The sequence below is a fragment of the Oenanthe melanoleuca genome, chromosome 1, assembly GCF_029582105.1.
Source record: "Oenanthe melanoleuca isolate GR-GAL-2019-014 chromosome 1, OMel1.0, whole genome shotgun sequence".
NCBI classification, from domain to species: Eukaryota; Metazoa; Chordata; class Aves; order Passeriformes; family Muscicapidae; genus Oenanthe; species Oenanthe melanoleuca.
The window spans coordinates 512,488-655,230 of NC_079333.1; the positions used below are offsets into that span (position 1 = coordinate 512,488).

At 43.3% G+C, this 142,743-nt stretch overlaps 4 protein-coding genes and 1 long non-coding RNA gene across 12 annotated transcripts in view; 2 read left to right on the forward strand and 3 right to left on the reverse strand.

Moving 5' to 3' along the window:
• Window positions 1–2,332: 2,332 nt before the first annotated feature.
• On the reverse strand, window positions 2,333–44,597 carry URB1 (URB1 ribosome biogenesis homolog). Of its 2 annotated transcripts, none has more exons than XM_056490480.1 (39): window positions 44,415–44,597; window positions 43,276–43,415; window positions 41,915–42,066; window positions 40,561–40,693; window positions 38,600–38,696; window positions 37,422–37,507; window positions 36,171–36,296; window positions 35,358–35,488; window positions 34,873–35,068; window positions 34,290–34,427; window positions 33,738–33,911; window positions 32,993–33,140; window positions 30,626–30,748; window positions 27,751–27,863; window positions 26,795–26,914; window positions 24,439–24,555; window positions 23,664–23,802; window positions 22,780–22,950; window positions 21,654–21,850; window positions 20,883–21,107; window positions 20,170–20,349; window positions 18,685–19,546; window positions 17,598–17,799; window positions 17,231–17,408; window positions 16,097–16,155; window positions 15,758–15,951; window positions 14,013–14,123; window positions 13,860–13,923; window positions 12,915–13,086; window positions 12,292–12,394; window positions 9,321–9,481; window positions 8,834–8,945; window positions 8,433–8,539; window positions 7,770–7,913; window positions 7,038–7,147; window positions 6,266–6,442; window positions 5,691–5,932; window positions 4,086–4,685; window positions 2,333–3,501 (listed from the first exon to the last, which is right to left on the reverse strand). In XM_056490480.1, the coding sequence occupies exons 1-39, from the start codon at window positions 44,551–44,553 to the stop codon at window positions 3,290–3,292; spliced, it is 6,855 nt and encodes a 2,284-aa protein (XP_056346455.1). In that variant the 5' UTR covers window positions 44,554–44,597; the 3' UTR covers window positions 2,333–3,289. The 2 variants fall into 2 exon arrangements, with proteins under 2 accessions (XP_056346455.1, XP_056346462.1); XM_056490487.1 differs by having other exon boundaries at window positions 30,626–30,742; window positions 44,415–44,585.
• A 9,455-nt stretch (window positions 44,598–54,052) lies between these two features.
• On the forward strand, window positions 54,053–84,189 carry EVA1C (eva-1 homolog C). Of its 4 annotated transcripts, none has more exons than XM_056494827.1 (8): window positions 54,054–54,481; window positions 67,041–67,264; window positions 70,581–70,704; window positions 73,557–73,709; window positions 80,953–81,096; window positions 81,562–81,633; window positions 82,250–82,342; window positions 83,185–84,189. In XM_056494827.1, exons 1-8 carry the CDS (start codon window positions 54,355–54,357, stop codon window positions 83,577–83,579), a joined length of 1,332 nt encoding a protein of 443 aa, XP_056350802.1. In that variant the 5' UTR covers window positions 54,054–54,354; the 3' UTR covers window positions 83,580–84,189. The 4 variants fall into 4 exon arrangements, with proteins under 4 accessions (XP_056350828.1, XP_056350802.1, XP_056350811.1 ...); XM_056494836.1 differs by having other exon boundaries at window positions 67,041–67,246; XM_056494845.1 differs by having other exon boundaries at window positions 54,055–54,481; window positions 67,041–67,237.
• Window positions 54,492–55,647, forward strand: LOC130254840 (uncharacterized). The gene is made up of 2 exons (XR_008840823.1): window positions 54,492–54,861; window positions 54,957–55,647. It is a non-coding gene; the product is annotated as an uncharacterized LOC130254840 (long non-coding RNA).
• Window positions 84,190–88,156: 3,967 nt separating the features above from the next.
• CFAP298 (cilia and flagella associated protein 298) lies at window positions 88,157–94,647 on the reverse strand. Its single transcript, XM_056494911.1, has 7 exons — window positions 94,273–94,647; window positions 93,148–93,315; window positions 91,988–92,055; window positions 90,356–90,514; window positions 89,904–90,035; window positions 88,505–88,600; window positions 88,157–88,416 (listed from the first exon to the last, which is right to left on the reverse strand). The coding sequence occupies exons 1-7, from the start codon at window positions 94,409–94,411 to the stop codon at window positions 88,306–88,308; spliced, it is 873 nt and encodes a 290-aa protein (XP_056350886.1). The 5' UTR covers window positions 94,412–94,647; the 3' UTR covers window positions 88,157–88,305.
• Window positions 94,648–95,281: 634 nt separating this feature from the next.
• The window catches only part of SYNJ1 (synaptojanin 1), a 50,789-nt gene continuing 3,327 nt past the window's right edge, over window positions 95,282–142,743 (reverse strand). The window contains exons 3-32 of one of the 4 annotated variants that reach the window (XM_056494874.1): window positions 136,855–136,941; window positions 136,198–136,465; window positions 133,734–133,959; window positions 132,423–132,506; window positions 131,835–131,896; window positions 131,453–131,549; window positions 130,069–130,238; window positions 128,300–128,381; window positions 126,934–127,086; window positions 123,760–123,925; window positions 122,516–122,539; window positions 119,334–119,525; window positions 118,863–118,947; window positions 117,765–117,905; window positions 117,249–117,441; window positions 115,854–116,012; window positions 114,305–114,461; window positions 113,867–113,984; window positions 113,544–113,759; window positions 112,838–112,916; window positions 111,656–111,818; window positions 110,840–111,046; window positions 110,083–110,211; window positions 109,462–109,500; window positions 106,415–106,462; window positions 104,851–104,889; window positions 104,718–104,758; window positions 101,976–102,084; window positions 100,829–101,040; window positions 95,282–97,775 (exon numbers count right to left, since the gene is read on the reverse strand). In XM_056494874.1, the coding sequence (XP_056350849.1) occupies window positions 96,924–97,775; window positions 100,829–101,040; window positions 101,976–102,084; window positions 104,718–104,758; window positions 104,851–104,889; window positions 106,415–106,462; window positions 109,462–109,500; window positions 110,083–110,211; window positions 110,840–111,046; window positions 111,656–111,818; window positions 112,838–112,916; window positions 113,544–113,759; window positions 113,867–113,984; window positions 114,305–114,461; window positions 115,854–116,012; window positions 117,249–117,441; window positions 117,765–117,905; window positions 118,863–118,947; window positions 119,334–119,525; window positions 122,516–122,539; window positions 123,760–123,925; window positions 126,934–127,086; window positions 128,300–128,381; window positions 130,069–130,238; window positions 131,453–131,549; window positions 131,835–131,896; window positions 132,423–132,506; window positions 133,734–133,959; window positions 136,198–136,465; window positions 136,855–136,941 (4,598 nt within the window). In that variant the 3' untranslated portion in view covers window positions 95,282–96,923. The remainder of the gene's footprint in view (window positions 97,776–100,828; window positions 101,041–101,975; window positions 102,085–104,717; window positions 104,759–104,850; window positions 104,890–106,414; window positions 106,463–109,461; window positions 109,501–110,082; window positions 110,212–110,839; window positions 111,047–111,655; window positions 111,819–112,837; window positions 112,917–113,543; window positions 113,760–113,866; window positions 113,985–114,304; window positions 114,462–115,853; window positions 116,013–117,248; window positions 117,442–117,764; window positions 117,906–118,862; window positions 118,948–119,333; window positions 119,526–122,515; window positions 122,540–123,759; window positions 123,926–126,933; window positions 127,087–128,299; window positions 128,382–130,068; window positions 130,239–131,452; window positions 131,550–131,834; window positions 131,897–132,422; window positions 132,507–133,733; window positions 133,960–136,197; window positions 136,466–136,854; window positions 136,942–142,743) is intronic. The other 3 variants (XM_056494884.1, XM_056494892.1, XM_056494901.1) reach the window with 3 other exon arrangements.

The window sequence follows — 142,743 nt, forward strand, 5'->3', positions numbered from 1 at the left end:
AAATATTCACCCCTTGCCCCACAGGTGAGGCCAGGGTATCCAGCAATCCTCCCTCATCACGTTCTTAGTGTCCCGTCTAACATACCTCATCTTTTCTCTTCACGAACTAAGCAATCCACTGACGGCCGGCATGTCTCATCCCAGAGGCTGCCTCCCTGACGGCATGTGGTACTCCGCAAGGTGCCTCGCCGCTTTGTGAGGGGAGCGAGGCCAACCTGCAGTCTGAACCCGGCCCCTCTTTGTGAGGGGAGCGAGGCCCGCCTGCCGCCTTAACCCCGCCCCTCTTTGTGAGGGGAGCGAGGCCCACCTGCCGCCTTAACCCCCCTCACTTTGTGAGGGGAGCGAGGCCCGCCTGCCGCCTTAACCCCCCTCACTTTGTGAGGGGAGCGAGGACAATCTGCCGCCTTAACCCCCCCACTTTGTGAGGGGAGCGGGCCGAGTTGCCCACATGGCGGACACCTCGCGGCTGAGGTCCCGCCCCCGCGCCTGAGATGAGCGGGGTGCGAAGCCGCCGCGGAGGGCCCGAGATAAGCCCGAGTCCCCCCTCAGCAAGCCGGAAAACAATACAGTGTATCACCACTCCTGACACAGCGGGGGCTCCGTCCGAAACGCGCTCCGCGGGACAACCCCGAGCAGCGGCCGGACACTCCCTCTTTTAACCTCCCCTCGGCCCAGAATTGGTGGGATTTGGATCCTCGCGGTGATTGGTCCGTTTCCGGAGCTTCCATTGGTCATCAGTGACGTTCATTATCGCAGGGCGTCGAGTGATTGGGCAGTTCCCTCCACCTGTCGCAGCCCGTGGCGCCGCTGTCACTGCGCTGACTCATCCCAAGGAGCCACCACGCCCCTCTGGAACAGCCCGCGCCACATCCGGGACCCCTTTAAACCGTTAACTACCATTAATTAACTCATGGCAACACTTCAACCAACCCCCAAAAACAACGAGCTCCACCCCTGGAGCTAAAACATTAACATTGACTTAGAAAACTAACAAACCCCAACCCACAACAAACATCAACCAAATTTTACTTACAACACTTCAGTGACTTGTTACTCCCTCAGCGACACTAGGGGCACCTGCCCTCCCCTCAGTGAGGCTCATATTCCTTCAGTGACCCTCACACCCCCTCAGCACACTAGGGGCACCCACCTCTCCCTCAGCGTTCATTCTGGTCCTTAGAGATTACCATTTCCTTTCAGATCTTTCTGATAATTCTGTTCTTTCATTAATTCCTTTTAACTGAGATAATAGGGAATCACTTTGTTCAATGATTCTCTAAAGATCCAAGATGGTTAAATATCCTAATAAGGCGGTTTTATTTCACAAATAGTATTGCATACACAAATAAAGTATCAGTCAGTGGAAAATCATCAGACAGATAGTTTACTCTGAGATAATATTTAATAACCCTAGAAAAAGAGAGAAAAGCCCTGATCACTGACTTCCTCTGGAGTAAAATTCCCCATGCTTGGGGTTTTGCAATAGTTGATATTCTCCTTTGATTGTAGGTGCAGCCTCAGGAAAGGAAATTATTCTCTAATTTTCCTCCCCTTTATCAAAAGCTTCCCCTCTTCATGACAAAAGTATAATAGATGCAGACTCAGGTTTAGAAATTGGTATGTACCTTCCCCACAGTGTTAGGACCCTCTATTCATCTGCAGAATGAAGAGTTCTCTAAGCTTATCTATTAAAAAACCCTTCTCTAACCAAATAAAACATTTATTTAAGCTGTAGTTAGGTAGTTACTCTGCTCACGCAAGGAAGTGGGGGACAGCCCCCAGAAGGGCTGAAGTTCCTTCTCAGCCCCGCAGACACAGGCAACAAGGGGCAGAAGAGGGAGCGCCAGCAGAGAGGACAGAGCAAGAAAATTAAGATCAAGGCGCAGGATGAAATGGAAAAAAACAAAAAATCCAAAAACACCTGGGATGGTGAATGGGCCGCACACAGAGAGGGATTAAAAAAGAACAGGGACAGCAAATGGGACACACCCATGGGAACCACCGGCACGGGGAGCTCCACAGAGCCACACAGAATAAAACAGGAACACGAGCGAGGCACGCAGAAGGACGCAGAACGAAACACGGTGCCAAACACGCAGCAAGGACTGAGGGATACAAAGAGGGAAACAAGAACCCGCAGAGGAATCGACCGCGGCACGTGCCGGGGCGGGCAAACGCGGCCAAGGAGCAGCACAGGGACGGAGACAGAGAGGCACGGCCAGCAGGACAGAGGCTCACCAAGAGAGGGGACGGTAGGAAGCAGCACTGGGCAGCAGTCAGACTGGGCACAGCTCCTTTAGCACAAGAATACTTACACATAGAAGCAATTCCCTCCTTTGCATCTTGTTTTTATTTAACCCCCCCACAACTCAATTCATATCACAAGGGATGTGCAATCCTGACTTTTCCCTGTGCAGTGTTTGTACAGAGGACCTGGGCCCAGCAGGCACTCGTGAGTCATTGAAGAAATCCTGGTTTGAATTTCAAAGGTTCTCCTTCTGGCACTGCAGGTTTGCAGATCTGGGCTGGCATGTTTGACTCCCCTCACGGCCACAGTCAAGAACAATTGATCAGATTTTGCAGAGAATTCCCATTAAAACTCAGCTATAATCAGTGAGCAGAAAATCCTTTGGGGTTCAGTTCCATCTCTCACCTCTTCCAAGTGAAGGGAAGTTGGTCTTGTCACACATCACAGCAGCAATGACGGATCAGGGTTTGTTTTTTTTTAATTTAATAAAAGGAGAATAAAAATAAACCAGGTGTGATACAAATGTTTTCAAAAGCCATTAAAGCTTTTTAAACCCAAGGAGGCCACCATGATTCCTGAGTTCAATCTTCTATTCATACTGCTTTTGCTATCATGAAATCAATCAGGTTCTTTTAAGAAATAATAAATCACCATGACTAAACCTCTGGTTCCTTGTTATTGACACTTCCTTGTAGGAAGCTCTGCAGCCTTTTTTTCCATCCTACACTGGAGAGAGGATGGATATTAGCGACACACATATGCACAAACAGTCTTTCAAAAAGTTAAAAATGCCTGTAATAAAAATGATATAAAGTAATATTGTGTCTCAGACTGTTAAGGGAAATTGAAGCTTTAATGTCCCACTGAGAGATGTTGAATAATATCATCGCCATGAGTTTCCACATGGTAATAAGGTTTTTTTTCACCAAACAAAAGTAAGATTTTTTTGACCAAACAAGTTAGGTCTGTATGAGAACAGCTCAGGAGGCTTTCAGGGCTCACAGTGAGGATGGCAGAGCATAGAATGTTAAAGATGAAGTGTTAGTGCTCTGAATTAATGCCTTGATGTAGCCAAATCTTTTTACAAAGAGATGTAATAGCTTCTTCTCCTTGTTTCCGAGTTCCCAAGCCATCCTGTAACTCATCACCTGCACTAGTGCAGACCAACCTGACGTGGGTCAGTAACGTATCCGGCTGCTGAGCTCCGAGCCACACGTCCCCGATGTAAACGGAAGTCAGGAACACAGAAACAGCTGTGGGAGAAGTGAGAGAAAACTCAGAAGAGCTATTCTTCTATTTCCAAACAGAAATACCAAGTCAAGCTGTTTACCTCCAGGACTATGTTTTAAAATAGTTCCCCAACTCTTTTCCTAGATGGAAAATGTGCAGTGCCTTTGTCCATGCAAAGCCAATGATCCTGCCCGCAAGAAGGAACAAACCAGTTTCCTGTTACATGAAACAGTTTGAAATCTGACCTGTCAGATGCTGTCATGGACAAGCAATAGGGATCAGCATCCAGGCCCATGTGGACTTGTTTTCTGCAGACTATTTTTCCTCTTGGAATTATATTTCTTTTATACCTTTTGCTCTATTTTAGTCCTTGAAAGGGAAGTTTCTTAAAGGGAATGTGAGTGTAGTGTCAGAAAAACTCCCAGTGTCAGCATGCTCTGTGCTGCCCACCCCTGTGCCCATCCCACCAAAGACAGCTTCTCTTTTGGGAAGCCATGAGCCTGGGTAGGTAGGGGAAAACCGGTTTACTGGATTAAAAAAGCCAGTAATTTCCTAGTTCCTCCCACCACTGCCTCTTAACACGAGTGCTAAGAACAAGACAAGTCACCTCTCCTGTCCGCATCCTCTTCTGTTGTTGCTGACAGGCAAAGGGATTTCACCAGCTCCTGGAAGGTGCTGGATGGGCCCTGCTCCTCCATGAGCTGGAGCATGATGGAACCCAGCACAGCGAGCTCCCTGGAGAGCCCAGCTGAGGAGCTGCTGGCCTGGCAGAGTCGGCTGTAAAGCTTGAAGAGGCTGTTCCTCAGTGTCTCATCCCCGAGCATCTCCCGTGCGGCCGCCAGGTGTGGTAGGACGCGGTTCCACAGCCACCTCAGCACGGGGGACAAGTCCTGCTCTCTGAGGAGGCTCTGCCCAGCCAGGGATCTCACCAGCCACTTAGTGACAACGTGAATGGATGCACAGGTGACAGCCACTGCCTCGCCCCCACCTTCACTGGCCCTTAGGGTCTCCCCTCCCCGTGTGCAGGGCGCTGCCGGGAAAACAGGATCCCAATGGGCAAGGATGAAATTCAGATGTTCTCTGCATTTCTCCAGCTCAGACACTTCCATGTCTGCAGCAGTGGCATCTTCTTCAACCTCACTCTTTTTCCCACTGTGACAATACATGTGAGATGAGGCTTGAGGTTTGTTCTTGTCTTTAACATTTTCTGTAAGAAGAAAACCACCAGCAAAACAAACATCAGATACTCCGAAGGATTTTCCTGGTACAAAACTGGCAAGGAAGGTGCTCTCCTGTGTTGACTCTGTTGTTACAATGGCAAGTACCAGCTGCCTTTAGCAGCCTCATGGAGCCTGCGCTGTTCCAAGGGGCTTTGGGAGCTCCCAGAGACTGTGGGCTGTAATCTCACTCCAAACTGGATCACCCAGCCTGGAGATGAGAGAAGCTCCTGAAGCCTGGAGCAACACAACCCATACAGGCATCACTCCAATAACTCCCTTCATGTCTTCCTGAGGAATTTGAAAGGATGAGAGAAATCTTAGAAAAGCTAAAGCTTTTTTAAAGCACACCTTAAATACAGGATACTTTCTCAACTGATACAAAACAAACCTACAGAAGCTTTAATGTGCACCAAAAGCAGTTGCTTCTGCAGGAAACCAGTGTTGTTCTAAGACCTCCCACTCCCAAGTTCCTTGCGCTTTTTGTTCAGAGAACAAGATAAGTTACACAAGTCCTGATATATTTTTCCTTTCTTCAAAACTGATGACAGCAAGAAAAGTCAACTATTTAATTTTCTATTGTTTTATTTATTTATTGGTTTTACTTCTACGTCACTTTAAGAACCCCATCCACACCCAGAATGATTCAAATCTTTGAGCTCAAAGCCTCCAGGCACTGTTTTTTCTTTTAAGGTTTCATTAAAGAATACTATTTTTCAAAGCCTGATTGGACATTTGCAACTAAGTTTCGTTTTTAAATGAAACTTTCCCTTTTTAAATTGTGCTTCTCAAAAGCTTCCAAATTGTGTTCAGGTTAGAAATCACCACAAGGAAGATCTGAAAAATAACTTTCCATTTCTTTGCCTCCTTCCTCCAGCTATATCAGTGTGACAGAAGGTATTACTACTATTTCCAGAGAAGTTTGCCTCACTCCTCCTGTTGGTCTGTAACAGCTGCAACAAAATATGCCTTTCTTGAAGTATTTTAGCACTTACTGAGCAATTCTTTGTTTTGGCACTTCTGGGCCAGGGCCTGCAGCTCCTCCTGCAGCTGCAGGTCTTTGCTGACAAGGCTCCACTTGTGCAGCAGCAGCAGCAGATCCCTGCTGGACAGGACGCTGTCGTTGGCCGTGAAACGCCTCATCTCCCTAAAAGCCTCCACAACAACAGCACGGTATTCCAGCACAGAGCTGAAGGTGCTGAAGAACTCTGCCAGCTTGGCCACATCTACATTAGTCCTGCCAAAACAAAACACAAATGCCATGGATTTTCCTGCATACTAATTAATAAGTGCAGTTTTTAATCCTTACTGTCAGAATGGCTAGGAATTAAGGACCTAGGACTTGAAAGCAACTGTGCATCACATTTTTCTTTATTCCCCCATGTATTCAAACACCTAAATCCTCCTGTCAAAGAAATCTCATCCAAATTCACTGCTCAACAGAAACTGAAGGTAAAAAAAGCCATTCATCTACCAGAGATAAAGAAATCCTCCCAGCCTCAATAAAGTTCCTCAATAAAGAGGATGAAATGCAAAGTGACTGAAACAAAAAACAAAACAAAGCACTTACCCAATATGTTTGATCAACGTGACCAAAACATACAGAAATTCATTTACAAGCTGAATAGGAAGAAGTTTCCTCTGCTCCTGGGATTGATTCTTGTTTTCTCTCTTGTCTCCTAAGTTTGTTAGCCACAGAGTATGGAGTAAGGAAATAATTTTATTTATCACCTTGTTTTCCAGAAACCTGAAAAACAAACCAAAACAAGTAAACAAGCAAATAAAAAGAAAAGGAAAGAAAACCACATTTGGAAGGCAGATCCTCAGCAGCAGCTGGTCCATCACCTACAGGGGATCATCTTCTAGTGTACTTTGGGTGCACTTGCCTGAACCTGTCACAGCACTCCAGGCAGAAGAGATTTTTTTGTGTATGTGCATATATGTGAGGGAGAGGCAAGGGGAGGAGAAATGTTCTAGACAGCTCAAATCCATTCCTGTGCCACTTCCTATGCAGCAGGTCCTGTGACAGGATGTGAACTGAGGGTGCTTGAAATTTAGAAGTAAAGACACCAATACAAGGTGCCGTTTTCTTTCTTGGTTTTTCAAGGAACTGTTTCCCAAACCAACAGGCCCCCCCACCATCATCCCTCCTACTACAGCCTGAAAGCCTCGATCCTGTTTTACGAACCGCAAGGGACACCTCAGAGTTCAGCAAGTTCTGCCAGTACAGCCCTTGGTGCCCCTGTGTCCCTGTCTGCCACCCCTGTTTTCCAACTCAAGTCATAATTGTTCTACTGTGGACAGTACAATTGTTCCCATTTCTCCTGTGCTTCTCCGCTCACCTTTTCTCTAAGCTGTGCAGGAGCCACGTGAGGAGGCTGTGATCCTGGATCAGCTCATAGGCAGCTCTGGTGACACGGGCAGCACTTTGTAATATCTCCAGAATACGACTCTGAAACAGAAAATGTAACTTGCTCTTTTACAGTCAAGATCTAATGATCTACCTCAGAATTAGCAGTTTCACTGCTATCTGATCAACTTCAAAGTAAAATGAACACCACATGTTCTCAGCAACTCCAGGGCAGGAGAGACATGCTCCGTTCAAAGCTTCATGCCACAGCTGCTACTCTTACAAGAACTCTTCAGGTAGCAAGACAATTTTATCTTCCTGTCCAAGGTTTTGATACCTGAAATAATAAGGGTGGATGCTCCCAAACCTGAGAGCTTCTGGCACATGAGTTTCCCTCCTGCTGAAGCACTGCTCAGGTAACAAATGTGCTGGTTAGGGAATAGAGACCCCCAAAAAAGAAAAGGCTCTGACTGTAGGAGCCTCAGCACCTGCATGAGGCTCCATGATGGCAGGAACCTGTTCCAGTTTCAAGGGATAAGGATGGGACTGGTTTAGACACAAGCAATTATTTCCCCCTCTACACATACACAAAGTCAACAAGAAACAGATTTTCTAGAGGGCAAAGTCAGAGTCAGCTGCTCCTTTCTGTTTTGTACTTGAGATCTCAAAGCCATGCAAACTTCTGTGGTTTGGGGTTTTTGGTGTTTTCTTTTTAAACTCTTACCTGGGAGCCCCCATCACACAAAGGACTGTTGAAAAAGGAAAGAATGATTTGGAAAATCCTCTGGTAGTCATAAAGCTCATAGCAATGTTTGTCACGCAGGCCCTCCCCAAGAAATCTGAGGATCCACTCTCGCTCTGTTTTGTACTGGAAGCCACAAAGAAAAATACCACCATCAGACATTTCGACATTTCCAAACAATACCTGCTCCTAAGAGCACAAAAACCTGGTTCCCTTTGAGTGTCAGCTCATGGCTTATCAAAGCTGGACTTCTCAGTTTCCTGTCCTATCAAATTTAATCACTAACATCCATCACGAACAGTCAGTCTGCAGCCGAAACATGCAGTGGAAATGGAATTTTAGAAGTTGCTCTTCCTGAAATACCTCAGTTGAACTCAATGATACTAATCTAAACTCAAAGATGAATGTAGCCTAGCTTGGGCAGAATATACTGGCTATTGTGCTCCCAGAGCATACACAGCACAACTCCCTGTGTGTTAGCATTAAGAAAACAACAAAAGCCCAAGAGAAATCACATTTTTAATTCCAATATGAAACAACAGAAAGATGCCTCCACCTATGGAGGAATGATATTTCATTGCATTCTTATGGCTCTTTTCTATACATTTCTGAAGAACAACTGGATACCTAAAATGGGACTTTTACCTCAAAATCAAAACTGTAGAAAAGCTGGAAAAAATCTGGTACTTTCCTCAGGTCCAAATACTGGTGTGACAGAAGGAATCTGTTTAGCTTTATGTACATGTGCTCCTCTGTGAAGAGAAAAAGCTGGCACTGTGGAGGAGGACAATGTTCCCAATCCACAACCATGGACAGCAATAAATGGAAGCTGCACTGCGCAGAGTTCCAAGCTGGGAGAACAGCCCAGGAACTGCAGAAGGCCTTTGCTCTGAGGCTCATTACATTGTTGGCCATCCCATCCCTTCTATTCCCCAGAATGAAAAGCTCAGTCAAGAGTGCCTGAGCACAGAGCAGCTGAGGAGATCAACATTCCCCAAGGCTCCGTTTTCCACCCCAGCAGAGACACACGCAGGAAGTTCCTGTACCTGGCTTCAGCATCTGCTGTGCCACACGAGCAATGTAGAGGGTCAGGGAGAAGGTGATCCTGAGGTTTGGCTGCTTGATTCCATTCTGCACAGCATCCAAGAGATACAGCAACTGCAAGAGTCCAGGGAGAGAAGCCTGAGCCACAGCCCAAATGAACACAATAGGAGCATGAACTCATCAATCAGCTTCTGGGACATTTCATAGGCCATATAGGTCAAATATCAATTCCATCAGCATTTCCATTCCTACAAACAAAATTCCCAAGAATTTCTACAACACATTTCCCACTTTCTCTGTCCAAAGATTGTAACAGGAGGAAACACGAAGCAGCAGAGGAGAACCAAGGGGAGAGAGTGATGACAAAAAGCTTCTTTTAGCTGTCTCACCACACATGTAAGTGGATGAGCAAGGCAACATCTCTCCCCCATATAGGTCCATGACCTATACGGTCTCACCTGCCAAACTGGCAATGGGGCTGTGCCTTACCTGGCTCTTCTCTCGAAAGCGAGCCCCTTCCAGATGGGAGCGGAAGGAAGCCAGGACAAAATATGCAGCTGCTCTCATGTTGGGGTCATAGCTGCTCAGGGCAGCCACTGTGAGACCCAGGGCATTGACTTCCACAAACTTGTGGCATGCCACCACACACTCTGTGAGGGGACAGGAGAAAAGAAACAGAAAGTACCGGTGTGTGTTAGCACTGACACGTCCCAGTGTATGCAACAGCACCATCATCCTTAACATTTCTGGTCATGAGCACCCATTTCTGGCTCTACCCTCACAAACTATGACCTCAATGCACAAAGGCTCCTCCAGCTGAAAAACAGCTTCAGCAATTCACTCTGAACAGAAATTCTTTACCTAGGGTTTTTTTCATTTATTTATGTAGTATTTATGTGAGACAGAGATGATCCTGCTCACTAGGCCATGCAAAGCTAGGAGTAAATTCTGTAAAGACATCTTGTAGCTCACTATTTCAGGGACACTGAGTACAAAGAATAACAAGAAGGAGAATTCATCTCTCCAGAGCATTTCTGGGTGCCTGAAATACCAACACTAAACAGCTTCTGTAACAGAAAGGAGCCCATAAATAGCCCATAAACCACAGCAGTTGTCCCTGTGCAGGCACAAGTGACTCTGCTGGTAAGGCCTGTTCTGAGCCAAGGACTTAGCCATACCCCTGAACCCTTCTGGGTAAAATAAAATCCAGCAATGACCAGAAATCAGCCCAACAGAAAACAGGAAACACACCCTTCAATCTAGCATTTATCTTCCACAGCATTTTGCCATCAGGATTTGGAGTTTCTCCTTTAAGGGTTTGTGTTCTGTGTATTTTGAAGGGTTGCTGCCATTTCTACCCACTGATGGCTAGAAATGACTTGGTGTGAACCTTTCACCTTACCTCCAGGAATGGAGCACATATATACCACCTCAGTGGTATTTTACAGCTACAAATGTACTATGAATTTAGCAATAATATTCCTGTTATTTTCTTGTCATTCACACTGAAGGTCAAGAGGAAGTTTCTAGAAACAAATATTCCTATTTAAGAAGGGGCTACAACCTTACTGCCAAGTACCTACCTTTGGTCCAATGACTTCCTCCCCTAACACTGCCCAGACTAGTGTGTGTGTGTATATATGTGTATATATATATTATATTATGTTTTAAAAAATCACTGATTATTTCTGTCTCTGTACCAGCTCTCTCTTATCTTTTTCTCAACTACTTGAACTAGTAAAACTCCATTTCATGCCTGGCAGTTTCTTATTGCCAGCTCTGCTGGTTATGGGCCAGGTAAAGCAGGGTGTCCTCCTCCCCATCAACCACTGCCATTTGTCCCAGAGCCACCACTCTGCTCTCCTTCAGGCAGCAGCTCTGGGGAACTGCTTATGTGCATTAACCATTTACACAGTGGAGTGGTGCCACAGAATGAAATCCAAGGCTCTTGCTTCAGCAGTCCATAGGAAGATTTATCTGGAAAACTTTCCTTCACTGAAAACATGCAGTGATAATATTTTCCATCCTGCTGACCCTGGACAGTGTGTTCAGCAGCTAACATAAAATAACAAGCTCTTATTAGAAAAGCATCCCAATTTGATTCTATGTCTGACATACAGCTTGTTTAAAGTACCTTGAGAACCAGGATGGAAAAGCTTTCCACAAAATGCTAATCAGAGCTAAAGATAGATAGAACTTGTTATCTGCCCAACCCCAGACTTACTTTTTCCTCAGTGAGCACTAAACACTGTGCAAGAAGTCCACATTTATGTATTCTGAGGGCACTGTGCAGCCAGGACAAAGAGCAAATAAATAAAGAACTGGGAATTCCAAGAGCAGCTGACATGGTTTACAAGCACCATGGGACTAGGATTCATAAATCACATGGGCACTTTAAAAATGTCCCTCTTAGGACTCAGATTCTCAGCCTGCATGGAGAAGCTAAGAGGGCTATTTTCTCCTCTCCAGGTTCAGATTCAGGACAGCCACTGTCTTTACAGCTCCACAAGAACATCATGTACAGCAACTCCCTCAACCTCGGTGCTCCCACAGCAGCAGCCACCGCCTGGCCGCAGTGCTGCTGGGGCTGCCACAGACACAGACATCCCTCCCTCCTCGGGGCGGGTGCTGCTGGCAGTGTCCTTTTCCAGCTATCAACACTAGGTTCCAAAGACACCAGCTGCCCATGCTCTTCGTCCCTGTGCACCTCAAATGCTCAGCATTACCTGGATTGTCTAAGAACCCTCCGACTGCAAAATGCCAAACACTTCTGGTACTTTTCTCCTCAGAGGACTTAAAGACTGCTCTTTTCCTGCTGCCAGGACTACACAGAACAGTTCAAACCATAACTAAGGACAGGCTAAGCACACCCAAACAGGTGCTATACTTGCAGGGGTCTGTCTGGGTGAACAAAGGACTGTGTGATTGCACTGACACTAACAGCCTGCCAACTGCTTCTAACATTACTGCTGTGGAAAGCCAAATCCAGCTGTGACTACACCATGCTCAACTATAACCAATAGAGAAAGAGAGCTTGTTAGGAAATCCCTTCGGCTTCTTGTCTCCCTTTGACCTCTGAGGGCTCTCTCCAGGGAAAGTGTGTCTGTGGAGCACAACAGGAATGTGCAAAGTGCATGTGCAAAGCCAAGTCGTGTCAGACAAGGAACTTGCTGACAGTTCACAGCACCAGCCTATTTGCCAAACACACCGGCCTTACGCCCATCTGTCTAGTGGAAAATGAGCTGACTGAAGTTACTCTGCTCTATAACCACAGCCTGTGACAAGCCCCATCTCCAGCCAGTTCACTCACAGCGCTCACAGTAGCTTCCTTCTTCTGTCTAAAGTCAGGCACAAATTCCTTGCAGTACTAGCTCTTGGATCAGGGATAACAGAGCTCCAGGTGCAGCTCCTGCAGCAGAGCAATCTGACACTAAATACCAAAGAAAAACACTCATTTTACCTGGTCTGGTCAGTTCACTGAAGAGCTGAAGTAGAAAACATGGATCATAGAAGTCATCAAGGCTCCTGACTGTTCCATCTTTATATAGTGACTCTTGTATCCCCTGAAACCAAATCCAAACCAGTATTTGTAAGGAACAGCACCAATTTCAAGCTTGGTTTCAAACTTCCACAACCACCTCATCCCACTATAACCCACTTGATACCACACCTTGTAAAATACAATGCAATACATGGTGAGACATGCCCGTGTTTAAACCCAGCTTTCACTATGAGACTATATCCACAACTATTTCCCCTGACCAGCACCAACAGCTACAGAAGCATGCCAGAAAACTGTAAGAAAGGCTGGAATGCCCATTTCCAGTGGATCCTTGGGCTGTCCAATCCTGGTCTCACATACGTGACAATCTCTGCAATGCAGAGTCATCCCTGCTGACAAGACGTGACCCATATCTTGCAGTTAATTTTGAAGGGTGCTCCTAGAACTAATTCCAGTCCTCCTATGAATTGAAATTACTCTCCCTATGGAAACAAACCGCATGAATGCAAGAAATGAATGGCTCAAGGCTCTTTCTGTATATCCAAGAAAGGGTAACCATACACAGGCAGAACCAAAAGCACCTGTGATGGCAGCAGCTGGCGATGCTGAGGGAACAACAGAACTGTCTTCATCATCTTCTCTCGATCCAGCAGACACAGAATCTCCTCCATGCTTGGCTGCTGCCACAGGGACTTCCCCAGACTCTTGCAAGTCTTGTGATGCTCCACAGCAGCTGGGCCCCACAGCAGGATCCTTAAACGTTATTAAAGGTAACTGCATTAGGCAACAGAGCCAAAAGCAACTACAGAGAAGATCAATTAGTACTGAAATTTTGTCTTCATTTGTTTTTATTACCCTGTGGGACTTGAAACTAGAACTCGTTTCCCTGTCAACACCTTTTCCATCCATCCCAAAGCTTTTCAAATTTAGTCTGAGGTTGTCTCATTCACTCTGCCCTCCCTGGTCCATCCAAGTCAGAACATACACATCTAGAGGCACCGATGGAATTAAGCTTTAAGTGCAGGTAAAAATAACAGCAGCTGCCTGAAGGGACAGGGATCCAGACCTGCCTCAGCCAGTGCTCTTGCACTGCTGGTGGCATTTCTGCTGCTATCTCCAGGACAGACAAGCGCATGTGAGGAAGGCAGACCAAACCACAGCTGCTGGCAACAGACTTTCCTGTTAACTGCTTGGGAACAGGAAAGGGAAAAGTCAACTAGTGACTTACGTTTCAGCCTGCCAAATGTAAGGAGACCCCTACAGTGAGTCCTAATTATGGAGAATGAGTGACTTCAGAAATGAAACATTCCCTCATCTAACCCACAGACACACAGAAGTCTGGGCAACATAAGAGAATTACAGTAAAATCAGGAAATAAGTAATAAAAACGTTTACAAAAGCAACATTCACCTTTAGGTTTGATCTCATTCACTGTCTCCTTCATTTAAAAATGATACCCTGGAAAAATACTCATTGTGAGACTCTCTCTGTGTAGTTTGCCCAACAAAGTAAGGTGCTCGGCTCACCTGGAGTTTATAAGACTTTGATTATTCTTCTCATACAACTGAAGCAACAGCAGTATCTTCTGATCTAAAAGTCAAGATTGAACCCAAAGTTAGTTACCTGTGGAGACAAGAACAAGATACAGAAGGAAGTGCCTTTGCCAGGCTGACACTCACCAACGGTGCTCAGTGTGGCCCCATAGGCTCCCAGCAGCACTGGGAGGTGACTGCTCCCACAGAGAGAGGGGCTGAGCTGCACAGCTGTCAGCAGAATGTCCACCAGCGCCTCTGGAAGAAGCACAGCTTGAGCCCTGCAGCTCTCAGGCACACAGAGCACAAATAAAGACCCCCAGACCTATTCCACATGGATGCATGCACAGCACCGGGCATTTTGCATCAGCACCTATCTCTGGAGATACCACAGCCCATTTCCCCAGTACACTTAAGAGTGATTATGATGCATTGAATTCAAGGGAACATCTTAAAGCAGTACTCCCAAGCTGAACACACAAGCCACTTGGCCAGGTGAGGTCCCTGTGTGGAACACACCACTCTGCAGAAGCTTGCCCTGTGTACACACTCTCTGATTACAAAGGAGTGCTGTGCCCTATCTTGCCATAGCTCCACTTCTTCCTCCCCTAGGAGGGCATCTGGAATGAGCTCAGGAGCTGCACTGAGAACGGCAGACATCCCAGGAACCTCCCCAAGGACTCGAGAATGCACAGCAAGAGCTTTTAAGTCTGCAGCCCAGCTGCAGTAAATATGAAAAGGCTCCTGCACTGGGCGTAGCAGCAGGGCTCAGCACTGCAGCTGGCTCGTGAGCCACAGGAACTCTGTCCTGTGGGGTACAAAAGTTATCTACCTTTGCTCTGTAACTAACTGAGAAACAGAAAACAGAACTGATTGGGTTCCTCAAAAGCAAACAGGCTGTCCATAACACACTCAAGACTCGACTCCAGATTTCTCTACTCCCAGTATCTGAAATGGCCTGGGCTTTGACCCTAGTTATGTGCAGGAATAGAAAATGCATGTCAAAACTGAAGAGCTCCTAAAGTACCAGCCTGAGTGAATGCACTTGTGACACCAAGCTTCTGGAATAATGCAGCTGGCCTCAAAGAATCTATCTTGCTGACCTACAGAAATACACTCTAAAGGTAAGACACATACAGTAAGAAGCAACATTTATTCCTTATTTTTCATGTCACTAAACTGGTGACTTCACAAGAACTTTTTTCTCTTTTCAGGTGTTTTAAAACTTGAAAGCTTTATATGGTGCTCATCAAAACACAAAATTTGTTATCAACATGCTGCCCTGAGAATTTTCCCCCCTTGTCTTACATAGCTCTTTCAACCACTGCATCTCAAACCCCTGTACAGTGGAGAAAACATGAGGTCTATGTAGAGTAGATGTGGCTCAAGGTCAGGCAGGATTTCAGCTGCCAGTGAAGAAGCCAAGCCACTCCCACAAATGAACTAGCATCCAATTTATATTCTGCGGGAAGGATACTCCTCATGAAAGGTTACAATATGAAATACACGTAATTTAAATTGCCATTTCTGATAATACTTGCAAAATCAAACATCACAGGACCTATGTGCATTTCAGTGATCTTACACTAACTGCCTCAGAGAAACAGAAACAATCAATCCAAGATTCCAACTGGGTTAAAAATACCAGAAAAACAAACAGAAACCCAAACCAAAAGAAAAACCCAAACCCACCTTTCCAGTAGTTTTAAAAGCAGCATAAAATGAATGTAACATTTGGATCCAAGCAGAGGTAATTATTGCCAATATTCTGGAACAGTTAATAACTTTGCAAGTATTTACATGGGTGGGTGTGTTGCTGGATGGAGAGAACACAATGCAGAAAAGACAAGATTGGCTGTATTTAGTATAGGAAGAAGATGATTAAAAAATACCTCTTGTCTGGATCTTCGTGCCATCTTCTTCTACTGATCTCAGGATGGTTGACAAAAATAGAGAGTGCTGTGTGACCATCATGTGAAGTTTGGAGAGCCTGACTAAGCTCTGACTGAATGAGGACTCTTTCTTGTATAGTAACTGGATGGCAAGGTTCAGGACCTTCAGAAATGTTTCATCTCTGTAACGGTACCTTTTGGGAGAAGGATCACAGAGAAGTCAGGTCCCAACCAAACCCAAGGAAACCTGCTTGAAATTAAAAGCTGTTTAAGAAATGAGAACTTGGCAAAGAAAATGAACTCAATAAAACCAAACCAAATTAATATGAAAACACTTACTTGAGTCCTGTCTTCACAAGGCTGCACCAATCATCTGGGTCCACTTCTTCAACCACACACTGTTTGCAGCAAGGAAAAGCAGGTGTTGGTTTACATTTGGCACATGGAGGCGATTGGAGGATAACAGGGAAAAAAGCTCTTGGATACAACAATCCTAACTCCTGCTTCAAAGGAAGCTGCAAGCGTTTTGTTGGTCTGGGAGCAGGGGAGCATATGAGCTGTATGGAACTAAAAGGCAAGCTGGGCTGTAGGTTCCAAAAGCCCAGTGGCTCAATACTCTTCAAACTCCCAAAGTGTGAAAGGAACCAGAACTTGACAAGTCAAAGCAAAACTGGGTACCAGCTTTTTGTGTGGTTTAGCTAACCAAGCTTTGCACATGGCAAACAGAGTGGCTGGGGTAGGTGTTCCTTACTACTGATGTGCTCCGAGGAGCTGAGAACCAGAACAAACCAGTCAGGCTGGAGAAGACTGACAGCTGCACATACCAACAGTCCTGGGAATGCAGGTGCCGACCTCACCAAGCTGGAAACAGCCTCAGGATAGGAGGGACACGGTGAGGTGGCCCCACAACCTGCAGTGTCAGACAGGTCCTATAAGGGAGTCTCAGCAAAAGCCAATGAGAAGGCAAAGGCATTCACTGCTCAGAGACCTTCACTATTAAGTGTCACAGGGATTTATGTTTACTGAACTCAAACCAAAAGCACAGTACAGAGGGAGCAATCAAGTAGTGTTCTTCAAGATTAAAGTCTGTATTTCTATTTATGATCAACCAAATTGCTCCAGACCTCAGATGGCATGGCAGGTGGGTCTTGGCAGAACTATCTCTATCACCTTTTTTTAATTAAAAAACATAATAAAATGCAATAGTAACCTACAACTTCTTACTCCTAAATACCTCAAACTCCTATCCTCAAAGGGGATTCTCACCAGAAAGCCATCATCAAGAACATAAAACTGCTTCATATAAAAGGATTCTCAGGACTAAGTTAACTCTGCAAAAGCTATTAAAAGCCCGTGGAGACCAGATTCCCTAAAACAGGAAATCAAAACCAATCTATATTTACAAAGTCTGCAACTGTCCAATCACACATATCCATACAGTCCCACTGTGGCAAAGCAGAGAAGAAGTCTCACCAATAATTCCTCTAGCCTCAGCAGCATGGACCTCTCCACTTCTTGCTTGCTTTCATCTCTACTGCTGCTGTACATGGCAACTAACCCCTTCATGCAGGCTGACAAGAGACGTCTCCTCCAGGAAAGCAGCTCCTCTGAGTTTTTAAGTACTCTGGATATGGCATCTGCCACAGCCCAACTGCAGAGAGATAATTATTGATTTTTTTATTAATACTTTAACTTCCTTTTGTGTATGTTAAAGATGTCTTGCTGCTAAAGTGTAAAGCAACAGATTCTCTGAGGAGAGGATGCTGTTACTGCTCCCATTCCCATCACAGTGCTTCCCAGGACAAACGTGCCCTGAGGGAGGCAAGCACACACTGCCCACCTCTCTCCATTCCCTGCTCTCTCCAGAGCAGCAGGAAGCTGGTCCATTAGACTGTGCAGCCCTTTGCTTTCCAAAGGTGGCAACAGCTTAGAAAGGATTTGCAGTTTCACGGAGGCCTCGTGGGACGCTCCAGCGTCCTGAATTGCAGCGCAGAGCTCCTTCCACAGGGTTTTCCTCAGGACAGGCGTGACAGCCGAGACAACTGATGGGAGAGCAGAGGGCACAGGTTCCACCAGCTGCAGGTGTTAATCAACAGCACACTAATCCCAAATCACTTTCTAATCCAGGCCCAGACTACTCAGTTTGTAGGAAACGATGCTACAGCAGCTGCTAATCTGTTACGGAGAAGTGCTCCAGAGAGGCTCACTTCTTTACTCATCTGCTACTTCCCAGGGTGCTGACAAGGTCTTATCACTGCTTGACCTTGTAGGTACAGCTACAGCCCCAGGCAGCCCATTCCCTTTGCTATTTACATTTCTGGGCAACAAGAGAAATTATTCAAATGATCCTGTTCTAGCCAGTTGAATCCTAACTCATCGTTTGCTGGTAGAGAATTTAACACACTTGTCCATAGCTGTAATGCTACTGTGGGTTTAGAAAGTTCTGGACTGCCAGCTTAGAAGAGCATTACTGTAGCCAGCCCATAGCTGGAGGTTTGTTTTAGAAAGGAACTTTTTGGACTCTGTAAAAGTGAAAGCTCAGTTTCTGCAAAAACCATCTGGCTGTGTCATTGCATGCTCCAGACACTCTTTTATCCGTGCCTGAGCAAAAGGTTTTACCTCCTGTACTAAATCAGGAGAAGCACAATGACAGATTTCCACACGCACTAAGCATTAAATAATGGCTTCAAAGGAAAAATCTGGGCAGCAGTAACTGTAAGAGCACTTGGCTTCAGTCTAACAGGCAAGCGTCAGAACAGCTGTTCACCTTTAGTGCTGCAGAGGTACTTCCAAGACAGTCACTAGAGGCCAGACATCTAGGTCTTATCACCTTTATCTGTGGTGTGAACATGGCCAGCCCTTAAGGCCAGCAGATCCTGAACAGGGAATGGCCTCCTGCATCAGGCAGGGCTCAGTGGTGCCTTTACCTGCGGAAGGTCGGCTGAATCCATACAGGTCTCTGCACTGCAAATACACGTGAACCAGTGGAAGAAAGCTCTCCATGTGCTTCCTCAGGTACTTCCCAGTGGCACTGCTCAGACACCAGAGCTCAAACTGCAGCAGGTGAGTTCTGGAGTGCTGGATCAGCATGGCCACAATGGCCAGGGAGGTGTGTGAGCACTGGGCAAGACAGTGAGCCTGCACCTCAACACCAACTGCAAGAGCAAGGACTGGCTCACTCTGGAGAGCCTGAAGGAAAACTCGCTCCAAATCTCTTCTGGCTGATGCTGACATCAGTTTCCCCAAAGCCTTAATGTGCTCTGCGGACAGCAGAAGTTCTCCTTGCTGGGGCTGTCTTTGGTAGCTGTCTGTAAGGAGCTGCACCAAAATTTGTCCATAGAAGCTTAACTGTTTCCCTATTTTAGGGGATTTTTCAGATTTCTGAGAAGTCAACCTATTCTCAGGAAGTTGCAGCATGGTTAAAGTGATGTCCTTCAGCTGAGCTGCAGTCATGTACATGTGCAGCTCCTCCAGAGCCTGCAGCTGGTGAGACTTCCTGGGATAGACCTGGCTTTGGTCCTTCCCCACAGTCTGCAGCTCTTCCAGGACACTTTTGGTGATGGCTTCAAAATACTTGGACAAGATGTGTCTGTGATCTGTTGTGATGCTCTGCAGGATGGGGGCGCCTGTTTTCAGCAGCTGGAGCACCCCAGAATTGAGGTGAGCTGACAGGAGCTTCACAGTGACAGGGTTCAGACCAGGCTGAGGAATAGAGTGCAGCTCCAACGCCAGGAACCAGTTCTCCAGTGTAGGATGTCTGAAAATCAAGTTGAGTGTATCCTCCAGGGTCTGTAACAGAGGTAACAGCATCACTGAATGGATAATCACAATGCAGGGTAAAAAACAAACTTATTCATCTGCCTATTTTCCAGTTTATCAGTTACAATTATTGAACATGAAATTGTCTACTAGCTGGCCAGAGGATAAAAAATATTAATGAATTACAAGCACATAAATATCATTCTCCCAACATTTATGCTGTGGGATTTATGCTGTTATACTGAACACTCTGGACATGTCTAAGCTCGTCTGCAGAGGAAAACTGAGTATTGGGGCTCATCAACACACTCTAATCTCCACAAATTCACAGAACAGATGAAAGGAGGAAAAATTCCCTCCTCAGGTGCATAAATTTCTATAAGGCTTTACACACGGCTGAGGGAATACATTTTTTCCTGCAAAGGTGATCTCATTTGGGACTTCTCCTGACCGTGTTCCAGCTCAGGGGTGGGACTGTGGGTGATGCAGCTGGCTCACATCTCCAGACAGTAGTTTAGCAACCTCACACTCTGCATTCCTAAGTTCTCCTCCAAGAGCTTGACAACACCTCTCTGATCAGCAAAACTATTCCCTAGAGAATCAGCCAAACCCAAGTTTACTAACAGGTACCTCTGTATGCAGGGATTTGGTACCTTGTCATTTGAAGACTCTTCTGTCATCAGAGACTCCTCATCCATAAACAGATCCACATCAGCCTGATGCTCTTCCTGCTTCTGCTGCTGCTCCAGCTTTACTTGATTGCCCCGGCACAACAAGATGCTCAGCAGGTCCACACAGAGATCAACAAGCTGAGGACCCAAAGTTTTACCAAGCTATGAAAACAAAGACATGTTGGAAGTGAAGAAAAGAGGAGGATGGGAGCAGACAGGTAATTATACAACAGGAATAGGAGTTAACTAAGAACTACTTAGATTACAACCTCTTCTGGGAGAAGGAACCACCTCCCTATGCAGAAACCTGATTCTAAGAGAAGTCTCAGGTTGCCGAATAAATAGTGATAGAATTTCATTTATGCTGTGACATTTGGAGGTACACAGGCCAGTGAATTTTACTCTCTGCAAAGGCTTCTTAGGGAGACCCAGGAGCTGGATTAAAATCTCGAGTTTATTTGCACTCACACTGATCAGCAAGGTAACCCATGCAAAGTAAATCCAAGGCTCCTCAATAATAAGAACTGGCATTTGTTTACAAATTACGTGCAGTTTTGTACTGTGTAGTCTCAGAGACAAGTACAGAAAAAAGAGCTGCAGAACTGGAACCTAAGTTTGAACAGCTAAATCATTTGTACCTTCTACATGAAAATAAACCAAACATAACCACAATATTATTAAAAAATTGCTCTTACACTGCTGAAGTTCTCCACTGTGGTTTTCAGGTATAACAGCACATGCTTTACTCCCAACAAAAGCTGGTCAGGTGGGAGCCAGGAAGCCAAGTCTCTCAATTTTGTCTGAACACCATCTTCCAGTAGGGTATTGCTTCCTCTCTCATAGGCTCTCTTTAGCAAAGTAGTAAATACAGAATCCAGTGGCACAGCAGGTTCTTTGTTTACCTCCTCGTAATTTTTAAACTGTTTAAAGTGAAAAAAAGTGTAAGAGAAAAACAATGAAGAATATGAAACAAAAATCTCTTTAGCCAATTGTATTTTGAGATGAGCTCTGAGCTGAACCCAGGTGAAGCTCCAGGAGCACAAGTGTGCAGTCCTGCTGGAACAGAGCTGTCCAGCAGTGCCCCCAGGGAATCTGTAGTGTTCACTGCTGGCCTTAGAGAAAAACTCACCAAACCCAGCCCAGGGGGCCTGTGATCCCCAACCCAGCCAGGGCCAACTCCAGGCACTCTGAACTGAGGCCACTGTGTGCACCAGGCTCTGCTGTGCCTGGTGAGGAGTCTGTGTGTGACCCACCCCTGAGCCCCGGTATTGCCTCCCAGACACCACAAAGACCTCGTGTCATCAGAAAAAAGCCCTGGAGCAAATTTGTGTCCCAACCTGATCAACAAGAAATACAGAATTAGCTCGATAGAAATGCTCTTTCTGATGGAATTGTAACCTCTATAAACTGTGAGGTTTTTATAGGAATACTGGCTCAAGAATTCAGTGACTTCAGGTATTCCATACCACAGGTTCCTGAGATTGTTTGGGTATCCAGAGTTTATAGTACTGGTTAAACTGGTAGAGCTGAGGATACTTAGCAACTTCCAGGGACTCGAGATCTTTATCATAGAGCTGGAACATCAAGCAGAGAGCAAGGGGTTCTCTCTGAGAGTGCAGGAGCTCAGTGAAAACAGCAACAAGGTACTCCACAATGTGTGCTCCTAGAAAAGCAAAAACAAATTTAACTATTGACATAAGCACAGACCTGGGGCAACCCTCCTTACTTTAGGCCTTGGCAGCAGCCCACAGAGCATCATTCAGAAAAGTACTGAGTAAGATCAAGAAGTGTTTGCAGTGACCTAGACAAGTGTTCCTGACCACTGAGGTACCTGAAAAATCCTCCACACATTAGCTCATGCTGAAGTAAATAATCCATCTTCACCGTGCTGTGCCAAACATGCCTGTATTTTAACAGGAAAAGCCCCCTGCCAAGCACCACTTCAGAGAAGAATTGATTTGTACTGGGGGGCACACACCCCAGTTAACATGTACACATGAAACAGAATTTTCTTTCAGAACTGGGACTTTCAGTCCACCCCAGGTGCTACTTGACTGCCAAATACACACAGAGAACTTAGTGAGGTTCTGTGTGTTGGCAAATCCTGCTCCAAGCCCAACTGATTCCCCTGTGACTCCAATACTTTCTTCAAGGAGCTGGTAGAACTTTGCAATATTTGCCACCAGAGCTTCCTTTATGAAGAAGCTTTCTTTGGAAAATGCATCCATTTCCTACTTAACAGCACAGTCCTCTCTCCCTGATCTCAGGAAGAGCTGCCTACAGCCATGGAAACCACCTTCCTCTCCTGATCTCTACACTGTCCTAAAAACACTGTGACAGAAGCCAGATGGTCCATGCAGGGACAGTGTCTCTTCTCTTTAGGGTCAGGGAAAAAGGGCAGAAGCACCTACAGAGCTCCAATGCCTCTCTTGAGCAGGAAACACCATGGATCTGCACCTCCTTCTGCTTGCAGAGAAAATTTCACCTCAGGTAAAAAAATTATAAACGGTAAAAAAATTACTAAAAATGGGTAAAAATGATGCCACTTTCACTCCACTGGTAGAAATGACACGACACCAAAAAAATCTATACCTGTTCCATTTTCAGACTGAAGCAACAGGATATTCCTGGCTTCTAATGCAGCAGGGACAACAGCACTGAAGGGAAATGTCTGGATAATCATGTCTTCATTTAAAGAGAACCCAATTTCTTCATCAAAGCCATCACTGCCCTCAATCAGGACATCCACCATATCCAGGACATCTAATAAACGAAGAAAAAAATCTAAACAGAGGATCCAGACTAATAGGAACAACAAGAGAGGTAGAATGCAACACTGCAGGAATACAAGGTATCTTTTTAATTTCTCAAAAAAAAAAAAAAAAAAAAAAAAAAAAAAAAAAAAAGGGATGAAAGCCACCTTTGTCACACAATACAATGTTAAGTGCAACAGAAAAATCACAGCTGAACCTTCATTCTGCCTTTCAATGCTGCTGTCCAGCACAGAGAAGCTGTGGCTGCTGCTGGATCCCTGCAAGTGTCTAAATCCAGGTGGGACACCAGGGCTCACAGCACCCGGGGCTGCTGAAAGGTGTCCCTGTTCATGGCAGGAGTGGAACTGGGCGAGCTTTAAGGAGCCTTCCCACCCAAACCATTCCGGGATTCCGTGATTCTGTGAACAGACCCAGGCAGAAGGGCTAAATTTCCATTTTAGTTCGAAAACGCTGCTGCAAGAGCATGAAGAGACATTTCAAATACTGTCAAAGTGGCACGACCACATCAGAAATTACTTTCAGGGGTAAAGTGGCTACTTTGCAATTCTGACTTCTACTGATACCAAGTACAAGTGGAGGGCTGAATCCTGGAGGGTTCTTATTTAACAGGATTTCTATAGTTACCATCCCCAGCTTGCTGATTAGGGCCAGAAAATGCAGCCCCAGGTGATGGAATTCTGCTGCTGATGGGTTACCACGTACCATCAATGTGAGAGACAGGGATGCTGATGTTATCGGAGTCCTGTTTAAACACAGCCACCTGGAGCACGCTGGCTTCCTGAACCAGGTCTGCTGCCTTATCTGTGTAGGGGTAGGGGTTTGTCACCAGCTTCAGCAGGATCTGTCAGCAAAGGTGGAGACAAAGGTAAGTGCACCGGCTGGCAACTGTAGGGGAACCACGCGTTCCCTAAGAATGACCATGTGCTAAAAGTGGTTGGAAGCTGGGCAGCTTTTAGGAGGACAACTTCCTTATCACTTCTGCAGGATTTTGTCTATGGTTCCTGCTCTACACGGGACACTGTAGAAAATAAACAGTTCACTGCAATTTGGCATCTAGATTGCTACCACAGACTAAGTACCTGGGGAGAGAGCACTGGAAGTAAAGCACTGGGCATTCAACAAAGAGTAAACAGGATGTGTCACCTTTCCTTGTAAAAAAAACATTTACTGAGGTCTGATAATTCTGGCACCTAAAGAGGAGATAAAAGCTACCCACATGTACAACACTCTACCCTTATACCAACAATGCTGTAATAACAGCTGATCTTTTTGGATTTCTTTTTCCTACAAGTCATTTTGCTGTCCTCCCATTTAAGACAAGAAGGATGCCGCCTCTGTATCAAGAATCCCAAACAAGGCTTTTCTCAGAATTCATTTGCTGATCTTTGACAGGTTTCTCAACAATAGCAACAAAATCTCTAGCTTCCACTAACACTATTATTTGCATTGTTTATCCAGCTAATTTGAACACTGTTACCCTTTCCAAAAACTGAATCACTGCTTCCTTTTGGTCTTCTTTTGTCTTATCCAAGTGTTCCAGCCAAATTGGAAGTTCCTTCCACGTGTACTCAAACACTCCACTGTCATGTAAAACCTGTCCAGGAAACAAAGGAGGAGGTATGTAAATAAACCTCAAAACACCTAAAATACAAAACCCCAAGAGATCAGATCTTTTGGTATAGTAACTTCATGATTCCTTCTTTTGGAAAAGAAAAGAAGAGCAGGTTGATGAAAAGAAGTGTCTGCTACTCTCCTCACCCCCTTAGTTCAAGAGGCTTTATTCCCACTCATTAGGGGGACTTCAACTGCATAAAGGACAACTAAAATTCCACTTCTATAATTTTTGGAAAGCAGGTTATACAGCTTTTAGAGGGTTGTACATCTTTATATCATCACAGGCAGTAAAAAGAAAAGCACCTTAAAAATAGCCTGTAGGGGAGTTTTAGAAAATTACTGATCTAACAAAGGAAAAACATTGCTAAATTAAACCTAAATCAGGCTACTTGTACTTAAAACAATCAGGCAGATAAATAAACAGTCACATAAATGAGCAGTGGGTTGTGACCACAGCAAGGTCCAGGGAGAACTGCAAGTTGCTGGGGGTGGTGAGGTAGACCCAGAAGTCCCACAATGAAGAGACAGGCTTTGCCATATCTAGAAATTTTCCTCCACTTTCCTGCTTGCTAAATTCAGGCCCTGACCGAAGCACTCAAACTTACTGACCCTGAGCTCCAGCTCTACAAGAAAGAAAGGAGGAGGAAGAAGAGGAAGAAATTGTAGTGACACCACGGTTAAACTCCCTGCCCCTAACTCTCAAAAAGAGAGGAAACCTTGCCCAACTTCCTGACTCTGGCACCAACACTGAATGACTGCAATTACACAGGATGAATCTGTGCCTTTGCTCCTCTCCACACACAAAATAAAAGGAATCTATCACAACTCATTTGTTCTACATTTACTCTGTGTACACCACCAGCAGCTCTAAATTAACTGTTGCTTACAGCAATCTGACAGGGTAATTAATTCAAATGAAGAAAAAATGAAGGAAAAAGGACTCATTATAATGCGACTATTTTTGGCAGAGTTCTGAAATAGAAATGCACTTGCAGCTCTCACAAAAACAGGCAGGAACAGAATGTGAAATCCAAAAACAAACCTTCAGTAACATGCCACTGTGCAGAAAAATAAGTCCTTACCATCTATTCTTAGCCTTTCTGCTAACATAACTGCCCTAACTTCCCTGCTCCTGCATTCCCTTCAGAGAAAATGTAAAGGACTGAAGTGGAAAGTGGACAGAAGAACAAGTCAAGCAGTCCACGTTCCCACCTGGCAAAAGAATCCAAAACAACCAGAAAGACAGCACATTTTGAGCAGCTTTTGCTTAAGACATTCAGTACTGGGAGACCAAGTAAACCTGCCTTTAACCCCTTGCAAGGATCAAGGGTAACTAAACCCGAATTCAAACACTGTAACTTTGGTCTGGTGGACTGAGTATTACAATGGCACTCTGTGACTGGAGCTAAATGCAAAGATTCAATGCACAAAGCTGGGTACAAATTTGAGTACCACGAATACTGCAGGACACTGCACGAGAAGCCCTGTCCAGGGCCAGTACCCAGTTCTTGGGTTTTCTCTTGGCAGGAAGGTTTGGCTGCATTTATTCCTAACGTAAATCTCTACCCTTACTGAGATAACTAAAGGATATCCTCTTTTAATAAGGTGCTAAAAACAACAGCCTCTGCTGTCTTATGGATTTGTAGCCGACCAGTTTTTCTGAAAGTCAGATAACTAATTTAAATATACAGAAGGGGATTTTAATTCATTTCTAAGACAAAAAGCACTCCTTGCATCAAAGCTTATATCAGACAGTAACAGAGAGAACTACTCTGCAGGGCCAGAGCAAACCAGGTAAGGCTTATGAAAGGCTGGAGTGCTGAATTAAATAAACATTAAATAAACATTGATAAAAACTAAAAATCAAAAGTAATCTCTTCTTGATCAATGTCAAGACTTTTGCAGGCACAAACTACACTGATTTATTACAGTATCAGAATTAATTCAGCCTAGGGGAGTGCACCAACATTAAAGACATTTTTCTTACTCTTTCATCATCTGCTGCAGGGAAGACAGTTCACAGCATTTATTTATGTAAAATATTTCATTAATATCTGACAGCAAATTCCAACAAAGTCACAGGAAACAGGAAAAGAGACTCTGTTGACAACACAATCCTGCAGTAAAGGTAACTGTTTTAAGTAAAAAAAATTACAATCCTGAAATTTCAGACCGGTGGGATATAGTGGATATCCTGATATTTCAATTCAAAAGCTTACCTTAATGATTAATTTTTTGGTGGAAATTTTCAGATGAGAATGGGTAGTTGTAACGAACATTTTCATCAGTAAATAGAAGACTGATTTTTCACCAGATATCTTCTCTGTCTCAGAGATATCCTACAAAAAAAAATTAAAATTCCTCTGCTATAGCAACACTGTACAGGACTAAGTTGCACTGAGACTGGTATGTAAGGTAAGAATGTTCTTTTATAGACCTGCCCAAAAATCCCAAGGCCAGAAACAAATGGGATCATTTACACTACTCTGCATTCAAGGAGCCAGGATCATTGTACTCACTCGTAAAATGCTTTCCTGGAATGTGGAAGAAGACAGTAGTAACAGAAACCCCAACAACTACAAGGGCCCAAGACAAAACCACTTCTCTCATCAATCATGTTTTACCCCCCAGTCATTCCACGTCTGTCCCTGCTACTACACTCCATCGGTATCTGCTTCTCCTCAAAGCCAGGTCCACTCCTTTCTCCTGACATGTCAAGCAAACTCTTGACAGAGCTCTTATTTTACAAAAAGCCTGCAGCAAAAAGGAGAGCTGGGGCCCTGATGGTTTCTACTAATTATGGAAAACACTAAAAAATGTTGGAATCTTCCTTGGGAAGAAGTGGGATGGCTCCCATCACTGGCTTATTTCCCTGGTCTACAACCTCAGGCTTTCCAGACAAATGGAAACCAACATTCTCACTTGTGCTCCTTTCCAGAAACACAAAGAACCACAGGAACCTTCTCCTATGTTCATTGGGGAGGCAAAAACTGTTGTCCTTGTAAAAAAGCTTTCAACTGAGAAGGGTTTTTCACTACTGCTAAGACCACAATTCCTGTTGGTTTTACTAAACTGTCACTTCCTAAAATGACTGGACTAATTTGAAACTAGCCAATACCAGATGGAAAGATTTGAGGAAAGAGGCCAAGGAAACAAACTTGAATCAGTCTCTTACCTGTACTCTGAACCAGGCAAATTTGTTCGCAGGAAGTTCCAAAGCCACTTTCAGGATATAGTGCTGCAGAAGAGGAGGGACCTCCTCCCGCAAGCCCTCTTCACTGACTATACCTGAGGGGTGAAAGCAAGAAACCAACTTCAGTTGGTCCATCTTCCAGAGAACAGCAGAGCACTCATGTTCTATAGTTTAAAATACAACTGTGAGACAAGCTGGCAATTCTCAGATCTTCATATCATGGGATCCTCAGACACACTGCGACTAAGGTTGGACAACCCAAGGTGGGAATCCAGCCCTCGGAGGGAGATTGCATCACCTGACCCCAGCAGAAACCATTGGTCCTGCATAGGAATATAAAGTCTCTTTTGTCAGTATCAGCAACCCTGAAAAGCTGTGATCTGCAGGCAGTAAAAAGGATATAATAATAAACTGGAGAGCAAAATATAGAATTCAAGTCAACAGGAAATCCTTACGCTTGTACCATGACAATATTTGCTCCAGACAATGGAACTTTACACTCATGTCTTTCTCTGCATCACTGTTATCACCAGCACAGGCACAATCACCTCACTTCTCCTGTCACAGGTGAGGGAGGTTTTGCACTGCAATCCAAACCTGAGATGCCCACCCCTGACCTGCACTGAGTTACACAGGGACATCAGCTGTACAAAGCACTGGTGCTTGAGCAGGATCTTTGGGGTCCACATTACAGAAACAATTTAATTTTACATTTTAAACAGTCACCACCAAGGCAATCCAACCGTAAGTAAGACCAAACTAATAAAACTCTACCAGCTATTTAAATAACATATTGCTACAAGGTAGAAAAACATGGTGCCTTTGATCCATGTTTCCATCAGAGCGACCAGAAGGAGCAACAGAACTCTCACACTGACACATCTGAGAAAACAAAGTCTCATGATTCTTTTACACTCTTATCATCTCTCTCCAAAATCAATACCCAGGCTCACTTCATCTCATTTGGTTGAGAATGACACTTTATATTCCAGCCTGTTCAACTTTATTACTCCATAATGTACCCAACAGACCCACAAAGAGATTTTTGCCTCACAAAAATGTGTCCTGCCTTTTGTCTGCTTTGAAGTAAGCAGACAAGTGCAAGAAATAAAGGGATAAATAGGGTATGGGATCTGGTGAGTCACCAAGAACAAAAATCAAATAAACATGCTTTGACAGAGGGAGAAAAACCTCATGCGTAAGACAATAGATTTAGAGAAAGATTTTGGTTGAAGTCCCTTTTTCTCTGACAGGTTAATTAAGGCATTTACATAACTCCCACCCTTACACATCCCAGGCCCTGCTTAAACACACAGAGAGATGCTCGAGCCAGGTGGCCCACAAGCCCTGGTGGCCCACAGAGAGCAGTGATGCCCAAATAACCCTTTGCTTTCTCCCTCGGTCTCAGCTGTACATGGCTGTACCAACTGGACCACAAGCAGCACTGGGGGACGCTCCCAAATTTGTCAGGCATGGTTCACCCTTAGTGAAGTCATGCTGGTTGTCATCAACCAAATTCTGTGCCTTGGCAGAGTTTCTAGTAGAACGTACTCCCTGATCTTGCCAGCACAGAAGTGAGACTGACTCGTCTGCAGTTTCTTGAGTCTTCCACTTTCTCTTTTCTAAAAATGAGGACTGTGTATACCCTTTGCCAGCCAGTGGGAATTTAACCAGACTGCCACAAAATCTCAAATACAATAAGTAGTGGACTAGCCACTTCCTTTGTCAGTTCCCTCAGGACCCATGGATGGATCTCATCAGATCCCATGGACTTGAGCACATTCAGGTTCTTCAGATGGGCTTGAACCTGATCCTGTCTGACAGTGGGCTCAGGATCTTCACTCTCCCAGTCCTAGCATTAGCCTTTCCCAGCTTGGAAAGCTTGGCTGGAGAACTTGCCATTGAAGGCTGAGCCACATAAATCATTGAGAGCCTCAGCCTTCTTCACGTCCAGGGCAGTCAGGTTTCCCACTTCTCCTTCTGGAGAGGGCTCACACGATTCCTGGGCTTTCTTTTGTTCACAAAATACCTATGGAAGCCCTTCCCACTGTCTTTTGACATCCCTGGCCAGACTCAGTTCTAACTGAGCCTTAGCTTTCCAAATCCTATCTTATCCCTAGCTTCCTATACAAATTTCCTTGTATTCCTCCCAGGTGATCTGTCCTCACTTCTACCTCCTGAATGCTTATTTTTTTTTTCCTGTGATTTTGCTTATCAGCTCCTTATCCATCCATGGAAGCCTCCTCGCTCTTTTTCCTTACTTCTTCCTCTTCAGAACTCACAGCTTGGAGGAGGTGGTCCTTGGATATCAGCCAGCATTCTAAGGCCTCTCTGCCCTCCAAGGCCCTGTCCTATTGGACTCTACCAAGGCCAAATCTCGATTACAAAATTTTCAGAGGACACTGGCAGACTGGGAGGTGCTGTTCCTCATGCCCACCCCAAACTTTCTGTGAGCTATTCTGTTCAAAAAACTCTTTATCATTGCAGATTATAAGAGTTTGGAAACAACTTACTGACAGTGGGTTGTTGACAGAGGGCTAGAAAAAACCTCTGTAAAAGCTGAAGATAAGTGCTTCTCAGAAAGATTAGAATTCAAAGCCCATGAAGACCATACACTTCCAAGAGAGGAAGATTGAAGGGAAACAGCTGAGTGTGGCAGAGAAGCTATGGAATTTAACAGTGCCAGAGCACCACAGAAACAGTAATAGTAAAATGTCAACACAATGGAGAAACTAAAATGAGATACTTTTAGAAAGCAGTTCTTTATCTCAACAGAAAAGCAAACATTCCCGTCTGCTGTGGACTTTGTAAACAACCAGAGAAAACAGTGGAGGAAATACAAATACCCATCACATACCTTTTAGCAGCTTGCTAAAATCAAAGTTGCTCCGTGCTACCAAGTGGGGCACAACCTTCTGATAAAGACATATGACCTGAAGCAGTGCAGCTTTCAGAAGCAGTATCTCAGCATCATCTGAACCTAAACAAATTGTTTTCATAATTAGCTTCTTCTCCCTTCACAGCAAGAGTGCACAGTGTGGCACCTCCGTTACCCAGCATGAGAATTACTAACTGCAATTCCAGCAGGCTTGCCTAGCAAATGACCTGCTATCTTCCCAACAAGAAGAGAAAGACACCCAGTGCATCTCCAGTTCCCTCCCCCAGAACTCCTGTATGAACACTTTCCAAACTAAATCCACTTACTCAGTGCTTAGACTGAGAGCAGCCGTTTCCAATTTGACTGAGAAATGCTCACACATCTAGAACCCAACGTGAACATCTGAATATTCACTGTAAAAACTGCACCAGTCCCGCTGCTGTTTAATTTAAGGCTGAACAGGAAAAAGTGAAGGATGCTGCTTTTCTCTGGGGACACTACTTTTAACTAATGTCAGGTAGGCTTAGCTGGGGAAGTGCAGGCGAAAGTACAGTACAGCTTGTTGTAAATTTATTATTTCAGTTAAAACTTTTTTTTTTTCCTTCCCTTTCCCCTTTCAAAATAATACTTTCTCAGTGTAAGCTCTTGGCCAGAGCCAGATAACAGATAGCTGTATGAGAGAAAGCTACTTGTTATCCAGTCATTGATGAAAGGAAGGAAAGTACACAGGCCAGACCATTTAACACCTAATTTTTTCCTGTTAACTCGGTCTCCCTTAGGGAGTTAGGAAGTAGTGGATGAATGCCACGGATAAACTTTGTTTGCCTGAGTCTCAGCTGCCATTAGAAAAGAATTCTCTAGTGGCCACAATGCAAATAAAGCTGTAAAAGGTAAACTGGGAGTGACACAGCATTACCACCTCAGAATGCTGAGGAACTACAGCTCCACTCCTACAGAAATTAGCTGCTCCACTGGTTTCCAAGCCTTGGACCGTCAGTGCTGACAACATTTTGCTGCCCAAAGGGAGGCACAGAAGGACATGCTCCGAAAAACCTTTTGCTCCAGGAAGTCTCTCTGTGGAATATGCCCTGTGAAGATTTATCTCTAGCCTACAAGGAAAACTTCAAAGGCCACAGGCCAAGATGCAGACAACCCTGAAACTTCCCATTCCCTGCAATGGGACTGTGGAAGCGAGTCCTTCATGGGGGACACCGGGTTTGAGAGAGGAAAAATGAAGCCTTCACTACTTCCCTTTCCCCGTCTTCCAACACTCAAAGCTCCACTACTGCCTTACATCAATACAAGCATTTGTGTAGCTACAGTAACTAACTGCTAAAAAATAAAATTACCTCCTGGTAAAATAACTTGAACAAAAATCTCTCCAAAAATTATTTTTCAGGCATATCAGTTTCCCTGCCAGTTTTATTTTGTGGCTGTGAAACAACTACTAGCACAGAAAGGTCAAGGGCATGATGGCTGAGTTCAATAAGAGGAACAGAAGAGCCCTGCACCTGGGAAGGAACAGCCCCATCCACCAGTCCATTCTGAGGGCCACCCAAGTGGAGAGCAGATTGCAAGGGAAGGCTCTGAAGGCCCTGGAGTCAGGGAGCTGCTCTTCCCCTTCTCTCAGCACTAGGGAGACCAAACCATGAATGCTGTGTTCAGGTCCAGACACCCCAGAACACGGAGACATTGGAGAGAGTCCCAAAAAGGCTCACAAAAATGGTGAAGGGACTGGAACATCTCTCCTGGGTGTTCTCACTGGAGGAATGGCTGAGAGACCTGGGGCTGTTGAGACTGAAGAGAGGGCTTACGGGCATCTTATCAATGCCTATGAACACTTGAAGTGAGAGTGCAAAGATGACTGGACCAGGGTCCTCCCAGAAGCACCCGGAGGCAGGAGCAGAGGCACTGTCACAAAGTGGAACACAGGAACACTTTGAGCACCAGGAAACACTTTTTGACAGTGAGGGTGATCAAACACCCAGACAGGTGTCCCAAACAGGTTCTGGAGTCTCCATTCTTGGAGATGTTCAAAAGCTGTGGGAACATGGACCTGGGTAACCAGGTTTAGGCAGAGATGATGTACAGAAATCCCTTCCAACCTCAGCCATTCTGATCCTGGGACAGAAAAGTCAAACTGCTTAACCTTCTAGTAGCTGTGGCAGCCTATACATTAAACTGTATTCTCAGGCAATTCTAGCAGCCTGAAGAACTAAACAAAGAAAAGGTGAGTAGTAAATATACAAGTGAGACCTGGATTCTGCTCAAGTTCAGGGGTATGAGGGTTTTGTAACACCCATTCCCACAGAGATAAGAAGCTGTAACTCCACCTGCTTTACCTACCATGCTGCTCAGCAACTCCTGCTTCGGTCATGGCCTTGACAGTGGAGACATCACCTTCCTTTTTCTCTGCTGGGCCATCAGTATGTTCTCTCTTTTGCTTCAGAAGGGACTGCCAGACAGCCACTAGATTATTCATGTCTGGTAAAACCTAAAAGCAAAAAGGGTAAATTGCAGCAGCTCTCCTTTGTAAGACAAAGCTCCTGTGATAAATACATCCCCAAACACCCAACAGGAAGATCTGCTGCTCTTCACAAAGGTTGCATACGAGGTCAATTCCAATCAGGGAATGACTTGAAATCAAGCACTGCATTTCCACTTCTGCAGAACGCAAGTACTGAAAAAAAATCTTACTGTAAAGGTCTCCTGTGAAAAATTTGAGTTTTCTTCCTCGTGGTATATTTTCAACTCAAGTGCTCTTTTGTCTAGTAACTTCTAAGTAACCTCTGCAGGCTGCATTGACTTGAACCAGGAAGAAAACTTGCTTCCTGCTCATGGAAGTCATTTGCAGCACAACGGCCATTAATGTTACTAATCTGCCTCACCATAGAACTTTATTTGCATTCCCATCAGACAGACAGGTCAGAAAATGTAGGCTCCTACCTCACCATTTAATCCACAGCCTCCCCAGGATACCATCTCCTGGCTCCTAGGCTGGAACCACTTGAGGAGAAAGTACAAAGGAGAGCAGTTGACTACTGCCTGTAAAATGCCTCCTGTCAGCCCCCAATATTCTCTCTCTTTCTACCTTGCTGACAGCTTCTCTGTACAGCTGCACAAACTCCTGCACTGCTGGCAGCGTGTAGATTTGTGACCTTTGCCAGGTTTCTTCACACAAGCAATGCTCAATGGTCCTCAGGGCTCTTCTCAGCACCATGGATACCAGTGACAGGATGCTGTGCTTCAGCATTGTGCTGGGCAACTAAAAGAAGGAAGTGAATTAACAACATTTCAGTGATTCCTGTTATGCTTTGCACAGAATCAGTACTCTCAATGTGCGTTAAAATTGGTCAATGAATTAAGATCTATTTTCTAGATCTTGGCTAGCAGTAAAGAATCCATAGATTCCCAGCCTAAACCACTAGTGGACAGTGGCAGAACTGGTGCCTGTGAAAGGCACTTGGAATCAGTACCCATATGCATTTTCCAGTGCTTCCCCAAGCCAGATTTATGCCAGGGCAGACAATAAAAACCACAAGTAATTAATTAACTTAAGAAATTTCTTAAATGATCACACACTAAAATCAAGCAGTACTAACTGGGACGAAAAAGTCACTGAAGTATTATAGATTGCTCTTACATTTAACCCTTTGCTGAGCATCGCTTTATTGCACACTGCAGGGACTGTTGTTACCATCACCATAGACAGCAATCTGGGAAGAGGAATAAACTCTGAAGTCTTAAAAGAACTGGAGATGTCTGGTTGAGCCTCATAGATCTGAAAGAAAAGAAACAAAAATGTAAGCCCCATTGGAACAGTCCCGGAGATGACAGCTTTTTCTGGTGAGCATTTTACAGAAGGATTTGGACTTGTTGGAAGTAACGGCAACACTAGATGTCAATTTTAATGCAAAAATGCTACACAGCATCCGCCAGACTCCTACTCAACTCAATGGACTCTCTGCATGCAACCAGCATTCTTTTCCAGGAGATTACAGATCCTACTTGCCCAATTAAAGCTAAAGAAAGAGGCAGCGGAACACTCACAAAGAACAAAAGGTTTTTCTAGCTGAGCTTTGATGTTGCTGCATCTCAAAAAATATGTCACTGATGTGATGTTTTCCACTGTTTCATACACCAACTCCTTCTTTCTCAATTTAGTTTAAAAGTCCACAGAGCCTCCTGCTCTGAGCATGGCATTTTACCATCATCCATACTCTTACCTTCTTGAGTAACTTCACGTTGTCCATCCAAGCAGGTGCCACTCTAGGAACAAAGGAGTAATGGGTCTCCTTGAAGTATCTATTTAATAAATCTGGGCATACTTTGAGAATATTCACCAGGAGATCAGCAACCATTTCATCTTCTGTTGCAGTTCTTAAACCAAGCAGGAAGTGCAGAAGTACCACATTTCCTCCCCTGTTGAACACAAAAAAAATATTTTACATAAGTAATCCTTATTTTGATACTTTATATGGGATGTGAACTCTTCAGCTTGTCTAGCTGTTAATTGAAGGCAAGACCTTTCACCTCCCTGGAATAATTCCAAGCGTATACTCAGAAGTAAGAAATTAATTTACCTCCACGTTTTCTGCATGACAAACAGTGAATTAGTACCACACACTTCAGGGCAAACACAGTAACTAGTGAGGGCTCTTTTGCTTCTAGCAAAACATCCACATACAATCCCAGCTGCCCAGTGACTTACTTGCCAGAAGTTCCAAGACTTGGATCATAGAATGTTATGCCATGTTTCAGAGAGCAGCAGAGGTCCATTAAGAAACTATGCACAAGTTCTCGCACCATTGCTTTTCCCACCTCTTCAGAACCTTGAGTCACCTATAAAAACCAACAAGGAGTAAAAAAGGCATATGAGATTTCCTATCACAGATATCAACTTTACTCTGCATTTTATATGGCTCCTCTTAGAGAAATACTAAAAAAAGTTTGGCTTTTGTCCAGATTAAGAAGAGGAGCTTCAGGAATTGAAGGTCCCTTCCAACCCAAACCACTCTGTGATTCTATGGTTCTGTTAACTTTCTAAATCCGGAACAACTCAAGATGCCTATGGATGAGAAGACTCTTGACAGCTGTGGCTGGGAAATCATGAAGCTCATGACTTACAGGGACTGCCAGGAACTCTAAGAACTTAAAAGTTATTTAGAACTGAAACTCATGCTTAAGAATCGGGTCAGAGATTTGCACTGCTCTAAACAGACATCTACTAGAAACAGATCTCCTCCAAAGAGTGTTTACAGTACATCAGGATGGGAGGGGCAAGGCCGTAAGCACCTGGCAGAGGAATACAAGAGGGTAGACATAAAGGTGAAAAATCTGTAGCCAAAATCCGATGAGAAACAGTAGAAATTTGGGGGTTCATTTTGACAGTAGGCTCAGTAGATTCCTCTTTTTGAGCTCATCAAGCTCAGAGCAATTGGGAGATGTTTCAAAAGCTGTTGGCTGCAAGAGAAGGGGAAAAAAAGGCAGCACAAGGACTAAGCGAAGAAAGGAATGAGCAGACCTTTAAATCCTCAGGGCTGACATCAGTAATCCCATTCCAACGGTACAGTGAAGCAATGTGAAGCAACACATCTGCAGTGAAAAAGCGCACCTTCTGAGTTTTGCTGATATTTTTGTTATGAACCACCTGAAAATAAGAAAAAAGCAAACTCTTCTATTCATTGCAAGTTATCAGAAAATCATGGCAAAATAGCAATCCCCTTCATTCTTCTAGTACACACAGAGCTGGCTCTCCTCACCAGGGCAGAAGAAAGGTTCTGCCTGTGCTGTCAAGGCTTGTCTCACATGCTCCTGCTCCACCTTGACCTTACACCAACCTCTGCAAACCCTGCACATGCTGGACAGGACAGATGTTCACGTTCAACTGAAGAGCACGCATCACGTTTACAGCATCACAGCCACAGACTAGAACCATGGGAACCTGGGCATATACATGGTAATTAATGCCTACTGCAAATAAACTTTGAATGAAAGGGAATGCACAGCAGAGGAAGTCTCTCTAAAGTTCTTCAGCTGTGTTTTACTGCTGGCTTTGTTTTAATTCTCATTTTTCTTGCTAAGCTGAAAGAGTCATATAGTGTGCTGGGGTCCACCAATAACCTAACAACTCATGATATATGATGCCCACACAGGAAAAACTTCATTTGAAAAATAAGTTTCAAGGAGGTCTATTTTACATGTAAAATGTAGCTTTTTTAGTCTCCTTTTTTGTGTTATTGCAACAGCAAAATGAAAGGACATTTTTGGCTTTAATTGGTCATTAATGAAAAGCTCAAGTCTGAGGCAGGCTCTTATGGTTGCATCCTGAATTTGAAACTATTTTTTCTTCATTCTCTAAACTGTTCATCCAACAGCTTATGCAACATCACTACAGTAGCTCAGAACAGATATTAAAAAATCATAGATACTGAAGTCAAAAACATTTTAGAAGAAATAAAACAAAATACATCGCAGGTGCAGCCGCTCTACAAGCAACAAGTGCATCTGAGGGAAGAGGCAGGGCTCAGAAGGGGACAGAGCACAGGAAAGGCAGCCACCACGACCCACACCTTTCAGCAATTCCTGCCTCCCTGTTTTCAATCCTGAGACAGTCATATAGCCAAGCTACTAACCTCCAACACACGTTATCAGTCACAGACACTGCAGCACACTGCCAGCAGCCCTAAGAACTGAACAGTGTGTGAGAAATCACTGCAGAACTGTTTCCAGCAGTGAGGAAAACAGAAAACATGAGACAACGAGTGTATCATACCTTAGTTCTCAGTGTGGAAAGTAGAAGATTGACAGTAGAAACTCTGTCTTCCTTTATTTCAGAGCGAAGAATATCTGGAATGAAATCTAAGAGGATATTTCAAATTTAAGTCAAAATGTGAAAGCTCTTTTCATACTAAAAGGCTTCAGGGAATTCATACCCATTCTTCTTCCATGTCACATTACTTATCTTGCTGTTATATTCCAGGATGAACCAAAAGGCAGCAATCAGAGTTCAGAAGAATGACATGCCTGTGACTATGGTGATGAGCAAGTGATGCTGCCAAACCTACTCTGATCTTGACTGGCTAATTTGCCAACCTGCTGATTAACACTGCTACAGCATCTGCCACCTTTCAATGCACTTTGGGCCCTGAAATGCCATACTAAAATTCAAGTAAATTCATATTCTTCCCATTGAAGCACTTGTATTTGTTTCACTGAGTGATTCCCAAATGTTTGGAGGTTCCATCTCCAACCACATGCATCATCTTTTGGCTCACCTATGAGAACTCGGGGCTCCTACAGAGGAATAATAGCCAGCTGTACTGACGGAGCTGAGGTGTGCAAACCACAGCCTGAAAGAACTAAACCATTTCCAGCACCTAACGAAATCAGCAGCCCTGGGACAACAGGAACAAGAGAAGTTGATAATTACAGCCTGTTCTCCGTCTCCCGCCAAATGAGAAATGACCTGCTGCCAGCTAATGGATTAAGGACTTTTCTTTAAGAATTCTCTCATAACTTTACCAAGGGTCACAATGCACAGAGCAGAAAGGCTACTGAAGTACGCCCTTTTCAAAAGAAAATTAATGCAACATATCCACTATTAGTGTCTTATGAGCAAGGCTGGAGGTCATTAATTTCCTTTATGTTTATTGACTCTATGACGTCAAAGTTTTATATTAGATTTACTTTTCTTTAAAACTCTGTCACCAAAAACTTTCTTTTTTTGCAAAGTTTTGGCAGATGGCATATTGTTCTCAAGCAGAAGAGGCTAATTATTTACTACCCTGCCAAAGAAGTTCAAATCTTTTCAGGTAATAAGATGAAAAAAATTGATTTTGCTTCTTATTAGTGCTCTCTACGTGATTCACATTTTTAATTAGGTCATATTTATTATCACCTATAAATGTCTGTGCCTTAAAATCAAAAACCCAACAAGCAGTTATGCAGTACCTTTCAATTCCAGAACCTGTGCCAAGAGTGCATTGTCACCAGCAATGAGAAAGGAGAGAGCGAACTGAATATAGGCCATGCGGACATCTGTTCTTCCCTGGAAACAAAAAGGTAAATACAAAATGAAAAAATGTTGTTAGCACACAGCTTGTGCCCAATTGCAGAATTGATACTGTAACTGCTGATTATCCCTAGGAAACAACTTCTATAAACATGCTGTATGTAGCTATAGACATACATTTTCATGTAAGGCATACAGTGTATTCAGCTAAAAAACTTCTTGCATTAAGCAGATCACTTTTACATAAAAAGGAAAACGTACTAGTTCACGTGCTTTTCACTTCTCAATATATGAGATCAGGCCACAAATTTAAGGAAAAAGGAAACATTAACAGCAGTTTCATACAAAATCCTGCATCACTGAACTTCCTTACTTGTGCACTGCTTGGTCAGTTCACAAAACTGCCATAAAAAGAGGCAAATATAAAACTATAAACTCTGGCACAGTGAAAGCAACTGCACCACAGGATATGAACAATGAATCACAAAATGATTTGAGTTCGAATGGATCTTAAGGATAACCTCATTCCACACCCTGCCATGGGCAGAGACACCTTCCACTAACCCAGGTTGCTCCAAGCCTTGTCCAACCCAGCCTTGGACACTTCCAGGGACGACGGGGCAGCGACAGCTTCTCTGTGCACCCTGTGCTGGACTCTTGCCTCATCACCTTCGTGGCCAAGAATCTCCTCCCAATATCTAACGTAAATATACCCTCTTTCAAATAAAGTCACCTCTTGTCCTATCACTACATTCCCACAATGATTTGCAAATTTTTTTAAACCTGCTGTGCAAAATTAAGCTACACGTAAAGAAGCCTGAAAGAAGATTCTGAGTAGGCAAAAGATAAAGCAGCAGAGACCCAAGAAAGGGTTGAAAGAAGAAATAAAGAGAAACAGGATTTTGCTGTATACTTTGGGCCAGGTATTTTTATATTAAAAACTCACCTCTTGTAGCCAATTGTGACGCAATTTCACTAAAGTTGTACAACAGTAAGACTTTATGGATGCTTGTTTCCTTGTACCTTACTCCTATATTTAAGGAACTTGTGGTCAAAAGACTACACCCAAGCACTTAAAATCAAGGGTGGAGGTACTCCTGCAGACAACTCCTGCAGTGAGGTCAAAACCATGGAATCTGACAATTCCGCAACTATAAAAGGCGGTTCCGGGGAAAAAGAGATGTCTTTGGTTTTTTGCCTTCCACTCGATTGCTTTATAAAGAAAAAGTCTGAAATTTCATCTCAGATGGCACAAATCCAACACAAACGGACACATTCTCTCTGCAAGTAATCTTTAAAATCCAGAAACATTGCAATGTCAACACTGCAAACAACACTGGATTTATTATGCACTTGCATTTGGAATGCATAAATATTCTTGTTCTAAAGCACTGGTTTGGGTCAATCCTAACTATTTTTAGCAAACGGGAGATAGTTTCTTCTGGAAAAAGCGGAGTGATTTTTTTCTCCTCACTCACATATTCTTAAGAATTTCCAGCTAGAGATTATTTAGAACTCTTGTTTATGCTTTCACACGCAATTACTCTGTATTAGTATTGGGCAATATACACTCTCCAACTTCCATTTAATTCAGTGGGACCAAACTGCAAAAAGACTGACCAGTTTTCAGGAGTTCACTATCACTTTCACTGTTTTAGACACTAGAAGGGCAGTTCACAGAAACTGCACTTTTATATTTCTCCACAGCTTGTTGGAAACACATGAGGCATTTTCCGTAACTAGTTAGGAGCAATCAAGGACTTCAGCCTGACAAAGGACAGGAAGGGAGAGTTATGTTCTTGCAGATGAAAATATAGCAAACGCTTGTTCTAAGTAGTTAGCTAAAATAGCTGGTGGAGCCATAGCATAGCATTTCATGGCATGCAGCACCTTAATTTACCTTCTTAAATCCTTTTTTCAACAATCCAGGCAGGTATTTGTTATTGAAATCAAAATGACTATATACATCCCTTGCTGAATCTGGGCCCTGAGCCACCATTGCTGACAACAGTGTAAGGCACCCTCGGCTCATCCTAAAAAGACAAAGCAGAAGTAAACCTGCAGGTTATTGCCTTGATGATAGTTATACAAACCACCAAACTAAGAGATTTAAACTTAAAGAGAAAATAGCAGGGAAGTTAAACGATCCAAGTAACTATTTCAGGGAGTAATAAGAGAAGCTGGGAAAGAGGAGCGAGGCAAGAAGGGAGAAAGAAACGCCTTTTTATCCTCTTCCCCAAAATTACGTCGTAATGTGAGGCAGGAAATTCCTTTTATAAAGTAGTTTAAAAGGGAGAAAGAGCCAAAATTAACAGTCATTGCAGTGGGGTTGGACTAGACAACCCTTTGTTATTCTCTGATTCTTTGAACTCATAAATTTATAAATGTTTGCCATTTCAACAGGAATATGTCAGGGCCACTATGCATAGGACCTTCATCATCTGAACAGTCACTAGCATGAACAGATTTGAGATTCTCTGTCCAGTTAAAATGCCTGGTGCAATAGGCCCAAGTGCACAGTGCAGGAAGCACAGTTGTGTCTATGAACTGGGAAAGCAGAGAAAGCTTTTCCAATTCTGCTCAAAGACTGAAATATTAGTCATTTGCCTTGCACAAGCCAATTTCACTTTTTTTTTTCTCTGCTTTCCTCTTCCTCCCAGGTTTGTACTGAAACGTCTCTGGCATTTGGAACTTCTTTCCCCTATCCACATGAGCACGAGAAACTGTTTGGTCTGGACTATATAACACAGTTATCCAGCAACCTAAAGTGACCTCAGATTTAAGTGACTGGAAAAATTACATAAGAAAAGCCAGTCTGAAAGAGAAAAATGCATTATAAACATGGAAACCTGACTCCAAAAAATACAGGGAAATAAAGCACTTAAGAGCAGCTCTTGACACTATCACAGGAAGACTGCCCAGCCCTGTTCCACACAGTATATTTCACCCAAAAAAACAAGTAGCATTAAAATAACAGGACTCATGGTACCATCCGTGTTAGCTCTCACTAGGACAGGCCCAAGTGATGAAAACTACAGTTTCAGGAAAGTATCCTACAGCACTGGATTGTTTGATATATCAGAGCTTCCACTTCGCAAAGACTCCCACAGGCAATTATTTTATGACAAGTGGAAAAGGATTATTAAATAAAAGTGGATTATTAGCAATAAGACAAGATTAATTTTGCAATGTCTAGTACAATCCCTCCAGATCAATTGACAGAGATTCTCCACCAGAGCACCAAGAAGACTTACTTGTTATTTTCAGAATACAATGCAGCATAGACCAGTTTCATATAGGAATGAATCAACTTTTTGACAATGTTCATTCCCACAACAGAAAAATGTGAAAGGTCGCTGGCTGTCCTCAGTAAAATAGCTTCTAGAGCTTGAAAGATTAACAGCATCTGCAGGATAAAAGAGTAAGTTAATATCTAACTTGAAATTATTAGCTGCACAAACAGTAATAACCACTATTAATAAAAAGAGTAACCCCATTCCAAGAGGAAAGCTTCCACATATGAAAGTGACATCATTAACTTCTAGATTCTCTCCCAAATAAATGCTTCCTCTCTGAAAAGATCACTTCTGAGAGCATGTAGTTTCAAGAAATCAGTGCTTCAAGAGACAATTGCTCCCGAGTGGACAAAAAAAAATGAAATGTGCTGGAAAAAAACACTGGGGCTGTTCCAGTCTTGCAGTTTATTCCTTCCAGAAGAATCCAGAATCCATACAGCACTGGGGCTGTCCATTACAAACATCAGCCCCTGTCAGCAATGGGATATTGAGGGAAGGGTGTCACTGTCACAGGTCATCACTACAGAGACAAAAGTGATACTGAAAGGCAAAGAACAAGTGATGGTTAAAAAGCCACACAATGCAATAGTACATTGTAAGCAGTTAGCAATGCTGCACCAGGATTCACAGTGAAAAGCTGTTGAACTCTGTTCATTCATCATATTCTGACGAGGATAAATTGTGTCCAGCTGAAATAAGAAAAATGAGGTCAATTTTACCAATGACTTACTAGAAGTAGTGATGTATTAAAGAAATATCTAAAAACAATTACTTTTACTAGATTACTTACATTTTGTGTTCTGAACTACTTCTATTGATCCCCTGATTTCCTAAAATGTTTTTGATAACATTTAAAGAACCTTAAGAGCTTGATTTGGACAGGACTATTGGTTCTGTGTGTCATTAAATCCAGGAATATCTACGAACCAAAAAAAGCATCTGTCACTTAGTAGGTGCGTCTGCCACAGCTACTTCCAGAAAAAAAAAAAAAACAAAAAACAAAAAACAAAAAACCAACCAAAACCATATTAAATTATCAGAGTTAATTACACCACAAAGCATTTCTTCACAGAACCACAGAATATCCTGAGTTGGAAGGGACTCAAAAGGATCATCCAGTCCAACCTCTGGGCCTGCAAAGACACCCCAACAATAGCACCCTGGGCACCCCTGAGAGCACTGTCCAAACGCTCCTGGAGCTCTGACAGCCTTGGGGGCTGTGATCATTTCTTGGCGACCTTTCGTGGGTTCTTTTCCAGGGTGGGATTGCTGGGATTGTAGCCGCCAGTCCCTGAATTACAACCCCATGTCCAACTTACTTCACTTTCAGGCTTCCTTTCTCCATCCAGAAGCTTGAATATCTCCGCACACTCCATGGAAATTTTCACGTATCCCTCCACGACATCGTACACTTGGGACGATGGCAGCGTCTTGGCGACGGACACGAAGGTCTCCAGCCCTGCAAGGCCACAGCGTCACCCGGAGCACCAGCGCCACGTGTGGGGCCCGCTCCGGGCGGGACTCTGAGGGGCCGGGCCATGCCCACGTGCGCCATCTCCAGCAGCAGCAACAGCATCGCTGCCACCACCGCGACGCGCCTCAGCCCCGGGGGGGGAGCCCGGCCTCGGCCCCGGGGGGGGAGCCCGGCCTCAGCCCCGGGGGGAGAGCCCGGCCTCAGCCCCGGGGGGGGAGCCCGGCCTCAGCCCCGGGGGGGGAGCCCGGCCTCAGCCCCGGGGGGGGAGCCCGGCCTCAGCCCCGGGGGGAGAGCCCGGCCTCAGCCCCGGGGGGAGAGCCCGGCCTCAGCCCCGGGGGGGGAGCCCGGCCTCAGCCCCGGGGGGAGAGCCCGGCCTCAGCCCCGGGATGGGGGGCCCGGCCTCGGCCCCGGGGGGGGAGCCCGGCCTCGGCCCCGGGGGGGGAGCCCGGCCTCGGCCCCGGGGGGAGAGCCCGGCCTCGGCCCCGGGGGGAGAGCCCGGCCTCGGCCCCGGGGGGAGTGCCCGGCCTCAGCCCCGGGATGGGGGGCCCGGCCTCAGCCCCGGGGTGGGGAGCCCGGCCTCAGCCCCGGGGTGGGGGGCCCGGCCTCAGCCCCGGGGTGGGGGGCCCGGCCTCAGCTCCGGGGGGGGAGCCCGGCCTCAGCCCCGGGGTGGGGGGCCCGGCCTCAGCCCCGGGGTGGGGGGCCCGGCCTCAGCCCCGGGGTGGGGGGCCCGGCCTCAGCTCCGGGGGGGGAGCCCGGCCTCAGCCCCGGGGTGGGGGGCCCGGCCTCAGCCCCGGGGTGGGGGGCCCGGCCTCAGCCCCGGGGTGGGGGGCCCGGCCTCAGCCCCGGGGTGGGGGGCCCGGCCTCAGCCCCGGGGTGGGGGGCCCGGCCTCAGCTCCGGGGTGGGGGGCCCGGCCTCAGCCCCGGGGTGGGGGGCCCGGCCTCAGCCCCGGGTCCGAGTCTTTCCCGCCCTGCAGAGCCCCTCACCCTCGGCGGCGGTCGCGGGGTCCCGCAGCAGAGCCTTGAAGCGGGCGCCATTGAACTCCTCGTCCCGCGGGCCACAGGCGCGCTTGGCCGCAGGCGCCCCGGTCGCTTCCCCGGCCTCCCCGCTCCGCTTCCCGGCCATGCCCGACGCGGATCCGAGCCGGCCCGGCCCCGGAACCGCCGCCTCTCCCGCAGGAAGGGGCGGACGGAGCGGGACCAGCCCCCGGGAGGTGGGGGCCGGCCGCGGCCCCGCCCCGGCCTAGCGGTAGTGCTTTTCCAGCCACCCGTGTCCTGGTAGGCAAAAAGAATTAAAAGCCGTTATCTTGGAAAGATTTGGGAGGGACCGTAAGGATCATGTCGTTCCATCGTCCGTTCTCACCCCCTGCCGTGGGCAGGGACACCTTCCGCTAGCCCACGTTGCTCCGACCATTGGCCTTGGACACTTCCAGGGACGCAGAGGGAGCCGCAGCCAACCTGTGCCAGGGCCCCCCACCCTCCCAGCCGAGAATTCCTTCCCGTTATCCCATCTGCAGCGGCTTATCATCCATCGCCGCTTGCAAGGCCAAGCACGTTCTGGTCATCCCAGTTTCCCAGGACTGCAGCCCCCTGCGCTCCTGAAACTAACACGGGTTAAACTCCGTAGTGGAAGGGGAAAGCGCGGAGTGCCGGGAAGCAGGGAGAGGAGAGAACTTCCTCAGATACTCCTCTCTTTCCGGGTAAGGGAAAGGCTTCGGGGTGACCTAACAGTGCCTTTCCAGTACCTGAAGGGGCCCACGGGAAAGATAGAGAGGGACTATTTACAAGGGAAGGAGTGACAGACCAAGGGGGGATGGCTTCCCACTGCCAGAGGGCATGCTGAGATGAATTAAAATCGAAGCTCTTCCCTTGCTTTTAACAAGAGTTATACCGGGACAAGCATAGTGATAAGGAGGAACGGAAAAAGCCATATTCCAATAAACTGTTACATATAGAATGACAACAGTTGAAACAGTAGTGCAAGATAAAGGACACTATTTCAGTAAGAAAAAATGAAAATAAAGATCTATCCAAACCGAAATTTTATCATATGTGCAAATAATAAAGGCAATGTTACTGTCTTCCTGGGCTTTTTCAAACTGGGTTGTTGGTGGGTTTTTTTAGCAAAATACAATTTAAATAAAAAAAAAAAATACACAGCCATTCTAATACAGGATGAACAAATGCTTTAATGCTTTGACATGGATGGAAGAAGCTGCAATGTTTTGAGAACAGATGGCAGAACAAAATATAAGAAGGTGATGTTAGAAGACAGAAAAGGATAAAATAAAAGGAGTAAATGAGACTAGGGGAAAAAAGGAAATGGGAAAATATTAATTGCTACACACTAGGTACAAGGGCTTTTTACAAGTAATTTATGAGAACAAAGCTAAAAGCCTCTTACTGCTGCTAGTGACACCATGCCCCAAGCTCTGCTAATAATTCCTATTTCTAACAATATTTAAATTTAACTCACTACATTCCAACTATTTTTCTGCTTGTTTAGATGGCAGTTCCATTTGGAATACACCTTAATATAGCAGATTATGTGCAAAGGTAGAGACTCTTCAGTTCTTCCATGAAGAATTTTTGGTGTTTCTTCTGGATGATGGGAATCCTTTGTTTTAGCTTTACAGCTTTCTTGAAACTTAAATTTATGCAGGTATCCAAATATACTTGCTATTCCAGAAATTGGTAGGCACATAATATGGAAAGTAAATAACATTCTCAAGAGGGAGTTGCTTTGTTACTGAGGGGATGAAAAGAAAGGCTAGAGCTAGTAGAACCACACAAGAAAAAAAAAATGTAAAAAAAAATTTAACACACCTATTAAAAGGCTCAAAGTACCCATACTAAGGTCTTCAAGGTAGAAGTCCCAGTTACCAGACTTACAGGTCTGATAGTTATCATCACATCATATTTCATACTTCTAGTATTTTTTAAAGTACTGCAAAATGCTACTGAAAATTATTTTGAAGTACAATTATTCTCTCCCCTCACTGCCTGTGCAGCTGTTAGAGGCTTCCAGGAGGCTGGGGAAGCAGACTGCTGGTTTCACTTCCAGACAGGTCACTTCAGCGTTCTGCTGGAGTGCACTTGAAAGCTCATGTCCTTTTCTTTCTCTGTTATATCTGACAACTTTCCTCCCCCACGTCTGTTTTTTGGCAAGCAGCATTTATGGAGGGCCAGTCGAAGACCTCAGGCTCAGACAAAATTCATCTGTTCTGTTGTGCTTATGTGTGCAATAGATGGGAGCAGCGAATGAGTCAAGTAGAAACTTCTGAGCTGCCCAGTTTTCAGTAAACCAAAATATTCTTCTATGATTCTTTCCAGATGAACATATCATCATATCCAAGTTACACACTGCCCTTCTGGCATTTTCAAGTCTGAAAAAGAATTCCTGGTCCGTTGCATGAACATCAGCTCTCTGCCTTGTTCAAGGAACAGTTCTAGATACAAGGCTCACTGAGCCAGCGACCCTTTCCTGCCCCAGTTACGACCTCTAAAGCCTTTACTGTCCTGAACTGTATGTAAACAGCCAAGCCCCAGCCCTGCAGTCCTGCCTAACTCGCCTTTGCCTCCCAAACCTGAACTTTTTCCTCACTCATGCAATCCCGAAGACAAAAATCTGATTTGGCATGTGAGGCCATTTCTAATGCAAAAGCTTCACCAAGGTTTCTCTTCAGACTTCAGCTTTAAACAGTCCTGTCCTTCTCAGAGAGAGCCCCTATCTCCAGCCTTTAGCTGTAGATACTTGCTGTTCTATAGCTAATACTTGCCACCCCTCAAGATTAAGTCTCTTGATATGCATTTACATCACTCCCTAACCATGTCCTCATGACCCTTCCCAAACTCCACCCGATCTCCAGGCCTACAGCCTCTCTCTGCAGATGAGGGACTATCCCTGGGTAGGACTGCTGACAGACCTGTGCAGCAGCCCAGATATATAGCCCACGCTAATCCCAGCCCAAATCTATCCTTTTAACCCACTGGTATTTGGGTACTGGAGCCCAGTTACAGTAACTCTTGTGGCTGTTTCAGGTCATCTGTGAGTTGTGGTCCCCTACCCTACACTACTTTGGTGAGAAATGCATTCATTTCTTAAAATAAATTTTTCATTTTATGTCTAAATTAACTATAGAAAACATTCAGAGGAAATGTGTAGCAATTATGTCAAGACAGACGTGACTGGCACCAACACCAGTCTGTTATTAAAAATTTTGCATGCCTTCTCTCCGCAGACTTCTCTCAGGCAACTCTGATTCCTTTCCTCCTAGGCAGCTCCATACCGCACTGACTCCTTCTGTCCTCTCTGCAAGTTTCTTTCTTCCTCCTGTATGACTGGCTAAACCCCAACCTGTCCCTTTCCCGGCTGCCTAACCCTGTCTGTCCCTCATGCAGCATCTTCTTACCTTGCCTGTCCCTCACATGAACGCATGTCCCTTCCTCCTCACAGCACAGCCAGCAGACTCCATCCTGAACTACAGCAAACCCTGAAATTGGAACTGCATCTGCATCTGCAACTGCAACTGCAACTTACTCTCAACTAGCTGACCCACTCTTTTATAATACCCATCCTCACTGGACAGGCAAGACTGTTTTCACTCCTTGGTAATCAGTACAGCTGTAATTCATTGGGAAAGATTGCCTTCTGCACTATCCTTACAAACTATTCTCCTACAGATATGCATTTAACCTAAAATCACATCTTAAAAACTGCAGTTCTCAATGTTCTCTCTTAGTTTACGCAATTATTTCATGGAAAAGTTTCCTCCAGTTTTCCCCAAAATTTTCAGTGTGATATCAAGCTCTTTGTCAAATCTTTCTGCTTTCCAGCCTTTGACACCCTGAGGCATGCGATCACAGAAGGAGAGAAGGTGGGTGCTGCCAAGAGATGGGATATCAGGACCACCTCCTCAGCACAGCCTCCTGAGAAGGGAATATTCCCAACACTACCACTTCTTTGCTATCATGTCTGAATGCCCTGTGCCCTTAGTGCCATGATCCCTGCTCGGATCAGCCCTGTGTGCTGGCTCACACGCAATCATCGCAGAGCTTGAATTCCAGAAATGTGGCATCGAGGAGTCCAGGTGATGAGCAAGGGCAGTGTATGGGCCCAGGAGATGAGTGGGCTGGCAAAGCTGAAGTAAAACCACAACTGTTTTTACTCTAGATGCTGTAAAACAAAATCACTTCTCCACCTCTTCTTCCTCCTTCTCCAATCCCATAGTTATTTCAGCTGGAGTGCAGAGACTGCATTTTAAGCCTGACTAATTGCAATTTATCTTCCTCCCATGAGGAACATTAGAACCTGTCGATATGGAAGGATCTGCCAGCAAGGCATTATGAGCATCAGGGGTTTGAGTCAGAGCATGAGGTGAGTCTGGAACTGGGTTGCTGAAGAAGGGTGGAAAGATCAGAAAAGAAGGGAAGAGGACAGAAAAGTGGGGAGGTCAATGAGCAGGCTGGGAAGAGCTAGAGGAGGCATGTGCTGAAAGCACCTCTGAGTATCTACTGTGATACTGGGAGTATCTTCTGTGTACTGAAGTCCTTCCCACCTTCTACACATGGAATAATCTTCAAGCATCATCCCACTCTGAGTTAGTGACAGAATTTACCAGGGAGCCCTTACAGTCCTGATGGGAAAAGCAGGAACTTACAAACACTGCAATATTATTTTCAAATTTCGTTATTTGCTTCTAATTTCACAGTGCTCAGGTCTGAGGTCTGGATCTCAAAACTATTAAAAACTTTCACCTATTAGGTATTGATATGGGCTACTCTTTTCTGAAACACTACCAGTTTTCCATGCCTTTGCATACCTAACTTGAGAGACCTTGAAGCCTGATTTTTTTTCAAGGCTCTTGAAAAAGCCACAGTTTTTTCAGTGTTTTGACATTGAGTCTGTGGCTTTAAAAAGCTTGAATTTCAAGTACATAATCATTAGTCATTTTGGAAGATCTTAGCTTAAATACTTAATACTTAAAGGGGAACAGTGACAGCAACCCATCAAAGGCAGGCTCTTAAAACCATAATAGAGCACTTTCACAAAGAGCTTGATTTCCAAGACCATGGTCCACCCAGCAGCTCTGTCCTAATGTCCTTCCTAAACTGAGAGGCAAGACACATAATCTTTCCCAGTATGTCTTTCAAGCATCATGTCAGAAAGTGACCAGGGACTACTCGGATGCTTTAAGAGGGCAAGAACAACAATGCCAGGACCTTTTCCTTGGTGCGTTTATTCTGCCTCCACTTTAGGTCATGTTTTCTCTTGTTTCCAGCAGTAAGCTCTGTAAGATGGGACATGCTTCTTACTTCATATATACAAGTCTATACAAGTGCCAGGTGCACTGCTAGAAAAAATAATCTGTGTACAGGAGAAGTTCCAGCAAGACTGGCAGCATTCAGGAAGGTGAAGAGTGGGGACTTTCTGCTGTGCCTGGTGAGGAAATGGAGTGAGGTTTCATTCCAAATGAAACATGAGATTGGCTTTACAAACTTCATGGGTCACATCTTCTGTCTTGTGAAGTGGTCAGGGTCTCTATGGTGTTATGACTAGTTTGACCAAGGAGCAGCTCATGACCACAAAACTCAAAACTTGTTTAGCTGAGTTTGCTCTCTCTGAAGCAAGTCAAAAAAAATAGCAGAAAACAGCAAATATTTCCCCTCCTTCTAAAGCTGCTAGGTGGAGTACTGCACTCAGTGTTCATTCAAACTTCTGTTTACACACACCAGAATGCTTCCTAACTCTGGCTCGCAGGATTGGTCCTCTCAAGTTCAGATTACAGCACACTGGGAGGTCTCGTTAGATCTCATTATCCATAGTACCTTGTGAGAACTTATAGCATCCAAAACACATAGAGAATTAGAAAAAAAAGTCAAACAGGCTTCTCTACAACTATTTTCAGCTTGTATCCGTAGAAATAGAAGTTGGATTGGGAAAAATGCGCTCTTGTTATTTTAAATAATGGCCATATAGTGATTACTGTAAAGTATGTGCTTTGTTTTAACAGGTCTGACACTCATTTCCATAGAAACAGAGAGAGGATAGCAACCCACTTGTTTGAACTGTCCTGTAGATTATGTCTGTGTCAAAATGCAGGGAAAAGCCCAGGTTTTTGTTCTTAATTTTTTTTTGTTGTTTGTTTTGTTTTAATTCTCAAAATCCAAAAAGAACATTAGGGAACTTCTTGGAAACTTTATTCTGGGAGAATAGAATGAAAATGACAAGTATCAGCTCTTAAAAAAAATTATAGGGGAGAAAGCAGGAAGAAAAAGCAGTAGAGGGTGTAGTGGGGAGAAATGTACACAGTTGTGTGCGTGTGTGTGTGTGTGTGTGTGTGTGTGTGTTTGTGTGAAAAAGCATTTCTGAGATATTTTTCTGATAATTTTTGTTATTGTATAACAGATCTAGCTGGTTTTTTTCACTAATAGAAACATTTAGGCCATCTAACTCAACTGTCTATATTATTTCAGATTCCTTTTTTCACAATCACTTTCTTTTATTTCACATTGTTTACTTCTTAACTGGCAACATAAATTTTATTGGAATTTCTATACACTAAGCCATGATATGAGTTTTGAATTGGCAGTTTGGCTGAAGTTCAGGGGAAAATGAATAATATGGAGAAAAAGAAGTTAAGTGCTCAGATTTTGGCTTTGCTTTTGCAAAGCTTCCATGTAACAGCACAATTCCTGCATTCCTGGCACTGCAAAATTATTTCCTTTCTCTCAGAGTCCAAAAGAGAGAAACTGTCTGAAGCAGATGGGATCTCTCTCCTGGCTTCTAATTTCTGGACTTTCATGTGATTTTTCTCTTTGGGGGAAAAAAGGAATCTAATTCCTATTGTCTGTGAGGAAAAGACAAGGCTGAGATTCTGTAATTCTACATGCTGAACATGTCTGGATCAGTTATCCTGTCTTCCAGCAACAGAGCATTGCCAGCTTATAGAGCTGCTTTCAAGGCTGCAGCAGAGACACATTCTGAGCATCATGATAAACACTTTCTCCTTTCCTGCCTTTGTGTTTTCCACTAGTGTCTCCAAGTTTACTATTTAAGCACTGCCCATCACAGAGAATAATGGAGATTTGCAAGAATACTTTTTATATTTTAGCTTACTTCCTTTTAGATTAATGTTGAATAGCAAAGTAGCCCCTATTCAGAGGAAAAAAAATTTTAAAAAAAAGATATATTAAAAAATATTAATGCCATTCTACTGAAAGCATGTCATTCAGTAGTCAGCCACAGTGTCCATTAAGTTTTCCTCCTCCATAAGAAGGCTTCCCTTGAAGGCAGATGTGTCCAAACAGGAGCACCCAGCTGCCTCTTGTGCTGTCATTCAACTCTCGCTGCTTCACCTCCCTGCGGGTTACATACTTTTCGAAGCTTTCCCAGTTCAGTCATTCCACTTGGAAACTGCCTTTGCCTTTGGGCTATACCTGCACAGTGCCAAAAGCATACCAGGCTCATTCCTGCACTTGGGGACAGTCTTTTGCTTACAGCACCACCGGCTAGTAAAAGCTATGTTATCTCACTGGGCAGAGACGATACACAAGTGCTCATCAGGCAGCAGCCCTGGCAGACCTTCTGATCCAAAGCCTTCCGAGCGCAGGTATGGGATACTTCCCAGTTATTTTTGATGCTTTATATATTCTTCTGCAGTGATGATGATGATGATACATTGTCACAGATCCACTGTCCACTCAGTCACTCACAACAGACTGAGCAGTCATTATTGACATTGACATTCCAGGGATTAATGAGCAGATGTGAGAGAAGGAGGTGCAACACTTCCTGTTAGAGCTGTAGCAGGTGGCCTGAATATGAGTTCTCTCTGTGTTGGCTGTATAGGGAGTGGAGGTTTGGCATTCTGAAGCCACAGGTGGTCTGACTGCACTCACCTAAAGTTATGGCAGATACATAATTATGGCAGCTAGGAAGCTGGGATAGACAGGCAAGTTCACCCTAATCAGCTGAACATCATTCTAGAGGATCCAAGTATGGCCTCCAAATGCTTTCTTTATAAAAATCTGTGCTACTTGTTCCCCAGCATTCATTTCTGCCTTTGGTGGGACTGACCTGAGACAGCAAGTGCAGGAAGTGTCAGATTGAATGATCAGGTTAGGCAGAGGGTAAATGACTGAGGTCAGAGGCAAACACCGTCCTTATCTGAAGCAAAGGGCTTCACCTGCAGAGCCACTGCTCCCTCTCCCCAACCGTGTTTGCAGTTGCAGATGTTTCAGAGTGATTTTATAGTGTTCTTTCGGCATCTTTGATCCTATTTATCTTTTATATTATTTATATTTGAGTTTGGTAACACTAGATGGAATGTCCCTGACCTCAGATGGTTCAAACGAAACCTGTTTTGCTCTTATCTGCCCAAGACTAAGGAAGCATAGTCTAATACATGTTACCCAGTTGTTTTTCTGTGTGTGAAGAGGGAGAGGGTGAGGAACAAAAGTGGATTCAGATTCAGACATGAAGACCAAGTTAGTCAAAGTCCAGTGTAACCTCTGAAAAGAGGTGCCAAACTTTGGAAATTTGAATCTGGATGCATGCCAACTTCAGTTGGAACAGGAGGGGAGGAGTAGGTTTAACACAATTATTTTGGTCCCATAATCTTTCCCCGACTCACTCGTGGGTTTTGTTTGTTTTGTTTTGTTTTTTTTTTTTTTTTTCTGGAAGAAGATCAGTGTGAACATGCATGGTAGGATGTAAACAGCTGGATATTCATATTTACCCACTTTATGCCCCAGCACAGCCCCAGGAAAAAAGATGTTTCCATGCCCCATTTCCAGTGTTGGTTCTAAGCTCTCTTTACTGAGGACAGCTCTTATACGAACTGGGAAATGAGTGTCCTGATTTATTCCCTTGAGTCCCTCACCTTAAAAAAAGCACCAAATTACATTTGAAGGTAGTTTAGCAGGTAGTAATGACAATTTGTTTGAATTTCTCACTGGCTCACTTTTCTGTATCACAGAAGATTTCAGGGAACAACTTGAACTCTCTCAAAGTAACCTCAAGAGGTTTCCTCCCCTAGTAGTAAAAGCTTTAAGCCAAGCCTACACACTTCAAACTCAAGGCACGCTGAACTAGCGTCGTAAAGCTGCGGGGTTGCGGTAAGGCTGTGTCACGCACCGCCGGTGTGAGGAAACAGAGAAGGTCCTTTTGCAACATGGAAGAGTCGGTGCTTTGCCCACTGAAGTCCCTCAAGCAGAGATCCTGCCAGGCGCCGGTGCCAGCTGGATTCCCTCAGAGACCCGTGAGCCGAGGTGTAAGGGTAGGAGCGCGGCTGGAGCAGCAGGCTTGGCAAGGTCTGGCCCGAGGGCAGAGGGAGTCTGGAGTAGGGATAGCGGGGAAGTTGGGCTGCGGGGGACAGGGAGTGATGGGGAGCACCTCGCACCTGTCTCGGGAAAAACACAAGCGGGGAAATGTGGTCGCGAGTCGCGGTCTGTGTATAAGTCCGCGACAGTCCTCCAACCACTGCCAAGCAAGACGGAGGGAGCATTCGGTGACATCGAGCCTCTGGAGCAGGAGGGAGGCGCGGACTGCTCGGCGAGGGGTGGGGAGAGCCGGGGAGGGCGGGCGAGGCGCAGCGGGCTCTGAGTCAGGCCGGCCGCACGATGCGCGCCGAGGGCAGTGCCCGGCGCGGCGCCGCCGGCAGCCCGCGTCCCTCCCCGGCCGTTCGCCGCCGCCTCCGCGTCCCGAGCGCCGCGCCGGCCCGACCCGCTCCCGCCGCGGCCGCTGCCAGGGCTGCTCCGCCCTCTCCCCCCTCCTCCTCCTCTTTCTCCTCCTCCTCCCGCGCGGGGCAAGGGCAGCCCCGAGGGCGCCCGGCGGCCCGGGGGGGCCGCACCGCCGGCCGGGACCGGCTGCGCCATGTGAAGCGGCGGGGCTGCCCCCCCGGGCCGAGCCGCCCTCTCCCGCACCATGAGGGACGGGGATGCGGGGCAGCAGCCACGCCGCGCACAGGTAGAGCCCGGGCGGCTCCTCCGCCTGCTGTCCTGCGTGGTTCTTGTGTGCGGGGCGGAGGTCGCGGCTCTCGCCGACTTCTCAGGTAAGGGGCGAGCGCCGAGTGACGGGCTCCCGGGTGCGGGGGGCTGCGGAGCTCCGAGGGGCCGGGCGGGGGCTGTCAGCCCCCCGCAGTGCCCCGAGGGGACCCCCGCAGCCAGGGCCGGCCCCGCGGGCTCCCGGCCGGAGCGCCGCACGCCGCCGCGCATTCCCCGGAGCGCCCGCGCTCCGTGACCCCGCCGCGGGGCCGGTCCCGGGCCTGCGCCCCGCCGTCTTCAGCGCGGGTCCGTGTGCCGTAAGAAGGCAGCAAGGAGGAGGAGAGGGTGAAGGGCTTCCAGAGGGGCCGCGTGGGAAGGGACGCGAGGAGCCGAGCTGTCGCTGCGCGGTGGGAACGCGGTGCGTGGATCGGCCAGGGCCTGACCAAAAGTGCGTGGAAGTCCCTGGAAATGTTCCCACTTTCTCCTGGAGACTTGGAGTCGAGCCCTGAGGGAGCGAACAAGTGCTGCGCTTCTCTCTGCTAGGAGGCAAGCCTCGTAGCACCGGGATGAGGGGAGATGAGGGGAGTCCCTTCCCAGGGAGCAGAGGCACCAGCTGTCACCCAGGAATCACAGACGTGATCCCTGGAAGGGCGCTGCATCCCTGCAAAGTGAAGTGACTGCAAGAACCGGGAAAATATCCTTGTTTCCATCAAGACAAGGAAGCAATCTCTATTCTTTGTTTGTGAAAACTGCACTCTTGTACCTTTTCTAGTGCTCCAGGACATCCTGCTGCTGTTAGAAAGTTATTTAGAAGAGCTGTTCCTCTCTTTTCTGTGTGTCACAGTGAGCACAGCATATTCTGGGCAGCTGGAAGATTAAGGAACTGCCTCTAAGGCAGAAAGCAAACTTCACCCGTATTGAACAGAGCAGAACTTCCCAAAAGCCAGTTGAGTGCACTGGAACAAAGTTAATATATAATTAATAGCCCAAATGTGTTGTTATGCATTTTAATATAGTTCGTGTCGATACAGTTCAAAATGCTGGTCATGATTCTGTAGAAACTACTTCCTCAGCATCAGAAAAATACAGTTTGTAATTTTTAAAATTGTGTCTGGCTCCACAAGCCTGAAAATTTCTAAGCAAGCAGCCACAAAATATAAAGACCAGAATTTACATATTTGGATAAGCTACATTTCTCATATTAAATTGCTCTCACATGTAAAAGGCTTTTAAATGCTTGCTGTCTCATTCTTTGGTGTTTTTTTTTTTTTTTTTTTTTTTTTTTTTTTTTGCTGTTTTGGGATGTTAGTTTTGGGATCACATGGTGGTTCTCCACAATAACATAAAACAAATGTTCAAAATTTCCCTATCAACTAGCCACTGAGTTAAAAATTATCCCTTTATGTAGGAAAGTTTCTCTTACAAAAGTCTGTTCATTTTTCAAATGTTATTTAGATAAGGTTATCCAAGATTAATTTCAGAAGTACTGCTGTCTTCAGTATTCATTGTGCACTGAGCTTTCCAGGTAGGTAGAATGACCAGAGAAAAAAGCTTTCTCACCCCATAGACCAGTATTAAACATGACATGCAGATGTTTCAGTAAATAAGATGTAGAAAAGGAGAGCAGATTCCAGAATTCCTACCAGACTGGGAAGTTCTCAGGCCTGAACAAATTCTGCTCACATTTTACTTTTAATATGGAGATGTAATCCAGAATGACAGAAAACACCAAAATGTTACTGTAAGCTTAAAAAAAAAAATATCCAGAGCATAGGGAAAAGTTTTTAGCTACTTCAAAAGCAGCTGCTGTGGACCAGGAGTTGCCAGAGGTGAGAGATGTGAGAGGACATCCTGCAGTACCATCCCCAGGCTGTTTAATACTGTTAAAGAATTACAAGCTCCATAACAGAAGCTTTGAGATGAGTTTGTGGAGTTGCTGATTTCCCTTATTTGCTCCCTCCCTCGGCAGGAACAGCAACTCGATTTTCCTAAACACTGCTGAATATACATGGCCACAAACCTGGCCTGTTTAAAGTGCCTTGCAGCTGCCAAGTGCAATGAGGCCTCTACCCCAACAGCCCAAACTCTTTTCCTTTCTCCTCCTCTCCTCACCATTCTGATAGCTTTCCACAGTTCCTTCCTAGACTGCTGCCAGGTGCCAGCACCTGCCCGTGTAATCTCTGTTGTTCCCTTAATGCAAGTGTTAAATCCTGCCAGCAGCTCCACCCTGCCCAGAGCCCATTTGTTCATAACCAGACCTTGCTGTTTGCTTGTAACAACCCAAAGATGCTCCCTCGTGGGATCTGTTTGATGTTCTGCAAAGGGGAGCAGGGAGCAGTGTATAGTGAAAGTTGTTATTACTATTTAAAGTTTGACTTGTATTTGTGGTCTATGTCCTTTCTACTGCCTTGAGCTGCAGGTTCTTGCTCTCATCTGTCTAGCTTTTAACTATGAGAAAAAAAAAATCTTGGTCTATGTTGTTTTGGTTTGTTTTGTTTTTTTAAGAGAGACATTTCTTCACTGTGTGATAACATTTTGTGGATTGGTATTTTCTAAGGAAGAAAAATGTTCTGAAATACGACACCAGCAGCAGTTGAAAATTCAACTCTGTGAGAACAACTCAGTAGTTTCTCTTATTGGAAGTAACGCTGGACACAATAAAGATCTGCATAAGCTATCTTTCTCTAGCAGCTTGAAGCAACAAACAAGAAATTCAAAGGTTGGACTTGATGATCTTTTCCAATCTTCATGATTCTATGAATCTATATTTATTAGTTCACTGGTTACAAAGAGTGGAGGTGTGTTCCAACGTCTGCAGTCCTCTCTGTGATTAATTTATCAAAGTGGAATTTGTGCCTGTATTTAAATTGAAAGCTGAAGGTTTGGAAGAAGAGAGATTTTATCCACAGTTCTTTCCTTAGACCTTCATGAATATGACAGTGATCTTACAACTACAGAATTTTCCTCCCCTCGTGGCTGTTCTTCAAAACATACTTGTAGCTAAAACATTTATTTATTTTCTTGGTATCACTAGTAGCTTTCACATTTTGGATCAGGCCCCATTCCAAGGGGATGCTGTGAATTTTGCTGGTTCTCCAGTCTCTGAATAGTCTGGGCTCTCAGGACACTGTCAGAAGAGCCATTTTTCAGGACATCAGGGCCTCATGACAGCCATTTCCCCACAACTCCTCAATGCTCATGGACTGGTTCCCAAAACAGGTGAAACAAGGAGCTGGCAAACGCAGCAAACTTCCTTCCAACATTTCACACTCTAGGTGGCTTGGTGCTGTAGAAAGCCCAGCTGCTGAGGGAGAGCTGGCCTGGCTGGGGATGGTGGTGTTTTGTGGGTACCTTGCTGACAGCAGGGCTCACTGCTCCTCATCTCCTCTCATCCCCTTGCTCTCCATGCTGGCAGTGGGAAAAGGCCTCAGCTCTCCATCCTATCCCCACTCCTTCTCCTGCCTTCTCCCTGTCTGCTGACAAACTGAACTGGCCCCTTATCCATCTGGGAACTAACTCCTTCTCTCTGGCAACACTGAGGAACCTCTTTTTTCATTCACCTCTTTTTTATGTTCCTTCCTTCTTTTGCTGTTCTCCTTGCTGCTCTGAGCTCAGGCTTGACCTCACCTCCTTGGCTCACTCACCAGTCAGTCTCCCTTTCTTTACCTGAGTCCCAGCCAGGTTTTCTGGGCAGCTTTCAAGAATTGTGGCTGTAACTGAAGATCAAAAATGAAGTAATTGTGATTGCATAACCAGGGTGAGGAATGACTTTCTGGATGTGAACAGAAAGCAGCCGCTGCTTTTAATCTCTGTCCACTGGTGTCGACTTTTCTTCCAAAAGTCAGTTCAGATAGAAATGAGCATCACTAACTCCACAGACTTGGTTTCCTGACCCAACCACAGAAACAAGTGGATCTAATGAAAAAGCAAACCAGTTCACCCAACAAATATAATCTGCTCCTGTGACCTTTCTGCATTAAAAGTTTCCATTAAGTTCAGTGGCATTCACCCATCCCAGATTCCCCCAGGTAAAAGGAAAGCAAACAAATGCTTTGAACAAATGCTTTGTTTGTAGTAATGTGGCAGGATCAATCACTACCAACCACAATGATGCAGACGTTTTTTTGTAGGCTTTGTGTTGGTCAGACAAAATCCTATATAAATTTTCTTGAGTCATTTCTATTGACTTACCGTGGCAATTGTTGCATGTCCTTCAACCAGGATATTTAAAGAAGTGCTGGAAGGAGTGATGCAATGATGCATCTTCTCAGTACTGCCTTGTAAAAGTCAAGTGTTCGTTGCTTTATTTAAAGAAAAACATTTCATTTTACTAATGTGTTTCATTTCAGTAGTATGAGTTAAACCTCAAAGTCTGGTTTAAAGTTTCACCGAGTGAAGCAGGCTTTGGTCTGGGATTTGTTCTGTGGAATAAAGAGGTGTGTGTCAGAACTGAGATTTTAGTTTAGATCATGGTGCTGAGACCCAAGGTTTTGTTTCAGGCTTGTCGCTGCAGTTCTTTTTGCCTTTCTGAGGAAGTGTAACTTACAAAACCACATTTCAGATGTGCTAATATTTTTTGTTAAATCCACTTACGAGATTTAGTTATCCTTGTTAGAGAAGTAAAAGCTTTGGTTCTGTCAAGTTCTTACCCATTTTGTAAGGCCTTTACAGTAAGCTTCAGCCCCAAGAAGGGCTGCTGCCCCCAAAGCTGTCCCAGTGTGATGCTCTTGCCCATACAGATGTTGGGGAATTCAGACACGAGACACAAAACTTGAGTTCCCGAGCTCCAGCACTCAGAGATCAGCTTGTTTGAGTCTGTCAGATTCTCTGATAGACTTTGGGGCAGGAAGTTTGGGGCAGAACTCTCTCTCTTCTCCCTGGGCAGATTGCTGGCTCCTGACACACCATATGCTATTTTTATTCAAAATAAATAGCAGGGATTAGCTCCCCCCTGCTTTCCTGTTCCATCTGCTGCTGATGTCCTTCCCAGAACAGGAGGGCTTCCAGTCTCAACTTTATTAGAGAAAGGGACTACAGACTTATTCCAGATAAATACTCAGCTTTTTTTGTAAGTCTCCCCAGACAGAGAAGCCACTGTCTGACCAGTCACCACTTAGCAGAATTCTGTCATCTGCCAGCCATAATCTACAATTAAAATTGAAATATTTTGATATATTACCCAACACAGAGAAAATAGTGTCTTAAGGGAGCTGAAGAGCAGAAGGAGGCGTGGTTGTGCCTTATTTGTTCAGCATTGGTGAGTCATTTAATCTGAATTTCTAGGCATTTTAAGAGTTTTGCTTCAAAGGTCTATTGTGTGGCTTCTGGCAACAAATTAAATACCAGTGAGGTTTGGCTCTTAATTTAGAATTAATTTTTAAACATCACTCACTATGTAAGATGTGATTGAAAGCCTATGACCACTGGAAAGATTCCCAAGGATTTCACTGGGCTTTGGATGAGGGTCTCAACCCACAAATATCTATTTCTTTTTCTTCATTGTATTTAATCTTGGATGGGAAGACAAGAATTATTCTTACCGAATAAGTTTGCAGTTTTTTGACTTTTCATTTCTTCAGGCTAGAAGTGAACTGAAGACAAAGAAATGTTGCTGTAAAGAAAATCAACAAGTGCTGAGAGTGAAGTGGGGGGTGTATTTTTGCTTTTCTAGCTTGGACTTACTGTACAAAAACCATCATAGCACTGCAGATCTAAGAGCTGCCAGATTTCTGATTTTTTTGTGATTTTTTCAGACTTTCTGTTTTTTTTCTGAATATCTAATATAGGTGGGGATACAAAAAAAAAAAAAAAATGCAGAGCTTGAGTCAAAGTTCTGTTTGCAAAACAAAACCTGTGTTTTGTTTTCTGAGCAGGCAATGAACAGCCCCCTGGTTCTTTTGGGGAACATGAACATGGAAGTTCATGATCATAAATCTGAGTTTTCCAACAAACATTTTCCTCTAGTCCCTGAGGTTCTGCTACGTGCTGTCTTTGGGAATATGATAAGTTTTTTGTCTTTGGGCGTAAGGAGTCTCTCATTCTGTCTCCAGGAAAGGGTTGCTGCCTACAGAGCCTTTCTCTTGTTGCTTCTTGTTAATGGCACTGGAAGAGGCTACTCTGTCTCCAGTTAAAGGGAGGATTTTTGGCAAGACCAGAAAAGAACCTTAAAGTCTTCCTTAACCCATGCCTCTTGTCAGCTTCTTTAGATGGAATGGAGAAAATCTTCCTTTTCTACTGGAGTAGCTCCATATTAGGTCCCAGGACAAGTGTTTGCCCTTCTGGCTTCATGGAATAGCTGAGACGAGTATAACTGACTGTAGGGTGGAGTTACTACAGACCCAAGATCTTGGGGATCAAGAACAGTTTTCCTCTTCCTGACAACGGAAGAAATAAAAACAGAAAGCAAGTGAGAAAACAGAAGTGCATAGGGATCTCTCCAATTTCTTCAGAAAGCCATCAGGATACAATAAACCAGGCATCACTCCTAGGAGACAACACAAGGGGATGTGGAAGTGTAGATGTGAAGGACAGAGAACACCTGTGGGAGGATGTGAGAAACAGAAGAGGCATGTGGTATGTAAGTGCAAGATTCATGGTCTTTCCCACTCTGCAATAATGTCACTCACTTAACGGCAAGTCTGAGCTGAGTGGCACAGAGAGGAACAGGTTGTGTGGCTTCTGGAGAAACTAGGACCAAAAAGTTACAGGTCTGTTCTTCATTTGTGATGGCTTGGATTTGTTTTTCTAGGAAGAGCTCACAGCTTGGCTTCTTGTGTGCGCCGCTGCTCTCTGAATAAACCCTGTTCAGACTGGAGTGTGAATGAGGATTTGTGCTGAATTATCTGCTGGTCACCGGGCCTTTTCTCTGGCTTAAGTGGAACCAAGCTCCTGTTTAATTTGACCCTCAGATTTAACACACAGTGGGAATTATATTCAGTAAGATGGTTATGATACATGTTATGATCCACGAGGGGGAAAAAATGAAGACAACCTCCTTAGGAAAGCATGCATGTTGATAAAACAGTTCATGGAAAACCTGCCTGGTATCTTGACCACTGCTTTGATTGCCATACTGTCCCAAAAGCATCCTCACTACTAACTTAAGCATTTTCTTCCTGCTGACTTAATCCTTCATTTGTCAGTAAGGCCAGTGGAAACAAATTGTTCTATTGGCATCAGGCTGATGGCTCTCCAGGATAACCATCCAGTTTCTCCATCTGCCAATTCGCTTGCAGCATTAGTCATAGAGACTGAAGTGAAAGTGGCAGCTCAGGCTTCAATTTCCATGAAACTTGTAGAGACTTTATTTCTTTGAGACTTGCACCTCTCAGTTTCACTTTGAAACTCGCCATTAAGCTTAAAAGGTGTTGAATAAGGGAATGGCAGATGGACAGAGGTCAGGATCTCATAAGCTTCATCTCCTTTAGAAATGGGCACTCTCAAAGACCATTTCTAAGAAAAGCAACAACTCAGAGTGCTCTGAAACCAAAGTAGGCATCTGGAAATGGAACAGGGTTTTGTGGTCACTATCTTATTAGTGAAACTAGATTATCCCTAGTTTTTCCAAGTAAACATCTATCCTTGCTTAAAAAAATATTTAGGTAAGACAAAAAATAGAGTGATTATATGAAAAACATTTTCCTTGCACAGAAAACCAAGTTTTCATGCCATCTCTGCAGTACAAGTGAAAGGTTGAAGTTGGTAGGATGGTAGTCACTAGCAAAGAGAACAAGGGTTGAGAGGAACAGTGGAAAAAGGCACACTGAAAAAACAAGCCATGGAGGGAAATTAAATCAGATTGGCGACTAAGCAAGAATTCATATATTAAGGAATTACAGATTTTTATGTGCATCTGCTAAGTAAAGCTGCTGTATTTATTTCTGAACTTCAGGAAGAATAAAGAATGCTTCTATCTAAGTGTATTTTTTACTGATTAAAAACTGTGACATGGAGTGTGCTTACAATGAGTCAAACAGGATGTTTACAAGGCACTTAGATAAAAAAGAATAAAACGACGAAGCAAGAAACATACTGACGTGAATTTTAGAAACAGTCTCTTTCCTGGGTAACATTTTGCCCTCCTCAGTTACTAATCCTGAAAAAGAGCTGCTACAGGCAGAATTTGCAGACAGGCAGGTGAAAGGGAATGCCAAGAGGCAGATCCTTGTCCCTGGGGGCAGAGTAACCCTGGCACAGCATGACCTGTGGCATAGCTGCCTCGAGACCAGCAGAGGCTATGGCAGATGGGACCGGGGCTGAAACTCATGTTAATTTCTCCTCAATGCTTCCTTCACAAACCAACATAGAAGAGAGGAGAAAATATTGCTGGAGAAGTATTGCAGCGGGATCCCAAACACCAATCAATATCAGAGTCATGCTTCTCATGGTGTTTGCAGAAGAGTTTCTAAACAATTCTGTTATCACTGCATGAAATCTCTTCCTTTAAACTCACCAACCTGGCTTGTGTATTTTTAATGAGTGTTGGCACAATTCTTCACAGAACTGTGGGAGCTGATGGAGATTTACCGGATGGATTAGCCTTCTGGGACTCCCACAACAATATGTGTGCTATTTCGATCTATTTTGATCTAAGATTGCTATGTCTTTAAAATGAGATAGCAAATTTCTGTGCTAATTAAACTAAATTGAACGATGCACAGGAACTGATGTTACTAAATCTGTGTATGAAGGCCCAGTTCTGAAGAGCCTTCATAGCTTCTAGACTACCCAGCCTCAGCCTCTAAAAATACTGCAATATATTGCAGAGCTGCTCTCATACCCAAAAGGTACTACCTGAGCCAATGCTGAGATAGCTTTTAGTGTGTGCTGGGCATTGGGCTCACGGCCTGAAATGCTCTTCTCCTTGATCCTTGCATCTGGGGAGCTCATGCCAGGGCAGAGAAGCTGGATTGAACAGAACATACACAGAACTTTCTAAGTTCCCAGATTTTCGGTGTTTCTAAGTGGAAAAAAAAAAAAAAAAAAAAAAAAAAATCTGGATTTCCATACCTTCAGATCCCTTATTGTTGCTATTCAAAGTGATTATGCCAGAAGTGGTTAAGTATGAGAAGCTATAACCTCTTAAGAATTCTTTTTCACACAAAGAAATATCTATTTATTCTCCTATGCCAGTTGATTTTTTAATAGTTTATCAGTCCTCCTTTTCAGTAAAAAGTGATCAGTAAGGCTGAAAGCTTTGTTCAGCTGCTCAGCCTCAGTGTTTTGTGTGGTTCTCTGATGCTATGTTTTCTTAGTTGAAGTTCTTTGTCAACACAGTGGATGCTGTGACTAATTTGGCTAATTCTGGAAGAAAGGATTATGCTTGGATTCTGTACTGGTGTTTTGAGTCTCAGTAAAAGATTACAATGAATGAGTAGTCTGGGTTAGACAGACAGTTGGGTGGGATGATACCTTCTGGCCTCCAAATCAATGGGATCTTTTTGTTCCTGTGTGCTTTAGGCTTAACTTCTGAGTCAGCCTCTAACATGTCGTACAGGATTCCAGATGCAGAGCACCCATACACTGCTTATGAACGTTGTCCTGGATAAATGGGAAAGTGCCTAGTGGGGTTTTCACACCACAGAGGTGTAGAGATGTTATTGGGACACTGCAGTTTTGCCAAGGGTTTCTAATTTAGCAAATTCTCATGGCAGTTAACTTTTTTGGTATAGTTTCATATTGTTTTAAAGAGTGACATTTATTATTTCTGAAAAAACAGGAACCTCATAGTCCTCATTACAGAATGGCACTTGGAAAAATAACTGCTGCAGCTGAACACCATCTCCCTCTCCATTACCCAACCCAGAAAACAATGAAAAACCCCCAATATCAGGTTTAAAACATTAAGTCATCTAAGGTTTTTTATAGGGTCTGGTTATGATTCTCTTCGCTCAGGGTAAAAAACCCCGAGAGTTTCTCACAACTCTTCTGATTGCCCAGCCCAAGCGCACGCAGAGCCATGACCTCACTCTATCCATGCTGGTTGTGCTCCAGCCCTCCCTCTGCCCTGCTCTTCATGGAAAGGAAATCGCCTTGGCCATCTAGGAGCTAGGCTTCCCTGACATGCAGAGGACCAGGACTTGGAGATCTGCTGTAATCCAGGAACAGCCTCCAGCTCCCATATTAAGACAGTTAAAAAAGTTTTCCTGAAATTCACACCAGATATTGACGAAGTAAACAGAAAAAGAGAGGACAGGAAGCTGCCCCAGGAGGAGTTCAGCTCTCTCAATGCCCTCACTTCTGATCACTATGGCTGTTATTACTGGTAGAGATCACACCAGATCCTCCCCCAACCTTATACTGCTGTCTGGTTGAATTTGCTCCCTCTGGGAAAATGTGTTTCTGGACAGAAGTCAGTACACAATATAGAGATACTCACGGTCTCAAGAAGGTGAAGATTCTAGCAGGGTGACTACAACCCACACTTCCCAGGAAAGGAGGAGAAGCAGCAGCAGCTGAGAAAACTGCTGAGTGCAGGACAGACAGTGCCCTGCTACAAGGAAAGGGCCAGCATAAGGACAGGAAAGAACCTAGAGTTTTTCAGAGAAGGGTAAGAGGACATAATGACTTTTAGAGCAGGAATCCTTCCTTAGCATGGGCTGTGAGCTGCAGAGGACTGACTGTTCCACATGTGTCTTTGTGTGTAGTAATGAAAAACACAGGTTTATGTGCTCTGCCTTGTGAGATGAACAATTTAGATACTGTGTCACCACTCCTCTTATCAGAGAACATTAGGTTTCAGCAATTCCCATTACTATTTTTATCCTTGATTGTGTGCAAATTCACAAGGATTTTACTAACAGCAGAATCAGGTTTAAGCTGCTTGGAAGGCTGGAGAGCAAGAAAATGAATTATGGTTATTTTCACCAGTCCATCTAATGTCATTTTTACAAGTGAACCGTATTGCTCCTACAGAATCAGAGCAGGTCTTTTTAATAAAGACATTTTCTTAAAGGATTGAATAGTTGCAATTGTTGGAGAAAGGTGCTTAGATTCTGGAATAGGAATTTACAGGATCAAAGTAGCAGTTAAGATGCCAGGGAACTCATCCAAATCGCAGCATAGCTGATATTCTTTAGGGAATACTGGACTGTTTTGTATACAGCACTCTTGGCCCCAAGTAACTTAAAACCTGAAGAATTGAAATGATGAAAAATGTTGGGTGGTATCTCTGAGGGTGTTGAGTGCCCACAGCTCACGTCGGGCTGAATCCTCTGCCACTGTGGCCCTTCAAGGCACTCAGGGAACAGCAGAGGAGCCCCTCTGCAGCACTGGCCATTGCAAAGTCACCTGGGCGCCGCCGGGCACTCGGCCCCTTTTCCTGGCAGCACTCGGCAGCTCTCGGGCGCGGGCTGACAGAGGGGCTCTGGCAAGGAACTTCAATTATTTGTGATCTCAATTGCAAAGAAAATGTAGGGGATGGATCTGGTCATGGGCTTGGTTATTTATTCTAACCTGTGAGAAATGGTGGGGATTGCTGCTGGACTGGTCTCCTTGAGATCCAGAGTGCAAATACAGGGCATGACATTTTTTCTGTCCCGGTCCCAGTGGCCATGCTCAGACTGAGGGCAGTGAGGTGGGGAGCTCACCTACAGCTCAGCTGTGCTGGAAGGTGCATCTGCCTGACTCCTGCCCTCCCCTGGGCTCTAGACAGGGAACAGTAAAGATAACAATGGAGGCTTCATAACTGATAGGGAAGCTGACTTTCATTATCCAGATGCACAACTGGAGCTAGTAAAGATGCCAGAGAACTGAAATGCTTGATCCATCCCTGGAAGTGTTCAAGGCCAGGCTGGGTGGAGATTTGAGCAACCTGTTCTAGTGGAAGATGGCAGGGAGATGGAACTGGGAGATCTTTAAGGAACTTTCCCTCCCAAGCCATTCTATGATTATATGATTTTCCTATCTTTTGCTTGGAGTACTAAAGTGTCTATTTACAAACCTTTTTGAAAATTGCTTGTCTTTGGGGAAAGTATATGAAGGGCACAAGTGTGAAAATTAAATTTCACATTTTATTTAAAGGGCAAAATTTTTATTAATTGAAAGGAGCAAACTCTTTTTCAGTATTTTCTTTGAGAAAACTGTTTTTTGTTTTACTGATACAAAAAAGCCCCTGATTCAGCCTCAACAAGAAAAAGTTCCCACAAGAAAATGTGAGGGGCTTTTTTTCCCTCCATTATACTAATGAGTATGTGAAACACAGCTGCCCACGAGCCCAAAAGTGCAGCACATCCTTTTAACCAGATGTATAAGGAATACCTTAGGCAGCTGGAATGCAAGAACCTGGCCCAGAAAACCCAGTAATACCCTTGTGACTGCTGCAGCCACACCCTGGGATTGAGAGCAGCCACGACTGGCAAGGGCCTGAGCCACGTATTGCCCGTCCAACACATCCTGCTGCTGCTGGACTGCTGGGAGGGCTCGCACTCCCTGCCACGAGACCCGTGTTTTCCAGCCCCGAGTGCTGTGAGCACGTAAGGGGTGACCCATTCAGAGAACTGGGTGGCTGCAGGCCAGAAGTATAACCTTGACTACAATGCCCTTTCCAGCGACTGACTGTGGTTTTCTTATTATCTAACGAGCTTGTCATTTCCTGTGCTAGTCGTAACAGAGCTGAATATTTTGTAGGTTACCTAACGAAGCTCCTGCAGAATCACACCGCCTATGCCTGTGACGGGCAGCACCTGAGCCTGCACTGCCCTCGGCACTCAACCATCAGTGTTCAGTCAGCGTTCTATGGGCAGGACCCCCATATGTGCAGTGCATGGGAGCCTGAAGCCAGGATGACAGAACCCAGGAACTGTGTGGCACCCACCTCTTTGCAGGTACCGCAGGTTGTAAAGGTTCTTAAGGTACAGAATGTCTTTGATGGTTTCCCTGCCCTTTCTGTCTAAGTGTTCTCAGCCTTGAATGAGACAACACTGTACCTATGGCAGTTTACCACCAAAAGTGCTACGGCTGGAAGGGTTCGTCTGGACAGCAGGGTGTTACCAGAGGATTCTGAGAGCTTTGAAGATTGCATTCTGTTGTGATGAATCTTGCTTTGGAAACCCCATGCTTAAAGTTCCCTAAAACAGTCTACTCCTTTCCATTCAAGGGCTAGTCATGACTGAATTGACCAGTCAATCTATCACACAGGCCCTCCTTGACCCCAGGGGAGGATACAAGCATTGGACAGAGCGGGGTTAAAAAGCCAGTGAAGGAGATGACATCCTGGTTGGGATTTGGCTTGTTGCATGCCTGTCATCCCTCACTGAAAAAGCACAGCAACAGCTAAACACCAAATCTCAAGAATTTCTGCAGATACCTGCATTTCTGTGACTACCTGATTTGTGTCAGCAACATCCCATGGTTTGTTTGCTGAGCCTGCTTCAGTATAACTTAAAATGATTTATACTTCATCAATTATTACTTTCTGCTGTGGAGACTTTTGTAACGAGGTCTGACTTACACTGCTGTCAAAGGCTTGTTTCATCTTAGTGGAAAATACTCAGTGCTGTTCCAAATTCAGTAAATCATTGCAAAAATGAATAGTCAGTGGAATCTGAACATGTTCTGTTGGTTAAGCTTGTAAATGCTCAAGGGAAGTTTTGATGGAGTTTGCAACATTTGTGTCTCTGGACCACAGGTTCCTTCTTGACATCAGGGAATGTCTGTTCCCACCACTACTGAGTTGAAGGGTATTATGAAGTGGTTTGGCAGTAATATCCTCTCTCTAGAAACAATATTAGGGCAATTTTATAAGTGTGACTTGCCCATGATGTACTGCAATTTTTGAGGACATTCCAGACATGACCTATGGGCCATGTGAAAGTACATCTCCCCGCCAAAAACAGCAGGCCAGATGCATCCTTAATGTTACATTACTGACTGCAGCAAAGCAGCACCAATGATTATTTTGGGCTTGTGAGTGCCTTTGTGAGGTCTCCATGGGCAGTTTTTTTCCTTGAATATAATAAACACAGCATGGGGTAACTGTTGTATAAACTACCATCTTCATTTGGGCACTGTGACTGATCAAAGGCATGAAAACATTTTGGCAAGGCCATGAATTTGTGTGAGATACAAATGCTCTGCATCTGAGAGAGCTCAAGTTCTGTTAAGGAGAAGGGACACATTTTGTAACCTGATTTCTTAGAAAAGAGCACCAGAGACCTCCTCCCTCCTGCCGTTCCCTTTGGAAGTGGATCTGCAGTCTGCCCAGGCAGGTGAGACGATGCCCTGTAGCTGGGAGGAAGCACCACAGGCACCTATTACATAGAGCTCCTGTCAGGGGGATCACCACAAAGCTGCATCTGGCTAGAGACAGTAACTGCCTGGTGCTGTTTTGAGTATTGTTGCTTGCTCTGTGGCTGCATGCTTTAGCACAGCATCATGACACAAAATGCAACTGCTGTTTATATTAGGCAGGAGAAAATACAAACAGATGCACAGGAGATGATTCAGCTCAGGTGCAAACAGAAGGTGACTCAGTAGGGGGCAGTTATCTCTATTTATTAAAGACATAACTCAATTTCACTGGTCCCTTCCAGAACTATCCCAATTAAGGAGGAGTTATTTGTTTGACTTGCAACTCTGTAAAAGGAAAATTGACTGATAAAATTAAGTCTGCTGTGCTTTCCTTCCCTTTTAAACTCTTTAGAATGCATTTAATGCTCAAAAAGTGTTGGATGCATGTCCGCTTCCTTTGCCAATGGGAGCTGCAGGATCACTACAGTGTGCTGCCAATGTGTGTCATTGCTGCTTGGGAGGGAAAGTTTCCAGTTTTCAGTGATGACAGAGATCCAGCCACTGCCAGCTCTCTCAGCCTGGAAACAGGAATGCAGCTTGTGCCACCCCAGTGGTAGATTTGTAAGCTGGTATGACTGACACCTCTTCTGATAAGAAACGAAGCAAAAATTCCCACAGATTTTGAGGGACTGCCTAAAACTATCAGAATGGTTTATTACAGTCACTCTTGCTTAGAGTGGGGTGACTTGGAGACCCTCCTTTGTCATAGCCTGCTGTGATTTTAAACATCATGAATCCTGTGCACAACCACCCAGGCTATCCAAAAATAGTGTCAGAAAAGCCCTCTCTTAACTGAGTTTTGGAGGTGAATAAGAACTTCCTAAATACACTGCTGCATTTAAACAGGGTGCTTTTAGGTGCTTTGGCTTGTGACTGTGTTAAAAACAGGACAGACTGGCCCTGGCAATGTCTTCGTATTTTCTGCAGCTACAGTTCCAAGAGCACAGCTGGAGTGGGAGCACCAGTGTGAGCACTCAGGCCTTTTGCCAGACTGGGAGAGAGCCCACACAACCCTTTGTGTATAACACTGCTGACCTGTTTGTTGCCTTCCTTTGTTGCCACTCCCAGGGAAGATGCACAGTAAGAACCAGAATATATTGCTGGGCCAATAAATTTGGAGTAGATTTGCCCTTAGAACAGCATTAAAAAAGACCCCACAACACAAGACAAGAAGGCTAAGGATAAACTTGCCCATCTGTGGTATCCAATCAAACCAATTCTGAAATTCGCTCGTGGCAAGTCAAGTAAATACCTGAAAATGTGAGTAACTGCAAGCAAGAAGGAAGTGTCCCTTAAACAAGAGGTCCTACACATGGCTTAAAGCTCGAGTTGTGCTCAGAACTCTTTCAAGTGAAGATTACATACAGAGAATGTTCAGGTACACATAAGCAGACAAGAAGAAGTGATTAAAAAGACATCTTTTTGGTTGCCATGCTTTCCCTGGACATTGCACTCCCATGAATGTGCTCAGGAGTGTAGGAGTGCCTCAAGCATGTCAGTGAGACAGCTGGGGGCTCAGTGTGCTCCCACGTGCTCTGGGCTCTGCACCACCCAGGCTGTGGTGGCACTCAGGGGAATTAGGCCAACCTCCCCAGGCCTCCCCAGGGCCAGAGCGAAAAGTGACAAACAACAGCAAGTTGGTAACATCCTAATTTGCTGTGAGCATGGCTGTGATGAATGTGTTCCCATAAAGTTGGCCATGACTCCAAGTCCAGTAGAGCTATGGCCTAGATCCAGTGATAGAGATGTTTCTTGCATGTTCAAAGCCAAAAAGTTGTGATTTCTCTCCTGTGTAGAACAAAGTGCAACTAAGTGTTTTCATTGCTGTATAGCTTCATACCTTGTTGTCAAGACTATCCTTTTTGCCCATTGTTCTAGAAAGTACTGGATGAATGCCAAAACCTGAGATCCTGCCAACTCCTTGTCAATAGTCGGGTTTTTGGGCCTGATCTGTGTCCAGGGATCACTAAATTCCTCCTTGTCTCCTTTAAATGCAAACCTAGTAAGTAATCTTTATCAGGGAAATGTGTTTCTCTGCGTGTTTTGTTGCTTGTTTTGGTTAAAATGCCACTGCACAAGGCTTTGCATAAATCCATGTGAAGTTTTGGGGCTCTTGGATTGATAACAAATTGTTCTTTTCTACTTTACCTTAGCTCTCCATTGTGTTTGCAGCTTCAGGGTGCTTGCTGCCAGTTTAATGACCAGTGTAGTTTGGCAGGGGCAGATGTCAGACATCAGACTAGAAAGGAAAAAATGTTATGGAAATTATTTTTAGTGAGATAGCAATGAAAATGTCCTATTAGAAAGAACTGAAGAGCAAAACCAGGTGCTTGGGCTAAGGATCCAAATGAAGAACGTACCCTAGGAAGGAATATGCAAAAATACTTAAGGAGCTTGGCCCAAAGCTTTCAAAGATTCAAAAATACCTCCTGTTTATGGAATAGTGGCCAGAAGATACATGTGCTGGCTTGGTTAGAGGCTTTTACAGTAGAATCACCTGTACTCTGTGCAGGTATTCGATGCTGATATGTGAAGGGACAAATCTTGTCTCAAAGAGAATCCACTTGGTAAACATGAGAAAGGGGAAGAATGATGAAGACATCCTCATGAGGTTGCCTCTGTTGGTGGTTTGTAATCATTCTCCTTGTTGCTATGGTATATGAGAACAAGCTTCCAGAGCCTGGGGTCAGCTCTTTTGGCACCGAATTCCCAGTGTGGCTGAAATGGGTCCCAGAGAAGACAGGTGAATGATGATTTATGGGTATGTTCACCAGCCAACACAGAAATATCAACTCACAAGCAAAGGAGAAAGCACTAAGGGGGTTTCCTTTGATCAGAGCACTAAGATAGACATCAGTGGTAGAACAGGAGTAGGTGGCAAGCAAACTGAAAGGCCAGCTCACACTGGAAAGTGGGAGTTAGAGCAGAGAGATGGAGTGGAGTAGGAAGATGTTACCTTTGGTAAAGCACTGACTCAAGAATTCCCAGGGAGATACACTGGGCCAATCATTAGGGGAAAGAAAATGTCTGAAATTTCAAATTTTCATTGTCTGTTTTATTAGATGAACAGTTTAACTCTTTTTGCTAATCAAAAGTGGATTGGGATCCTGTTTATTACTTTCGGAAGCTACTTAATATTTTTCCCATGGGAGATGAGCTTCTTTGAGTATATAGTATTTTCTGTGATTGGAGTTTTAAAACAGCTGGTCAAAAGCATATTCAACAGCAACTGCTGCCTTCAGAATTGAGGAATAGTCCAATTCCACTGCAAATGACATGATTTCTTGTTACAGGAAATTTGTATTTGTAGGTAAGATACCAATATTGTTAGTCTTGGCAGTGGAAAACATCCTTACTCAGGAAATCACTTCAGGATAACTTCAAGTATATTTTGCAGTCTCCTTGCCTTCAAGTAAGCACTTAAGCAGTTGCCTAAATCCCTTGGTTTTTCATGTATTTAGAATTGTTGCTGCCCTATCTTTGCAGATGTTTATGTTGGGCTCTTCTTGTCTGATACCACTTGGGGTTATATGTAGTTCCACAGCCTCTCCAGCACAGCCAGGCAGACACAGAGTCCAGCTGTAGGCTGTCAGTCCTTGGGCACAGACCCCAGGTTTTTGGCCTATTTATGTGTGCACAGCATGGGAGGTGCTTCTGCAGAAGTCACAACCTGCAGTAGGTCAAGTATTTTTCAAAATGTTTTCAGAAATGTTTTCAAAATATTTTTCAAAATCACTCTTTTTTACACTCAAGCTTGTGGGTGTTAATAAGCTCGGACTGTTACCAAGAACACTGGCCCATTGTTTTATCTGTTCTGTTTTGGATGAAACAATAATATTTTAATTCATGAGTACATAGGAGGTTTTTCTCTCTCCAGTTCCTGAAGAACTAGCATTTACCGTCCACTCACAGGGACACCACTCGCAAACAATAAGGTTTCCCTTTTCTTCTGCTCAGCTCAGGAATCTCCATTTCCTGTTTTTGAGGACAAAAAAAATGGAGGAGAATAAGCTCTTCTTCCCTGGCCTTATCTGTCAGAAAAAGGTTTGGCACTACAGCTCAACCAGGTAGACTTAAGAAGGTAAAAGGCCATGAACAGACTGACTGCTTAGGCCAGGTGGCAGACTTAAAGGGGTTCCCTAGGAGGGATAAGCCATGAAGATGAGCTCAGTGCCTTCCACACATCTGCTGAGGGTGCTGCCAGGGTGCCTGTGCCAGCTGAGCATGGGAGGGGGTGGATTTTTCTCAGGCTCCTAGTTCACACCATTTTGCCAGCCAAACTTTCAAAGGAGCCCTTGCTGCATAGTGCTGCCTAGGGAAACCCACTGACCTTGGTGGAGCAATGCAGACACAGCCGAGAGCGCAGTCTGGCTGGCATGGGGACCCCGTCCTGGCCTTCTGTCCTCCCATAGTCTGTGCCTCAGCCATGGCTGTCACTGAGCACTGCCAGCCCTGCCCCTGACTGATGAGTGTGCAGAGGCAGCTGAGGCACGTGTAGAACACAACAGTGTCCTGAGCCGACACAAAAGGGAAGGATGAAGCTTCTCTTGCTGAGCAGGAGTGGAGAGAAAGGCAGGAAAGCAGGGAGGTATTCCACTGGGAAAGGAGACTGGCAAAATCAGGGTTTTCTGTTCTGTTCAAAATGGAGCCATGGACTCTAGACAGTCACTTGGGCACAATTCATTTGGAAGAAGTACTCTGCTCTTGACTTTGTGTCTGGCTGTACAGATGCTATGTGTCACTTGCAACAGCATTTGCAGGAAAGCTGGTTTCTGTCCTGCTGCTATTTGCTATTAACAGTCCAGCTATTTAAACTGCCTCACGCTATCATATTGCTGTTTGCTTCTACTTTAGCTGAATACAAAACCAAATCAGCATGTGAAAACCAGGAACTGAAGCTCCACTGTCAGGAATCCAAGTTCCTTATCATCTACTCGGCCACCTACGGCAGATGGGCACACGAGGAGAGCGTCTGCTCAACAAAGGCGGAGCACACACCCCCCTTTGGTATGTTTGGGCACCGTTGAGGGACCTTCTCTAGGCAGGAGCACAGGGAAGAGAGGACACAGCTGGGGAGAAACTTCAGGTGTAAGAGCAATGGTGTTTTGAAAGCATCAGTGACAGAAATGTCAGAGAGATTATTTCTGAAACTCAAACAAACTGCCCAATATGAGGGAGGAACATAGAGAAAGAAATGCAGCAAAGTAATAAGCTTTCATAGAGGTAACCAGTTCTTAGTATGGTTAGCATCAAAAACTAGTTCCCTTGCCTGTCTTGAATGTAGGCGACATATACTGAATATCAGCTGTTTGCCTCTCTTCTTCCTCCAGCTTCTGACAATGACGAGGTGACCTGAGTGTCACGATACTGTGCCTTACTGCTCCTTCTTCTCCGATACCTGTTGCTGCCAGATATTCCCTGCCTTAGCTGCACACTGTACAGAGAAGGTCCGTGAGGCAGGGCCTTTGGTTTAGATGCTGCTGTATGACCAGACCTCAAGGCTGTGGTGGCACACTAGAAAGTTAAATGTACCTGGGACTTCTCTCTGGCACCAAGTCAGGAATGTTCCGACGTACATAGTACTGAACTGAATAGTAAGTTCAGTGGTGACACCGAAGGTAACTTTTCACACCACGGAGAAGGCCAGCACGAGATGAGTGTGGTGTTCAAAGCCCTTGGTACTACATAAGGAAGGGCTTCCATGACTGATGCCAGCCCTGTGCTTAAAGGCTTAACATTGCTCCTAAGAAACATGCTTTATGTGTCATCTATGAGAAGCATCTCAGAACATCAAGAGATCAACAATTAATCTTAAGAGCCCTTTTTCTGAAAGCCAATGTCTCTATTTAGTTACACAGATACTATTAAAAACTTATTGGCTGAAAATCTCAATCTGTTCTTAGACAAGAATCTATTCAATATTGCCAGGTGTGTGTTTCACACCGGCTCTCTTTAGCCTTCACACAGACTTAGCGCTGTGCCTGTCAGTTCTGTGGAGAAAATATTTTAGCAGGTCTCTGACAGACCCCCACATCACTTACTACAGTGGCATTAACAGGTGGCACAAGGCAGGGCAGAGACGTCTTGCCTGATCAAGAGAGGCTGTCACCGCACTTGGGTCTTGCATTTCACTGACCTCTCAAAATCACTCTCTTCCTCTAAAGTTAGCACTCACTGGTCACAGATCAGAATTTTGCAGACCCTTCCTAATGGATAGTTTCCCAGGATAAAGAGAAAGAATTCGCAAAAGCAACAAGCTCTGCTGTGGCCCTTGTGTACAAGCACCTGTGCAGCAACACTCTGGCTGGCACTGGTTTTGTGCTCTGTAAAGCAGCCTAAGACACTAGTAATAGGAGAGAGCAGAAAACCTGAGACAAACACAAAGTAGATCTACAGAAGGTAGATCCTTGTATAGATTTCCTACTACTTAATGGAAGTGCTTGGCCTCTTCCTGCATGGTACCAGTGACTTTCTGCAGGCGGTGGAATTTCCAAAAGCCCCTGTGTGGCGTGGGAGTTCACATTCAGTTATCACAAAAGACTTGGCACTTAGGAGCCAGATCAAATCGACTCCAGATCTGTCTTGAGCCTGAACCTTATTTGTGTGGTTATTTAACCACCTACAGATGAAAATGGGTGCATGATTAGAATTCTGCAATGGCTGTGCACCTTTCTCTCAGGGAAAACAGTGGTAATTTGAATGTAATGCCTTGAGACAGCTCTTCCTTCCTGAATCAGAGTCCACGTACCTATTTATGTTTGTACCAAAAGCTGAATTGGCTCCAACAAACATCCATTACTGTTTCTGCTCACTTAGTGCAACTCAGTCTCAGGGCAGTGCTTAAGCCATTCCAATGCATTACAGAGAAACTGTGAGGCATTTTTTTAAGCACTATGCAGAAGAGAAATCACCCATAGGTACTAATGACAGGCCCAGAAAGTCTCTGGTGAGCTCAAAAGTTTTGCATCTCTCCATACTTGATACAGTCCTGCCAGGTGTACTGGGTATTGAACTGGATACTCCTCCAGATCTCGGATACATCTTGATATGTGTGATAGCAATGACAAACAGCAGCTTTGGGTTGGGACAGATGTGTTCTCAAGCATTGCTTTTCTGTGAACCACCTGTCAAATCAGCTGACAGATTTTCAGACCTTAGTTTCAAAGGGAACTCAGGAAAACGTAACATTTCTTTGGCATAAAGGCTCTTTTCCAGATAGGAAATAAATTATATAAATCCATCTCTGCTATGGGAGACATCTGTTTGGCCTTGAACACTTGTAGGATCCTAAGCCTCACCTCCACATTCAGCATGAGTATCTACTCATGCAACTGGTTTTCTAAGCCAGTTTAATGGTAAAAAACCAGCTTCTGCAGCTGTCCAAATGCCTGGCACTGTAAAGACTGTAACAGAATTTCCAGCAAGCAACTTCTCTGTTTTACTAAGACTACCAAAAACTTCACAAGAAAATCCTGGTTGTGGTTCTGTAGCAGATGGTTCTGCCTAGAGGAATCCATCAAGCCCAGCACCAAAGCAGGAAACCACAGAAGTTTGTTCCTGTGTGAATTGCTGCCTTCCCTGACTCATTATCTCTTTTATATTTGTACTAACATGTGCATGAGGAAACAGAAAATTTATTGGTCAGAAGGTAAAGAATTGTGTCAGAACAGGTTATCAAAGAGAGCACCAGGAAGACTGAGGTCAACAAACACCTCTCAAATACTGAATTATTCTTGCTAATACATGAAAATACTTGACAGAAGGCTTGGTAGTGGTTTGCCTCTAGGTTCAACTTGCAAACTAGAACACTGCAATATCCTTCCCAAAAATTCCTCTGGATGCACATTGTCTGGTCAGACAAGTACCAGTGACCAGCAGAGCCCTGAATTACACCCCTGTCAGGGTTCTCATTGCTGGAAGGTGGGGTTCTGTCCAGTACAGCCCTCCCACTTTTGGAGGGTTGAGAGGGGCAGTGGAGAATTCACAAACTCTCATCAGACCTTGCACTGTGCCATGGCATACCCTGGGGCTGGGCTTTGTCCTAGTCTCCTCTTCCCAGTGGAATTCTGAAAAGAGGAAGGGGTGAGAAAGTCACACAAGGGGAATTTTTCAAAATCCTGTAGGTTCCTTCCAGTCCAACTAGGTGGCAGGATTTTTTTTAATGCAACAGGATTCTATGATGCTGTGATTCTTTTTGTTTGTTTTGTTTGTTTGTATATTGTAGCCAATTCAAAGGGCCTTATATCTCTTACTCACTGATTGAAAAGCTTTTGGTTTCTGTCTCTTACTAAAAGATGTACTGTTTGCCTGGTGTGAGCCTGTCCCCTGGAAAGGTCTCTTGAGAGCAGAAGTGATAGCAGTGAAGGCACAAGCAGCTTCAGGCAGATCTGGAAATATTTCCACACTGCCTTGGCACTTTGGGCACGGGAGAGAAATTAATTTTGTGGATGCAAAAATAAGGATAAAATAGTTCAATTTTGCTTCCACCACAAAACCCCTTAAGTCAGCTCTATGTGCAGACATCAGATATGAAAAGATCTTTGCCTGTGTCAGCCCAAGCAAACTGGGAAGCTTAATAGGTGCTTTGAGCCCCAAGAGGTGCCAGCAGGAGCCCTTACACCCTTTGCCCCAATAAATGTTGCCAAAACAACCCCCTGAATTTTGTCAAGACAAAACTCCCTTAAAAGAAGAGCTTTTCTGAGTAGTGGCAGAATGGGGAGTGATTCTTTGAAGGGAGGAAGAGACCAGCCACCATTTTTAGAGTCTGAATAACTTTCTTCTGAGATGAGCAGGGAAGATCAGATTTGGCTGGTGGAAGTTGCTTGGAGCGTGCTGAGACACACATCAATTCAACCAGTAACATTTTCTTTACCAGCAGTTCAGGGTTTCTTGCGTCTATTTTTTCATGCCTCACATTTGTGGAAGGTTTGGAAAAGTACACTTGGCCCTCAAGTCTAAAAGGAGCCAAGAAATTCCTGCCTGTGCAAATGCAGGAGCAGAGAGTCTGCTTCCTGCTGTCAGGAAATGGAGAGCCACGCTTGTCTCTTGCCCCTTGTGTTTGGTGGGATGGATCCCCCCCTCCGCACACACATGTGCAAGGAGGAGAGAGAGAACAAGTTTGGGGTTTTTTTTTGTACAAAAGTGCTGCCGATCACATTGTGTGTTTCTGCTGGAATCAGCAGCCCAAGTGGCCCTTTTCTGATGCACAGGCAGGATCCTGTGTGCCATGCTCTTGCATAAATTACCACAGCAACTGTTCTTTAGAAGTCAGCAGCCTTAGATTGCTCCAAACTCCCATCTCCCCTTGTCAGTTCTTGTCCCCACAGTGGATATCTGGGCTCCACAAAGCACAAGCCATCCTGATTTGGAGGTGTGAAATCTTTGCTTTCAGTTTAAAAGCAAGCTCCTTATTCTTCTGTGGGTGGGCACAGCCCAGAACACATAAAGCAGTAAGGGGCAGTTGGGGATAAATGCAGTTGGAAACATTTGGAGGGGGTGGGACAGGATGCTGTCACTGGAGCCCAGCACAAGATGCTCCATCACCTGCAGGTTTTGTGTGGCAGGGTGGAAAGAAAGGGAGGGAAAGCTCCTCCGGTCTGAATTGAGAGAAGCTTTAAGAAACCAGAAGACAAATTACTTCTCATTAAAGCCAGCATGATTTATGGCATGCTATTTGCATGCCAAAACTTTCCCAAACAAAGCTAATTAGGGAGCTGAAAGAGCCTTTCCTTCAGAAACAAGGCCTTCTACTCCAACTATTAAATAGCTGCAGTCAGATTGGATAGTGTATTACTGCATTAAGAACCTCGTCCTGACACCCGTGTCCCTGTGCCATCCATAGCAGTGTCTGGTACAAAAGACCCACCAACAGTCTTGGTGTGTAACAAGCAGCTTGGGGAGAAAGGCGTGGAGAATGGAGTGTTTTCCCAGCCACACATTGCTGCCTTGTCTGCCACCGATGGATGCCAGCAGCCTTTTAGCACTCTAGCAATCTGCCTTTCCAGAGGCAGGTTATTGGAAACGCCTGGTAGCAGACTAACAAGCCCCAGGGATATCTGTGTAGACCAAACAGCACTCAGTCAGAAAGAAGCCACATTGCATATTTATGTTCATCTCCCAATTTACGGTTTCTTTGGGGCCATTCCATGGGATTCCTTTACTCAAAACACAGCACTGACCTCTCTTCATCCAGTTACTGGAAAAAGGTGTTTGACCAGGAGGAGGGTAAGTTATTTGAGTTAATCCTATCATAGCTGCTGGGATTCCTAGTGGAAAGGTAGCAAGTAACCAGAGAGGTAGCATGTAAACCAGACAGGATTTTTTTATTGAATCACTAAAGCACAAAATCTTTTCAGAACGCAGAAAGTTTTAAATAGGGTTTTTTATGTTATAAGACCTTCCAGGTAACATCTGTCCTGTCCTGCAGAATAAAACAGGCCACAGTTTGCATTTACTCACCTGTGGCACCAGGAAAGCTTTGGGAGGTTCTCCAAAAACTGGCCTGACAAGAACCTGCAGGCATACGATGACTGGCTCCTCAGGGAGAGGAGTCAAATCCAACATGGACAGAAATGATAAGAAACTATTACATCCCACAGAAACATGAGCAAAGGCAAAATAAAACATAACATTTTTCATGTAGCCATATCCCTCAATACGTAGAAAACCATCAGCACAGCATCCCTCCTGGGAGCTACTCCTCTGAGCATACCTCCCAGGGCAGGAAATTCTACAGAAAACGTAACTCAGTTTGCCAGTTTGCTGTTGTGCTCCCAATCCATTAATTTATGAATCACTTGACAATTCCTCCTGATGCTCTCCAGCTGTTTTTGTACCTGCCAAAGTAAGCTATTGACTGCCTAAAACATCTATCCAAATATATCCTTACTCATTTGGAATTATCAGGGAGGGAAACTACAACTGCTAAGTTACTTAATCAGAACTACCCAATGCTTTAGGTCAGCCCTTCCTTGCATTTTCAGCAGTCTCTCAGACACACAGGTATTGGGATTTTAGGTCTCTGAAAAGTCAAAGAGCTCTCTCCTAAAATCCATGTCCAAATCAACCAACAAGCCCTTTGCGAGACAGATCAGCCCAGTATCTCCTGATGGCTCTGCCCAGATATATGACTTATTTAGTGATGGTGTCAGGGAGTTAAGTCTAAAAATCACAAATCTGCCCCATTTTCACACATTAAATATCAAGAACTCAGTCTCAAACCTTCTGTTTTTCTCAAACAGATTTGGGGAATCTTTGGAGTGTCTTTGCAAACAGTGTTTGTCCTTCATCTAAAGAGGCACAAATGAGCTTCAGCAGTTAGGCAGGTGACTGGAGGCTATCCTTTATTGTAGGAGAGGGACTGTTTTAATGCCCAGAGAATGTTGTTTCAGACCTCTAGAGCGAGACACATCTGTCATACACAGAAAGCCACAGTGTGGGGCGATGCAGAAAGATTCAGAGGAGGATTACTTGCTCCTAACTTGTCTTTTCTGCATGCTTTCTGTTTAGAAATCAAAACTACAGGGTGTTTTTTGCTCTGTGGCTTGGAGTTTAGCACATGTGGATACAGAGAACTTAATCACATTTAGAGATGTTATTTTTTTTCAAAGCAGAGTGTGACTCACACACTTTCCCACTCAAATAATTTCAGCTCCAGTGCAAAACCCATTTTTGGAAGCCACATGTTTCCCTAGTTAAATATTGAGCTCATTTTGACCTCCTCATAGTAAATCAAAAGCTACTTTTTAATACCCTCAACTTCCCTGTAACCTGAGCTGTTGCAACACATAAAAACTGATCTCACCTGACTTGAACTGAACTTGGATATCCAGTCGACTCATCTCAGTAACCCAGGGCTGAGAAACAGACTGGAAAACAGCATTTCATCTCTCTTGAGTTGAGATGGAATAGACAGACAGCTATTTGGATGTGCTTATTTTTCCCAAGACATCTGAGTGGCACATTGAGACCTTACATTGGGCACCTGTTTGGAGTTTAACAAGACTCTTCCTGCACCCTTAGTGCGCACCTGTAAGGAACATGGGAGAGTTACCTCGCTGCAAGTTCACATTTTTATTGCAGCTGACTTCCTTGCATTGACACATCTGAATATTTAACTCCGAAATCCTGCTAAGGCAAAGTTACACCTGAGATCAGGTGCAGATTTCTATCTCTAGTCATGCATCCAGCAGGTCTCACTTCAGATAACACCAGGGTGTTGTATATTTATTGTATGTATTTTTTCTTTTAGACTGTTTGTCTTACACAGCGCTGGGAGTGCTATCGAAGAGATGTTACGGGAAACAGAGATGCAAAATCATTGTCACTAGCCGGGATTTTGGAAGTCCATGCCTACCTGGAGTGACAAAATACCTAAATGTCAGCTATGCATGTGGTAAGAGCAAATGCACAGCCATTTTCAAGCCCTCATTTCTGCCTGCAAAGACACGTACAAGTCCACATATAGGCACCAAGCTTTCCTAAATATCACTTCCCTTTAACACAGGAAGTTTGTGATGCAGTCATATAAAATACAGGAATAACCCCCTGGGCACAGCAGGACCATCCACTGGTTGGCACACCCTTGAGGGGTTGAAAACAAGGGGCAGGTTACCAGGAGAATGGAGATGCACTGATGTTCCTGGAGCAGGCTGGAATGTGAATCCAGTCACAGGCCCAGAGCTGCCCTGACTTCTCAAAAATCACACAATCACTAAGGTTGGAAAAGACCTCCAAGATAAGTCCAACCTTCAATACCACTGTCAGAAAGCCAGTTAATAAACCCAGGATTAGCAGTGGGATTCATAATTAACTGAGGAGAGTATTCTTAAAACTAACAGAATGCAATTTGTCTTTTCAGTTCCTAAATTTATCCTCACAGCAGTCAACCCCCTGGTCCCTGATAACAAGTCTTCCATCAAACAGAACGATGGTATGTACCACCACAGACACAGGGTTTGGGAAGAGGTGGAAACCCTGCTGAAAGAGCTGCTTTTCCCTTTTGGAGAGCAGAGGACAGGCTGGGAGTGGGATGTGAGCACAGTCCTGCACTCACAGCAACGCTGCAGGAAGAATGGCCTGCCCAGCCTGCCCAGAGCCAGCATGCTGGGAAGAGTAAAAGTGAAAGTGTAGCTGTTTCAGGATGAAGAATCTTTTACAAGTTATGCCAACACCAGTTCTTCTCGAAGGCCACAGAGTTAAGTGTGCCCCCAGTAACAAGAGCACACAGCATGGTTGGGCTGGGAAGGCCATTGGAGAACTGTGAAGCTTCATGAAGTAAAATTATTTCAGAAACCCCAATGGGAATAGGCACAAGGGATTTCACTTAGCAATAGACTCTTTTAAATGAATTTGCCATTTTCTAGATGTCTGATATTTTCAATAATTTGTTAATTATACTTACTTTAACTTATCAGCCATTGTTTGGTCTAGTGCTCTGCAGCTCCTTCAGCACGGCACTGGCCTGGGTGGACTTTTGGCTGAGAAGTTACTGGGTGAATATCAATTCAGTAGCTTCACTGAATTTGCTTTACCTCCTCGTGCCACAGGTGTCGACCTTGATCCAAGGGAATCGAGACATCCAGAGAAAGATGGAACTATTGTTAGCTCTAACTACCTGGCTACATTTGCATACATCAGAGGTAGGAAAATGAGGCTGAGATTGTTTGGCTCACCAAACCGTGGCATTGTGGGAAAAGGGAGGATCAACTCTGATTACAGCTACTAATCCCACGTTTACGGTAATGATATTACAATATAATCACAATCTTGTGGACAATCCCAGCATAAATAATATTTAGGGAATATTCCTTGCCTTGAAGGATTCAAACCCTCTTAGCAACTGCAGCCAAGACATTTTTAAATTTTTGATGGGGACTGTTGGTTGTTCAGTAGCTCTGAAAACCTGGCCCTGACCTGTGATGTGAGAGAGAGAGCACTGGAGCCATCCATCTTCAGAATTGTTGGGGTGCATGCAAACACGGATCATCGAGGAGAAATAAAAAAAAACTAAAAAGCCACCCCAAACCCAGCCATCTCTGCTGTGAGACAAAGCAGGTTTTGTGACTTAGCAACACAAAGTGCAAAGGAAGAAAAGTGCTCCCTACGCAGCCTGGCCTGGAGTTGCTGCCGAGGCCCTGCAGAGCCCAGAGCCGCTCTTCTCATGCCCTTTTGTGAGGGCAAGGCTCGTTTTGGCAGGATGGCTGGAAAGACCAAGCAAGGTGTGCAGAGTTCAGGTAGCTGGTTGACAACAGCACTGAAGTGCTCATAAAGGGCTGGGGCCACGTTGCTATTTTACAGTGTTATAAACAGACTGGATTTTTGCCCAGCAGTTGAGAGAGGCAGAGTTGGCAGGGGTGGGCTGTGAGTGTCGGGAGGTTTGGGTGCCCTATAGCTACAGAACACTGTGGGAATGGCAGCTGGGCGTTTGTAACCAGCCTTGGCAGTTTGTAAAGTGATTAAGCCCTGGCTTTCTTGCCTGCAGATCACCCTGAGAGAGCTGCTCTCCTGTTTGTGTCCAGCGTTTGCGTGGGACTAATCCTCACACTATGTGCCTTGGTGATCTGCGTGTCATGTCCCAGGGACATCCAGAAACTGCACAAGAAGAGGGATCAGCTGGTGCCAGAGAGTGCCAGAGCCTACCAGACCAGTGAACAGGAGGAAGAAGAGGAGGAGGAGGATTCGTCCCTTTCAAACAGCCAGGATGAGACAGACAGACTTTACAGACCTTCTTACTCGGGTTATAACTCAGCAGAGGCAGCGGAACTGGCCGAAAGGATTGAGCGCAGGGAGCAGATCATACAGGAAATTTGGATGAACAGTGGTTTGGATATGACACCCCCTAGAAATATGAATACATTTTATATTAATGAACAATAAATGGTTTATTTTGGATGACACCTATCCCTTTAAAAAAAAAAAAAATTAAAAAAAAAGAGTGTACCTTCTGTGAAGGAACATGTGTATCAGTGAATATAATGATTTGTAAAATAAAAAGAAATATATACAATTAAAAGAGGTTTTCATGCCCTTGACTGTCTATAAATCCTTCTGTGAAAAACACTCTACAGTTTTAACTCATGGTATGGATTACTTTTCAGTGTAATTTGGGATCAACTACCAAATGCATGTTTAGGAATATTAAAAAAAAAAAAGTGGAAAATATTTAAGTAGATGTGTTTAACTATCAGAACAGACCTGCTCAAGATGCACTCCTGCTGCCACCTGTGCTGGCAAATCTGTGAAGAACAAGCTCCAACATGGCTGCTGCTTTCATAAAAGACTCTTGACATTGCCACATGCTAAGAATATGGTACTTAAGGGAAACACTGGGTTCATTTTTCTGATCCTAAAGCAGGGTTAGAGCTGCACCTGAACGCAGGTCATAGTCTCAGGATTTTTTATCAGTTCCCAATCTTCACTTGAAAATTGTAAGACTAGTCAGATTGAGTTTCAGTTGGAGAGAAAATAAAATCAGTAATGTATCTAAGCTGAAACCACAGCCTTCCTGTCTTAAAAATGTCTCAAATATTTTAGCTGCAGCCCACAGGGAATTTACTGAACAAAAGGAGGAAAAATGTCACTTCCTATTGGTAATACTTCATGGGTTCACTGTGCTTCCCCACTCAGATGCTGTGTGTCCAGGTAGAGCATAGTATGAAACACTTGGAAAGAAAACAAGTGACATGACTCATCATTTCCTACTGATACAAAGTCAAATTAATCCTGGAAAAACTTTAAAGGGAGGAAGGGAGCTTGCTCAGATGACTAAGGCGCAATCCTCTGTTCAACTGGAAAAATCTCACCAGCAATTAGCATCCTATCAGGGGAAGGAAGAGAGGTTAAGGAGATGGATAGAAGGTTGAGGTCGTCCAGAGCACTGGGAAACTGCAGGAGAGGCTGTGCACAGCCCAAGAGCCTGGCTGCAATCCCGCTGGGCCACTGCTCTCCCCTTTCCAGCAGGGAGTCGTCATAGCCCGTGCTATGCACGATATTGGTTCGTCGGTTTAGGGCTGGAGAAGCCCATGTCTTGGTCCTGAGGCTGGAAGAGGGCAAGTTTGCCTTTGAGGAGGGCTCTGGGCCAGAGCTGACTCCTTCCTCCTGACTGATGGGGCAGGTGCCACCCATTTCCCAGTCAGATACAAAGTGACTGATCTACACGCCAACAATTCTTCCTGCTGACAAACCACACTAGTGGAAAAAACTTGATCTTCTTTTTATTGGAGCGGGCTGGGCTCTGGCCCACAGGGCTGAGGGCAGGGGCTCCAGGGGCCCCTGCTCTCATGCGCTCCCCAAAACTCTGAGTCCTGGTGAAACTCCCTTCTGGAGAGCCTGGGGCCAGCTGATCTGCTGATCTGTTTTGGAAGTTATCTGTCTGGCAGTTAATGTTTATAGTCACTAAAATTTCTGCATTTTCTTCCCTCATTTTTTAGTGGGAAGCCTCAGTGGGGTTTCAGCACATAAGCTGACATCCTAACAAAAGCCAGGAGTTATCTATCTTTCCTTCAAACTTCATTTTGCTCAAGACTAGGTAAAGTCAGCATGCCCTTAGGGGTGGCCCCCTGGAGAACACCAGCTCCAGCCAAAGGTGGGACTCCACAACCTTTCTGGGCAACCTGTGCCAGGGCTCGGCCACCCCCACAGTGACAAAGTGCTCCCTGATGTTCAGAGGGACCCTCTTGTGTTTCACTTTGTGCCCATTGCCTGCTCCTGGCCACTGGGCACACAGGTCCCTTCCCCACTTTGTTTACTTCATCCACACATCCAGCCATCTGACACCCCTTTTTGGGACTGCTAGCTGAAACCAGGCTCTTCATTCCTGGTAGCAAAAGAGCTGCAGTGACAGCAGGTCAGCAGAAACCAGTTTGCAGCTTACAAGATAGTCCCTTCCTTGGGGCAAAACATTTCTCTTTTCCCAATTCCTAGTCCTCTCCTTGCTTTTACAACCCTAGAGGAAAAAGACCTTTTGTACTGAAAAAGCGATTTAACTGATGACCTGAACCCCTCCTGATTTTTCTCCCTCCCATACACAGGCAGGTGGACAGTAAAAAATTCCTGCAAGTACCACTGAAATGGCTGCTCCCCAAGATAGGAGCATTTCATGTGCTTTGAGGGGGAAAAAAAAAAAAAAGTGCAGCACTTAATAATGCATACCTGTTTAAATGGATCCTTGAGCATAGTGACAAATCCTGTCCAAACCCCAGCACCAGGAGCAACTCAGTAGGGCAGGGGAAGCAGCTTTTGCTCCAGGCTGGAAGGTCAAGCTTCACTCAGGAGCTGTTCCTTTGACTGAACTATTTATAGTCTGAATTTCGATTGCTATTTTATTCTTTTTGCATAAACTTTCCAGTTCCATAAACTTTCCCCCCATTGGGGAAAGCCGTCAATCAGTGGTTTGCCTCATTTCCAAATGTACACTGTTTGCAGCAGTCAGAGTCAGAATGAAGACAAACATGGAAAAACCTTATAAACAGACATTGAATTATTTGGATCTTTCTGAAATGACACCCAAAGTATGCAGTAGACAAAACAGGAAAGTAATGAGGTATGCTCTTAGCTGTCCCAAGCCCTGAAGAAACCAGCAGCTGAAGTGCGACAGTTGGAATCTCTCCAGGCTGAGGTAGCCACAGGGAGGGTGCCACAACACAGCAGAAGCTATGCTGTGGGAAGAACACTCAGGGCTGGCAGTGGGATGGAGTTTCAGCAGCACAATCCCTGCAATTTCCCAGAAGAGCAGCCTAAACAGAAAATACTGCAAAGGAGAGCTTGCAAGTTGTTTAGACTACTTGTTTCATGCCCCACACAAGCCATGACACACATAAAATTATATGACCCAGCATCAACATCTGAACTTGCTGGAAGGCAACACGCAGTGCGGGTATAGCTGTTTGAATGTTGCACTCCTGCCTTGAAATTAGCCTCAAGTTTGTTGCCAGGAGCGCTGGATGAGGTTGCAGGAAGCAATAAATAAATCCTTCTGAATCCTGGGTGAGGCAGAGAATGGAGCAATGTGGGAAAGCAAAACCATGAAAAGGAGAAAAGGAATGAAACCAGGTGTGGAAACCATTTCCATTCATCAGGATGCTGATATGAAGATATGCTGATATAAATAAAAGTTTTAGCAATGTTCTGCTGTGTGTCTCCTTTGAGAGAGAATATACTTTTATCCTTGGAAGGGCATGGCTACTCTCCAGCTTCCAGAACGAAGTGGTTTAAAAGAAAGACAAAATGCTTTTGCAAAGTTGCAAACCTATGTCTAGTGTTTCTATCTCATTATCTCTTTGGATAGTTAAACACCCACAGGCTTTCCTGGGTTCTGGTACTCTTCAATCATTTCCCAGTGAGTTCATTCCATTTCAGACACAATAAATGAAACCATCAGATCCACAAACACAGTTGTGAGAATTCCAAAAAGATCAATGCCATGGAAAATCTGCTCAGCTAAAGAAAAAGTCCAGCACCAATTATAGCAGAGAACAGCAGTCAAAGGGGTGCAGAATCTGTGTTAAATATTTCCTATGCCTGCTTTTCTCTCGCTTTCAGAGAGGAAATGAGAATATTATAAGCTCCAGGACACTGATTTTCCTCTTAGGAAGTGGTAGAACAAAGTGTTTTGTTAAAAACCTTTTTTGCAATGTGAAGTAATTCCAAATAAATTTTAAATAAAAATGCCATTTTGTATTTTTTTTATAGTCAGGTTACTGTAAACCTGAGACTCAAGAAAAGCTCTGGACACCAAACTTCTCTGAAAGTAAAATAATAGGTGATTGAAGTAAAACCCTCAATAGTTCACTGAACGACACTAATTATCTTTTCTGCATACAATCTTCAAGCTGCAAGTTCAGCAAACACTTGACTTTCAACTTGATCACTGTCTCTTCAAGCCTACTAATACAGAAATTTTGATGACTTTTTATACTTCCATCCTAAGAGATCTGGTCCTATTAAACTTGGGTTTATCCAATCTGCCTGCAAAGGATGGAAATGATACTGTATACTTTGTGACAGCATACAAATTACTGGCAACCTCTACATACCAGCAAGAAAAACTAAACCCGAAGAATGAAAATGAAGCATCCCACGAGGATGTTAGTAATGTTTATATAAAAACCACTTCTTTTAAACAATTGTTAAGAGGTTAACTCATTTCAAAATGACAGTTTGGAAACAGCTATGTTGAAATGTGAACAAGCACATAAAAAAACCTAAGTTCTCCCTGGATTAGTAGGGGGAAACTGATTTTCCTTCTTCAGAGCACACCATCTAATAGTAATGCAAGAATGAGAAGAGAGTATAAAGACCACTCCAAACAACACCAAACATTCCAGTGCATACTTACTACATCTCTTATCAATGAAACAGATTGACATTTCCATATCCAAATTACAAGTTTCTTATAAACTGCCAAACTTCAAGAGAATTTGTTCATTTCTTTGCAGAGAAAAGTGCTGCTGCAGTCACAGAGAAATATGAAGATTTATTGAACATCTAAGGCCACAGAAGTGATAATTTCAGCTGCTGTCAGAAGAATCTACCACACACAACACAACTCCTTGCTGCAAACAAGAGCATCAACCGAGCAGCTTAAGAAGGGGTTCGCACAGCTTCATCTTGGACCCCATTTGATGTCTTTGACACCATGAAATTGCCTTTTCAGAGCATGGTTGTCTGCCCACTCAGCATCTAGAAATGAGTCGTCGTCCTCCTCCTCCAGTTTCTGTGGCAGAGAGGGGAGGGAGGTGGTGAGGGACGCAGCCTGAGCTCTCTTGGAGCAGCCCAGCTCTCGGGCACCACAGAACACCTACCTTCAGCTCCTCCTGCTTCCTGTAGTAGTACAGCATCATCTCTTTTTGCTCTTCATGACTGATCACGGGCTCTCGCCCCGGAGCTCCTTGGCCTTTCTGAAAGGGAAATTGTAAATGCTGCTAATGGCATTTGTGAGACAAAGGATAAGCTGCTACACAAAGACATCAAAAACCTTTCTTCAAACAACTGGACTGCTCAAATTTAATAAGGACCCTCAGGACAGGAAAATAAATGCTGAGAAACTATGGCTGCATTCACAGAATCACAGAAAGGTCTGGGTTGGAAGGGACCTTGAAGATCATTTCATTCCAAGTGCCTGCCATGGGCAGGGAGCCTTCCACTAGCCCATGTTGCTCCAAGCCCCAATGTCCAACCTGGCCTTGGACACTTTCAGGGATCCAGGGGCAGCCACAGCTTCTCTGGGCACCCTGTGCCAGGACCTCAGCACCCTCACAGGAAAGTGAGGGTTATTTACTTAAGTGAGGCTTATTTTTTCATCTCTGTATCTGAATCATGCTGTCAATTTTGTGGACATTGATAGAAGATGCAGAGAGGATTGAGTCTATTTTACCTAAATTTCCACTCTTAAAGACATAGTAAATCTGTTTTAAGACCACTCTAGGTATCTCAGGATGGGTCCATATCTTTAGCTCTCCAATTAATACAGACACAGGATGGCATAGGATTCAGTAAAGCAGGGAAGTAAGGGAGTTACAAACCACTACAAAAGAAAGGAAATTTCTCATCCAGGCAACTGTGCTCCTGGAAGAAATGACGGACAAAGCAGAAAACACCTGCTGTCAGTAACTGCAAACACAGAATGGAGATGGTGGGTGCTCTCGAGAACAAACAGGGTCTGAGGCAGTTTTGGCAGAGAGGAACCCTTGTACTGCTCTTGCTCTATGAGAAAGTCCTTCAAGTAATTAAACAGACAACACTCCTGGGAGCCTACACTTCAGTGGCTATTGACATGCCACAGCACTTCCCAGTGACTCTGAGAGGAAAGAGAAAGCAAATCTGGTCTTCTAAGTGACAAACACATAAATCACCTGAATTACCTGTCAGGGATGCACCACAGAACCCACTGCAGCTGGCAAGATTTGCCATACAACTCTGCAGTTTACATTTCATATATTCTTTAAATACCTCTTCGCTGCACTTCACAAAAATACTATGGAGCAAGAAATACCAACTACAGCATGTAACTGACAGGCCAAGGAATTACAAAAACCCCCTCAGAGTATAATCCATTCAAACCTTAAAATAAATATACAGTTTTAAGATGCTCAAGCTGGAACTAATCTAATCCATTTTATCCTCCTATGGCTATTTCTCATCCACAGAGAACAGACAACCAAGGGTGAGGAACTTGTAGAGCAATCTCCCAGCAATACTCACTTTCTGGATCTTGACAATGATGGTAGTTTTCTCATTTTTGCCTACATAGTCAGAGAGCAACTTTGTTTCTTCCAACTGCTTTCCTGCCCACCATAACTGTGCTTCCGATTCTTTTACAACTTCAATTCCAGCCTGTGACAAAATAAACAAGGTGAAGAGCTGGGGTTGTTTCTTTCTCTCTTTTTTTTTCAAAACCAGATTTCTTTCTCTGGGGAAAAAATATCTTTCCAGAATTCCTAACATGAAGTGGAATTTTACACTCTACTTCCACATCTTCCTCCTCGTCTATGGCATTATAATTCATATTCCATTCAATCTTGATCTAATATAAGCACTTTGGACAACAAATTCTCCATCCTGGAGGTGAAAACAACCTTCATTGATACGATGAAGAACAGCACAGCCCATGTTTAACCCAGGACAACATATAATGGGAATACATTACTGCATACATGAGTTCCTGACAAGTCTTCTTTGTCTTCCAACTCCATCCTAATTGGATCATGTGGAGGCAATCCCATTGGATACACAATCATAACAGCCCCTCGGAGCTGCTCCAATGCATCTTTCACCATCTCCATAGTAACACACACATTGGCCTGAACTTGTTTCTGAAATACAGACAGGAATCACTGGCAATACAAGCAAACCTGCAGAAAGACTTTGCTTTGTGGTCAGTTCAAAGGTTAAGTGATGGGATATCTGAGCAGAGCTAACAGGCTGCACAGAGATATTAGGAGTGCAAATTTCCTCATCGGAATACTGACTTGGGAGTACACTGCTCACCGTTGGCCCCTCTGTTCAGCCTGCTTACGTGGGGTGGGGGAAGAAACAAAAAAAGGGAGACCTTCACTAAACTGTGCAGGAGGCAACTGCCTGTGGAAAACAGGACTCAAACCAGGACACACATGACCACAGATACCAGACATGGATGGTTTGGCTCCAAGCACTTGTGATTCATGAACATGATTCAAGCCAGCAAAATGCAAGTAAGGGATGGAGAAGGGTCTTAAAACTTGAGAAAAAAACAGAGAATATATGAGCCAAAGTATAAAGCTAGGCAAACTTCACAGCTCATGTAGAGATCTGTAAGACCAAGTAATAGAGATCATTCCAAACCCACATCTGGAAGAAAAGAAATAAACGTCTTCCCCGCAGATTTAACACTTTTCTTAAGTACTAAGGTAAGGGAATGCTGCCTCCTTGTGGACGTTCTTGATCTGGTTAACTGGCGAGTACAACCTCAAATACACATGCACATTTCTTCTTTTTTACATTATAAAGTGGTGAACCAAACAAACCACTTCCCAAACTATCCATTCATAAATATCATTAAATTAATGTTGCAAAGTCATACAAAAGCTGAAACACAACACAGAGCATCTACAGACTTGGCAATGTGAATCTGAATGCCTGGAAGCACCGTCCCACCAGGGCAAACCTTGTGCTTGTCTTTAAACACACACACTCAGCAGGACTGAGCATTAGTCCAAGTGCCTGTCAAACCAAGGCCTAACCCCTGCCCCAACCATGGAAGTGCTCAAGGCCAGGCTGGACTGAGATCTGAGCAACCTGGTCCAGTGGAAGGTGTCCCTATCCATGGCAGTGCAGTGGGACTGGATGAACTTTAAGGCCCCTTCCAATTCAAACCATCTGTGATAATCTAAGAGATTAGAGCACAGTTTTCAATTAATTACACATGAAAGCCAAAAGGCTTCATTAACTCCAAGAGTAGCACAGAATGCAGTTAATTTTTCACCAGAAAGCACGACAAGCATTCACCCAAAGAACACATCAATAGCAAATTACAAGGATAAAACTGAACGTGATTTAATCGTTCCACATGGGCTCGGCTGCCAGCATTCCCTTGGAGTTTAGTATCTGATTCCTTAGCTGTTGAACCACTTGCCAAAAGCCTTAAAGAAAATAATTAACCAAAATGTCAGGTATTATTACACTATTCACATCACTTCATGGCATTTCTCAACAACTGTCAGCCCTCATCCAAAAAAAAAAGTCTGATTTTATTTAAGATGCCGAACTCCACAGCACTTACTAGGAAAGCACCACTTAAGGAAACTTACCTTAGAGATTAATGCCTTGGCTTCTTCTATTGTCTTCTTTATAACTTCCTGCATTTTTTCATTTGGAGCTGAAAGTAAGAGACATATTTCATCGTCCATGCTTACTGTAAAGAAACCAAGCACACATCCTGCCCAGACTCTACTATGAGCAAATGAAACAGTACTGAATCATAAAGCAGGAAAAACACACTAAGCTGCAGCCTATTACCAGTTAGACAGTTCACTCCTGCACTTCTTACTACCTTCAGAAACAAGCAGTATTTTCCACAGGACAAACAAACTTACTTTTCCCAAAGACATGAGTGGTATTTGCCCCATACTTGGAAGTGTCCCAGGCCAGGTAGAACGAGGCTTGGAGCAATGTGGTCTAGCGGAAGGTGTCCTTGCCCATGGCAGGGGAGTGGAAGTGGAAGAGCTTTAAGGCTCTTTCCAACCCAAACTAATCTGTGATTCCACAATTCTATGATTTGGAACTTCATTTGGGACAAAGCAACAACCATAATCCCTCCACAATTAACCAAGGCTCCCTCCCTGCTGGACTGCTGTGGGCTACACTGGCAGACATGCTTTAACTGGGCATCTTGCAGTTTTCTGATTTTTCTTTTCTAATTAAAAATCTCAATCTTACAATGAAGGCAGTTTTGCAAATACACGACACATTTCATAGCACAGTTATCAGTTTTAATTGCTATAAAAAGACAAAAAAACAAAAACAAAAACCCAGCTTATGTCCCACTTGACTGCATCATTTGACGGTACTTGGCTTGGCTTGCATACACACTCTGTTCAATATTCTAACTCTGTCAATACCACAAGGCTTACAAACACACCCTCAGTGAACCTGAGTACCAATCAATGTGAAAAAAGGAGAAATACTAGAAAAACAACCTGTTAATGGATCTTGGAGAACCTGGGAAAAAACAGCTCTCAAGTTGGGGAGACTGGAAACTGGAAAAGTCAAACTTGCTCCTGGTGATTGTTTATGTGCTGAAGGGAGATACTGCTCTTTAGGCTTGTTCATCAGCATTACCCCAGACTGTAACCCAAGACAGAATTCCTGTGTGTGGAACTTATTTTCCAAATTAGGGATTTGCTGTTCCCTGTTATATTATGGATTGTCTGTCTGAATAGAAAGAAACAAGCATTAACATTTGACTTACCAAACCCATTTCTTCGCCCCATTTCATCCTTCCTGAAGATGCTTCCACCGCTTGGGACACACTTCTCTGCCCACTCATCCTTTAACTTCAGCTCTTTGATCTGTTCATCTGTCAGTCCTTGCATATTGTAAGGTAAGGAAATACCATGCTCTGCCAGCTCCTCCATCTCTTTAGAGTGTTTAGAGAACAAGATTAAAAGACTCTGTTAATATTTCCCATTTACAATAGCTTTTCATATGACACACATGCAGGTAAACCTCGCCCCTAGCTTTCAGTTTTTAAACAGGTAGGTACAGGGAATAAATAATAAGGGATATAAACATGCATATATAGATACAGATGGTGTAATTATGTCAAAATTTATACATTTTACATACCTGTAAAACAATATAACTAACGGCCCCGGCAGGGATGCAAACCCTCAAGGTACTTAGTGGCCATAAACCTTTTCTTTTTGGTATTTCCCTGGTGAGATATTTTAAATTTTAGAGCAGCATCAGCATGGCCTCAGGCAGCCCACCTGACAGTAATCTCTGCTCTGACAGCATCACGGTAGGGGGGGAAATCTTTTCTAAAGCTGCCTCAGAAGTAAACCCAGCACTAATTCAGACGTGTCGATGGCTCCACTGCACGGCAAGGCATGATGGTGGTGGCCAGTATAACCTCACACACACGTTGGGGCACTGCTGGTCCCGAGGGAGTACTTCACAGTGCCCTGAAGGACTCTGGGCAAGAGCCTAGAGCAACAAGGGGGAAGTGCTTCCAACCGCCAGAGGGTAGGGTTAGATGGGACACTGAGGAGAAATGCTTCCCGTGAGGATCGGGAGGCCCTGGCACAGGGTGCCCAGAGAAGCTGTGGCTGCCCCTGGATCCCTGGAAGTGCCCAAGGCCAGGCTGCTCCAAGGACGGCGCTTGGAGCAACCTGGGCTAGTGGAGGACGTCCCTGCCCGTGGCTGGGGGTGGAACTGTGTGATCTTTACAGACCCTCCCAAACCAAACCAAACCAAACCGGCAGCGCCTAGCGGCACACGCAGCGGGAGTTGCCCGCGCTGTGCAGCGCCCCCACTCGAACACCAAAGGCGGGCACGGCCACGCGTCAAGCGCCCCCGCAGCCCCGAGCGCTACCTGAGCACAGGCGCTGCACCTTCAGCCGCCCATTGTGGATGCGGGCGGCGAGCGCCGCCAGCTCGGCCAGGCGGGCGCTGCCCGGCGCCTCCAGCAGAAACTGGCTCTCACCGCCGCGCTTGACGTGCAGCCGCACCATGGCCGCGCCGGGCCGGCCCCTCAGCAACGGAGCCGAGTCCCTGGATACCGGCGGCAGGGAGGGAGCGCGGGGACCGGCCGCGCCCGGCGCTTCGGGAGGCCCTGAGAGCGCGGGGGGCCGCTGCCGGCCCCGCCGGTAGCACCGGGATCCTTCGGGACCCGCCGGGACGCTCCGGTGCCGCCGCAACGGCGCCTCCGCCGGTGCCGCGACCGCCTCCACTTCCGGTCGCCCCTGAGGGCACGGGAGCCGCTTAAAGGGCCCGCGCGCCCTGCAACGGCCTGGAACGGCAGTTAGTTTATTACCTTTGGAATTAGTTGTTTTAATTAATCATCACCCACACGAATGTAAATTATAAATACCGGCCAATTATATTACTCTCAGCCACTATTTAGCAAACTTGTTACAAGCTACTTTTGTGGGGACAGCTTAGGAAAAGTCCTGAAGCATTCTGTTTTGATAAGCCAATTCTGATACGTTCAATGAACAAAGCCCGGGAGAGAAAGAGGAATTGGTGAGGTTGGACATCTAGATGCAGAATTTATGGATCACAAGGACACTCTACAGAAACTACCAGATAAAAACTCACTATATGCACTGGAAATTCCCTACTGAAGGGAAAGATATAAAAAGACTAAAACTATGGACTAATTAGCACAAGAACTGAGAACTCAATAACCAGTAAATGACAGAATACTAAGTAATGAGAGGTCTTTATGTAATTTAGAACCAATGAATATGAATGTCTTTGTTTATAAAAATGTATAAATAAGTAAAAAAGTTTTGTATCCATGTCTGTGTGGATGCTGGAATCTTGTCAGCCACGCAGCCTGTGGCAAATAAATTTAAAGAATGAAACAATACGTGACTTGCTGACAGTAAAAGACAGCTGTAGCAGGTTTTATTTATCCTGACGAATTAGGAGGATTTGGTAATACGGGGGCACAGAGAGAGAATGACCAGCCAGACCATAAGGGCAGGAATACTTCACACATACCTGGGTGTCCCAGGGGATACAGCCATGGACAGGAGAGTAGGAACACCGGGACAGAACACAGAGTCCAGGGACATGTGGGGGGTGGGTCTCACCTCCATCCTCTGTTTTAGAGCATCTGCTGTTGCTCACTGCTCCTGTCAACACGTGGCAGGCTCTTACTACAGCTATACATACATATATATATATATACACACACACAGGAATTTTGGAGCATTCCCTGTGGTCCCCAAAGTCCTGTGAAGTGCAGAGGTGTCACAAACCAGTATACAGTTCAGACAGATAGCTTTTAATCACTGCAATTAAATATTCGACAATATATTTATCACGTGACTCCCACTAGCAAAAGTTCCCCCCTGAATTTGGTTTGCTAATGTAAGAATATTCCAGAACATCAACCACACAGATGTTTGCAGCAACAGCGCAGAACAAGGTAACTCACACACCGAAACACAAGCAGTAGCACTGCTGTTCCCAAGGTACAACTTGAAGGAGCTGAAGGGAAAGAAGCGCAATAGAAAACTCACTATCACTCCTCTAGGTGGCTGCAGCTCGTGGCTAACCAGGGGCTGTCCAAAGGAACAGTGATGATTTCATGGACCATGTTGTGAGTGCATGTGAGGATGTAAAAAGCGTGCTGCCCTGGGATATTTCACTACTCTAAATACAATCCAAGCGTGTTGTTTCACCCCCTGGCTGGCAGACTACATAGTCTACAACTGGTAAATACTGCTTTGCATCTCAAAAGCCAAGGGGACTTTTTTCCAGAGGTTGAGGGAAAGCTTTTTGTATCAGCTGTTCCCAATTTGTGGAAAAAAGTATAATTAAAATAGTGATGAATAAATGGATGATATGGAACAATTATTCTGAATTAGTGCTAACACGTGTATGTCACAATAGGATTTAGAAACTGAAATGTACTGACACAGGAGATTAATTGAATATATTAATAAGCAAAGTTTTGTTTCTATTTTGAAAGTAAACTACTTTTGTTGTGCCTCAAATTCAAATATAAGCCTTACAAATATCCATAGCCTCTGTTATAAATTAAACAGCTCCTAAACCATACTTGCCAACATTCAAATCTCAAACTTTGGCAGCTCTTTGGTAAACACTTATAAATATCAACTAACAAAACAGTCAAAAGGGAGGTGGGAGGCTACCAGCAGGGAGCCTCTTCTTGTCAAATTCCACAAAGGAGAACAGAAATGAAAGAGCTCCCTAAGCAAAATCTGTGTCCAGGATTGATAGGTTTTAGTGAGACAGTAGCTCACCCTTCCTTCTCTTTTTGTCTATTCAAATACTATTACATTGAGATTTTAATAAACTTCAGACCATTTTTTGTGCTCTACCATATATACACATTCAAAATTTATACACAAGCAGAAGTGGCTGTTTATGAGCAGAGTTAAGTTTCAGTGCATTTAACCATTAATTATTGCACATAGAATAATCTCAAATGCCCAATTTTTCTACTGGGTAAATGTAGCAACAAATATAGCCTTTTGTATCTCTGATCATCTATCTTTCTGTAAAATCAGGAGTTGGTGACACCTTGGGTGCCAGGGAGGGGAAGGGATCTGCAGGGGACCTGTTGCTGGTTGCTCTGGATGGCACGGGGGGTGCAGGTGGTTTTCTTGCTGGCATTGTACAGAAGCAATCTGTAGAACTTTTATTCCAGTCACCATCAAAGTTAAAGTCTGAACCGAGGAAAGTCTTTTGTTCAGTTCCCAGCAAACCTGGGCATCCAGCTGATTTCCCGGAGCCGAGTCGCTTAAAATCTGGAACGCTCGCAGATGGCTTTAGCTTCGTGTTAAAGTTCTCGTCCTCATCAAACGTCACCCACCCTTTGGGCTGGACGTTTTCTACCTTGAGAGACTGACTTTGCAAGCAAAACGTGCTTTCGGCTGCACCCAGAGGAAATGCAGGCTGGCTTGTGCTGCAGCTGGGGGCGGGCAGAGGAGGGAATGGGTGGGAAGCAGCAGGTCCTACCTGCACCTGTGAGGTTACCCCAGACTCCTGCGTTTCCGTCCTAAATGGGTTTCCAGCGCTAGGAGCTCTTTCCGTGAATGGATTTGAGCAGTTCAGCCCAGTAATAAATGGATTTGGAGAGCTGTGCTGATGTTCCCGGGATGAGTGAATGGTTGGAATAGGAGGCATTGCTAGCATGCAATTTACAGCATTCGAATTATCAGCATTTCTTTGCCTTGCTGAAGGCAACTGTGTCAATTCCTTCTGGTTTAAGGTTGGAGCAGGCCATGTTCGGACAGACATCTGCATCTTGGACACGAGCAGCTGAAATGACAGGGCTTCGAAAGGGTCACTGCTGAGCTGGGGTTCAGGGTGAGTGTCAGATGTCCCGTTGGGATTCAGCTGCAAAGGAAACAACGCACTCAGAAACCATGCAGCTGGGTCCACGTTACTCCTACTGCCCCTTCTCACTCCTCCACTGAAACTTCAACCCAGTTTTCTTTTAACTAGAACAGGAACAGCAGCCTGCACCCCTGCCTAACAAACAGCCAGCAGGTCATTAAACACCACTCCCCCTCCTGACGCAGCTGGGAGCTACCTCCGGCAGGTCACAATCCCAGCAAAAACTAAGTGAGGTTGGATAGGAACATGTTTGGAAATGCTACTGTATTCTAAGGGAGGGTAGCCCAGCACAACTATGAAATGAAAAGCTCCAGGTCACATTGCTTCGGAGTTTATCATACAGATGTTACAAGCAGCATTAATGCACCACAATGAAAGGAAACATTAGTATTATTAGAATATGCAGTCAGACATTTCTATGTAGACAAGCATCCATAGGCATCTCCAATACTTTCTGGCATGGAAAGGGACAATCACTGGTTTCATAATTAAAACAACAAGTTATCCTTGTAGAAAACAGTTTTCTCCACAGAATTTCTCAGCTTTTAAAACCAAAATATTCCTGTTTTTATACATTGCTTCAAGCAACAATGCAACTTTTTTACCTTGTACAAACTGTCCAAAAAGGTGGAGTATCTACTTTGTTCAGTAACCACACTGACATAACAGAGTTTGGAGCTTCCCCTTATCAAATGACTTGAGCTTAAGCTAAAATAGCTTCTAAGATTTTATGATTTTAACAAATAGATTTAATATACCCAAACAGCTGAATTGACTGTCTTTAGTTGAAGTTTTTTGCAGAATAGCATTAAAACAAAGGCATTGAGTAACTTAGGGGAAAATGTGAAAAACTTAACTGTAGAAGGAATAGAAATCAAATGTAGCCTGGCACCAGCTGGTTAAGTCCTGTGGTCATTTAAAAGTGATCCCAGAGATCCCAGAGAAACTATGAAACCAAATTGCTCCTTATTCTAAGTAAAATTTGCTTTGAGTAATTCTGGAACCAAATGTTTTTAAAATTTTAACAAACAGTTTGTTTTACTTTCAGTCACAGTAAGTTCTCTGCTCCTTGAGAAATGTGATCTGTGGGGTTTATTTTGAAAAAAAAAAAAAAAAATTGGCAGTGCAATAGCATCAGGATTTACTTGCACTAAAGAGAACATTTATTGCCAACACTGATCTTTTTCTCCCTGAACAGATCGAAATCAGGAGGCTCAGCAGTGACTAAGCAACACAGGTGAGGGTCCAACTATTTCATGAAAGATGATGATGCAAAATAGTTGCTCTGGCCCTAATAAATGCAGTCTCATTTTTAAATGCACTATGAAAGGAAAAAGCAACCTATGCTATGACAGTCAATCCATGGATGCAGACGGGTGGTTTTTAATGGGGATGGGACTGCAGATGTATGAAAACAACATTCATACATCTTTTCTGCTTGAATAGATGGAGACCACATACAAGATTGGTAAATAGTCAGATACCTGTTACCCTGATGGTTGCTCCTGCTTGTGAAAGAGAAACAGACATCAAAGGAAAGAAAATTAGGAAGAAAATCCAAGTAACAAAGCAACCTCACATTAAAAATACTTTCAGAAGTTTTCACAAAGCCATTTTTTGAGCTATGAATACAAACCACAAGTATTTACTACACCCGACACCAAACTTTCAATTTCTGTTTAAGAAATTGACCATTAAGAGTCATAAAAAACCAACTCAAGTCCATTCAAATGATATTTCCATACAGACAATCATTGTGCAGCTGATTGTGCTACTTTCAGGACATGAATCTCAGCAGGGATGGTGTAATTCTAGTAATCTATTAACAAGAAAAGCCCCATAGCTCTCAATCTGGGAACTCATCTATAGCAATAGTTTTGCAAGCTGAAAAAACCATAATGCCTCCTATTCTAGAATCTCCTTTCCTTGACAAATAAAGATCTATTTACAATAACTAATGCTCGTTTTCAATGTATGGATTGTATAGAGTCCTGAAGAGTCACACTGTATAAGCAATTATTTTTATAAGGAGAGATTCACTTTCTTGAATATCACAGTCAAGATTTGCGTAGAAGGATGGGCTTGGAATTCCCTGCCTCTCAAAAGACCTTGTATTTCTTTAAAGACCTTTTCTGAGAAAACTGCAGTCTTTGGTCTAAGTTTCCAAAATGAAAAGCAGTTCACAAGCAAAGAAAGAGGTTCTGGAGAAAGAAAGGAAAAGCATTTAAAATTTTTTTTTCAATTTCAATTAGAAAAACAGCTCACTGAGGACTGAATTTGGCTGCTTCACTGTGGGACAAAATAGGCATTAACTAGTATAGCAAAAAAGGGCTTCAGATACAGGCATAAGGGAAAAACCTGAGCAGCACTGAAAACCTCCTTCTGCATTTTTAAGCAGTACTAAGAAATTATGGCTTTTCCTAGAAAATGTTGGTGTTTTTTAATAACAGTCTAAGTGGTCCCAGAGAACAGAATGTTAATGTTACTGTATGGAATTTTCACATTATGTAGATAGGTTTCTGTATTTTAAGTGACACTGGGGAATGGAGAAATTCTATTTCACTTAAGTTTTTATTAATATACTGCTTTAATTTATTAACTTATTTATAAATATCATCTCCCTTCAATGAATGATCACCAATATAAAGCACCACATCATGCAATAGCTATTTAAAACCTCTGCTAGCAACTTACCATACAGCTTGTCATGCACATACCATTATAAAATTAAATTACTTAGATTGAGTGTTTTCCCCTACAAAGTTGCCAAATGACAACATAATTTTAAGAATGAGCTGTCCATAAGTTGTAAGGCCATCAATAGAAATCCTAAATTCAATCTATGTTTAGTATTTAAGATGTTAGTTATTCATGGACAATACATAAGCAATTATTACTCTCCTAGAGCCCCGTGACCACTGAATCCAATCTTTGGATCCTTCTTTTAGTTTCTGGGCTTGCTTTAAGGGTTCCCCACAAGTCTGCAGCATCCAGTACAAGCTGTGCTAATTTACACAGTGGAAGGAAGTACCTACAAGGGTGTTTTTACTTACTTGCTGCTGGGAGGGAGCAGGATCAGAAGGCAAACTGTGAGATGAGCGGCTACGAGGTGGCGGCTGGGGGGGCTCCAGACTCTGCGGGGCACTGGCCTGAGATGGATGCGGTGCCACAGGGATCAGGGGCTCCTGCAGCCTTAGCACAGGAGTGCTGGGCTGAGCAGGGCCAGCAGCCTGAGGCTTTAGTGGTTCAGGAAGCAATGGTGAGCCTGGAAGTACATTTGCAGTGATTTTCATGGTAAGGAATTGTACCAAATCTTAAGGATGGCAGGATGGAGAAGAACGAGAGAACTGCGTAGGGGCTGCAAGAACAGCAGGTGATCATGGCAAAGGGACTGTAAACCATCAAAAACTCAGCAGATCTCCGTTAAAACTGTTACTTAAGTTTAAGCTGACAGAGGGCAATGTTAGATGGGATACGGGGTAGGAATTGTTCCCTGTGAGGGTGGGCAGGCCTGGCACAGGGTGCCCAGAGCAGCTGTGGCTGCCCTTGAAAGTGTCCCAGACCAGGCTGGACATTGGGGCTTAGAGCAACATGGGCTAGTTGGAAGGTGGCCCTGCAGATAGGCAGGGGCTTGGAATCAAATGGTCTTCAAGGCCCCTTCCAACACAAACCATCCTGTGATTCTACCCAAAGCACACAACCAGAAGCTACGTCTCTCCTAAATGTGCTTCCATTGTGCCGAAAAGTATTTTGGAAGCCACTATCATAAAATGTATATTTTTGTACTCATAAAGGTCAAAGGGTTTTTCAAACTGTAAGTTCAGGAAGTTGCTTTGAGAGTCAGACATAAATGCTATTCCAAATCTTACGATTACAGAACTACCAATGCACAGAGTGTCCGGTGATGAACAGCCGGAACAGGACCCACCACGTGCTCAGACCAAACACAAATCTTTGCACGCTTTCTCTGATGAAATGAAATCTAGGGGTCAACATCTCATGTGATCTTGAGATTAGTATCTAGAAAGGGTCTGCAATACTTGTGGATGCTTAACACAAACTGCCAAATGCTATCACATCCAGGAATCTTAATTTCTAGTGAAAAATGGAGACATCTGTTGAAAACAAAGCATTCAATCCATAGACTGCAGTGCTTGACTGAACAGTGACATTTGTGTTCCACTTCTAAAGCAAACTTACCCCTTGGTGGTTCAGTTGGTTTGGTCTGACTTTCAGGTGCTGCTCTTGTCCCTGAGGGACGGACATGGCTTTGTGGGGCACTGATAACTCCAGCTCGAGGAGGAACAGTCTGACAGCAAAGCGGGCGAAAAGAAAGCATTTTAGTTCAACTTTGGGTCTGCAGTCAGCTACTGCTAAATGATCCAGGATAATCAGGATTCTGGGAAAAACAAATCCTTTGATAACAGCCACTGAACCAATTTTTTACACACATGCAGGAACAAAGACTAGATTTTCAAAACATGATATTTCAATTCAAAGGATTTTTACAATAGTTTTCAATTTTATGTAAATATTTACCTGTGCAATGATGTTAGAAACAGTGACTATTTTGCTAGTATTAATAAGATAATTTGCCTGAGTTTGTGAATTGCAAGCAACAAAACCAACAAGAACAACTACTTTATTTGGAGGTCTCCTGTTTCTCAACAAACAGCATTAATGAAACACACATTCTGCCTCATCTGAAGGTGGAAATATTCCTGAAGTGATGGAATAGGAGTTAATATACTGGGAATGTAAATTTAAAAGTCTACATTAGTACTTAAAGAGACATAGGAAGCTATTCCAGATTATAGTTGAAGCAGAGTAAATTGCAAAAACCACACTGAAATCTGAATAAAACCATTCTAGAAATGGTTTTCAGAACAAACTCTATTGCACAACAGTACACAAAAATTAATTAGACACAAGTAAAGAAACTTCACCACTAAAAAAAATATTGTTCTTGATCTTAGTTTTAGTAGATATATATATCCCTGACTTTGTACGTCACGTGATTCCTTATGCTTGGCTGAATTCTTTTACCAACCTTCTGAACTCTTCCAGCCACCTGGCCTCGTAAATTCTGTCTGACCTGAGATTGCCAAGATGCATTTTGTTATTTCTCTGAATATTCTGACAGTATGCAGAAGGATGATTGGATTATAGACCAAAATGTATTTTAAAAAAATATAAAAATATATGAAAAAGGAACAGAAAAGAAAAAGTGTCAACCAGCCCTCAGGATCCCTCAGTGGGAAGTAGCACCCACTGTAGCTACTGTCTCTGGTCCTGAAATCCATGAAATGAAATAAAAAATCACCCGAGACAAAGGCAAGAAACATTCCTAGAATCACAGACTGGTTTGATTTGTGAGGGTCCTTAAAACCAATCCAGTTCTACCCATGGGCAGGGCCACCTTCCACCATCCCAGGCTACTCCAAGCCCCAGTGTCCAGCCTGCCCTTGGCCATTCCAGGGATAGCCACAGCTGCTCTGGGCACCCTGTGCAGGGCCTGCCCACCCTCCCAGAGAACAATTCCTGCCCAAGATCCCATCCAGCCCTGCCCTCTGGCACTCTGAAGCCATTCCCCCTTGGCGTGGCACTCCAGACCCTTGGAAATAGCCCCTCTCCATTTTTCTTGTAGCTGTCTTGAAGTCCTGGAATGTTAGATAGGAAATCCAAACAAGGCTTGAGCTAAGGCATCTTAAGAGATGGTTTTTTTCAGGCCTTCAACTACGTTTGGGCTTTTTGGGTTTTGGAGCCTTTTTTTTTGGTTTGTTTTGCTTTTTCTGTTTTGACAATATGGAAAAAAAATGTTGCTCCTATGCCAGTTTCAAGACACTGGTAAAGTCTCTTCTGCACATCAGACTCTCTTGTAATTTAGAAATTACAAATCCTGTGCTAGCTCCAGATTATGAGGAGGAAAAAAAAGAAAAAAGGAAGCACATAGTGATAAATGAATGCATCCTTTCCTATATATACCAGTTTTTCTTTATCCAAATTTTAGAAGAGGCCATTTTACATTTCAAGTAAAAAAAAAAAAAAAAAGAGCCAAGACCATGAATTGTTCACTGTGAGAATCAATCCCTTTGTGAAAAATGAATTAGTAAAATTTATTTCAATGGGGACTTTCAACAGCAGTTTTCAGCAGTTCCAGCACTGGAATATGCTGCAAAGTTAAAGAATTATCAACAAACAATCCCATTACTCAGTAATTCTTTAAGGAGCTCTGTAGCTATTAAAACACTTTCCTCTTCCCTCACACAAGGCTCTTACTTGCTGCTGTTAACAAAAATTAGGCAGATAAAATTTATCTCCTGTGTGGGGTGAAGCATTTGAATAAATGCCCATAAATCCCTTCATTCCCTTCCTTCAGTTCAGTTCCACAAATAAAGGAATGAAACACAGTACTAATATTTTCTACAACAGTTGAATGTCTCATTTTTATAAGAAGACCATTATGAAAATTAGTCTCTAAAACAAGGTACAAAACTCCACAACACACCGAGTTATCATGAGATATCAATTGCTTCATGCATTAATGGCCTGCAAGCAATTAACTGCCATCAGGATTTACACTCTAGTACAGAAGATAATGCCATTTGTCACACCAAATCACTAAGGACTGTAAGGACATCTAATACAAAGAGTAACTTTGCAGTTGTTTGAATGGACATGTAAAATGTGTATTTGGGAGCCTATCACGTGACTGCAGAGCGCTAAACAATCAAGTCACATCCAGTGTGTATGTACATGGTAGGTTTTTTCTCCCCGTAGTATTTTTAGTCAATAGACAAGAATTACTGAGATAATTAACTCATAGAAGCTGTAAACTGAACGGTCAACTAAGCAGATCCCTTATATGTTAGGACTAGCAGAAACACTGATGTAATAAAAGAGCAGACACTTACAGGAGAATGATTTTAAAACAATACCTACCGGTCTGGTGGTACCCGCTGAGTGTGGAGGCTGATTACGAACTGTAACAGACATCAGAGATTACTGACTTAGCACTTACGGCAAAATCAACTTCTGTCTCTATTATAATTAGTACAAAGCATCTATTTATTACCTAAGGTATCTTTTCTTTGTGTTCCAGGGCTTTTTTGTGCTTTGAAGCATGAAAAAAAAAAAATTAGATTATCTGTGTTAGGTAATCCACAAATGGGTATTAGATGGCGATGTTACATTACTACTACGGAGAATGGAAGCAAGGAGATAGCAACGATTATCTCAAACTTTTTACTATCCACCAGCTGTCACTAACACACTCCTACCCCATGGCACACACGAAGTAATTGGACCCTTTTGATTACAAATTATTGAAATCACATCCTATTTGTTGCAAGCTAAAGACACCCACTTGCACAGGTACCCTGAGTTCTCAAACGTGTTGGAAGCTGTTTTGCTCTGTGGTTTATTCTGTAGCTGTTCTACCAGCAGAGGTTAAAACAAAGAACTAATGTAACAGTTCCTGAGCCCACTCTCTGCATTTCTGGGATAAACCTGTTAGAGCACCAGCTTCACCACAGCCACACTGATGGCAACCTCAGACACAACATTCAAACTGGTAGTGCAAGAGATGAGAAAATTACCTTTAGCTCAGACAAGTGCACAATTTATAACAGGCCAGGAGGCTTAGGATTCTGGCTTGAGTTTCTGCTGCTTACTTCCCAGGAAGGCAGAAGTTACCTTGTCAGTGACAGTAAGTGGAAGGAACTCTGCGGTGCATCACACAGTTGATCAAATCAGCTTCCAGCTATCAGACTGCCCCAGAAGCAGTCAGAATGGGTTTCTGAGTACTGTTCTCAGTGATGCAACTCCCACCCTGAGCAAGCTGGTGCCAATTCACCCTCCTTGAAGCAGGAAGCTGGAGTGGATTACCACCAAGTGCCTCCCAATCTCAAATATTGCATCCATAGAGTGACTTGGCCAATTTAGAAAAATGAACCAGTAATGCAGCCAAAATTAATAGTAGCATACAGGAGGAAACCCTGCCAGTGACTCTATTAGGACTTGCATTGCTATTTACTGTGAAGGACACATTCCTGAGGGACAAGGAAGAAACCCAAGCCCATGCCTCTGTTGGCATGGCTCAGGCAAGACCCATCCAGCAGTAGTCCCACGTACTCCAACCAGAATGGTGCAAGAGAAATGCTCCTCATAACTGTGTGTTACACACAGCTGGCTATCAGAAACAAAATACCCACATTGTGCTCTTTAGAAAGAGGCAAAATATTCAATTATCCACCAAATGGTTCAAATGGAAGTTTCTCTCCCCAGAATATATGAACATATGCAGTCCTTTATGAAAAGGCAGGCTCCCTAGATTCCTGATTTAATTACAGGTATAACAGTCATTCTGATGACCAGTAACCTACAGCTTCCTCTGAGGGTCAGCCTTAAACGCATTCTTAATTAGGGCACTTTACTTTTTATAAATGCCTCCTGTAACAATTCCCACCAGCACTGAAAACCAGGAAGTAACCTGATTGGGTGAAACCTATGCTAAATAGAAGACAGATCCCACATGACAAATACCTTCATGAAGCCACCTTTAGTATCACAAGGGCAATGATATTACTCAGGTGTTAAATTAGAAATCCATTTCTAGAACACAAAAATTGTTCTGTTACCTTCTACTTCTCTCCTAGCTACCCCAGGACTGGGAGGAGCTCCAAGACCTTTTCAGAGAAAGAAGAGAAGCTGTACATTGCATAAGACAAGTAGCAGATTGAGAAAGAAAAAACCAAAAAGCCACAAGACAGCTTTACACAATTTAACTCTGGTCTAGACAGATTATAGTCATCTGCAGGAAATAACTGTTTGTAGCAGCATGGGGAACCAGACTGGTGTGAATGACAAATCATTAAGTACAATCACGTTTAATAACATCTATTATTTTAATTTTATGTTGCACGTGAAAGAGAATTTAATGCCTTCAAAATGTTCACTCTCCACTAACTTTTGGCTATCCACTGTGATCCGACATGCCAGTCCTGAACCTCTCATAAAGCAGAGCACAGACCTGTACCCAAACACCGGGGAATAAATGAGTGCAGCACTTACACCCTGCAGCATGAAGCCAGATCCCTGGCATTGGGAACACTGAGTAGTCTGTTTGCCATGGTACATCTCAATAAGAAATTTGATTAAAGCAGTGCTTCCCACTTTGTATTAGGTATTGTACCCTGAAGAACTGTATTACTAAGGTGCCTCCACACAGCACTGTGCACTTAGGACAGCTGTACCAATTGGTTTAACAGTTCAGATTGAGAGAAAGATTTTTCAATCATGGGTAACCATGTGGAATTATTTTATTCCTGCAATACAATCAAGCATATACTGGGTTCCTAAAACTGTATAGCAAAAACATGGCAGGACACAGACATGATGGAAATCCTGAAGGCATCCCTTAGCTATGACATAGCCTCCTGCTTTCTCACCATGTGCCCATGTGTGAGATCTGCCAGGAGCTCTCTGTGATCTCTCAGTTCTGTCACAGAGTGGGCAGAGTGAAGGCAGCACATGAGGCTCTGAAAGGGGACTGTCTCCAGAAATGTCAGATCTCTGCTTTGGCTGAAAAAGATGCTAAATCCTAGTATGTGTCGTCTGTCTGGCTGAGACCCAGGCTCTGCTGATTGCCATCACAAGTTTGACCATGAATGACTCGGTGAGAGGAGCAGCAGTGAAGCTGCACAGGAGTGGGGCACTGCTCAGTAACACTGCACTGCTCCTGTTCTGTGCAGGAGGACTGAAGGCAGCTCCTTCCAACAGCAGGGAGACAGGCACATGTTCACGTGCCAGTGCACCAGGCAGAGAGAGCAAGGCTCCGGGCACGAGGAACCAGCAAGCGAAAAAATATTCACTGCATGGGAGAGAAATGGCACAGAGCGTAAACACTGGAGATTTCACTGCCTCCTCTCACTGTTCAGCAGACAGAAAGCAAAATTCTTGTGCTGTGATAGTGCTATCACAAGGGCAGCATAACAATATTTTCATCTTATGGACTATGAAGAACAGTTTAAAACAATGAAAAAAGCCTTGGCTGCAAGAGTCAAAAAACTGTGACTACTAGTATTAAAGGAAAAAAAACCCACTAATGTTATTCATTAACTTCATTTGACAATTAGCAGCCTTTCTAGTTTTTATTGTTCTCTGAAAATTCAATCTGTAATGTATTAAAAAGATATTGGGTAAACAGAGTGCAGCATTTTAATTTTTAACATTTTTAATTTTTAACAAGTGGAGCTTACAGAACCCTCAGTGAAATTCTTTTTGTATGAGCATACAAAAGGTCTACAGTTTACCGTAAAGTCCTGCAATGAGTACAGAGTCTTGTTCACCTGAATTCTGAGTTACTTCTGATATAAAATATTACCAAACTGAAACCCTTAAATGCCCAAATCCTTTTCTCATCTTCAAAGCACACTGAGCCATTAGGAAAAGTGCCATGGCCATTGAAGGGACTGAAGCACTTGGGGAAAAAAGGTCAAAAACATGTGAGGAAGAAAAGTAACGTTTAAAAGGCACATTTTAAAGACATGATCAATATCCCTTTTCATGTACTATCGAAGTCTAAACCCAAAGTTTGATCCCCTTACACACTATACAGGGGTGTTTCCACAGAGCTTTAGGAGCCTTCCTCCTAGGGAAGAGAAACAGGTGCCCTTTTCCCACTAAAGTAACACATAAGGACATTCATTTTGGTTCCAGCCCTGTGCTAACTTGCTTGAGCTGAGCTCAGACACCCATGATAAGCACATGTATTTATGCTTATACATGGTACACCATGAGTGGAAAATGGAGAGCAGAAAAAAAGTGGAGAGCTTTAGGTAGGAATAATATAAGAAAAAATATACTACAGTCTCAAATAATTGCATAAAAAGCAAGTTATATGCAAGTTTCAGCTCTATGGGAAGCTATGTTGGGAAAGACTAGTCTTGGCACAATTGAGACAAAGCAGACAAACAGGATTGTGTCAGTGCACAGAAAACTACACAGCACTGAAGAACAATGAATTAAATCTCACCTATGTTGAATGTGGTCTATCAGCTGCTTCCTAAAGCTTCTGCACTTAACTCATTTCAAATATTACACATTGGGCATAAAGACTTCCTTGTCTCACCAGTATCTAAGAGCCAAATACATTTTTGCCTGACACTGAAGTTAGCTGATAGTTATAGACTATGTAAATAATTATATATTTTCTGAAATTACTCAAAACTTTTGAAGCATTTTGTCAAAACCTCCTCTTTCCTATCCACTGAGGGGCAGTGCCTGGAAGTACCACTAACAATTCTTACCCTCTCTCATGTATTGATGAGTTGATTTAAGTCCAAGCAGCAAAAGACAGCAAAATGTGTGACAGAGAAGGACAAAGACTACTTTGAAGAATCACTTCACAGAAAAGTTAGCTGGATGTATTCACCCGGGCCAAAACAGTAAAAACCTGGAACCCTTAAACTCTGACTTGAAAATACCATCTTGTAGAGAAAGAGTATTTCACTGAAAAGTCAAACGTAGTTCAGAGGGGGAAGAAAGAAATGAACTACCCAGTTCTGTAAGTTTGAGAATTGCCCATTTTTATACCTTTGGTAATCATCATGTTAAGTATTGACACAACAGATCCTCACGGCAGTTTTGCTATGCAGTCATATTCAAAAACAATTAAAATCATTACCTCCAAATTCTTTTCTAGCAGGTGCAGGACTCCTACCGCCTGACAGTATTTAAGAAATGAATGCAGCAATAATGAAAAATATCAGTATAGTAGGAGGGAAAAAAAAGAATGAGAAAGTTAAAAATCACAAGGGTCAGTTTGTTATTAACTTTGTGTTGCCCAAATGCTTCTGAACATCCAGTTTCTCTTAGTGCTCAATTGTTCACATCATCAGATGATCGAAATGAAGTCCACATTAGAAGCTTGGACATGATAAAATGCATATACACTGATGCCAAAATTAAAGGAATAGCAATGAATCAATGAATGCGCAAGTTTATTTCTATTTTATTTTAAAATAGATGCTATAGAAAACGAAAATGTTGAGTAAAAACTGCTGTACAATTTCTTATTTTTTAAACTGTGAAAATAAGTTTTTATGAATTTATTCACTAATAATATTTAAATGGTAAAGAAGCTGTTATTTCCCATGCTGTTATTGCTTTTAAATGTGCCAATGAAATACTTCAGTTAAAAACCAGAGAGCCCCAGGTGTAATATGCAGTTTGGGCTTGCACTTCCAAGTTCATGTCTCAGAGCTGAAAGCAAGCCCTGCGAGCCCCTGCCAAGGTGGGCCATTACCTGAGGGTGGCGGCGGCCGCTGCGGGGGAGCAGGACGGGCCGGAGGAGCCACGGGGCGAGGGGGTGGGGGGCGCTTCGGCTCCAGGCTCTGGGGAGGCTCCTTCTGCTGGCCACCAGCCTGGAACTCGGCTGAAGGGTGCCACAGAAAACACAGCAAAATTTAATTAATATCTTGGATATTCTAATCCCAGCAAAGCTTTTCTAATAGCAAGTTTTTCTCACAGAGAGGACAGTCAGATCCCAGCCTTGGAAACAACAATCCAGGAGTTTCTGAGAGAGGGAAAACAAGAGGAACGAACCAGTGATTAAAAGATGCAATTTTCTAAATCAAAAACATTTGCCTTGTGTGTTTTAATAAATTTATGTTTCTCATGAAATCCTGAACAATCTTACCAACAGCAGCATTCCAGATTTTGATTTGGACCCTTACCTCTGGAAGAAAATGCTACAAAGGGAATTCTCAATGGATTTGAGCAGTTAAAACAAACTCAATTAGAAGCCATTCCAAATGCCATCATGGCGTTCACATGTTCACTTCAGCATTCAAAAAAAGGCTGTGTTGAAACAGAAGTTTTCATATTATGCTCCCAATTTACAAATGCACTGACTACATCTTCTGTCTGGGAGCTGACGGGGGAGGGATTGCCAGGGGCTGTATTCTGAGAGTGTGAGCGGGGTGGAGCAGCACTCTACAGACATGATGCAGCACAACCCAGGCATGGCAGTCCCTGAGACACTGGGGCTGTGCAACACTCACCCTGTGTGGAAACAGGAGGGCCAGGGGCTTTTGCTGGGGCCCGGCTGGGTCTCGCTGGCAGCGCGGGTCCATCCGACAGCGTGGGGGACTGGCAGGGGCTGGAGCGCGGCGAAGAGCTCGGGGACGTGCCCAGCCCTGAGCCTGATGCTGGCTGCAGGTGCTGAGGGAGGATTTCTTCTACTTCAGCACTGTAGTCATCAATGTCTCCTAAAGAACAAGCCCCAGAGCAGAAAAGCACATAAAAACTGATTCTGGTTCTGGGCATGGGATTTTATGCAAGAAAAGCCCCAAAGTTCAAAGGAATTAGCTCAGCAACCAAAGCACAATTCTTAAGAACACATAGGTATTCAAACCAGTTGAAAATACTTCAAATGAGTAATATATATCATAGACATATTTTAAAGGTAATTTTAACAGCATGGCAACTGTGAACCTGATTAATCTAAGAAACAATTTGCTTTACAGGTTATTTCCTTGGTTTGCAACATGGCAAGCTTCACCTGTTCTTCAGAAGGCTGGGCAGGGGATTTCAAGGTATCTGTTATTTGTAATAATTTCTGCTTGGATAAGGTGGAATGGTGTTTAAAATAAAAGGCTCAACATGGATGTCCTTCAGAAGAGTAAACTGTCAATTTAGAATATATTTAAATGTAGAAGAGAGTGAAGCAGATTGTTGAGATACTGGTGGAGATAATGTGATTTCTAATCTGTTTTAGATGGGCATAAACTTGTTATGTATTTGTATATGCATGAAATTAACCACATTATTTAGGACTGTAGGCATTTCAAAGTAAGGAATGCTTTATCTCAACAAACCTTCCATATCATAGTCTGCAGTAACCTCAGCATCTTCACAAAGCAAAGTGGAGCTTGTTGATGAAGGCAGCCCAATATTAATCTTCTCTAGACTCATTTCATCTTCCAAACTTCTGATCCAATCTGGATTTTTCAAATTGATGTTTATAATCTTTCCTTGTAGCTGAATTGTCAAAAAAGGTATGCACAAAACAGAAGTCATTAAGAGTAGGAATATTAAAGCTCAGCATTTTAGATTTAAAAAGAAAAAAATAATTCCTGCAAGTATCACAAATAAGGTTATTGGAATTTCTGCAACTACACAAAAATTATTCTGATTGTCACTTCATTTTGGTAAGTAACTACATTTACATAATTTAAACTGTTCATGACAACCATTTAATTTTTTTTTTTGGCAGTAAAACTAGCACCTCATTTCCTATAGTTGTTATTTTCAGTAAATCAGGACGCTTCTGGTCCCTTTACTCTGACAAAAACACTACAATGTAAAAAGAAAAACAGACTTGCTTATAAACTACATGGATAAAGTAGCTTTTAGAGGCTGCCACAGAGCAGGTCCTCATTCTGCAAACTGCCATTCTACGCAGAGCCCCTTTCCTGTCTGAAGTGCCACTGACATCTGAGCAGATCCAAGGATCCATCTGTCAACATCACACATTCTAAGTCCTAACAGCCACAGACTAGTAACAACCTGAACATTCGAACTTTAATTTTCACAACGATTAAATACTGACCCCATAGAAGTCAATACAAGCTCAAATTTTGAGCTTTTTTCAGAGTTTGCATACAGAAGTGCTAAATTTTTAATAACTGGAAGCTATAAAGATTTTAAAGTGGTTCATTCAGGAAACTAAACTCTGCTTTTTAAATCATAAAAAAGCCCAAACCCCTCATTTGATGAAGACACCTCTCAGTAGGAGATCTTCATTTCTCTAACAATACTCCTCCTAAAAAGAAATTAAGTTTGATACTTCTTTTATATGGCTTTTGAAACTCAACATACTGGTAAAGTGGGTGTCAAAAGAAAAAAAAAAACAGAATATGCAACAGTCTAGTATGGAACAGAAAAAACTTGTAAGAATCATAGACAAACAAAAAAATCTAAGAAGACTTCACTCAAGAAGACTTTAAAAAAGCTGGATTTTCTCTTGCTATACAAAGGTTCAGTCATTTCTACATTACCTCAATACCATTCAAATTCATAACATTCAGAGCAGAGCTTCCTTCCAAAAATGTGACCCACATCTTGTCTTCCACAAACCTGCAAAGTTCATTGCAAACAATAACCAGCAAAATACCACAACACTTATTTGTACAATTGCCAGCCTAGTGAAAATGAAACAGTCTCATTTTCAGTTCATTTAAAACTACTAACCTAATTCTAGAACACAAAATCTGTATAAAATTCTGAAAAATAACAGTATCTGGAAAAATCATGTCTGAAAACAGACACATAGAGGTATATAAAATGAATTCTAACGACATTTAAGTTGAAATTCAAGCGTTAAAAATGAAATGGATTCTGACTGAAAAGCTAGATAAGGAAATAACTATTTAGGAAATTGGTGGGAACAATGAATTTTGGACTTGCTCCGGCAGGTCCAAGTCCAGATAGAACCAAGGGGGGAATGGCTTCTCACTGCCACAAGTTAAGATGGGATACTGGGGAGAAATTGTTCCCTGGGAGGGTGGAGAGACCCCAGCACAGGTGCCCAGAGCAGCTGTGGCTGCCCCTGGATCCCTGGAAATGTCCAAGGCCAGGCTGGAGCATCCTGGGACAGTGGAAGGTGTCTCCACGGCTGCAAGTGCGACTGGATGATCCCTTTCAACCCAAACAATTCCATGATTCTATAAGCAGACATTAAAAGCAAGAAGTTTTTGTTTTAACCTTATAAGTATAACTTCACCATAGCTTGCAAATTTTTGAAGAAGATCATCAATCAAGTTATCATCAAAATAGTTTTCTTCTGCTGAAGAACTTCTGATGGAGACCATCACAGTACCATCAGGTGGTCCTTGCATTGCAATCACCTCCTTATACACTTTTTGCCTCTCTTCTGCTTCAATTTCAAATATGTCAATGTCAATCAGTGCAACCACAGGCCTTGGAAAAAATAAGACAAGAAAATCCAGTTAACAGAGTATCTGAGCCACAAATTACACAGCATGAATACTAATTTTAGCAAGTAATGTATAAAACTGAGCTGGAACCTATGATCAGATGTTTTCAGTTCTGCTCTTCCATAGTGCAACAAAGTGCCAGGATTCCATGTATAAGGGACATTCGTGTCACTGTGAAAGCTTGCATTCAGCAGATCCAGGTCTTCAGCTACAATCAGCAATGAAAACAAAAGAGGGAAAACAGTGATTGCAAGGATGTGCCATTTGTAAAAAGAAAAAACATAGAAAGTAAATCTGAGTGTCCTACAGACATCCCCCCCACCGAAGTTCCTTTTCCACTCCTCAAGTGTCAGGAACTGGGATCTGATCGGTGGCCCTTTCATCAGCCTCACTGTGTTTACTGAAGGCCTGTGAGGGTTGTTCTGTCTCCTACCAAGCCAGGGACAGGAGCTCAGCAGCACTGGCACTGTGAACATCACTAACAGAACCTCTCAAGGACGCTGCAGACACTGAAGGAAACCCTCACACCTGATCGGTCAAAGGGCCATTTCCTTCTCCTCCAGAGGATCCGGTCTGTCCACGCCGGTGTGCGGCACTTTTCACTGGTGTCGTAGTCGTCAGAGAACAGATCATATTTGTAGGTGGGGGCAAAATTGATCTTCCCTTCCAGAAATCCCCTAAAAATCTGTAAAAAACAAAAGACAAAAACAGATGGGAAACAGCTTGAAACTAATCAGAATTCTCTATTCCAACACTGACAACCTGTATAAACATCTCTGAACAAACACAACAAATCAAAACAACCTGTTATTTGTTAAAATGCATTCCTCTCCACATTTTGTCTGCTGAAAACATTTGACACTGACTAAATAGTGACCCAGACAATCATCAATGAACAGAAGTACACCAGCAGTTTTATCTCTAAGCCCAGGCTTATGAAGAACCTACTGCTCCTTCAGTGTCTTTATCAACTGGAGGTCACCCAGAACACTGATGCTGTAACACAGCATTTTAATCTGGTGCTTAGTTGTTCCTGTGTCAGCAAAAGTTGGGAATTCTTACAGTCAAATCTGCATCAACTGACAGGTGGACCTGCTTTTCTTGTTGGAAATACAATTTGAAATCCAGTAAAAGTCAATGCCAGAAGACCAATGCCAGAATGCTACAAGCTACACAACTTCTGAGACAATTAATTTGTTTGTAATTATTCAGTAATTATTTTCTAACCTACTTTCATGGGGCAAGTTGCTATGTAAACACCTTTCCTGAGCAGCAGGAGCAGAGGTGAAGCTGCCACAGCTGTAGAGCTCCCCAGGAACAGGGCTGGTACCCAGCCAGCAGCTTCTGAACCATGAAATATCACCCCAACAGTGTAATGCTACTCCTGCTCCCCCAGCCAGGAGTCCTTTTCACATTCTAGCAGTTTCCACAGATCTCTCCAGCTTTATAGCTGCTGGACATGCTTCCAAAACCTTACATATTATGTTTTATAACAGACACTTAACAGACAATCAATGCTGGCTGCCCATGTGAATGCACATCTTGCTTTCTCTAGGAAATAGAAAGAGACTAAAAATACCCAGTTTTGCCTCCTGTTCTGGTGCACAAGATAGCAGCACAAATGGAAGGGAACTCTAAATCAGCAAAAGCACTGCTTGTGATCAAAGTGCTGGCGAGCAGAAGGAGCCAACAATAGAAGATTGTCTCTCTCTTTACCATACTCAGCCTTCCCACACAGAGCTGCAATGAGAGAACAAGAAACCCTACAAATCTAAAAAAATGTAGCTTTCCTCAGCCTTTGTTATTCTGAGTTTTCCTTGCAAATATAAAAAAGCTGCCATTTGGACTAATGCTTTTCCCAACAGTAACAGCATTAGACCTATTACAATTTAACTAAACAGTAACATTACCAAACATTAAAAATATACTTTTTAAATAGTTACATCTGACCTAAAAAGAAAAATATTATAATTCAAAAACTCCATCCTGAGGATACAGATTTACAGGAGCATCACAGAATTGCTAAAACCAGTAAAAAACCCGAAGAATTCTCAAGTATGGTGACCTTTAAACACACCTGTCCTGAGTTTTTCTGATTGATAAGCTGGTCTCCTGCTATGAGGGGATCCCAGTTCTGTTGTCGTATTAGGTCCTTCACTTCTTCATTGGGCAAATCTATTCGATAATTGAAGTCCCCACACCAAAAGATATAGTCATGGGAAAAGAGCATCCTTCCCTGTAAAACAGCAGCACACACTAGAGTTAAAAACAACTGAGCAACAAATGTACTCCTTCCAGGTTAAGAAACCCAAGTTTTTAGCTGTGAAATATCTACACTTTCTGAGTGATGGAGACAACTGACCTACATCCTAGTATTTAGTGTCCATATGTTAGAACAACATGATCACCACCAGTGTGGTGTTTACACATGGAACACAAGAGAAGTAACATGTCCTGTGGAGTTTCCATTTCGAAAGAAACACTAATCAAATGAATTGGATTCTAAAATTCCTCATCTTCCTATCCCTGTTTTAGAAGTCTGCTCAAAGACAATGGCTGCTGCCTGTGTCAGAGGAGAACAAAACACCCCCCTGGGACTTTGTGGCACAGTCTCCTGACAATCTGCAAATTGACAACTTTATCATTCAGATTTAATTGAAGACTTTTCAGTTACATCTGATTTTCATCTCTAGAGAGAAAGATAAGGGCTTTATTATTTAACAAAACCCAGGGCTTTGAGTGAGAACTTTTACTTCCCCCTTTGTTTTGATTTTTCCACTGCCCATAAGTAAAACCAAGCAGATACACCGGCAGATTGAAAAAGCAGCCTTTAGGAAACTGTTGGATATAGAACTTCCTAGGGAAAGTGAAATATGACAGTGGGGACAAATTTAAAAGATAAAAATCCCTGTAAAATAAGATGTAAGACTCCTGCAGAGTGCCACAGAAAATAATAAATTACAGTGTGATGACAAAATTGAAAACAGCTTTAAGTCTCAAGGAAGCATTTTGTTGCACTGATAACATTTTCAGCTTGGTGTTTGATAATGAGAACATGGTGCTTGTTGATGAGAACATGGCATAGAATCATGCCTGTGTACTGACAGCAGTGCTGCTTCCCAGTGATTTTTTTCTCATAAGTGATTGTCTCTCCTGTGACTACCAAAGTTCTACTGCATGTCAGGGATCTACAAGGTCTTTTTCCCTTGCTAAGTTCTCAATTCCAAATGCAAGTGAGCTCATGTTTCATCACCTCCATCACTGCACTGGCAAGGTCTTTGCTTTCTGCAGTCCTCTATTTCAATAAACATTGTGGGAACTCTGTTATCCCCAAGATCCTCAACCCAAGGAAATCTGACTTCCACAAGAAAGTGGGGAGGGGGAAAAATGCAAGTGGAGCTTTGGGATAACACTGCTGGAGCTCCAAGGATTACACTTTTCATTTGTTATGGAATCTGAACACTATGCTTACCATGGGAAAACCAAGCTTGCGAGATATTTCTACAAAGTCTTCATTTCTCTCCTTGACTTGGGATTGCCCTGCAGCAAAATGACTGCACACAAAGCAAAGGCTGGAGGTGTGGAACAGCATCCGAATGGCCACAGCACCTTTGTTCCCAGTGGCTCCTCCCATGCCAGTCTTGACAGTATCGACAGCAACATCCCTGAAACAGTGAAAAAACTATGAAACCTTCCAGGAACCTGGCACAGGCTGCTCTGGGAGGGACACATTGTTCTCCCAGCCACAGCACTGGTTTTAAAAAGTTCCAACAGCCACTGAGCAGTAACAAGATAAAGCCTCAGCTTTCCAAGCTCTCTGGGTGACCAGAGGCATTTAAAAGCTCAGATCTAAAAATTTCAACAATTACTTCATCAGAATGTGGAACAGCTCTTTCAGAGCCCCACACTGCTCTGAGGATGTTTGGGTGTTACCTTTCATCACAAGGAAGGGAAGGTGACCCAAGCTGGAGCCAGTGGACACACTGACCTGATAAAGGGAGCGTGCTGGGGCCTGATGAACACGAAGAGGCACACACCCACCAGCTGCTCTGAAGCCAGCAGCACGTACTTGTAATCTCTGGAGATGGTCTTCTGCAGCTCAGCAGCCCAGAGCTTCTGATTCGTGGTGCTGGTGGTGAGATTCAAAACACCAGGTTGGAAATAAAGCAGGTTTCTAGCTGGCAATTGAGCTGAATAAACTACATCCAAAAACCTCCAGTAAACCTTGAGGCTGTAAACCACAGCCAGGCTGGGAACAGTGCTCAAATGCCTCCCAGCAGACACGTGCTGTCATGACATCAAATTCAGCCTCTACAGATGCTGCATCACTTTTCCCAACACCATAGACAACTTTAGGAGCCACGGCTATCTTTGCTGCATTTATGAGCCTAGACTAGAGCAGAAAAACCTAAGAATTGTTTGAGAGAGCTTCTTCCGAGCCTAGAGCTCAGTCAATATTGGCAAACAGGTGTCCACAGTCTCAGATGAAGAACATCCTTAGAGGCCTAACAGACCATGGTTTTCAGAGCTAGCACCAGACAGAATGAAAAATACCAGGCCTGGAAACAGCATTAACTATATCTAGGGTGAAATTAGGGGATGACAAGCTGACACTTGGTATCCAAAAGACAAAAAATCTGCACAAAGGCTACAGCATTACAGGCTTTAGGTGCTCTTCCCAATGAGTTCAACCTTCCCTAGCACCAGGAAACATGCAAAGCAGGCAGAGAAAACAATGGACAATGGGAATATGGTCCTAGGACTGCACACACATTTATCACTGGCATCACCTACCACTGGAAAAAATGTATTTCCATAACCTACACTGCTAGGGGTGAAAAATCCCAACTCCATAGTAATATGCCCGTGCAATACATGGAATGGCAGTGAAAACTAACAGAATGGAAGGAAGGCTTCCTTTATACAGATCACAGCCTGTAATACAGCAGCATAGTAACAACACATGCTTTTGGAAAGATTTTCACAGGATTTGCTGTTCCCACCAATACAAGACACAGGAACTAAAAAACAGTGAAAAAAAGGTGATTATCAGCCAAACTAGTACTGTGTGGATTGGATAACCCACCTGGCATTCACGATGTTTCCTGCATTTAACTCCACCATTTCTTCAAATCCAATGGCAAATATATCCACAGGTTTGTTTTTGCGATCTTGGAAGTAAATAGGGAAAAAGTTATTTCCTGTTTCTAATTCACTTAAGAATCAAGACCTCATATATATATATATATATATATATATATTCATATTAAGAAAGAAATTCTTCCCTGTCAGTGAGGGGAGGCCCTGGCACAGGGTCCCCAGAGCAGCTGTGGCTGCCCCTGGATCCCTGGCAGTGCCCAAGGCCAGGCTGGACACTGGGGCTTGGGGGAGCCTGGGACACTGGAAAGTGTCCCTGCCCATGGCAGGGGTGGCACTGGATCTTTACAGTCCCTTCCTACACAGTTCTATGTTTCTGTGATACCTTTACCAATGTTTGTGATCTACTTAGAAAAATCACAGTTTTCAAGAAAAAGTAATGACAGAGCACAAATCCTACCTTGGTATTCATGGATCCCAGCTAACTTTGGTGCATCCAGAAGCCAGTCAGTGAGGGTTTGATTTCTGAAGGCAATACTCCGAAACTGCTTCCCCCCATTGACATTCCACGTCCCAACGCAGACTCGGATCTTTTTCGGTTTTGCATACTTATAGAAATTCTCACACATGCTCTTCAGTACTTTCACAGATGCTGCAGAAACATTGGAGAAGATATTACTTTTATAGCAAATGTTTCAGAAAACCTGGCAGTGAGATCTTTTCAATGTATGTGCACAGCCAGAGTTAAACAGTGAAAGCCCAGGGAACGCAGCTTTCCCAGGGGAAAGTACCCTTACAGACACATTACTTGTGTGGGTAAGACACTGACTGAAAAACAACAGCAATTTGTTCAAAATTATATACAGATAAATCATACATGATGGAAACAACTTCCATGTTTTATAAATATCTGCTGTTCTTTTATCTCACCCATGACTCTCTAAGGAAACCATCACATCTCATATATATCAACAATGATATCTTCCTCATTTCCATAGATTTAATTTATGAAATCCCACCTCCATTACAGAACCAATATGCAGATATATTATTTATACTATTTTCTGGAAGTGCAAAAGTTGCTGATACACTACAAGTACTAAAACAGAAAATGTACATTATTTCATCATATCACAGTTCGTCTAAGTGACAAATCTGAATTATTTTTAGCTCAGTTGAATTCCTAAAGAGTTTCTTTAGTGAGGACAGCAAGCTGGGATTCAGAATAATTAAACTCATTTCTCTGTCCCATCAGCCTTTCCCTGTGCCTTGTTTTTATCCACCAGATGAAGAAAAATGACCCATATGTAAAGGACATTGTGAGAAACACAGAAAGAAAAAAGCTGATTCAATGGTCAGGTACTTTAGCTAAGTTACATTAATTTACCTATTTTGAATGTTCTCATGGTTATCAGACTCCGAAAGAACAATATAAACAATATTACATGGAATTCTTCCCTTCACTTGTTGCTGTCTTGAAAAGTAAGTCAGCTACTGGGAACAGCATTTTCACTTTAATTCCCCAAATAAGATGACTGGTGAGCTGCTGCTGTCTTTTCAGATATTCTTTTTAAGTTTGTCATCTTGGCCACCTGGTTGGAACAAAAATCAGGTATTCTCTATCCCTACTGGGTTTGAAAAAAACTGGAAGCAAGAGAAGAAAATAAATTTGTTGGCTGTGAATGCTTTCCCTGCTGAACAAATCATACATCCATAAATGGGCCAACCACACAGAGAAGACAATCAACTAACTGGTTGGTGTCTCCTGGGAGTGCTCCAAGCACATTACGCTTGGGACCTGCCTTCCTCATCAAATCCAGGGAAATGAAGACTAGGAAACAGCAAGGAGCCAACAGGACACCTGGGCCCTCCAGGAGAGCCAAAGCTCAGGTGTGCCTCTGACCCACACCCCAGGTGACTCCAGCTGCAAGTCCAGCACACACCCAGAAGGCCACAGAAGGTGAAGACAGGAGCTACCCCAGCCCCCAGCACTGAAGGGAAACAATCCCAGGAACGCTGCAGCCACAACACATCCAAAAACTCAAATCATCCCAAGGGCTGCTGAAGCCCAGAATCCAAACAGCACCGTAGGCAGCTGTGCAGGCCTGCAGAGATGAGCCTCTGCAGCACTCTGAGCAAGTCTAAGGGCACAGCTTGGACCTTCCTCCTTTCAGCTTCCATCTTTTGCTTTGGAAAATTTACTGGATTTCAGCTTCACTGCAGTGACTCCAAAGCATTCAGTTGCTACTGAGCAGCCTTTAAGAAAAGCTGCAAAATGTCATTATTTCCTATTTAACTGCTGATGCTGTTATGAGACCATAATGTGAAAATCCTTACCAGGTTAGACTCTAATTTTAGAGGTGAACTGATAACAAGCTTATTATAAACAAAAAATCTCTATCTTTAAACTAGCAGTCTTCCTAAATTGTAGAATTACTCTTTTTATAAATTAAGAGTATTTAAAAATAAAAATTTCTACTGCTTACCAAAATACCAAGTGAACCAAGTGCTTTTCAGAGCTCCTGAGCCTCTGATTTTCCCACCTGTTTCTAGTTATTTATCTTTTCAGTAAAACTGCCTCACTCTATAACATCGGAAATCCAACCAGTCACATTTTCTGCTATTTGCAGAAAAATACTTTGGTTGTTGCTGTTACTGGGCAAGCAGAAATGTGGAAATCAGTTCCACAAAGGGAGTGTTAATTTAAATTTCTGTTTGGGATACTCTGTACAACTCAGTGGAACTGTTGGAACTTGATGGAACTGCTTTACCGCAACATCCAAAATCCTGTAGGAATATTTCAATATGCATACCCAGGTGAAACCCTGCAATTGATTTATAACTCTTTAAAAAATAAGCATTCTAATAAATAATAAAACTTAGACCTAAGTAATAATAAAACAATAATTTATAAATATATAAAAAGAGTTGCTCTTCTTCCGGAGTTCTAAGATAGAATACCATCATCAGTGAGAGTGTGACCAGTCACTCCAATAAGCACTTGGTTACACTGACAAAATGCCAGTGAATCATTTAATTTCAGACATAGACTAGAGACTCAATTTCATTCTTTAGATACTCTTAACTAAGAGTTAAGTAGGTAGAGTAAAACACACTAAGTTGGCAAATGTAAAGGCCACTCAAATTTGCTCAACACATGGTAAATTCTGAATAGAAGAGCATTACGAACATTTTATTTTAAATAATGGTTTTGAGGAACAAGAACATGAAGTGCTGTGCAGCTGACAAGTTTCCTGCAAGAACACAAGCATTTGGAGCCTTATAATAGCAAATAAGATGAATTGTACTGAAGAATTTCACCTCTTATCCTAACAAAGCAAAAATACTGAGGCCTCCAAATCAGTTAAAAAGGAAAACTCCTTTACAGACAGAGCACAGAGCATGTGCAAAAATAAACCCCTGTGATTTGGTTACCATATTTCCTAACTCATACCAAAGCTCAATTGCAACATTTTTCACCTCTTATATTCTCACTAGGATGTTAGGGCACAGGAATGCCAGATCCAAACACCACCAAGAAAATGTGAGCCCGTAGCCAGATATTACACAAACAGATACAAGAAAAGTCAGAGGACAACAAGAGCTGGTCAGGTATTTACAGCTTATTTTACTATACTATACCTGATTGTAATGATTGCTCTGAAACTACGGATGCAGTAAGAGGGAAACAAGAAAAGATTAGTCAAATAAGTTAATGCTTTTTAGGATTTTCCAGCAATGTGTGAGAAAATATGCTGCTAATACACAATTTATTACACATAACCATTTGCATCAAAGCACGTGTTTTATGCTGCAAAATCTACCAAGTTTCACAAGAGGATTAGCAAATTCTTTTCCTCCTCTCTTAATAATGGATTTACACATGTTGCAGTACCCCACAGGTTACCTTGTCACCTAGCAGAGGATGCAGAGAGATTTCAGGGAAGAGGGATTAATGCTCCTCAGCTGTCAGAAGCTGCAAATATGGAAAGGACAGCTTGTATTTCCAGAAAAAGTGAGAAGGAATGAAAACAAATTTGAACTAATTTTGAGGTGAGGCTGATTTAGTAGGTTTCAGATATAAGAAAAGTCACAATAAGGTGAAACCTTGTTCTAAACAAACGGGACAAAAACACTCCCTCGGACTCCACACCAGATGAAGATGTGGACCCTCGAGATAAAGGCTGCAACTGGGCAACAATTTTCTTCTTGAGCCACAGATTTGCACTGAAGCTTTGACATATTTTTCCTCATTCTAGGTTAAGGTGTGTCCGGGAGAAGGAAAAAAAATGAAAAGGAAAATCTTAGAATATTACTAATCCCTAAAAAATGCAGTAACCCAGAACATTATTACCTGGGATTTTGGAAGGAAGATGCAAATTCAAGTTCCTTCTTTGCCCAAATATGAGCTCTTGTATTTTTGATGTCCTAGGAGGGGACTGATCACAGCCCTATGACTGACCCCTTATTTTCTTGCCCACCAGACCTGTAGAAGACGGGACTGATTGCAGTTCTGGGGACCACAGAGGCTACTCTGCTTTGGGGATGCAGGATGCTGCTTCAGCACCCTGTTCTCATGAGGGGAGCCACCTTGCCGGTACCAAAGCCCCAAGATTCAGGTGGTTGCTCTGCACAAGCAGAGTTTCTTATCTAAATCTCTCTGGTTTTGATGTAGAACTTCACCCACAAATCATAAACAGGTAAAGCGATTTCTGCAGCACGTTAGTTTGGCGCTATTAGTAAAGCAGAAGTAATTTTCATTTTTTAATAAGCCAAGTGAACATAAAATAGCATTTATACTTTCCAACAGTGCTTTGAAAACAAACTCTATACAGCTTTCTTAGACCAAACAGTTATCAGAGATTAAAATCCTGAAAAACACATACCGCGTAAACTGCTGGTGGTTAAGAGAGCCCGTGCTTTATCTGCTAAATCACTATTTAGGGTATTTCCCAATAACAAAACATCAATGGCCTCCTGCTTGGAGCTATCAAAAAAGTTATTTTGGATCGTTCTGGTCACAGAACGAGCACCATCCTTCAGCTTTCCAGCCTGTTAGGGAGGAACACGTATAAAATATTTTATGTTGGACACTGCTCACAAAACATTGGCAATATTCAGTAGATACACATAAACTGTGTTAATGACTCTAAGGGCTAAGGCATCTTTCTTCTTTAAGTGTTAAACCAAGTAGTCTGAGCCTACTGTGCTACATGTGCTTTGCCCCCACCCCCAAACACTAAAAATCACAGTAATACCTACAAAGCATATCTAACAAGCAGATTTAAATGAAGCTAAATAAAATAAAATACTGCAGGAAGGAGAGCAATTTTTTCCCCCTAAACCACAGGCCTTTAAAAATTAATTTGATACAGTGCCATGTTTAGACCATGACAGGGATTTTGGGCTTTTCCCCAAATAGTGAGAGATGAACAAGCAGTCGAGTCCAAATGTCATGATACATGAATGTATATGTTTATGCACTTAGGAGTTCAGAATTCACATTCTGGAACATCCATAATAAAAACGGAGAAAGCTTTGCCTTAAGACCCCCCTTAACTTGTAAAAATTCCATGCAAGTGTCATGCAGCATCCCAGAAGGAACACAGACCCCCCTCCCGCACACTGTCTCTGCACACTTGGGACTGACTGAGCTGCAGTCTGGAGGAAGTGTGTCCAACCAGATGGGCTAAACAAGAGACAAGGAAAATGTGCTGTTGATGCAGATGTACCCAGGGTCACACACACCTCAAGGATAATGCCACTAACACAGAATGCAGCCTGGCACTCAATCCCAAACCTGGCAGTGTTGATCTGGGCACACAAAAACCTTTCTGATTACACGTGCTGCTGCACGTGCCTTGCCTGTGAGGTGTCTGTGAACACACTGCTGCAGGTACATAAAATATAGACTGTGATCCATCAGGGATGCTGCAAGGGATTGTGCTGTTATTAAAAAACACTCCCAAGTTTACAGCTTGCATTGCCCATGAAAGCCCCTTAAATGCATGTGGAAAGAAGGCAAAACTTAACAAAACCACCCCAGGATTCAGTTCTATGAATTGTACTGGACAGCGAGACAGGAGTTTCTCTTAAGCAAGGCTAAGTGACTTTAGCAGACAATGGGAATAAGCTGTAGGGAGCACTCTATGACAACAGGATTGTGATAGGATGCACTCCCTTCCTGGCAGACAACGTACAACTGAGGATCCCCAAAACCACACTCACCATTCACATTTCAGGCAATTAATTGAAAGGAACCCCGAGAAAGCAAAAGAAAGAGCAGGTAAGGAGTTAGATGGAACGAGTATTATAATACTTTAAAAAGAACTGGTTTTCAGTATAGAAATGTATATTAACACATTTAAGGTTAAAAGAATTTTCTCCTATGCAATATTTCTTCTTATTTACTTCTAAGTATTCTCGGGCTTTGAAGAATCAAACTGACAAGTAAGAAATGGAACAATTTCAGGTATCAAAATTGTCATTTGAGAAATGATAATGCAACTTAAAAACTGCATTTTAAAGTATATACTCAGAGTACTCAAAAACATACTGAGTCAGGTTTAATTGAAACAGGAGCAAGTATTGTATGGTTTTGCAAGCATTAAAGATTCTCTTTGAATAGATGGGACTCGTGTCAGAGATGTTTATATTGATTTACAAGATGTGGTACTAATTAGAGTTGTCCCAGGGCAGGGATGCAGAATTATATCAGAGACAGCAGAGTAAATGTACTGTTGAGGTTTAACAACCTGAAACCAGGACATCTACTCTGTGTTTTAAACATTAGATATGGAAATACATTAAATGTATTTTTAAAAGTAAGAAAAAAAAACCAAAAAATAAACAGCCAAATGGACTAGATGAAATAGAAAACTATTAATTTAGGAAAAGGAACTAAGAAGGTTGAATGGGAAAGTCAAGACAAGGGGAGACACTCCATAAAATACTCACTGCAGTTTTCCTGGCAGTCTGGGTGATATTTTTGTAAGAAAATAAAACTAAACATCTTGAAACAAATTCCACTCTACAGTAAAATACAAGCAATTCCCAAATGAACAAGTCTTGTATGCACCGGTCAAGGGGCAGAATAAGCAACAAGGTTATTTGATTCTTTTGGTTTTGTGTATTTTGCTGTGATACCTCCTACAGGAGCAGAGAAGGACCCTGGCACAGTGTGAATGAATAAACGATGGAAAACCCAAAACAGCTGGCTATGGGAAAATATGATGTAACGTGGAAGGAGAAACAGCACATTCTTTAGCAGAAAGAACAGTGTGAAAAGATGTTCTTGAAGGAACTAAGGGCAAAAATTGCTACAGGTCAACATTTCTCTTGACAGGTATCGCCTGGCACAGAATTACGGAAACAAAGAAACATTGTGAGAAAAAAACAAAAGACAGCATTTGAAAAGGGGAACAACTCAGGAATCAACCAAGACAAAACCAGATGAAGAGAAACATTACACTGTCATGGAGCATGGAACTGTTCTCACAGCATTAGAAAGCAAGGCAGAAACAAAATTTGGGGTTTTTTCAGTAAAAAACTAAAAAGAAAAAGCTGGACAAACATGCAAACAAAACCCACCAGGCTACAACTGGATTAGTATTAACATTATTAAGCACTAAAAACACAACCAACATCCCACTAAACACACTTGAAAAGGAGATACAGTGAATGGGGCTGAAATAATAGCAGGAGAGGTACAGAGAGAAAAGTAAAAATACTCAACTAAACTAAAGCTGATTTGAATATACATTTTTCTGAGCTATGTTCTAAAGAAATGGAAGATTTGAGCCTTATCCTTTCCTACACAATGATGTTACGTGGGATGCAGGAACATAGCTAGGAAGGGATGTACACGAACATGACCTGGTTATCAACAGAACCAACCATTTTAAGTGAATTTTTTGGTTGGTTGGGTTTTGTTTGGGATTGTTTTAGGATTACTAAGAGCACGTTTTTTAGAGAAAATCTATCCTTGATATATAGTCATGGCAGAATTCATTAAAACCCATACTAAACGCTACCAATGGATTTGAGAAGATGTACTTTACCTTTGCTTTTCCTTCAAGGGCTCCAGTTCCAGCATAAATTTTACTGACAGAATCACCATTCACAGACCACATGGATCGGAAAACTTCCTGAAAGCGAGTAACTAACTGAGGCTTCTCAGCTAATCCTAATACCTCCAGCTGTTTTGTTAGCATCTGTAACAGGTGAAGACAGCATGAGCAAAAACCAAAATCAAACAAAGAACCCCCCAGTTTAAATAGATTTCTTAAAAGGCACATCCTGGTTTTCAGTATATATGCATGAAGCCCCACAAGTCTTGGGTTTATATGAACCATTCTGAGCAAACGCTCACCAGATCACACCTGAAAGTTTCATCATACCTGCAATTTAGCACCAACACTTCATTTTCCTTTGATGATAGGTAGTAATAGAGGGAAAAAATTAGGCAGCTGATTTGGAAATGTTTTCATCTCAAAGTTCACCAAACTAAACACAAAAGCTATTTTCAAAAGCTTTTAAAAATCTTTAAAACCTTAGGGTGCCTGACAGCAAGAAGGAAAAAAATAACAGACACAGAAATTATAGACACAAAATAGGAAAGGCAAAATTCTGAAAGTTGGATAGGAATCAACAAAAGACACAAAAGGAAACTTGCAAAACAAAACTAAGAAGAAATATACAACAAGTTTTAAAAATTGGGTGCTTGCTCTTATAATTTTAGGGGACCATCTAGAGTTCAGTACCTGTTATTTTAAGTACCTACTGTGTTAAATAAAGTAAGAATTCCTATATCTCATTTGAGAGAATTTTAAAATTAAAAAAGCAGTTCTTCAGGATTAACCATTTCTCGTCTTATTAATTAGTTTTATGCTTTTAGCACTCATACTTTAGCTGAAATCATAATTCTCATTGCTGAAAAATCTGGCACACCTAGTTTAAAAAAAAAAGTTGCATTTATGCAGTTCTTAAAAGAGTATGAAAGGAAAAAAATAGAGCTACAAAGCTAAGTTTGAGATGTAAGTACTCTACACATCAAGAGTGTAGAAAGATATTCTTCTGCCATAGAAAACTTGTGCTAATGCAGCAGCCAAGCACTACTTATTCCAGAATTAGAATTGCTCGTCTGTTCTACGAGCAATGCCTTGGAAGTTCTCATAGGAATTCCTTTTAAGAGGAGCATTTAAGCAAAACAGAATTCAGCAAACAGAAGGCTAATGATTTTCCTAGGTTTGGCCTTACAGCAGCCATACTGTTTCATTTTCAGACGTGCTGCAGGCCTTCCCTCTGGCAGTCAGAGCAAGGCCAGCTCCCACTAGAACCCACCCAGGAGAAGCTCACCTGCCCTTCCTGGGAAGGTGGCACTACTGCCCAGCCCAGTGCCCAGCAGAGGCTGCATGGGGCTCCTACCTCCAAGCCAAAGAAGGCCTGCACACTGTTTGTCCTGTCCAGACAGTCCAAGCAGTTGGTCCTGACAGTGCCGCTCTGGGATCTGTGCCAAGGACAACAGCAGAGAGAAAATAACTGAAATAACCCGTTCAACACATCTCCTCAATGGGGACACAGATCTGAGCCAGGGCAGTGACTCAGGGTATTGGCAGGGGGACCTGCCTGCCCTACCAGGGCATTGATAAACATGGGAGCAACGGAGGCTGAGCTTCAAGCACTCATTGAGCACAGCTCAGGCATTTTCTGCAAATAACATTAGTCATCCTGCTTCAGTTTCTCCCACTCCTCCTTGCTTGCTGAGAGTGTTAAGCAAGATTAGGGTTTCCTTTCAAGCAATTCCTCAGAGAGAAATAATTCTTTGTTACAAGAACAATAACAACAAAAAAAAAAAAGTGAAAAAGTACTGAGACAGTACTTTTGAATTCTATTTAACTAAAAACAAGAATTTGTGATATAACTAAAGCCAATTCCAATGCCCCATTTTGCTCATAAAAATTAAAAACAAGCCTCTCCTTTAGCTCATGGGATGTTGGAGGCCCTCAGGCACTCAACTGCTCCACTTCCTTTTTACTGAGAAGCCCAGTAACTCCTACTAGAAAGCTCTCCAAAGGATCACATTAAGGAACATCCATGTGCTGCTTGCTCAGCTAGGAGTACAAAATTCTAATGCCTCTCCCAGGGACACACACTTACCCTTACTTCTGTCATTCCCACTATACTCCTTGTCCACCAAAGTCAGAATGGTTTCAGCACCTTTACTTGGAGACCTAACCACAGACTGCAGCAAGTTCTGAAGAACTTTCTTCAAGTTTTTTTTTTTTTTATTACTCTTTCTGCATTTGATTTAAAATGCAAAGCAAAAAGCCTGTCATTTCCCAAAGGAGACAGTCCATGAACTCACAAGCATTATAAGTGTATATCTGTCATTAACACAAGTCTTTGAGCTGTCACAAGCCACAACTTTGTTTTGCTTCCAGTTGGCATTTTGATTTATGACGGCATTATTTGAATCCCCCAATAAAAAAAAAACTTTTAAAGCTCTTTGGAGCTTATTCCCTCATCATTCAGCAACTCTTTCTCAGGGAAAGCCTCACTCAGCACTTTGCTCTGCATTAGTTAAGAGGAGGAAGGATGTGGAAGGGAGAAGAGAAGCAATGTTGCCTACTTCTATCCCTGCTTCTCTTGTCCTACTGAGACCAGCACGGCCTTTGCTCCAGGGATCAGAAATAAGTAGAAGTAAGAAACACGCATTTCAATCCTGCTTTGAGAGAAAGCAATCTCTCCAGTGGGGGAGCCAGTGCAGTCAAAAACACTGCCCGCAACACAAACGTTTACAACTCACAGAAAACAAAGCATTCCACCACTGAGGGAAATCCTGAGCATGTTCTACAGGAAGATGGAAAAGCCCTCATTAATTCCACGAGCCTGCCCGCTAGAAAAAGGATTATCGACCATTTCCACTAAATCCTGAGGTCAAAGGCCTGAAATTAATTCTTGCCCCTTGACTGTCTCAGAGACTTTCCTTAGAGATTTGTAGAGCCTACACAGAATAAGACAAGACCTCACTAGAGTAAAATAGGTGACTCGTACTGCAGCTGTTAAGCACCACCCAGGATACACTAAAACCACACTAACAGAGGCAACATTTTTTATCTTCTTGCTGAGGGGTGAAACACATCCCAGCACCACAATTTAATCTGAGGAAATGTACAGAAATTATGCACACAAACCTTTTCACTTCCTTTCCATCAAAATAAAAAAAACCACACTCTAAGAATTTCTGGACTTGAGGTTTAAGCACACTGTGTAGTTTTTCTGCCTTTCCACCTTTAACCATCTGATGATAGTCGAAGTTCACCATTTTGATATCAGCTGAATGTTCAGATGCTTTCAAATGGCTCTGGCATTGTAAACAGGAAAAAAAAAAAGTATAAATATACCAGTACCTGAACAGACACAAGTAATAGCTAAACAAGAAATGACAAATATTTTAAAAGTTGTTTTGTTAGCTTTCTTTTAGGTAAAATGAAACAACTTTTATCACCATTGAAACAAATCACTCAGAACTGATTAATATTTCACGTGTATTTTTGTTTGCCTTGTCACAAAGTCAGCTTTATCCCTTACTACCCCAGAGGTCACCAAGGCAGCCCACGGCCTCTTCTGCGGTTCAAATGCTTTCACTTGCAAAAGGTTGTTTCAGTGAAACCCCTTTCCACCAAGAGTCCCTGACATGCCATCAGCAACAGGGATTGAGTAAACACTTCACCAGCTACTATTAAGCCCACCCAAATGAGTTAGGCTGCTGTAGAGGGTGGCTTGAGGAAAACTTGCCCTAATATTCCCTGAGGAAGCCCTAAGTGCCCACAGGATGTTTGCTGGCAGAGCCCTGGATATCGAGGCACGTCTGAGAACGCTCCTGTCAACCACGAGGGCTGGATGCAGCAAATATCCCAGGGAATGCCCCAAGCCATTCAATCACTACAGGGGGAAAGGGAGGGGGAAATAACACAGGGCTACTGACATGTTCTCTGGCTTCAGACAGAACTCCTCAAATGGTCAGCATTTAAGAACTGCAATGTAGGTTTTCTTTTAAACTAGCCAGTGGGAATTAATGAGAGCGGCCACTTAATAGTTAACATCTCCTGAACATTTCCTGCTGATCATGAAGCAGCTCCATATTTAATTTGATAAATTTTATTTTTTAAAGAAAATATTAAGGGATTTATCCATTAATTACAAAAGAAATACCCTTAAAAGAAATACTGCAGCATTAAATACTATAAAGTATCATGGATTTATTCATCAATTTTAGAGTGTAAGAAAGACTTATGTTTTCAATAAGACACTAGTAAGCACGAAATATGAAATCACTTAAAATCCCTCAACGTTGTCTACATTGCCGTTAGAATTTTCCAGTACAGTTACCAATCTGAACAGAATCAAACAGGAATTACATGGAGAGCTTTTAACGATTCATTTTACACCATGCATCTTAAGCAGTGCTGCTATAAATCTAATTTTAGCTCCCAGAGCACAGCATACCTGGAGGTTTGGTTTCCAGAGGTTATGTAAAAGCAAAGAAGCAAACTCCCAGGATATGCACATACTCACCTGGAAAGCTTTGCTGAGCATGTGCTCTCCTTCTTTTGCCCCAAGTAAATTTACAATAATTTGCTTGCCATATAAATTTTTAAGAGTTTGGAAATGCCTGTTAACAGAAGAAAAATTCCACACTCATCTTCTGGCACACAGAAAATTAACAGCAACACCTGCAACACTGGGAAATTGCACAGTATTCGATATCAATTTTATTCACGGTTTCCAACAAAGCATTGAAAGGCATAAGCAATGTCCAGGGAGTTGCCAGCATTGCTGAATGCCACATTGGCACAGACAAAGCCTCTTGTACAGAATAATGCACCCCATCTCTGTGATGCAGCAGAACTTACCAGAGGTTTTCAGTGCATTAGCAAAAACTTTAGATGATTTTTACCTGTCAAAAGCTGGTGCATTTGCCTCGAAACCCCTTGACATCCTGACACGATGGGATCCCACCTATGACATCAAGGTTACATTAAATTGTCTTGTTTTGAGCAAAAGGCATGTGAATGCTACAGCACCTATACTGCAAAATGCTGGTATGTCTAAAGAACCTAGAATCCCTGTAAGGCACAAACTTTTTCTAACCTTTCCTGTAAAAAATGTGTCACAGTAGTAGTTGTTAAACCAGTTCCTCTTTCAAGAAAATTGTGATGAAATCCTATTACAGTAACTCTTGATTCTTATTGACCTCTTGAAAAGACTTCTCCTCAAGAACAATTCAGAAGGAAACAGTCTGTTTGGATGCCCTTAGATAACCCATTTAAGAGGAAAGAGTCAGATCTTCAGAGAAGACACCGAAAAAGAAAGGATGTTCAAGTTGTGTGCAAAGCAACTTTTTGACTTGAGAGGAGCAGGCTTGGTGAGTCACAGGAGCACACACGTGCTCCCAAACTGTGAAGAAGAGCCCAAAGGCTAGTAGATGATGTTTAAAAGAACATGAATAGGAATGATCTGCATAATTAATCTATCTCCTGCTTACCTGCAGTCCTGGCTGCTCCCAAAATAATGGAACAGATCCTCGAATCTGTATGAAAGATGACACAGAGTCATCCAAATATATCACCTGTTAAGGAAAGTAAGTAAAGCATAGTATTAATAATTATCACAGTGTAAGATTTTAGAATTCTCAGCCTTAACTAAACATGGAGCAAAAAACATATATTTATGCATTACAAATTCCACACCACAAGCTCAAATATTGTTTCCAAGACTTCTCTGTATCCGCTCTAAACAATTCCTACAAAAAGTTGGGTTGCTGTCATGCCCCTTTGCAGAATTACAATTCAGGATGTGTAAGGAAATGCAGCTTTTATTATTTGGGCTTCAGTAACTTCTGCACTAGGAGTAAGATGCTTTAAACAACTCGGTAAGACTTTGCTGCAGGAACAATTAAAAAGAATACCAATGCACAGAAGATCGCCATGCAGCCTACTCTGAACGCTTGCAGATTTTCTGCACCAGAAACCAACATATCATGGTCCATGAAGTATCCAGGAAAGGAAAACATAAATGGAATAACACACCACAGCCATTCAGTGACCTTGGCACGCCAGGAAACTAGGGCAGAGAAAGCGTAACAGGAGTACTGTGACTGAACTCCTGAAACTGGAGGTGTACAAGCAGAGCCCTTCCTACACAAAGTCCTCCTCCAGCCTCCTGGGCTCTGGAAGGAGCCAGCAACTCAGCCAAACAAACCTAGGAGCAAGAACACCGCTGTAGGAACAACCTCTTGGGAACAGACTACCGTGGAAAGGGAGCCAAGGAAGGCCAGCAAAGAAACATTGATCAGGCTCTCACATTTCTGAAGAATGAGGGCAGAGCTATGAAATCCAAGGCAGCAGAATGCCAGTGGCTTTACAAGCTGCCTTTCAGAGGAGCGGTGCTAAGTGGAATGCCTTTATCCTTCCTGAGCCACAAGGTTACCGGTGTTCACTATTTGCCAGAAATCCCTTTTGCCTGCCTCTATTACTTTAGATTAGCTCAGGCCAGAAGTGGCACATGCTGCCATGCAGCTCAAGGGGCTCAGGGGAAGCACAGCCACCCACAGGAGCTCAGCACCTTCTTAAGCTACTGCAACCCAGACCCAGGCATGGCCTGACCATAAGCCACACTAAAAACCAAGATCATCAAATTACATAACCTACTTAGCTTCCTAATTTAGCATCAAAGAAACTATTCCAATATCTGCTGCTGACAGACTTGTTATTTATTCATTCAGAGCAAAAATCTAACCACAGGGGGGCTTATATTGGCTTGTCAGCCAAGCTATGGGCATTGGAGTGTAACATACCTGCTCTGTTTCAACAAAATTGGCAACGTGACCATCATCATTTGTTCCCCGGACGTTGAATCGCGTGCCGGCCCGTTCACAGCTTAGTCGTGAAATGAGACAAGCCTTTGCCTGCTTGTGAGCTGCATAAATTGTCCTGATCTCCACTCCTCCACACATGAGGCGGAGCAGCCAGTCATCACAGTTGACACCATAGTGCTTCAGATGTAAATGCAGTGATTGGTTCCTATCAGGGAGAAAACAACCACCAAATAACCACAAGGAATTACAATTCAGCTCCAACTGTTAAGCTGACTACTGACTCCTCACATTTTACATCTGGTAAAACAGAAAGGACCAGGAAAATAGGCATGGTACAGTTTTGTGATCTAACTTTCATTTAAATGTCCCTGAAACAGCAAATAGCACAATAAGAAGGTGGAGTGAAGCTATGAATTTCAACAACCTTAAAATAATAACCCTTACAGCCTTTGCTTGTCACCTATCAATACTCCAAAGCTTGTTTATACCTCTCTGGTCAGCCTTGTTTTGAGAAGATTACAGACTCTGGGAAAGCAAGACAGAATTCCAATGACAGGATTACTTTTTGTAGTGGGTAAAGCAACATTCAATCTCACACCACCCCAAAATAAAACTAGAAAATAAATTCTTACCAACATACATTGAATACTTTCATTATATATCACCTAACCCTATGCCATTCACCAGACAGGCTTCCAGGAATACATTCCCAGCCAACTAGTTCTCAAATTTCTTTAAATTTCAGGGTTAAGTGCTGGTACTTTATATACTGTATATATCAGTCTCTAATAGCACTTATTGTTCACAAGAAAGGAGATCTGCAGTTTGAATGTGCATTTAGCAACACTAATCAATGCTGTATTATGATGTAAGACTAAAGTCTGGGTTTTGTGAAATCTTTTGTTTGCCTCATTCTAGTGGGGATTGGCTTTTGATCTTCTTCAGAAACATTCACTTGTATAAAAAGGGATCAAAATTTTCTGCACAGCAAAGAAATGCAAACTCCAGGAACATGGCTGGTTGTGTCTCTGCCCAGATAATTCCACTGGAACAGCATGTTCACTATAGCGGTGGAAGCTCCTTAATTTCAGCGTTTTCATCCTAAACCTAGAGTATACAGGTGCATAATAACAGGACACTGAAAGCAAACGATATTCTTTCCCTGGGCACTCTGAGCCTGTATGTTTGGCACAGAAAAAGCCCCAGGAAGGTCACTGAAGTGCATATGCAGAACACTTCCTGTTCTTGACTTGTAGTGGTTACATTTCTAGATCTTGGAATCTCAACATTCCACCTATGTCCTGTGGGGACTGGTTCTCACCGAAGAAAACAGAATCAGGTAACTTCAGAAGTTTTACAACGGGAGTCAGAATCAGCCCAGCTTATTTGGACAGGGTCAACAGGCACCATTTCTCAAAAGTACTGACTGAAGAATGAGAGCCAAGTCTTTTTCCAGATGCATCGACAAACAGCAAGGTTTCTACAACCTACACCAAGGAAGCAGTGTTTCTGAAGACTTGAGCTCATTAATAACTTTTTCTTATACTTCACTTTGATCAGATTCCTCTACCTGTGTGAAACAGCAACTAAGACCAGAGAAGCAATGGCTCATATGCCAGAGCTGGTTTGGTGTATTTTGGCCAGAAGGAGACACATGTACCTTTTCACCTGTTCTAAGTGTGTGTAAAGCCAAATCCCCAGCACCCTACCAAGACTCCTGGATACACAGAGTGTTTTTAACACAGGCTGAAGGGAACAGAAATTTTGACACATCAGTGTGCATTACTGGCATTATTTAAGCTGCTGATTGGTACAAACAGCCAATTTGGTGAGAGTATTCCTCTCACCAAAAATTCTTTGTGTGAAATCTGTACTTTATTCAAAAATACCCAGTAAAAGGATAGTGAGTGCAGCAGCCAAGCAAGGTGCCCATTGTAGCAGAGAATACCTGCTGTCTCAACAAAACCAGCAAGATCACAATTTTCTGAGAAACAAAACTTTTGAAGTGCTTTCATACGCTGGAAACCCCCTTGGAATCTATATATAAACACATCATTTTAGAATCCAGAATGTTCTAAAAAAATAGTAATTTTTTCTCTTTGAAGCTTCATAAACGCACCCATTCAAAAAACTGTCACAATTGATGAAGAATTAAGAGGTACCAAAACTGAAACACAACATCACAAGAGATGTTCAGATGAAAATACAATATAAGCAGTGAAAAATCTGTGTCTTCCAATGAAGAAACTCCCAAGCAGTCATCAGTAACAGACTTCTGCCTTGAGTTCAAGTAATGCTATTCTATCTCCTCAAGGTTTGTGGGACAAAGGTGTACATGCAAGAGCTGGTAAAGATGAGAATAAAAACTTGCCAGGCATTAGTGTGCAGAAGAATTCATTACTCTATGAATTCCTCAGGCCTGCTGAAGCAATTCTGAACTCACCAGAAGAACCTATTGTCAGTGCTGTGCTCCTGCATGCTGCGGTGAGCACTGAGACTCAGGTCCAAGCTGGCACCGGTTGCAGACCACGCAAAATAAAAGTTCCCGGAGTTCAACACTTTGCGCACTTCTGAAACGCGATCCTCGTCTGCTGGGTCAGCTCGCAACGACAACAACTCAGTGGAGGTAACTCGGAAAACTTCAGAGTCCTGAATCTTTCCCACAGACATGCATCCTGTCACCAGAACCAGATAATGTAAAAGTGTGTCTCCTGCAAAACAAGAAAGGGCACAGGTAAGAGAAGGGATCTTAGCAGAGAAGGATGCTGATCTGTTTATTGTGCTAAGGTACACGAGCCACCCCAGTTTGCCTGAAAAATGTACAAAAAGAACCAATGCCAAGAACACAATCCCAAGTTCTACAGAAGAAAGGGAGAAACTATACTGCAAAGTACAGGAATTGCAAACACACAAGTCATTTTTGTCCACTCCCTCACTTCAGGGAGTGCTCCAAACTTGTAAGCTAGTCTGCAAAAAAAAAAAAACCAAACAAACAAATAGAAAAAATAAGCCCTTTTCCTGTTGCAAAGATTCAGTCTTACAAGAGCAGCACAGTACTCTGCCCTAAATGAAAAATTCAAGTTTTACATTTTTGACTCACCAAGGTTTAATCTTAACACACCCAAGAGCCCATAGGCATCCATGACTTTGGAGTACGTATTCTTGATGGTGTCTTTTTCTGCAGAAGCTGTGGAGAGAAAAGGAAAGATTTGCTGATGTAAAAGCCCCAATACTATGGCAGTGAGAATGAGCCACTCCAAACTGAAAAGCTGAGAGATTACAAAAGCAGCGCCTACAAGATGCTTCTGGAAAGAAACCAAAATGGATGAGCATATGGCACTTTAAAATGGAAAATGAGGGCTTGCTTCTGTCACAAACTATGATCATGCTATGCTCTTAAGCAATAAAAAAAGGACTTGCAGAAACTCCAAGTGATATTAAAGGAGAAAACTGGCATTTTTAACATTATCTCTTATTATACAAAGCTTCTACAACACAGACAAATAAGATGCCTAAGAATGCTCCCCTGCAATTAAAATTAGTGCTTAATGTTGCTTTTTTAATTAAAAAAATTACCCTTTTTCTCCAAGAATAAAACTATGATGCAGTAGCATTGTCTCTGAACAAGACTATCACAAGCCCATTTTAACTGTGTTAGATATATTCCATGCAGATCAAAACTCTTGCAGGTTCACCAAAAGTGGTATTTAAAAGCCATATCTTAGATGAATTAGGAAGACAATTTTCAGACAGATTTGAGAAAAACCCCAAACAATCTGCAATGAAAGCACATATGCCACTGCTCTCCTGGGAGTGAAGTGCACACCTCAGCCCCCCGAGGAGCACTGCACACAGCCCCGAGCCCGGCTGCAGAGCCGGCTGAGAGACGCTCAGAGCAGCAGCACCTCACCCGTCCTGAGCCTCTGCTCGTCGTGAGGCTGCACCCCAAGGGCAACACCAACAGTTCCAGCTTTGCCACTGCATCTACAGGGACGAGGCTCCCTGCTCACCAGCAACCAGCACCATTTCACTTTGACACCAAAAACCTCAGAACGTAACACAAAGGAGAGTAAATCAAAATGTCTAGTTGCCCTGGAATTCTGCTGTGCTCTCTCTCACATCAGCTACGTCATTTAGAATAAAATCTGTATTTTATTTAGAATAAAAAAGCTCTGGTTTACTTAGAATTGCTCTTCCTAACAAGTATTCCCTAAGATTAGTAAAGCCCTGCCTGTGCACAAGCCTACTGCTTCTGTTCAAATATCCGCCAGCTCTTTTATTAAAATGGATCAGACAATTTAATATAGATGAAACAATTATTTAACCACAGCTTGAAATCCAGCCCCATTCAATGTTTTATTAGGTGGATTTTGAAAAAGTTTCTTTACCTTATTGCACTGATACCTATTGCACTAATATTCCTGTAATAGAGATGAAATAAAAAGAGTTTTATAGCAGCATGAGGATTTATTTCTAAAGTCCTCACCCAGGGTGAGTGTTAAGAACCTGCAGCCAATCTAAAAACATTTTGTCAGCATCACCAAACTGTGTCTGTCTTAACCAGAAAACCACTGGGCTCAAAAGAACTAAACTTCAGACCCTCGTTCTTTCAACCTGTTTTTAGAAAGGCTTTAATGATACCAAAGTACTTTTCTAAACTCAGTTTCCCATAACCAGAAAGCTGCAGTGTTCTTCCTCCACACTGGAAATTATTATGGAAAGATCAGGTTTCCTTTTAAACTTCTTGCAGAATTTTTCTTAAAGGTGCCTCCTGGGATTTATTGACATGTCAGAACAATGGGTTTTCTGTCTTCTGTGACTTTATTCTCTTTTTCCATTGCAGAGAATGCTGGATATCCTTGTTAAGCCTTAGTAAGTAAATGCCCAAAGTAAATCAAGTAACACGGGCTTTGCAAAATTTGCCTTTGCAAAAGGCCAACAAAGGCTAATAAAGCAGCAAAGGGTTGCAATACCAACTAACCAAAACCAGAGAAACTTACTGTGGCTAGTTAATTATTATTTCCTTAAAGTGCCCAAGGACCAGCCCAAAGCATTTCATGTCATGTTTTCCATTTACACTGCACCTAATTCAGTGTGAAATCAAAGCTTTTCCATAGTGACCATCTCAGTGTTTCTCTCTCACACTGCCTGCGCTTTTCCCACCTCGATTTGTTTTTTAAGGGCAAAATACACATGGGAAAATGTCAAATATGGCATCACTTCCTCCATCCTGCCCTGGTCCATGCTCACTCACCCCAGGCTTCTGCTTTCGAGGCAGTGCCAGTAAGGAACTTCCTGTGGTCAGGAGTGTTGCAACATCAAGAAAAAGCACTTGAAGCTTCTGAAAACCAACAGGAAAACAGGAACACACAGCTTCACCACACTCCTTTCCATTCTCTTCCCAAGGGACTTTTATCCAGTCTCCTCAGGCCAAAGTCTGCTCTCCAAAAGCCCAAGGCACCAGGATACTGACCCCTATCCTTAACCCTCCAAAAATACGAAGATTTTATCCTTTCATGATCACTGTTACGCAGTATCAAGAAACCAAAACCAAACTAACAAAAAGCTCATGAGAACCACAACACTTACAAAGTGATTTTCAAATCCATTTATAATGAACCTCTGAAGAAAGCCCCATTTGCAGTGTCACGAGAAAACCAACAAAATTTCAAGTCCCCATTTCTTAAGGATTAACAGCTAACAGCATTTCAAAACGTCATCTGCAATAAGCACACCTTATCAATCACAGACTCCTACAAAAAAGGTGACCAGTTCAATTATTTTGAAGGCAATATGTCAGCCCTCCAGCGTTACACAAATGGAACGCCACCAACAATCCTGTTTTCAGGATAGTCTGGTTCAACGTGCGTTCCCGCTTCAATCCAGATCCAGAAATCAGTTTCCTGGTTTTAACAATTCAGAGGTTCAGATCACATTGAAAGTCACCACGGAGGCTTTCTAGGGTTGGGCTCTCTTCTTGGTGAGCTCACAGGGTGCCACCTGACAATACATTTCAAGTTAGTGGCTACAGTTTCCAGGTAGAATATGGGACTCAGAGCTGGGAACAAAAGCACAGTCCTGAAATTAGGCGCATTTCCTTCAAACTCAAGATTTCTAATTTACGTTAGATGAGAAAAAGTCCACACAACTGTCACTTTAAAAGGCTTAGAATCTGAAAAATCTGAAAGAAGAATCTGAGAAATTTATGAACAAAACTGGGTTTTGATCTTTTAAGACTAAGGTTTTCAAGGGTTTTGTCAAATGAAGACAGTTAAATTTTTGGTATTTAAATTAAAACTAACATCCTATTATTACCACAGAAGTGACATTAAAATCAGAACAGAGTCACCACTTTCACTGATTAAATTAACCAAAGAACTATTTTATTCCTTTTGGTACCTCTTATTTTGGCACACCCCTAGTACTGGCTCACCTCAGGATACTGGGGATGAGGAAACTCTGCCAGACCGCTCTCCAAGGCCTGTTGAGAACCCCTTCCTGAGAAGTGCTCTGGGTAGCACTACCAGCCACGGCAGTGAACAGCTCCAGGGTGCTGCTGCACACACGTTACTACAGCTCTGACTCCAGCTGCAGAGAGTCTGGCTGGGCCCTGTGCCTGCTCCTCCCACAGCTGCTCTCTGCTCAGCTTCACTGGGACACTGAAGCCCAAGGGTGTGCGTGATGCTCCTGCTCGGGGCGCTCACGGCTCAGTGTTTTCCCAGACAGAATGTTCTCTACAAGCAAAGGAGTAAAGACAGCTCAGCACTCCTTTGGGATGACTCATCCAGAGCAGGCAGAGGGAGAGAGAACACACTCCTGCCCAGGCAGGCAGGAAAACCTTTCCAGATAAGACATCTCAGAGAGGCCTATTTCAAAGAATAAATACACAGCAAATGGCATATGGAAAATAAGAAAAATACATCTATGACACCCTCCCACTAAATTCTAACCAAATCAGCAGTGAATCTGCTGACATTTCAACCCAAGTGCTCTCACCAGGCTTTGAGAAGGATCCCCCCACACTCCAATGTCTGGGGCTAACCCCATACCAGGACCTTGCTGACCAAAGAGTGTTAAATGTTGCAAGGAAAGAAAAGTATTGCTCAGGTGTTGCAGTCACAGCAAGGTGAGTTCATTCACACACAACACCTCCAGCAGAAGCATGGCCTGGCTGCTCCCATGCTCAGACTGAAATCCCTTCGAGCCTGTTCCTTGCTCCTCTCCGCCCTGGCTGCCTGGAACAGCGCGTGGCACACACTGAACATCACCCAGCACCTGAGCTGTGCTGCATTTCCTGGCCAGGCTCAACTAAAGCCTCTGGACCGGCTGGCAGGGCCTCACCGAGGGCACGGGCAGGAAGGCTAACGAGTTATCCTGCCCTCAGCAAAATGACACATGTGCTTCCTTTGAGATGCCACTGAACAGACCAGGGAGCTTCCACTCCTTCCTCTTAGCCCATTTCAACCCCAAATTTCTGTACATCGATATTCCAGGAGGTGCAGCTCACTAAGGCTTTCAAACTGAACCACATGAATGAGTTTTAATGCTAAAATGTATTTTACTAGGCTGTGCTTGTATTATCCACTCTACATATAGGTAAGAACTATGATCAGGTATAACGCTAAACATGTTACCTAATCTCCAGTATTTATTAAAATATTTGGAAAAATGTTTAACAATCTTGAGGTCAGTACTGTCAATTTTTGTCATCTAAAAAGCAGTAGCACTGTCATCAAAACCCAGAAGTTTCTTAAAGTTTAAAGTGATGCTGTTCTGGATTTAAATCGATATATACTTGATCAGACCATTCTTCTATCTATTCACACAGATTTTACAAACATGGGAAGTCTTCCCAAGGGACAATAATATTTCATTAACATTATCTATGATTTGTACAAATACTTTTAAGTTCGTACAGCTACAGACTGGAATCCTCTGGTTGGATTCTGCTATATGACCAGCAAGATGGAGAAGTGGCACTTCCCAAATCTTTCCAATAACTGTACTCCTTTAAACAGGCATTAAAAAGAACAGATACCAGGTGAGAACAGCAAACAGAAAAAGAGAAGAAAAAACCTGACCTAGGAGACTCCTGGGCTTTTTCTCTTGTCAGCTTAAGACTGTGATCTTCCAACCATTAAGAAAAGTATCAGTACCTAAAGAATTTAGGGAATTACATGGAAATAAAATAGAGGGAATTAAAGAAAAATGCCACTGCTAAATATTCAATGGAAAACTATGGCCGTGTAGGAGACAAAGAAAAAGCACTTTCCTGATTCAGGTTACTGAGAACAACACTCAGTGACTACTTCCAGCTGAGTAAGAACACTTGCTATGATGTAACCTACCAATTAGAATTCCAAGGACAATGCTTTGCAGATTAAAATGAGCTATCACTAAGTAGAGTATCCAAGAGGAGAGAGGCTTTCAAACTTCCTTCAGGTCTGGCTCTCTCTGCTTGGTAACAACAAGGCAGGGAAGTAGGCAAGAACTTGGACGTGGGTTTTAATTTTTAGGAAAGAACATTTATCCAGGTGCCTGCAGTGTATCCTGGCACGAGAAGTGACTCACCACCCTTTCTGAGTATAACCTCCAGGAATAAATAATTTTTCTGGCCCTTAAGCAGCTCAAGCATGCCCCTTAATTATTAAACACAGGCTAAAACAACCTGTTCCACAAATCTTCAGAACATTCTACGGCTTGCACTAAACCTGGTTGCTGCCTTTACGATTGGACACTTATTCCCAATCCACACTACAGTGCCTTATGGATACTGCTACCAAAGTCAAGGAGATTACTTAAATGCAGAGTAAGAAGAAACTGCACCAGAAAAAGAAAGAATTTCAAAAATAGCAGAAAAGCTCTCACTGTTCACCTGGACCATCACACAGCTGCAGCAACCATGTCAGGCACTGCCAGGCCTCTAACAGGTGCTGGCTAAGGAGAAAATTACTGCCATGGAAGGAAAGCTTTCTGTAAAAGTACCAAA

Bases quoted from the DNA above. Each gene is read 5' to 3' on its own strand.
- URB1 (XM_056490480.1), bottom strand. From the start codon at position 44,553: ATGGCCGGGAAGCGGAGCGGGGAGGCCGGGGAAGCGACCGGGGCGCCT. The intron at 43,416-44,414 runs GTGAGGGGCTCT...GTGGCCTTGCAG, and splicing joins CCCCGCGACCGCCGCCGAGG to GGCTGGAGACCTTCGTGTCC. The intron at 8,946-9,320 runs GTAAGGCACAGC...GGACTCTTGCAG, and splicing joins GCTTTCGAGAGAAGAGCCAG to TTGCTGTATCTCTTGGATGC.
- EVA1C (XM_056494827.1), top strand. From the start codon at position 54,355: ATGAGGGACGGGGATGCGGGGCAGCAGCCACGCCGCGCACAGGTAGAG. The intron at 73,710-80,952 runs GTATGTTTGGGC...TTTTTCTTTTAG, and splicing joins GGAGCACACACCCCCCTTTG to ACTGTTTGTCTTACACAGCG. The intron at 82,343-83,184 runs GTAGGAAAATGA...TCTTGCCTGCAG, and splicing joins TACATTTGCATACATCAGAG to ATCACCCTGAGAGAGCTGCT.
- CFAP298 (XM_056494911.1), bottom strand. From the start codon at position 94,411: ATGGTGCGGCTGCACGTCAAGCGCGGCGGTGAGAGCCAGTTTCTGCTG. The intron at 92,056-93,147 runs GTAAGTCAAATG...TCTTACTTTCAG, and splicing joins GGGGCGAAGAAATGGGTTTG to CTCCAAATGAAAAAATGCAG. The intron at 88,601-89,903 runs GTGAGTATTGCT...TTTCCCTTTCAG, and splicing joins TCATTGTCAAGATCCAGAAA to AAAGGCCAAGGAGCTCCGGG.